The sequence below is a fragment of the Bufo gargarizans genome, chromosome 2 (genome assembly GCF_014858855.1).
Source record: "Bufo gargarizans isolate SCDJY-AF-19 chromosome 2, ASM1485885v1, whole genome shotgun sequence".
NCBI lineage: Eukaryota > Metazoa > Chordata > Amphibia > Anura > Bufonidae > Bufo > Bufo gargarizans.
The window spans coordinates 197,924,511-198,067,063 of NC_058081.1; the positions used below are offsets into that span (position 1 = coordinate 197,924,511).

A 142,553-nucleotide genomic window follows, 5' to 3' on the forward strand; every position below is an offset into this window, starting at 1 on the left:
CATTAGACGCGGAAAGGGGGAGGAATTTTTTTAATTCTCCGTTGCCTCAGTTTTGTTTAGAGGTGGGACTGGTGGACATATGGGAACATTTTTGTAGAGGAAAGAGAGTATATTCCTGTGTTAGCAGGGGCGGTAGAGCAATGTCTAGGATCGATTTAGCATTCACCAATGAGAGCAACCTGAGTAATATCCGGAAGATGCGATATGGAGTAAGAACAGTTTCGGACCTCACACCCGTTCTGGTTGAGGTTGGCAGCGTGGAGAATAAGGACATTAGGGGGCTAGGATTTAAGTTGAATCAATATTGGCTCACTATTATGGACAATCTTCAGTCGATTAAACTACTGATGTCCTCCTTTTGGGAGGTGAATCTACCCTCTGCTAACATCAACATAGTATGGGATGCTTTAAGCATATCTGAGGGGGGTTTTTATAAGTGAGATTGCCGCAGCAAAGAGAACATTTAGGAAGAAAGAGCAGGAACTGGACAAGATTGCTGCACTTACAGCAGAGCGATATGCTAGCCATCCTACTGAGTACAACAGGGAAGAGATGCAGAAGGCTAGTTGTGCTCTGGGGAAATACGTAATAGAGAAGGCAAACCATAGGGTATTTTTTAAGGGGCTCAATTATTTTATTGAGTCTGGACGCCCGGGTAAGCTTTTAGCTAGAATAATTTTACAACAAGAAAAAAAAAACAATCTATTATTTCGATCCGCAACGCAGAGGGGGAAACTATAACAGATTTAGAGGGAATTGGGAATACCTTTCTACAATACTTTGCTCAGATATATAGATCCTCCCCAGGTTTGTCATCTGAACTGGCGATGCGGTTCCTGTAGAGAATTCCACTTCCTACTTTAAATGACGCTCAAAAGGAATATCTGGAGGAGGGGCTGTCTCTCACGGAGCTGCAGGAGGCCCTTGGGTCCATCTAGGGGAACTCATCGCCAGGATTGGATGGCCTTCCATACGAGGTCTATCGCAAGTATAGCGATGTGATTCTCCCCCAGGTGTTACAGGTATTTTCCCAAGCAACACAGGGAGGGCAACTACCATACTCTATGATGGAGGCCCTTATTGTTTTAATTCTAAAAAAGGATAAAGACCCGGCAGAACTGAGCTCCTATAGACCAATATCCTTATTAAACACCGACGCTAAGCTACTATCAAAAGTCTTGGCTAGGAGGCTATCACGGGTTATGCCCACCATTATCCACCCAGATCAAAATGGCTTCATGCCAAAAAGGGGTACCCATAACAATTTACATAGGCTATTCATGAATATTCAGTCCCCGGGGCATGGTGCCCGCTCCATCCTGTCGCTGGATGCTACTAAAGCCTTCGACAGGGTGGAGTGGATTTTTCTCTGGGAGGTGATGAAAAAAATGGGCTTTGGTCCAAGATTTATGGGGATGGTTCAGCTACTTTATAATTCTCCCGCTGCCAGGATTAGGATCAATGATTTGACGACAGAGAGTTTTACTTTGGGACGGGGCACCCGCCAGGGTTGTCCCCTTTCCCCCTTTCTATTTAATATTTATATCGAACCTTTAGCGACCATGATAAGACAGGACCTGAAGGTGGCCGGTTTTGGCATAATGGGAAGCATGACCGAGTATCCTTTTACGCAGATGACATCCTGGTTTTTATCCATCAAACAGATACCACTCTCCCTCGCATAATGGACCTGGTTGGTCTTTTTTCCGATCCGTCTAGACTTGAGATCAACTGGGATAAGACCGTTCTCCTCCCTATAGACGAGCTGCGAGGTGAATGGAATAACCAGTTAACGATTTCCGATTCAATAAAGTATCTGGGGATAACAGTTTCTGCCAAACCTCAGGAATATCTACAACTTAACCTGATTCCTTTGCTGATGAAGTTGAGAGCCAAAATTAAGATATGGCAAAAAATCCTGCCAGCAAGAGCGGACAGAATTTCATTAATAAAAATGGTAGTGCTGCCCCAGGTTCTTTATGTCCTGCGCAATTCGCCTATATGGATTCCAGACAAGTATTTTAGATTGATAGAGCGTATGCTCAATGATTTATTATGGGGGAGGAAGCGCGTGAGACTGAAGGCACTCTATTTTTCCATGCCCTACAATCGGGGAGGTCTTAACCTCCCCTATTTTAGGGGCTATTTTGTGGCTTCCCAACTCTGTCTTTTTAATGACTGGGAAAATAGCCCTTTTTGCAGTAGAGTGGTGAAAGATTCAGGCTTCTCGGATTTTTTTACCGTACTGGAATCTGATTATTTATCAAATATCCCAAGCGGATACTCATTTTTCTGCAGAATGGCCATAAAGACTTGGCTGGCCATAAGGAGTTGGTGCGGAGTTAAGGCATCACTCATCTGCACCCCATTATGGCATAACCCAAAACTTTTTAACTTAAACGACTTAAGCTGCCGCCAGTATTGGAGGACCAAAAATGTTCAGTATCTACATCAAGTAGTCAGTGGGGGACAAATTTTGCCCCTCATGGAATTAAGGGCAAATTTAGGTGAGGTGGCTTGGTATGCATATTTCCAATTGAGGTCCGCACTCTCTAGCACTCTAAATAGTCACTCCTTTATTATAGATACTCCTGCATTTCTACACTACTTAATTTGCAAGAAAACTGTTACGAGAATTAAACTATCACACTGTTATAGACACTTAATGGATAATTTCTTTCTGGATGTTCTCTCTCCAGGACAGAGAGCTTGGTCTTCTCTTCTTCCAGAGGTGGGCCATCCAAACTGGGATAATATAGGGGAAAGCTTAAAGCTGGTTTCACACAATTTTAATCACACTGTTGTACAATTTAATATTTTGCACAAAATTTATGTGACACCCATATGGCTACATAGAAGAGGACTCAGGGCCTCCTCTGACTGCCCACGTTGTGGTGATTCCGAGGCAGATCATTTACATATGTTCTGGGATTGCCCAATGGTGAGTAGGTATTGGAGCTTGGTCCAAAAAAACCTGGCGTGTAAACTTTAAATTGTTGTCCCTTTGTCCCCCAGGATATGGGTCCTGGGAGACTTATCTGAGGTTAATTACCAGCCCATAAAATGCCATCTGTTGATTAAGGTGATGTTCTTGGCTAGACTCCTCATTTCTAGAGCTTGGTTTTCCTCTTCCGCCCCAGACTGTAATAACTGGCTGAGCTTGGTTGAGAAAGTGAAAAGCTACGAGAAGATACTTTACAAACAAAGAGGATCCTACTTAAAGTGGATTAATTTATGGAAAGATTGGGACACAGTTAATTAATTAGGACTCTTCCTTCCTTCGCTATTTTATATTTTTTATTTTTTTTTCCTTTTCTTTCCTGCAAGGTGGGAGGGTGGGTGGGTGGGGTGAGCTAGGGGGAAATTCCATTTGTCCGGTTCGCTCTATATGTATTGTATCGGGGAAGAATGTGAAGGTATACTTGAGCACATGAGGATCTCTAGGAATGCTGGAGGATGGGAGGACCTTCCGGCATTAAAACAAAGGTTGGAACTCTTATTTATTCAGAATGCTTTGTACGACCGATATTATTAAAACCATTGAGACTTTAACATATGATTCACAATGGTATCTGGTTGCACTGGATGTTAGTTCTCTTTACACCTCAATAATACACAAACAAGCTTTGGAGGCAATACATACAGTGTTAAAAAGAAAGAGCCAATTAAAGGAGGATCAGATTAATTTTACAGTGGATTCAACATATCCTATTACATCATACCAATACAATCGTAATGATAAAATCGATAAATATAGCTAGTTGGATAGCCTATATAATATTCGCATTTACTAGCAGCATTCAAGGGTGTGAGTCTATTATTTCGAATCTCCGATCTGAACTCAATATAGTAAGACAGCTATTTCAAATACAAAACTTCGAATCAGCAATTGGCAATACACATTTAGCCATTTCAGTGGGACGCCACTGAGAATACAATATAGCGGGACGCCGCTTGTATAAACTTTGGGCAATCAACCCAACACAAGGTTATTCAGACCTAAGAGACACTTTTGCTGATTCAAAGTTTTGTATTTGAAATAGCTGTCTTCCTATATTGAGTTCGGATCGGAGATTCGAAATAATAGACTCACACTCTTGAATGCTGCTAGTAAATGCGAATATTATATAGGCTATACAACTAGCTATATTTATCGATTTTATCTTTACGATTTTATTGGTATGATTTTATTATGAGTGTATATGTACTTGATTGTTTTCGATTTTACTGTGTCTAGTATTTATCCTGTTCCTAGCACATAGTTCCAATTAATAAATTCAGTATTGGTCGCAATATCCGAGAGTGCCCAGTGCATTTGTTCTCTATTGTAATTTTGCTGAATAGATTGGCTGAATCTATTCTACTGAGAGCACCTCATTTGATCTTGGCTGATCCTGTGCGTCGCATTATATATACACTACATATCCTATTACATAACTATTTTTGGTATGCCTCTGAATTTTACCTCCAGGCCCAAGGTACCGCCATGGGGACCAGGTTCTCCCCCAGCTATGCCAATCTCTTCATGGCACAGTGGGAACATGAGGTGATTGAGCCCCGGCTGGGGGCCAGCCTGGTCCTATGGCGTAGGTATATCGATGATATCCTTTTTATCTGGAGTGGGCGAGAAGATGACTCGATAGGCTTTATATCTGAACTTAAAGGGAACCTGTCACCATGATTTTGCGCATAGAGCTGGGGACATGGGCTGCTAGATGGCCACTAGCACATCTGCAATACCCAGTCCCCATAGCTCTCTGCGCTTTTATTGTGTTAAAAAACAGTTTTGATCCATATGCAAATGACCTGATATGAGTCCTGTATCCGGAGATGAGTCAAGCGGAAAGGAGCCCAGCACTGCCCCGCGTCCTCCGAATCTCCTCCTTGCTGGCTGACGACACAGAGCTGGAGCGACGAAATCTAACGATGCGCGAGCTAGCGCATGCGCAGTGTCGGCATCATGTTCATTCCCTGTACTGGCATCAGCACAGGGAACGAACTACACATGCGCTAGCTCGCGCATCGCGAGATTTCAGGCGCTCCAGCTCTGTAAATTTTCTCAATTTAAACTTTTGTTCCGTGATTTATGTTCTATTCTGAATAAAATATTAGAAGTTGGCACCTCCACATCATTGCATTCAGTTTTTATTCACGATTTGTATAGTGTCCCAACTTTTCTGGAATCCGGTTTGTATAAATGGGAAATCAAAGATTTTCTAACATGCAAACACCACAGATGTAATTTATTTACTCCAGGTAACGTGTGATAAACAATACATAGGGAGGAAGAAAAGGACATTAAAGAAAATAATTTCCGAGCATATTGCCAGCACACGGTATTAAGACACTTTAAGACACACCATAACCAGGATCCTAGCACATTAAGATATGTGGCTTTAGAGAGAGTTCAACCAAATTGGAGGGGGGGGGGGAGGGGGGGGGGACCGTATTATGCATATGTCCCGCATAGAATCAAGGAGGATTTTTGAGTTTGGCACGTTGGTTCCGAACGGCTTGAATGCAGATCTAGATGTATTCAGCTTTTTATAATTGCGGGTACCTGGGACCGACGGGACAACAGGGTTCGACTGTCACATTTCCAGCACACTGATCTGCCCTTGCTCCCAGGCCCCAAAAATTCCCCTCCATCTATAATCATCAGTAGAGTAAAGAAGAAAAACTTGAAAAAGTGGAGAAAATATTATGCACTGAAAAAACGCATTAATAGCGCAACAACTATACACTAAGGGATCGTTTTTTTCTTGTAAAGTATAAATGAAAGTCCAATATTATTTTATTTATCTTTTATTCATATCTTTTTATATATGTATATATGCTATGTCTTTTTAAATAGTATATTCTTCCAAATTATTATAATATATGTGCACTTCAACTGGATTCGTATTTATACCTGTTTGAGAACTGTCTTATACATAGGTAATACCTCTGAATCCAATCCATGTTTTATTTGTGCCTTAATTATGAGACCTATAAAAGAACTTTGGAAGAGCGCAGTTTTGTAGCCACTGAGGAAGAGGCAAGTTGCCTCGAAACGCGTCTGCCAAACTGCGTCTTCTCTTCACTTTCTGCTGGCCTGGACCAGAAGCATACAGAATCCTCTTTGCCTGCAAAGAATTATTTCTTATCCACATCGAAACACGGCATTTAAATATTGCCACATAAGAGCTGCGACTGACAGGACCTGCGAGTCACATGATCATAGCAGCTGACCGACGTACAAACCAGCTGATCGGATCACCGGACCTTTTCAACTGGATCATCTGACTTCTACAACAGTTACACGCGCCTACCAAGCAACGGAGCTGAGCGCTCCCATCACGTGGAATCAGCTTCCTGGGCGAATCGCCCTCACAGAGTTTTATCACTGTCCGCCGCCTGGAACCAGTGCCCGAATACACACGTAAATTGGCTCCTATGCTATTACACCGAACGGACACTGCAGCATCAACAGAGCGGTAAGAGCCTCAGTGATGCAACCCTGAAACGCTGAACGACTGTGCGCTTATCTACATTGTGCACTTATCTACACTGGACTGTGATCAGATCCATTCGGTGGTGATTCCTATTTATGGCTGCATTTCTATATATACTGCTGTGTATTTAATACTGAGACTTCTTTTACACATATATTGCTGTGTCTCCGATATTGAGACTTTTCACATTGGATATCGATTTTTGATGAGTGAAATGGGCCTCTGATGTTTTTATGAATTTTATGACTCTCCATCCAGAGATAACAATACATTTTTATATCTTCTTTATCAGTGGATTTATTTTTATACCTCCTCAATCAGTGGATTTATTCGATTTTATTGTTTATGTATTGGGTTTATGCATTTACTCTCATTTTATCCAATTTATGGTCTATTATTGTATTTGAATAAAGTGTCGTCACATTTTTACTCCAGAAGGTGGTGTGCCTGCTCTTTCCCTTGATTATTACTCTCAATTACATTTTTGCAGCCACATCTCTGCATCCAGGTCAAGAGACCCAAGGGAACAAACCACCTTGTCTCAGTACCAAACCGGGCATTCAGGCCCAGTACAGTGCCGTAATCCAGGTGATCATAATGATTGTGGCTTATCAAAACGGCATCTATTTTGGAAAGCTGCTCTATATTGTCCACTGTGGCCCTCGAAACTGTTTGGGACCTGCAAAGCTAAACGCAGAGGCCCTCTCACTGAAGACGGGATCAGTAGGAAATACAAAATCATCCATTTCCACCATGACAGACGCATGGCCCAGCCAAGTGATCCTTATGCCATTTTCTGTTTTGCCAGTAAGCTTAGGGTGCTGTACAAAATAGGGTTCAATAACAGGAAGTTCCCGGTCAAGTTCCTAAAAAGAAAAAAAAGATTCACATATTTAAATGTATTCAAAATGATGCAAAACATCACATCTATAATACTATGCTAAACCCATATATTTGAAGAATTAAAAGTACAGAACAATTTTAAGGGGTTATGTGGAACACAAATGGCCGGTATCCACAAGTGTTTTGCGGTCTGCAAAACATGGTCATGTGAATGTACCCTAAAGGAGAAGAGCCCTAACACTTCCAAATTTAAAGGGGCTGTCCAGCCATTAATATTGATGACCTATTGTCAGGATTGGTCATGTATATCAGATTGGCGAGGGTGTGACACCCATCATCCCTGCCGATCAGCTATTTGAAGAGGGGGCTGGGCTCCATGTGAGCGCCGCTTCCTGTCCATTACCCTGCACTACTTCTCGGAATTGCAGTGTAACACAAGTACCTACTCCACGCAAATCAATGGAGCGTGTGCTTCTAATTGCACTACACCACCTCCCCACAGGAGACGAGTCATAGTGTGATGACCAAGAAGTAGAGCTTGCATGGAGCACCCCATCGTCTCACAACTAATTGGCGGGGGTGCCGGGTTTCAGACCCCCCCTAACAGATATTGATGACCTATCCTGATGGCTGGTCATCAATATTAACGGCTGCACAACCCCTATAATTCCTTACTGCTATGTTAAAGGGGTTATCCCACAAAAAGCATGACAGCAACGTTGAAGTTACTAGCTGTGTCCACTAAACAATGGACAGAGTTGTCTAGTTCCACCGCTGACTTCTGATGCCAGAGGTACAACAAAACAGTTGATTGTGAGTGGTGCAGGGTGTTGAACCCTCGCCAATCTGTTATTAAAGGCCTGTCCTGAGAATAGTCCATCAATATGAAAATCCTGGACAACACCTTTGAGGAATGAGAGAGGCTGTAACATGATTCACCAAATAGGGAAAGACATGGAGGTGAACCAAGTTCACAGCAGGGTGGCACCCAGACCAGCTCATGGCCATCACTGGTGCGTGGATGGGGGGATACAGAGGACACAGACGATATACCTCCCACAGAGGACAGCTTTTCGTTGCCTTTTCGTTGCCTCTGGGCAGCCTGGCACACATGAGCGAGTACATGCTGCAGTGTCTCCGCAACGACCCAGCGAGTTGCCCACATTCTAACTTGTGCTGATTACTGGGTGGCCGCGCTGCTGGATCACCGTTACAAGGACAATGTACCGTCCTTAATTCCGTCAATGGAGCGTGATCGTAAGATGCGCGAGTACAAAACCACCTAATATACCAGAGTCCACAGAAAATCTACTACTAAATGAGATTGACGAGGCGGCAAATCATAATGAGGTGGTTATTATGGGGGACTTCAACTACCCAGATATAGACTGGGAAACTGAAACTTGTATATCTCATAAAGGAAACAGGTTCTTGGCAATAACCAAAGACAATTACCTCTCCCAACTGGTTCAGGAGCCGACTAGAGGGACGGCCATACTGGACTTAGTATTAACCAATAGGCCTGACAGAACAACAGATGTGCAGGTTGGGGGACACCTAGGAAATAGTGACCACAAAGTAATAACCTTCCAATTATCATTCAAGAGAGCGTTTCTACAGGGAGGAACAAAAATACCAAACTTCAAAAAAGCTAAATTTATCCAACTAAGAGAGGCCATAGGCCTAACTAAATGGGATGAAGTCCTCACAAATAAAAATACAGCCACAAAATGGGATATCTTTAAAAGCATCCTAAAATCTCATTGTGAGAGGTACATACTGTATGGGAATAAAAGGTTAAGGAACAAAAAGAAACCAATGGGGATAAACAGAACTGTAAAGAAAGCAAAATGACAAAAAGAAAGCATATAAAACAATAAAACAGGAAGGTAGCACAGAAGCACTGAAAAACTATAAGGAAAAAAATAGAACATGTAAAAAATAGAGTCGAGCGAACACCTGGATGTTCGGGTTCGAGAAGTTCGGCCGAACTTCCCGGAAATGTTCGGGTTCAGGATCTGAACCCGACCCGAACTTCGTCCCGAACCCGAACCCCATTGAATAGGGATGAGCGAACTCGAACTGTATAGTTCGGGTTCGTACCGAATTTTGGGGTGTCCGTGACACGGACCCGAACCCGGACATTTTCGTAAAAGTCCGGGTTCGGGTTCGGTGTTCGTCGCTTTCTTGGCGCTTTTGTGACGCTTTCTTGGCGCTTTTTGAAAGGCTGCAAAGCAGCCAATCAACAAGCGTCATACTACTTGCCCCAAGAGGCCGTCACAGCCATGCCTACTATTAGCATGGCTGTGATTGGCCAGAGCACCATGTGACCCAGCCTCTATTTAAGCTGGAGTCACATAGCGCCGCCCGTCACTCTGCTCAGATTAGCGTAGGGAGAGGTTGCGGCTGCGACAGTAGGGCGAGATTAGGCAGATTAACTCCTCCAAAGGACTTGATTAATCGATCGATCTGCAACTGTGCATCATTGAGATGCTGAAATTCAATTGCTCACTGTTTTTAGGCTGCCCAGACCGTTTGTCAGTCACTTTTTTCTGGGGTGATCGGCGGCCATTTTGTGTCTTGTGCGGTGCTGCGACCAAGTGCATCCAAGCTGCGACCAAGTGCATTTAACCCTCAATGGTGTGGTTGTTTTTTGGCTAAAGCCTAGTGCATTTAACCAGCAATAGTCTGTTTATTTTTTGGCCATATACTACATCAGGGGCAAGCTGCGCCTGTCACCAAGTGCATTTAACCCTCAATGGTGTGGTTGTTTTTTGGCTAAAGCCTACATCAGGGTGAAGCTGTCACACCAAGTGCATTTAACCAGCAATAGTCTGTTAATTTTTTGGCCATATACTAAATCAGGGGCAAGCTGAGCCCGTCACCAAGTGCATTTAACCAGCAATAGTCTGTTCATTTTTTGGCCATATACTACATCAGGGGCAAGCTGCGCCCGTCACCAAGTGAATTTAACCCTCAGTAGTGTGGTTGGTCAAGCTGTCACACCAAGTGCATTTAACCAGCAATAGTCTGTTCATTTTTTGGCCATATACTACATCAGGGGCAAGCTGCGCCTGTCACTAAGTGCATTTAACCCTCAATGGTGTGGTTGTTTTTTGGCTAAAGCCTACATCAGGGTGAAGCTGTCACACCAAGTGCATTTAACCAGCAATAGTCTGTTCATTTTTTGGCCATATACTACATCAGGGGCAAGCTGCGCCCGTCACCAAGTGCATTTAACCCTCAGTAGTGTGGTTGGTCAAGCTGTAACACCAAGTGCATTTAACCAGCAATAGTGTGGTTATTTTTTGGCCATATCCCAGTCTAATTCTGTCACTAAATCCATACCGGTCACCCAGCGCCTAAATACTAGGCCTCAAATTTATATCCCGCTAAATCTGTCGTTACCGCTGTACTGTTGTGGCTGGGCAAGTTATTTAGTGTCCGTCAAAGCACATTTTTTGTTCAGGGTTGAAATACAATTCCCAATTTAGCAATTTCATAATTTAGTGGTTTCTGCTATATCAGAGCTATTTGAAATCTATCCCTAAAAGGGTATATAATATTCAAGGTGCACATAGGGTCATTCAGAATAACTTCACACACACGCTACTGTGCATTTCCAAGTCTAATTCTGTTAGTAAATCCATACCGGTCACCCAGCGCCTAAATACTAGGCCTCAAATTTATATCCCGCTAAATCTGTCGTTACCGCTGTACTGTTGTGGCTGGGCAAGTTATTTAGTGTCCGTTAAAGCACATTTTTTGTTCAGGGTTGAAATACAATTCCCAATTTAGCAATTTCATAATTTAGTGGTTTCTGCTATATCAGAGCTATTTAAAATCTATCCCTAAAAGGGTATATAATATTCAAGGTGCACATAGGGTCATTCAGAATAACTTCACACACACGCTACTGTGCATTTCCAAGTCTAATTCTGTTAGTAAATCCATACCGGTCACCCAGCGCCTAAATACTAGGCCTCAAATTTATATCCCGCTAAATCTGTCGTTACCGCTGTACTGTTGTGGCTGGGCAAGTTATTTAGTGTCCGTTAAAGCACATTTTTTGTTCAGGGTTGAAATACAATTCCCAATTTAGCAATTTCATAATTTAGTGGTTTCTGCTATATCAGAGCTATTTGAAATCTATCCCTAAAAGGGTATATAATATTCAAGGTGCACATAGGGTCATTCAGAATAACTTCACACACACGCTTCTGTGCATTTCCAAGTCTAATTCTGTCACTAAATCCATACCGGTCACCCAGCGCCTAAATACTAGGCCTCAAATTTATATCCCGCTAAATCTGTCGTTACCGCTGTACTGTTGTGGATGGGCAAGTTATTTAGTGTCCGCCAAAGCACATTTTTTGTTCTGGGTTGAAATACAATTCCCAATTTAGCAATTTCATAATTTAGTGGTTTCTGCTATATCAGAGCTATTTGAAATCTATCCCTAAAAGGGTATATAATATTCAAGGTGCACATAGGGTCATTCAGAATAACTTCACACACACGCTACTGTGCATTTCCAAGTCTAATTCTGTCACTAAATCCATACCGGTCACCCAGCGCCTAAATACTAGGCCTCAAATTTATATCCCGCTAAATCTGTCGTTACCGCTGTACTGTTGTGGCTGGGCAAGTTATTTAGTGTCCGTTAAAGCACATTTTTTGTTCAGGGTTGAAATACAATTCCCAATTTAGCAATTTCATAATTTAGTGGTTTCTGCTATATCAGAGCTATTTAAAATCTATCCCTAAAAGGGTATATAATATTCAAGGTGCACATAGGGTCATTCAGAATAACTTCACACACACGCTACTGTGCATTTCCAAGTCTAATTCTGTTAGTAAATCCATACCGGTCACCCAGCGCCTAAATACTAGGCCTCAAATTTATATCCCGCTAAATCTGTCGTTACCGCTGTACTGTTGTGGCTGGGCAAGTTATTTAGTGTCCGTTAAAGCACATTTTTTGTTCAGGGTTGAAATACAATTCCCAATTTAGCAATTTCATAATTTAGTGGTTTCTGCTATATCAGAGCTATTTGAAATCTATCCCTAAAAGGGTATATAATATTCAAGGTGCACATAGGGTCATTCAGAATAACTTCACACACACACTTCTGTGCATTTCCAAGTCTAATTCTGTCACTAAATCCATACCGGTCACCCAGCGCCTAAATACTAGGCCTCAAATTTATATTCAGCTGAATTTGAATACAATACATTGGGCCAAATAATATTTTTGTTGTTGTGGTGAACGATAACAATGAGGAAAACATCTAGTAAGGGACGCGGGCGTGGACATGGTCGTGGTGGTGTTAGTGGACCCTCTGGTGCTGGGAGAGGACGTGGCCGTTCTGCCACATCCACACGTCCTAGTGTACCAACTACCTCAGGTCCCAGTAGCCGCCAGAATTTACAGCGATATATGGTGGGGCCCAATGTCGTTCTAAGGATGGTAAGGTCTGAGCAGGTACAGGCATTAGTCAATTGGGTGGCCGACAGTGGATCCAGCACGTTCACATTATCTCCCACCCAGTCTTCTGCAGAAAGCGCACAGATGGTGCCTGAAAACCAAGCCCATCAGTCTGTCACATCACCCCCATGCATACCAGGGAAACTGTCTCAGCCTCAAGTTATGCAGCAGTCTCTTATGCTGTTTGAAGACTCCGCTGGCAGGGTTTCCCAAGGGCATCCACCTAGCCCTTCCCCAGCGGTGGAAGACATAGGCTGCACTGACGCACAACCACTTATGTTTCCTGATGATGAGGACATGGGAATACCACCTCAGCATGTCTCTGATGATGACGAAACACAGGTGCCAACTGCTGCGTCTTTCTGCAGTGTGCAGACTGAACAGGAGGTCAGGGATCAAGACTGGGTGGAAGACGATGCAGGGGACGATGAGGTCCTAGACCCCAGATGGAATGAAGGTCGTGCCACTGACTTTCACAGTTCGGAGGAAGAGGCAGTGGTGAGACCGAGCCAACAGCGTAGCAAAAGAGGGAGCAGTGGGCAAAAGCAGAACACCCGCCGCCAAGAGACTCCGCCTGCTACTGACCGCCGCCATCTGGGACCGAGCACCCCAAAGGCAGCTTCAAGGAGTTCCCTGGCATGGCACTTCTTCAAACAATGTGCTGACGACAAGACCCGAGTGGTTTGCACGCTGTGCCATCAGAGCCTGAAGCGAGGCATTAACGTTCTGAACCTGAGCACAACCTGCATGACCAGGCACCTGCATGCAAAGCATGAACTGCAGTGGAGTAAACACCTTAAAACCAAGGAAGTCACTCAGGCTCCCCCTGCTACCTCTTCTGCTGCTGCCGCCTCGGCCTCTTCCTCCGCCTCTGGAGGAACGTTGGCACCTGCCGCCCAGCAAACAGGGGATGTACCACCAACACCACCACCACCTCCGTCACCAAGCATCTCAACCATGTCACACGGCAGCGTTCAGCTCTCCATCTCACAAACATTTGAGAGAAAGCGTAAATTCCCACCTAGCCACCCTCGATCCCTGGCCCTGAATGCCAGCATTTCTAAACTACTGGCCTATGAAATGCTGTCATTTAGGCTGGTGGACACAGACAGCTTCAAACAGCTCATGTCGCTTGCTGTCCCACAGTATGTTGTTCCCAGCCGCCACTACTTCTCCAAGAGAGCCGTGCCTTCCCTGCACAACCAAGTATCCGATAAAATCAAGTGTGCACTGCGCAACGCCATCTGTAGCAAGGTCCACCTAACCACAGATACGTGGACCAGTAAGCACGGCCAGGGACGCTATATCTCCCTAACTGCACACTGGGTAAATGTAGTGGCAGCTGGGCCCCAGGCGGAGAGCTGTTTAGGCGCACGTCCTTCCGCCGCCAAGGATCGCAGGGCAACATTCTTTGCCTCCTGTTGCCACCTCCTCCTTCTCGGCTTCCTCCTCCTCTTCTTCCACCTGCTCATCCAGTCAGCCACACACCTTCACCACCAACTTCAGCACAGCCCGGGGTAAACGTCAGCAGGCCATTCTGAAACTCATATGTTTGGGGGACAGGCCCCACACCGCACAGGAGTTGTGGCGGGGTATAGAACAACAGACCGAAGAGTGGTTGCTGCCGGTGAGCCTCAAGCCCGGCCTGGTGGTGTGGGACTAGCCAATTTGACGCACATCCCTTGCTTGGCGCATGTGCTGAATTTGGTGGTGCAGAAGTTCATTCACAACTACCCCGACATGTCAGAGCTGCTGCATAAAGTGCGGGCCGTCTGTTCGCGCTTCCGGCGTTCACATCCTGCTGCTGCTCGCCTGTCTGCGCTACAGCGTAACTTCGGCCTTCCCGCTCACCGCCTCATATGCGACGTGCCCACCAGGTGGAACTCCACCTTGCACATGCTGGACAGACTGTGCGAGCAGCAGCAGGCCATAGTGGAGTTTCAGCTGCAGCACGCACGGGTCAGTCGCACTACAGAACAGCACCACTTCACCACCAATGACTGAGCCTCCATGCGAGACCTGTGTGCCCTGTTGCGCTGTTTCGAGTACTCCACCATCATGGCCAGTGGCGATGACGCCGTTATCAGCGTTACAATACCACTTCTATGTCTCCTTGAGAAAACACTTAGGGCGATGATGGAAGAGGAGGTGGCCCAGGAGGAGGAGGAGGAGGAGGAAGAGGGGTCATTTTTAGCACTTTCAGGCCAGTCTCTTCGAAGTGACTCAGAGGGAGGTTTTTGGCAACAGCAGAGGCCAGGTACAAATGTGGCCAGACAGGGCCCACTACTGGAGGACGAGGAGGACGAGGATGAGGAGGAGGTGGAGGAGGATGAGGATGAAGCATGGTCACAGCGGGGTGGCACCCAACGCAGCTCGGGTCCATCACTGGTGCGTGGCTGGGGGGAAAGGCAGGACAATGACGATACGCCTCCCACAGAGGACAGCTTGTCCTTACCCCTGGGCAGCCTGGCACACATGAGCGACTACATGCTGCAGTGCCTGCGCAACGACAGCAGAGTTGCCCACATTTTAACCTGTGCGGACTACTGGGTTGCCACCCTGCTGGATCCACGCTACAAAGACAATGTGCCCACCTTACTTCCTGCACTGGAGCGTGATAGGAAGATGCGCGAGTACAAGCGCACGTTGGTAGACGCGCTACTGAGAGCATTCCCAAATGTCACAGGGGAACAAGTGGAAGCCCAAGGCCAAGGCAGAGGAGGAGCAAGAGGTCGCCAAGGCAGCTGTGTCACGGCCAGCTCCTCTGAGGGCAGGGTTAGCATGGCAGAGATGTGGAAAACTTTTGTCAACACGCCACAGCTAACTGCACCACCACCTGATACGCAACGTGTTAGCAGGAGGCAACATTTCACTAACATGGTGGAACAGTACGTGTGCACACCCCTCGACGTACTGACTGATGGTTCGGCCCCATTCAACTTCTGGGTCTCTAAATTGTCCACGTGGCCAGAGCTAGCCTTTTATGCCTTGGAGGTGCTGGCCTGCCCGGCGGCCAGCGTTTTGTCTGAACGTGTATTCAGCACGGCAGGGGGCGTCATTACAGACAAACGCAGCCGCCTGTCTACAGCCAATGTGGACAAGCTGACGTTCATAAAAATGAACCAGGCATGGATCCCACAGGACCTGTCCGTCCCTTGTCCAGATTAGACATTAACTACCTCCCCTTAACCATATATTATTGGACTCCAGGGCACTTCCTCATTCAATCCTATTTTTATTTTCATTTTACCATTATATTGCGAGGCTACCCAAAGTTGAATGAACCTCTCCTCTGTCTGGGTGCCGGGGCCTAAATATATGCCAATGGACTGTTCCAATGTTGGGTGACGTGAAGCCTGATTCTCTGCTATGACATTGTCATGGAACCATGAACCAGACGTACAACAAGAGATAAGTGGAAAATAAGAAGGTTTTATTGAAGAGCAAGCCGTAAGCAAAGTCCGAACGGATGGCTAAACCGAAGCAGGGTCTTGCGGAGACAGAGGTCAGGAACCAGAAGGGTAGTCAGACGAAGCCAGGAACAGGAACCAACTGGGTAGTCAGACGAAGCCGGAATCAGGAACCAACGGGGTAGTCAGACGAAGCCGGAATCAGGAACCAACGGGGTAGTCAGACGAGGCCAGGATCAGGAACCAGAAGCAGCAGCAGTCTTGGAAGCATGTGAACACAGGAGGACCAAGCAAGGAACTGAAGCCACAGACCTCCTATATATATGAGCTGGGCATCCAGCTCCTCCCAGTGGGAAGGAGGAGCCGCAGGGTGGGAGGCTACAAGAAAACCCAGAAACCAAGATGGCCGCCAGCACATGTCAAACGAAGGGAACAGCAAGGAGGTAAGACCATGACAGTACCTCCCCCTCAAGGGCCCCTCCTCCGCGGAGTAAGGAACGGTTTCTGAGGGAAGCGTGCGTGGAAGGCTCGGAGCAAAGCAGGAGCATGGACATCTGCGGAGGGAACCCAGGAACGCTCCTCTGGACCATAACCACGCCAATGGACCAAAAACTGCACCCGGCCGCGGACCAGGCGTGAGTCCAGGATATTGCTCACCTCATACTCCTCACGATTGCCCACTTGGACCGGACGAGGCCGAGGAATCGAGGAAGTGAAACGATTACACACCAGTGGCTTCAACAGGGAGACATGAAACACGTTGGAGATCCGCATGCCAGGAGGAAGCGCAAGGGCATAGGCTACCGGGTTTACCCTGCGAAGCACTCGGAAGGGACCAACAAAGCGAGGCGCCAGCTTGGGAGTGGGCACTCGAAGGTTGAGGTTGCGGGTGGACAACCATACGCGGTCTCCGACCTGGTAGGAAGGAGCGGGCGCTCGTCTGCGATCAGCCTGGAGTTTCTGGCGCTGCGCAGAGACCTCAAGGGACCTCTGGATCTGTACCCAAGAAGCACGTAGGACGGAAAGGTGATCCTCCACAGCCGGAATATCCTGGGGAGAGAATACCTCCGGTAACACGGCAGGTTGGAACCCATAATTGGCCATGAAGGGAGACGTCCCAGAGGAAGAGTTCACCGCCGTGTTCCTGGCAAACTCAGCCCAAGGCAGGAGGTCAACCCAATTGTCTTGGTGATCGGAGACATAGCAACGAAGGAATTGCTCCAAGGCCTGATTGGATCGTTCTGCGGCCCCATTGGACTGAGGGTGGTAGGCCGAGGAGAAAGAGAGATGAATCCCCAACTGGGAGCAAAAGGCGCGCCAGAACCTGGACACAAACTGACTCCCCCGATCCGACACAATCTCCTTGGGCAAACCGTGCAACCGGAAGACCTCCCTGGCAAAAATCGAGGCCAACTCTTGTGCAGAGGGTAACTTCTTGAGAGGAACACAGTGGCACATTTTGGAAAACCGATCCACAATCATGAGAATGACCGTATGGCCTCGGGATGCAGGGAGGTCCACAATGAAATCCATCCCCAGGTGTGACCATGGACGCTCCCCGGTGGCTATGGGTTGCAAAAGGCCCAACGGAAGGTGCCGAGGGGACTTACTCTGGGCACAAACGGAGCATGCCGCTACATATGCGGCGATGTCGGAACGTAGAGAAGGCCACCAGAACAGACGTGAAACCGCCCAGGACAGCTGATTCTTTCCAGGGTGCCCCGCGGCCTTGGAGTTATGGTAGGTTCGCAACAACCGAGTGCGCAACTCCTCAGGCACAAAACATCTGCCGTTGGGTCTCCCAGAGGGAGCACCAGATTGAGCCGCCAAAATCTGCTCACCCAAAGGAGAAGTCAGGCTGGTGCGAATAGCGGCCAGGATCTGATTCGGGGGTATGACCGTAGTCGGAATCGACTCCTCCCCGGACAGCTCGGAGTACTGCCGTGATAAGGCATCCGCTCTGATGTTCTTGGAGCCGGGTAGGTAGGAGACCACGTAATTAAAACGTGACAAGAACAGAGCCCATCTGGCCTGACGTGGTGTCAATCTCTTGGCCTCAGAGAGGTAGGTCAGATTCTTGTGGTCCGTCAGGATGAGAACCGGAACCACCGAGCCCTCGAGCAAGTGCCTCCATTCTTTAAGGGCCTGCACGATGGCCAATAACTCCCTGTCACCAATCTGATAGTTGCACTCCGCGGAAGACAGTTTCCGGGAGTAAAACCCACAAGGAAGCAGAGGACCCTCTGGTGTTCTACGCTGAGACAGGAGGGCGCCTACTCCCGTCTCAGACGCGTCCACCTCGAGGACAAAAGGCAACCCAGGGTTGGGATGCGACAGAATCGGAGCCGACACAAAGGCGGACTTTAGAGCCTCAAAAGCTCGGATGGCCTCGAGCGGCCAGACCTGAGGATTACTGCCCTTCCTGGTCAGATCCGTGAGAGGCTTGGCTAGCATGGAAAAGTCCCTGATGAACTTCCGATAATAATTGGCGAAGCCCAAAAAGCGCTGCAGGGCACGAAGCCCACTGGGCTGGGGCCACTGTAAGACAGCCGAAACCTTCTCAGGATCCATGGAGAACCCCTCAGCGGAAATGATGTAACCTAAGAAGGTTACCTGGGATCGGTGAAATTCGCATTTCTCAAGCTTACCGAACAGCTTGTTCTCTCGTAAGCGTTGCAACACTCGTCTGACATCCAGAATGTGGGCCTCCATGGATGCAGAATATACCAAGATGTCATCCAAATAGACCACCACACACTGCTGCAACAGGTCACGGAAAACATCGTTGATGAATTCCTGGAAGACTGCGGGCGCATTGCACAACCCAAAGGGCATAACCAAGGATTCATAATGACCGGTCCTGGTGTTAAACGCGGTCTTCCACTCATCGCCCGCCTTGATCCTTACCAGGTTATATGCCGCCCTCAGGTCGAGTTTGGTAAAGACCGTGGCCCCTTTGAGGCGATCGAACAGCTCGGAAATCAAGGGTATCGGGTAAGCGTTCTTGATCGTGATGCGATTGAGACCCCTGTAATCGATGCAAGGCCTCAACTCGCCGCCCTTCTTTTTCACAAAGAAAAATCCAGCCCCTGCCGGGGACGAGGATTTGCGAATGTGTCCGCGTGAAAGCGCCTCCCTCACGTACTCCTCCATGGCCTCATTCTCCGCTACCGACAGTGGATAGACTTTGCCACGAGGAGGAACGGCACCGGATTGTAACTCTATGGCACAATCGTATGGGCGGTGCGGAGGTAGGGCAACCGCGCGCACCTTATCGAATACATCCCGGTACTCTTCGTATTCAGGAGGCAACAGAGAGTCCGAGGAAGTACACAGCAACTTGACAGGCCCATGGATGCAACTAGCCCCACACTGCGGTGACCACGAGAGGATCTCGACCGATCTCCAATCGAAAGTCGGATTATGCTTCTGGAGCCAGGGGTACCCCAAGACCACCGAGTAGTGTGGAGACTAAATAACCTGGAGACAGACCGACTCTCTGTGAACGGCACCAATGGCTATCCCCACTGGAAGGGTCTCATGAGTCACGTGTGGCGGCAGAAGGGGTCTGCCGTCTATCGCCTCAAGAGCCAGTGGGGAACCTCGAGGCTGCAGAGGAATGGAATTGGCGGCAACGAACACTCTATCAATGAACAAACCACCAGCACCAGAGTCCACCAACGCCTGGGTCGTCACCGAGCCCCCGACCCAGGAGAGGACAACCGTGATCAGTGGTTTGTCAACACGGGAAACCGGGGACGAGGAGACTCCACCCAAGATCTGCCCCCGACAGGACCTCAGGTGCGAGCGTTCTCCCGGACGGTTCGGACATGCCAACCGAAAATGCCCACCGAGACCACAGTACATGCATCGGCCCTCGCGTCTCCGGAGTACCCTCTCCCCCTCAGACAGGCGAGCAAACCCCCGCTGCATGGGTTCACCCCCAGACAAGTCATCCCCAGGAGGCGTGGGAGGAGAGGGAGGCACGGGTGGGACAGCAAACGTAGGCGCCAATCTGTTAGGAGACCTCCGCAGGCTCTCCTTAAAGGAAGGTCTCTCCCTGAGTCTGGTGTCAATCAAAATCAGGAAAGAAATAAGAGACTCGAGCTCCACTGGTAGGTCCTTCAAGGCATCCGAGAGACCATGAGAGAAAGCAGCGACCAGAGCCTCATTATTCCAGCCCACCTCTGCTGCCAGGGTACGAAACTCAATGGCGTATTCAGCTACGGATCGTGAACCCTGTCTGATGGACATAAGGAGCTTCGCAGCAGAGGCAGCACGAGCCGGCACATCGAATACCTTCCGAAGAGAAGCAACAAAACCGGAAAACTCGGCAACCACCGGATTGTTGTTCTCCCATAAAGGGCTGGCCCAGGCCAAGGCCTTGTCCGAGAGCAGCGAGATCAAGAAGCCCACCCTTGATCTCTCAGTAGGAAAGGCATGTGGCAGCAACTCGAAGTAAATGCCCACCTGGTTAAGGAAACCTCGGCACTGAGTTGGCTCTCCCCCAAAGCGCTGTGGAAGGGGGGCAGAACCGGTCATACCCTGAAACACCACAGGCGCAGCAACAGGTGTCAGGGTAGACTCTGGCGCAACAACCGGAGCGGCAGTAGGAGCGGGCCCAGGAGCGACAACCGACCCATCGGCAACGGAAGCTAAATGAGCCGTGCGTTCAAGCAGGGTTTGCAACGCCACAGCGAACCGACCCAACAGGTGATCCTGCTGATCAAGTCTGGCAACCAGCGTAGGTAGCGAGGGTGGCCCTGTACCGTCAGAATTCATGGCTTGGTCCTAATGTCATGGAACCATGAACCAGACGTACAACAAGAGATAAGTGGAAAATAAGAAGGTTTTATTGAAGAGCAAGCCGTAAGCAAAGTCCGAACGGATGGCTAAACCGAAGCAGGGTCTTGCGGAGACAGAGGTCAGGAACCAGAAGGGTAGTCAGACGAAGCCAGGAACAGGAACCAACGGGGTAGTCAGACGAAGCCGGAATCAGGAACCAACGGGGTAGTCAGACGAAGCCGGAATCAGGAACCAACGGGGTAGTCAGACGAGGCCAGGATCAGGAACCAGAAGCAGCAGCAGTCTTGGAAGCATGTGAACACAGGAGGACCAAGCAAGGAACTGAAGCCACAGACCTCCTATATATATGAGCTGGGCATCCAGCTCCTCCCAGTGGGAAGGAGGAGCCGCAGGGTGGGAGGCTACAAGAAAACCCAGAAACCAAGATGGCCGCCAGCACATGTCAAACGAAGGGAACAGCAAGGAGGTAAGACCATGACAGACATGCAGACTAATTCTCTGCTGACATGAAGACAGATCCTCTGTTACGGGACCTCTCTCCTCTGCCTGGGTGCTGGGCCTAAATATCTGACAATGGACTGTTGCAGTGGTGGCTGACGTGAAGCCTGATTTTCTGCTATGACATGCAGACTGATTCTCTGCTGACATGAAGCCAGATCCTCTGTTACGGGACCTCTCTCCTCTGCCTGTGTGCTGGGCCTAAATATATGCCAATGGACTGTTGCAGTGGTGGCTGACGTGAAGCCTCATTTTCTGCTATGACATGCAGACTAATTCTCTGCTGACATGAAGCCAGATTGTCTGTTACGGGACCTCTCTCCTCTGCCTGGGTGCTGGGCCTAAATTTATGAAAATGGACTCTTACAGTGGTGGGTGACGTGAAGCCTGATTCTCTGCTATGATATGAAGACTGATTCTCTGCTGACATGAAGCCAGATTGTCTGTTACGGGACCTCTCTCCTCTGCCTGGGTGCTGGGCCTAAATTTATGAAAATGGACTCTTACAGTGGTGGCTGACGTGAAGCCTGATTTTCTGCTATGACATGCAGACTGATTCTCTGCTGACATGAAGCCAGATCCTCTGTTACGGGACCTCTCTCCTCTGCCTGTGTGCTGGGCCTAAATATATGCCAATGGACTGTTGCAGTGGTGGCTGACGTGAAGCCTCATTCTCTGCTATGACATGCAGACTAATTCTCTGCTGACATGAAGCCAGATTGTCTGTTACGGGACCTCTCTCCTCTGCCTGGGTGCTGGGCCTAAATTTATGAAAATGGACTCTTACAGTGGTGGCTGACGTGAAGCCTGATTTTCTGCTATGACATGCAGACTGATTCTCTGCTGACATGAAGCCAGATCCTCTGTTACGGGACCTCTCTCCTCTGCCTGGGTGCTGGGCCTAAATATATGACAATGGACTGTTACAGTGGTGGCTGATGTGAAGCCTCATTCTCTGCTATGACATGCAGACTAATTCTCTGCTGACATGAAGCCAGATTGTCTGTTACGGGACCTCTCTCCTCTGCCTGGGTGCTGGGCCTAAATATATGCCAATGGACTGTTGCAGTGGTGGCTGATGTGAAGCCTCATTCTCTGCTATGACATGCAGACTAATTCTCTGCTGACATGAAGCCAGATTGTCTGTTACGGGACCTCTCTCTTTTGCCTGGGTGCTGGGCCTAAATTTATGAAAATGGACTGTTGCAGTGGTGGGTGACGTGAAGCCTGATTCTCTGCTATGATATGAAGACTGATTCTCTGCTGACATGAAGCCAGATCCTCTGTTACGGGACCTCTCTCCTCTGCCTGGGTGCTGGGCCTAAATATCTGACAATGGACTGTTGCATTGGTGGCTGACGTGAAGCCTGATTCTCTGCTATGACATGCAGACTAATTCTCTGCTGACATGAAGCCAGATTGTCTGTTACGGGACCTCTCTCCTCTGCCTGGGTGCTGGGCCTAAATTTATGAAAATGGACTGTTGCAGTGGTGGGTGACGTGAAGCCTGATTCTCTGCTATGACATGAAGACTGATTCTCTGCTGACATGAAGCCAGATTGTCTGTTACGGGACCTCTCTCCTCTGCCTGGGTGCTGGGCCTAAATTTATGAAAATGGACTCTTACAGTGGTGGGTGACGTGAAGCCTGATTCTCTGCTATGACATGAAGACTGATTCTCTGCTGACATGAAGCCAGATTGTCTGTTACGGGACCTCTCTCCTCTGCCTGGGTGCTGGGCCTAAATTTATGACAATGGACTGTTGCAGTGGTGGGTGACGTGAAGCCTGATTCTCTGCTATGATATGAAGACTGATTCTCTGCTGACATGAAGCCAGATTGTCTGTTACGGGACCTCTCTCCTCTGCCTGGGTGCTGGGCCTAAATATCTGACAATGGACTGTTGCATTGGTGGCTGACGTGAAGCCTGATTCTCTGCTATGACATGCAGACTAATTCTCTGCTGACATGAAGCCAGATTGTCTGTTACGGGACCTCTCTCCTCTGCCTGGGTGCTGGGCCTAAATTTATGAAAATGGACTGTTGCAGTGGTGGGTGACGTGAAGCCTGATTCTCTGCTATGACATGAAGACTGATTCTCTGCTGACATGAAGCCAGATTGTCTGTTACGGGACCTCTCTCCTCTGCCTGGGTGCCGGGGCCTAAATATCTGAGAATGGACTGTTCCAGTGGTGGGTGACGGGAAGCCAGATTCTCTGCTATGGGACCTCTCTCCAATTGATTTTGGTTAATTTTTATTTATTTAATTTTAATTTTAATTCATTTCCCTATCCACATTTGTTTGCAGGGGATTTACCTACATGTTGCTGCCTTTTGCAGCCCTCTAGCCCTTTCCTGGGCTGTTTTACAGCCGTTTTAGTGCCGAAAAGTTCGGGTCCCCATTGACTTCAATGGGGTTCGGGTTCGGGACGAAGTTCGGATCGGGTTCGGATCCCGAACCCGAACATTTTCGGGAAGTTCGGCCGAACTTCTCGAACCCGAACATCCAGGTGTTCGCTCAACTCTAGTTACAGTCACTCACATTGGTTGTTAGTATTTTGTAAACCCACCTTTGGCTTTCAGAACTTCCTGAATCCTTCTGGGCATGTCTCGACCAAAATCTGTCCCCAGCTCCAGTGGCGGATTATAATAGGGACTTTCGGGTCGGCAGCCCTGGGCCCGGCATCGCGGGGGGGCCCAACACCGACCCGAACGCCCACATACTGCGGCGAGGCACAGAAGCACATAGTTTCCTGCCCCGTCGTCTATCACGCCATAGGCTTCAAGCCTAGAAGGCCTGAGGCCTTTGTGGTGATAAAAGCCCGGCATGGCGTGCGTGATGACATCATCGAGCGCCTATATATGGGCGCACGCAGGCTTTGATGTACGTACGCCTGCCTCACCATTCCGGACACAGGAATTAGCCTTTATTTTATTTTTTTGTTGCTTTTTTTGTGTGTGTGCCAACTTTGGGGGGCAGAGGAGGACATATTAATACAGGGACAGTGGGGGCAAATGTTTACATGGGGGAAAATTACTTAATTGGGGGCAGTGTGGGGGAAAATTACTTAATTGGGGGCAGTGTGTGGGGCAAATTACTTAATACAGGGCAGTGTGGGGGCAAACTACTTAATGAAGGGCAGTGTGGGGGCAAATTACTTAATGCAGGGCAGTGTGGGGGCAAATTACTTAATGGGGGACAGTGTGGGGCAAATTACTTAATGGATGGCAGTGTGGGCAAATTACTTAATGAATGGCAGTGTGGAGGAACAGTGTGGAGGAATTTCGTCATGGGAGGCAGTGTGGAAGAAATTACTGTATGGAACAGTGTGGGGGGGGGGATTACTGTATTGAGCGGGGGAAATTACTATATGGGTGAAGTGTAGGCAAAATTACTATATTGGGTATGTGTGGGAAATTACTATATGGGGGCAGTGAGGGGGAAATTACTATATCAGGTGCAGTGTGGGTAAAATTACTATATGGGGCAGTGTGGTGGAAATTACTATATGGGGGCAGTGTGGGGGAAATTACTATGTGGGGCAGTGTGGGGGAAATTACTATATGGGGCAGTGTGGGGGAAATTACTGTATGGGGGTAGTGTGGGAGAAATTACTATATGGGGCAGTGTGGGGGAAATTACTATATGGAGCAGCGTGGGGAAAATAATTATAAGGGGGTAGTGTGGGGGAAATTACTATATGGGGGTAGTGTGGGGGCATTGCTATTAGGGGACATTATTTTTGGGGACATGGTATAGGCATTATTACCTGGAGCACAATATAGGGTGTTATTATTACTGGGGGCACTCTAGGAGACATTATAATTGCTGTATACACTATTGGGACCTTTGGGGTAATTTATCAAACTGGTGTAAAGTAGAACTGGCTTAGTTTCCCATAGCAACAGATTCTAAGTTTCATTTTTGACAGCTCCTTTGGAAAATGAAAGGTGGAATCTGATTGGTTGCTATGGGCACCTAAGCCAGTTATACTTTACACCAGTTTGATAAATGACCCCAAATATGAGAACTCTAATGTGTCTGTGTAACAAACTCTGTAGAGACGAGATGCGGCTGAAAGAATTTGTAATGGCGGTCTGGGTCAAACGGAGGAGAAGAGGAAAGAGAAGGTCTACATGACATGAAATGTCACTGGATGTAACAGGTATGTGGTGCTGTATTCCCCTATATGTAGAGCTGGCTCACTACTGTGACCTGCGTCTCATCTTCTCCTCCAAGTATTTTTTTTTATCATAATCATATATATTTTAAATTTGGCAACAAAAATTGTAATTTGGCACCTGCAGTCCTATGTAAAAGCCCAGATAACAGTGATAACTTTCTGTGTGCAGATAATGTAGTAGATGTTCCATGCAGTCCTATGTAACACCCCACATAACACAATAGTTCACTGTGTTATGTGGGGTGTTACATAGGACTGCAGGTAACATCTGTAGTCAGAGAGTTATGAGATGGTGGGGGTCAGACTCCTGGCACCCCGCCAATCAGCTGTTTGAGGAGACCGCGATGTCCCAGTGAGCGCTGCAGCCTCTTTGCTCCTTACCAAGCACAGCTCTGTCCATTTGAAAGCACTGCGCTTGGTATTGCAGCTCTGTCCTATCTGAGTGATTGCACCTAGGCCACGTGACTGATAAATGTGATGTCATATGGCCTAGGAAGAGACTGTGGCACTCATGAAGCACCGCAGCCTCTTCATACATAAAAAAAAAACTAAAATGGAGGGGGGGGGGGGGGGACTGAGTTGGGTAGACAGCCCCAGGCTTATCATGCACTTAATCCGCCCCTGCCCAGCTCTCTTCTACACATTCCCAATATTGGTGCATACTGGTCAACTCACTTAGATACGAATACAGCTTTTTCTTCAACTCTACCCACAAGTGTTTGATTGGGTTGAGGTCTGGGGACTGTGGAGGCCAATCCAGCACCTCTACTTCATTGTCATTGAACCATTTGTTTGCCAATCTCGACGTATGCTTTGGGTCATTGTCCTACTGAAACACTGTCGTCCTTTTCATACCCATAGTACTCGAGTGTACAAAGTAACTCGTCGTATAGGCAGAGGTTGCAATAACGCTTGTACAAGCATCATAGACGTCTGTTCAGGCCATTTTACCCCAGGAAAAAGTCTGAGGTGTACCAATACGCCTTAGACTTTTCCCTGAAATGTATCAGCGCAAGGCGCGCAGTTAGCGGCACAGACAGTGCAGTGATGCTGCCTGTGCCTGCAATAACCAATAACAAAGCTCCTCACTGCAAGGAGCTTTGTTATTGGTTATTTTGGGCAGGTGCCTGGCGGGAAGAGGAGGGGCTAGCTCTCAGGGGTGGCTGTAGTAAGCAGAGTGGGGCACACTGCCCAAGGACCCCGGGAAATATGGCCCGGACATCAAGATGGATGCACAGAACAAGGTGACAGCAGCAGCGTGTAATGTATCTATGTGTGTATTTAGCACACTGTGTAATGTATGTAGTGCAGTGTGTGATCATTACATACTGATGTATGTGATGCAGTGTGTGTGGGATGCATGTAGTGCAGTGAATGCACAGCAGGCCATTATAGCCAAGTGATAAAGTACGGGGAAGATCCACTATAGGGACTGAACATTATCACTTCACTATAATTGTCTGCTGTTATTTAGACTAGTAATTGTTCCCCCACATAAATACTGACCTCTTAGGGCATGTGTACACCACCACTATTTATTTCTCCGTTAGATGAGCAGAACAACAAAAATAACGGAAGTGCTGGATCGGGCACGTAAGGCTGGGTTTTTGTCATATGTTCAACATACACAAAAATCATATACATTAACGGACGCCAGAGACAGATGCCATACTGTGGCATCTATCATCATGGAGTTCCATTGTAAATAATACAAAAAAGTATACTTTTTTTTTTTTGCAGGACTCTGCAAGATGGGAAAGCATAGTATACGTATACGTCGTGCTTTTTTGCAAACTCGAGCCAAAGATATTGAAGTCGAGGGTTCTTCACCTTTTTTCGGCCCACCATTACAGATTTGTGCAATGTGCGTTGCACAGTGCTTGCATGGATGTCTGTGATCTCACTATTACGAAGCATATGAGCAACCTCCACTGCCGTGTTTGTCGCACCAGAACTGATGGACCTTGTGATGCACCGGCTTGCTGACTCCGATATTTTGCCTGGACGTCCACCTCTTGGCTTTAGAATGGATGAACAGACTTCATTTTGTATTCTTCCAACTGTAACGGCACTCGCATGATGCAGTTTGGCAATTTTCTTGGTCGAGATACCGCTATCGATGAGCTGGGTGATGATGTTTCACTTTTCTTGGGAAATCTTCATGGCTGCTTCGAATCAGTGACCTTTCTCTTGGGAATCAACCTAATAACACACTGAGCTATTAGGGAATGTAAGACCAGGTTGTAATTTGTAGTAGACAAGAAGAAAAAGATTGTTCCACCGCTAGGAGTAAAACAGTAACAATGCAGTTACATGACAAGAATCTGCATAACTAATCATATGCTAAATAGTTGCAAGTCCAATTTATGTACGAGTATGAGATATGGATCCTGAAAGTCAAAAGTTCAAAACATTGTTACCCTTTTGCTTGTCAGTGTATGCCGTCTCTGACCAGCCAAGCGCCGGCTGATCAACCTATGAGTGAGCTTAGGCAATTAGGGTCCTGGCTCGGCCTCCAATTGCAGGGCTAGGAAGAGGATTTAAGACTGGCCCTTCCTGCTGGTCAATGCCTGTGATTCACTGATTCTTGGCTCCAGTTTCTGCTCTGTGTTCAGTCAGCATTGTATTTCCCAGACCATCCACTTCTCACCTCAGTTTGTTTCTAGATTAACCCCTTGTCTACTGATTTGGGTTCTCCTGACTCTCCTGGCTTGTACTTGTCTCCTGCTACTCCTCTGCATCTGATAGGTCTGCTACCTGTGAGCTCACACCTGTCTTCTGCCACCTGACTCTGCAGATGTAACCTGAGTCCTTAGCAAACAAATCCAACCTGCCTTTCAGTTGGCTCTGGTGAACACCTAGGGATAGTCTTATGTAGATCTACTATCCAGAGTGGCGAAGAAAATACATTCCTAGATTACTATAAATAATGAATACTTTGGTAATGACAACAAAACTCACAGAATAAGACACCAGGCTGTTATTAGATATTTTATTACATGTTAAATGCAGAAAGAGCATAGGATGGCTGTGAACATACAGCTGACGGGGGTCTTAAACCTCAGACTGTACTGACATCTGTGTTAGGCCTCATGCACACAGACTTTTTTTTTTGCGGTCCGCAAAAACGGTTTCCGTTGTTCCGTGATCCGTGTCCGTTTTTTCTTCCGTGGGTCTTCCTTGATTTTTGGAGGATCCACGGACATGAAAAAAGTCAAGTTTGCCTTTGAAATGATAGGAAAAAACGGACACGGATCACGGACGCGGATGACAATCTTGTGTGCAGCCGTGATTTTTCACTGACCCATTGACTTGAATGGGTCCATGAACGGTTGTCCGTGAAAAAAATAGGACAGGTCATATTTTTTTCACGGACTGGAAACACGGATCACGGACGCGGATGCCAAACGGTGCACTTTCTGATTTTTCCACGGACCCATTGAAAGTCAATGGGTCCGCGGAAAAAAAACGGAAAATGGGAGAACAGCCGCGGATGCACACAACGGTCGTGTGCATGAGGCCTTAGGGTGTAGGCACAAGCATCAGATTTGTTGCAGGAATTTTTTTAAACTGAAAAACTGGTTCTATTCCTCTGAATGGAATTGCTTTGGGAAACTTGAATACATTTCTGCTACAAATATTGCATGTGAATATACCCTTGGGATTGATGCCTGTAAAGATATGGTCACATGTGGTGGCATTTTTTTTTTATGTTAATGGATGCATTCATTTCCAGGTAAACAGCAGTTTAACCAGCAAACCGCTTGGCATTAAGCATTGATTTCAGGCAATATGTATGTACCCATAAAATTTGTTAAAGGGGTTTTCCCAGTATCATAACTTATCACAGATCCACAAGGTTAGTGATGTATCTAGTTTCTGGAGGTCCCACTGATGAGAGCCCCACCGATCATAAGAGCAGGCCCCATTTCCCCCCATCTGAATGGAGTTCAATGACTTCATTTCATATGGTTTGGAGGTGCTGGTCTTTGTTACACATGAGCACTGCTGCCCGAATCTGTCTCTATGGGACTAGTACAGTACAGAGCTCGGCTATACTAGTCAGTCCCAGTGTTCATGTGTGACCATAGTTCCATTCAAACTGTGGACACGGACCCGTTCACATGATCGGTGAGCAGTATATATGTGTAATCTGAATTCCCTTCCTCTAACCGCTTTTTTTCCCAAACAGCAAAGACCACAATAAAATAGGTAAACTAAAATACATAGTATACATATTAGGAGAAACTTTCACAGTAGTTATGCTCATAGATATGACCAGACAGTATACCTTTTTTTGCATACTTTTAATATTTGAACTTGTAAAACAAGCTCTTACAAAAAAAAGCAAACATCATTATAGGGAACATGATTAAGGTAGTCACGCTGAACGTGGTGTCTGAGCTGAAGGTAGCATGTTATAGAGCAGGAGGAGCTGAGCAGATTGATGTATAGTATGAAGGGAAAAGCTTCAGTAAAACTTGAATTTCATTCATTTACATTCCTGCTCATTCTGGGCTTTGATTGACAGCTCTCTCTGTATACACGGTCATAGAGGGAAGGCTGTCAGTCACTGACAGGACCACCATCCTGACTTCAAAGCCCAGAATGAGCAGAAATGTAAATTAATCATACACAGGGTGTACTGAAATGTTTCTCCATGAATCCATCTATCAATCTACCCAGCTCCTCCTGCTCTATAACATTCTGCCTATAGCTTACATTATATTTCCATGGTGACAGGTAGGGTTGGGCGATATCAAAAATATTCCCATGATAACGATATTAAGAAATTTATCGCGATAAGATATATATCGTGATAAATACCCATTTAGAAGAAAAAAAAAAACACTTGGGGCGACAAGGAGACGTTCTACTGTATGGGCAGCCACAAGGAGACGCTATACTGTATGAGGGCAGCCACAAGGAGACGTTATACTGTATGGGGGGCAGCCACAAGGAGACGTTACACTGTATGGGGGGCAGCCTCAAGGAGATGTTATACTGTATGGGGCAGCCACAAGGAGACGCTATACTGTATGGGGTCAGCCACAAGGAGACGCTATACTGTATGGGGTCAGCCACAAGGAGACAACATACTGTATGGGGTCAGCCACAAGAAGACAACATACTGTATGGGGTCAGCCACAAGGACACATACTGTATGGGGGCAGCCACAATGAGACGTAATACTGTATGGGGCACTGGGGCAGCCACAAGGAGACATTATACTGTATGGGGCACTGGGGTAGCCTCAAGGAAATGTTATACTGTATGAGGGGCAGCCACAAGGAGACGTTATACTTTATGGGGGCAGCCACAATGAGAAGTTATACTGTATGGGGCACTGGGGCAGCCTCAAGGAGATGTTATACTGTATGGGGCAGCCACAATGAGATTATATACTGTATGGGGCAGCTACAAGGAGACATTATACTGTATGGGAAACTGGGGCAGCCACAAGGAGACGTTATACTGTATGGGGCAGCCACAAAGAAACGTTAGACTGTATGGGGCAGCAACAAGGAGACATTATACTGTATGGGGCACTGGGGTAGCCTCAAGGAAATGTTATACTGTATGGGGGGCAGCCACAAGGAGACGTTATACTGTATGGGGTACTAGGGCAGCCTCAAAGAGATGTTATATTTTATGGGGCAGCCACAAGGAGACGTTATACTGTATGGGGCAGCCACAAGGAGACGTTATACTGTATGGGGCAGCCACAAGGAGACGTTATACTGTATGAAGAAGCCACAAGGAGACGTTATACTGTATGGGGCAGCCACAAGGAGACGTTATACTGTAAGGGGCGGTGGGCCACAAGAAGACGTTATACTGTATTGGGCGGTGGGCCACAAGGAGACATTATACTGTATGGGGCGGTGTGTGGTAGTGTAGGGACGCCTCTTACAATCCATGTAACTGGGGTAACTGGGAGATTTTAAAGAAGAGGACAGGGCTCGACATGGGCTAGAAGTGACAACTGGTATGGGGGGGTCCATTATGTGGTGCTATCACTCTCCACCCCCAAAATAGCAGTATGTGAGGAAGCTGACTTCAAATATGAAGTTCTCCTACCCCTATAAATCACCATGGACAGTGACTGCAGTCATTACCTGAAGGAGTAGTGAAATAGCCAGGGGTTATGTTAGCAGTCAGTAGTGGGCTGTCGGTCACAAAGGGTGACGCAGCTGAAAACACCATCAATGTAAACCATCAGTCTACTGGAGCCCAGTACACATGATGTATACGGATATACACGTCATGTATGTACACAGTGACGTCTCTATTTATATGCATATCACATAACAGGTGGACAACCAGTGACACTGGAATGAAGATACATGTGTTGGTGACACATATTAATGTTTGTACAAAGTCTTGGTAATGTTGCAACAGAAGGCAGCAAGATCACTTACTGCTTTATATGTTAGCTACCCCATTGGACAGAGAAAAGTATTTGTTAGGTCCCACCAAGTTCTAGTCATATGTCACTCATACTACTGCACTGACAAGAGGCGGAGCAGCACAGCAAGACGCAAGGCGGAGGAGGAGCAGAGCGAGGCGGCGGCGCAGGAGGAGCAGTTCATGACAGGTTTTTGTATAAAATGAAAAAAAAAAAAGCCTGCTCGTCCCCTCCCTCCAGCGCACTTGCAGCCATGTCCAGCCCTCCGCCCACTAGTAGTTATGCAGGAGGCAGAGGCCAGTGACCGGGGGAACGTAAGCAGGTGGCAGGACGCAGACATTTTAGACATTTTAGGCTCTTATGACGTCATTAAATACTGCGGTTATTAGGAAACAGTGATATCCCCATGTCACCGTTTTTTTTCGTGGTATAGCGTGGATACCGGTATATCGCTCAACCCTAGTGACAGGTTCCCTTTATTAAAAAAAATAAGTCACACTACTTTTGTAGCTTTTAAAAAGTAAAATGAAGACTGTCTGGATTTAATGGAGAAAGTATTATAACACAATGGTTTAGGGGGGAAAAAAGTCCAGCATTTATGATCAGGATAACATTTCACTAACTGCATTAAACAAGGAGATGCAACACTGATCGTCGATACGAGGACCTTGCTGTTTCAGCTACGTTTTGGAAATAACGTATGCGAGATGCTGAATGTGAAGTTCACTTTGGCTATCCATGTATAGAGCAAGGAGGATGCACCAGTTCAGTGCAAACTCTACTGCAACCACTCCCCAAGCTGTATTGTAGCATTTATCATCGTCTGATTCCCCAGAAGTATTTCCATAGTGAAAACCACTGAATCCCACCTTCCCAAAATATGCACAAGTTGGATGATAAAACAATAGTGACATGAACTTCTATGGACATCTGTCAGCAGATTTATACCTATGACACTGGCTGACCTGTTACCTGTGCACTTGGCAGCTGAAGACATCTGTGTTGGTCCTATGTTTATATGTGCCTGCATTGCTGAGAAAAATGATGTTTTTATATATGCAAATGAGCCTCTAGGAGCAACAGGGGCGTTGCCATTACACTTAGAGGCTCAGCTCTCTCTTTGCAACTGCTGTGGGCCTGGCAAGGGAAACATCATCACACCTGACCCAGTCATGGGTACAAATCTGCTGACAGATGCCCTTGATGGTATTTTAGCACATAAAACATGACACACAAATATTATCTAGCAATTATAGTAGATGCAGAGTATTGTTGCTACATGACATCTACTATACAAAGACCATGAGGAGGCCCTCTAAAGGGTGTCAAATTAGAGCATCCTAGGAATGGATCCAGCCCTACCAAAAGGTAGAAAATAACATGCCATAGTGAAGTCATAAGATGCCTATCTGGAGCAGGCCGCCCTGGACGGCTCATGTCTAACGGTAAAGACTAGGTAAATGCCTGCTGCCACCATGGTTGGCGTCAGTGTGGCAAGAGGAATGTAGTTCTTTTATGGGGGTTTATAACCTCATTTCAAACAACTATATACATTTGGAATACATAACACATTTCAAGAATGCATGATAACATTGTATGCTACATGCCACGTGTGACTTGCATAACTGCAATAGGAAAGGACATAACAACTATGTATATCTACTACTCATAACTATATCTGCCCCCATTCGATTTAATAGGGTTTTGACAGCAGGAAGAGGGCAGTCTGCAGTGCTAGTAGTGGCATCAAAGATATGGGAACCTCCAAAGAATACCATAAAAGTCATTTTACTCTCCGTCCTTTATTTGCAGGATGGTTATGCTATGCATGGAGGATGACCCACATTGACCATTTGATTGAGTGGTTGTTGTACAGCTTACTATACCATATTTAATGTACGGTTTGAACAGTGTATATGTTCGTTTTACTGTCACGACCCAAAAGTGCCTTGTGTTATTCCTTGTCTGAGATAATTTTAAATCTTAGACAATCCTTTTTAAAATAAAAATAATAAAAATCATCTTATACTCACTGCTGTTCTCTGTGGTTCTGGTCCGGTTCTCCTGCTGATGCTTGTTTACAACCTGTAGCGTGATGTGCCGGTATAAGGCATATGACTGCTACAGCCAATCTCTGGCATACAGCTGAGAACAGTTACTGGCTGCAGCAGTCAGACCTGCACATCACATGACCGCTGAGGACTAGGGATGAGCGAACCCGAACTTTACAGGTTCGGGTAGTGGAATAATCCCGTTATGAATTCCTTTATAACGGATGATGGAGTGCAAAATGCAAGCCTTTAGAGGCATTCCGTTTTTATCCGTCGTAATAGAAGTCTAACGGATCCGCCTGGTCTCCTTTATGCAGGACTTTGTTTTCCGTCCTTCATCATGGAAACCAGACGGATCCGTTATGCTTGGCCACAGACTTCTATTATGACGGATCAAAAAAGTATGCCTCTCAAAGGCTTACGTTTTGCATTCAGTCATAGAATTTCGTTAGATTCCATTATAACGGAATCCATAACGGGATTTCTCCATTGCCCGAACGCTGAACCCGAATCTGTAAATTTCAGGTTCGCTTATCCCTACGGAGTACAGTAACTGACTCACGTACAATATACCGCTGCTGCAGTTTTTATGCAAGGAGAGGCAGGAGGACTGGACTAGCACCGCAGAGTACAACACAAGAATATCACGGAAGTCATTTGACCCATTAGGATTAGCTGGTAATTATTTGAAAACAGATTAGACCTAGGTATCCTGGCTCATAAACAGCAGACATTACACTAGTTCCACAAAACCAACCCCAAGCAGCTGTAGCTACCGGTAGAGATATAACATACTAACCATACATTTATAATACTGTTGGACTTACATGGCTGCTTAAAGAATCCAAGGCGACAAAGCAAAAAAGGTATCAAAATATGCATAATGTAACATAAAAAATACTTGGTTTTAGGTTACAAAAAATTATAAAAATACTGTGATGAAAAGACTTGGAATGATAGTGAAGCCATCACTACTACACGATTAATGCGGAAACGTCCAAGTGCTTCTAATTTACTACAAAGTTTTTCCCCAAAGTGCAAACAATGCAAAAGGTTGTTGGCACCTTTATTCCTGACCTGGTGCCAGTGCAACAACTTACTCTTCAGCATGTTTTTAATTTCTCCTCTAAAACTTAGTTTTTAGGACCCTCATCAATGGCCTATCATGTTTCTGCTGGATCTCAGTATTGCAGTTAAACGACAGGATCAGAAATTTTTGTGGACAAGCTCACTAAGGGTCCATTCACACGTCCGTATGTGTTTTGCGGATCCGCAAAACACCGGCAATGTGCGTTCTGCATTTTGCGGACCGCACATCGCCGGCACACTCATAGAAAATGCCTTTTGCGGATGCGGACAGCTAATTCTGGCGCCATTGAAAATTAATGGGTCTGCATCTGTTCCGCAAAATTGCGGAACAGATGCAAACCCATTTTGCGGAAGTGTGGAATGGACCCTTAGGCTACATTCACATGGCAAGCAGTTAAATACAGAGAAGTTGAGTAAACGCCTGCAAAATGCGTACCAAATAGAAATTGGTGTGTATTTTGCAAAAATCTGCTTCTAAAACACTTAGGGGGCCATTTATCAAACTGGTGTAAAGTAGAACTGGCTTAGCTGCCCATAGCAACCAATCAGATTCCTCCTTTCATTTTAGACAGCTCCTTTAGAAAATTAAAGGTGGAATCTGATTGGTTGCTATGGGCAGCTAAGCCAGTTCTACTTTACACCAGTTTGATAATTGACCCCCTTAATATGCCAATTCTTGAAGTGTTTTGGGGAAACAGCAGTATAAAAATACTTGTCCGTGTGAACTATGGCCCAATAGGAAGCCGTTTTCAAGCGTTCTTGAAGCGTAAAACAGTGCGTAAAACAAGCATTTTATCTACACTATCTGCAGAACACTAAATCCAGCCTTTTTTAATGCCTGGAATGGCTAACAGGGAACAACTTTGTGTCCAACTGTACAGCAAATTAAGGGCAATTTGCGGTCCCCAATGCACAGGCACCATCCGTGCGGCTGCTGCAATGGATCCAGACCCATTCAATTTAAATGGGTCCATGATCTGTCAAAAAAATTGAATATGTTCTATTATTTTGCGGTGCGCAGGCACGGACAGAAACCCCACGGAAGCACTCCGTAGAGCTTCCGTCGGGTTCTGTGCCTCCGTTCTGCACAGACCTTCCGGACTGCGGACCCATTTAAGTGAATAGGTCAGTATCCGTGATGTGGGGGTGCACACGCCCGGTGCCAGCATATAGCAGACCAGCTGTTTGCGGGCCACAATACGGGCACGGCTGGCAACGGCTGTGTGCACAAGCCCTAAAAATGAGAGACTTTAGGTTTAGTATCCCTTTCACACCCAGGCACTATATAAATTCAGAGATATTATGCTCCACAAAGGGTCAAATGGCACTTTTCTCATCTCAAAATCGGATACCCACATTTACAATCATTTTCTTGGCAAACTGATCCTAAACGGTTATCCACAGGAAGACTGCTATAAGTATAGAAATACGCCCAGCGTTATTTCTCAAGTTCTTTCAGTGATCTCCACGATGACAGTCTCCCCTAATTGTCCTCATCATCATCACTTATGAGATCTCGCCTCTCTGGATTTGTCTCTCGTTCTCGTATAAAGTCTGCACGGATAGCATCTAACTCGGACAGCTCCAGCCTGACTTTCTCCAAGTGGTAGGTTCGGCGGTTGCGGATCTGCCGTAGAGGGAATGGATTCATATCCACAAAGGCCATATTACTCAATTTCCTGCAACAAAGTAATTAAAGTGGTTTAAAAACCCATAACCACTGCCATTACCATGGTATATCTATGTCCAGACACTACGAATTTGCTGTTCATGTACTTTCCTGGCATACCCTGTTATTTCAACACACCTTGCATTAAGAATTGTCCGGCTGAAGTATCGCAGATACTTAAAGATGGATGTAGAGTCTCGAAGTTTCAGAATCTCCTCTTCTTTATATTTGAACAGACCCAGTGCAAAACGAAAAATGACCTAAATGTATGGACAGACAATAATAGTATTACATAAATGGAAATGTACACGTAACATAAGAACCTGAGAAAGCTGCTGGGGGCAACACGCGTGCGCTGTGCTTGTGGGAGTACCGTTTGTTATTGTCGGTATCTCCTTGTTTGATGTATTTTAGTGGTTTTAACAGTCTTACATTTATTTTTTATATATCTAATAAACATATCTACTTATTCTGGTGTGCTCCATTTTCATGTGTACTTTGTCTGGCTGTATCACATGATAGAAATGTACACACTGCTGCAGAGAGGGCTCTTCTCTGCGGTGTTGTCCGACTCCGGTCTGAGTGAGACGTTGACCCGTCGAAAGCTATAGTACAGCGTGGTCTTGTGAGAAGTCCAATTCTCATGATATCATGTTGCACATGGAGATTGTCACAGCGGGGAGGAACCTCCCCTAGCAAAGAAGAGAAGTAACTAGCCACATCTCTGTGGGTAGTCACTTCAGGCTGACATGTGTGGTGCAAGAGATCTTCGAGGACATTACTGCAGAAAGGGGTGGGGAGCATATTCATAAGTGAAGGTATGCAATGCTCAGGGAAGTAAATATCTCACTTTTTAGGATGGGCGAATCCTGTCACCATGACAAACCAATACAATACTGTTCAGGGTGACTGTAGATTGTACAAGTGGTATGTATATGAAACAGCCCTCTCAGATGACTGGCCAAGAGGGAGAAGGGGCAACATCCAAAACTGTCGACTAGCAGCTAGTGCACGGTCAGGTTAAGTGGGTTGTACAAATCTTTAAAACTGATGTGTCTGTGAAGGTTCTCATTTATCCAGGTCATGGTATATCTAAAGAATAACTCAAGGCAACTGGACGTACTGTAGATTTCTTGAAAACGTTTCACTCGTTCTTCCAACAAGCTCTCTCAATTCTGAGTGATTGTACAAAAATTCTGGGAATAAATATGTAACTGAATCAACATCTGGTTATTATACCCAGCATTGGGTCAGAGGTCATTATACCCAGCATGGGGTCAAAGGTGTTGATTCCATTATCCTAATTGGAGTCAGTAGGCGATAATGACCTCCCAGAAAAAGGTGTCAAGACAGCATTGTATGTCGGCAGACAATAGATGTCTAACCCCCCCGCCTCTATTCAAGCTTGGCTTCTCCATTTTTACGTAGATGGCATCCTTCACACCTCCTTTGTATCAATCGGCCTCCTTATCTAAAACACGTACTTGACTGTCTTCAAAGGTGTGACCTGTTTACTTTTAGATGTAAGTACACGGCTGAATCTTGACCAGAGGTTTTGGCTCTTCTATGCTGAGCCATACGCTGATGTAGTTGTTATTTTGTTTCGCCGATATATAGTTCTGAGCATTCCTCATTGCACTGGACTGCGTACAGCGTATGGCACAGCATAGAAGAGCCAAAACCTCTGGTCAAGATTCAGCCGTGTACTTACATCTAAAAAAAACAGGTCACACCTTTGAAGACAGTCAAGTACGTGTTTTAGATAAGGAGGCCGATTGGTACAAACGAAGGTGTGACGGAGACCATCTACGTAAAATGGAGAAGCCAAGCTTGAATAGAGGCGGGGGGGGGGGTTAGACATCTATTGTCTGCCACATACAATGCTGTCTTGACACCTTTTTCTGTGAGGTCATTCATCACCTACTGACTCCAATTAGGATAATGGAAGCAACACCTTTGACCCCATGCTGGGTATAATGACCTCTGACCCCATGCTGGGTATAAGTACCAGATGTTGATTCAGTTACATATTTATTCCCAGAGAATTCTTGTACAGTCACTCAGAATTGAGAAAGCTCATTGGAAGAACGAGTGAAACGTTTTCAAGAAATCTACAGTAAGTCCAGTTGCCTTGATTTATTATTTACAGATATTTAAAACTGATGGCCCTATATATGGCTCCCTATCAATATTATATCAGTGGGGGTCTGACACAACACCCCTGCTACACATTGCTTTTTACCAAGCACAACTCAGTACTTTTAGTAACCGCTGTGCCTGATATTGCAGTTTACTGCAGCTTTGTCCCATTCAAGTGAATAGGACTGAGATGCAAAAACAGGCACAGCAGCTACTAACAATACATAGTAGTGCCTTGTAAAGAATGAAAGGGACACTGCTCTCACTGGACCGCGACCCTGTGAAATAGTTGATCAGCCGGGGTGTCGCTGCTGAAACCCACTTTCTAATATTCATTGCCTGGGTTATCCAGTACCGAATAACCCCACAGTTGCTTCTGAGTGTCCAAAAGGCATTGGTGAAAGGAAAGACAGAAATATCTTTAGATGTAGATGGTGAAGAACAGAAGTACAAACCAAAGCAAAGTACTCGTGAGTCACAATAGAAAGAATAGGGTTAAACATTTACAATCTGTACTCTTACCTTGGATCCTTCATATAGGAAAGTGTCCCATATTCTAAAGAATATGTCACTAACCACGCTGTCTACGAATACCACCAAGAACCAGTTAAATGTGATCAATGTGTAATCCACCTTGTGCTGCTCAAAGTGAGCATTGAGACGCGGCAACTTCTCGCTCATCAGGTCCTTAAAAACTCTCTGATCCACCTGCAAGATATCAGCAGACATCTAAAATTTGCATGGCTTGCAGTGAAAAGAATAGTGATCAGGCTAAATGCCATATTTAATAACCCCCTCCCCCAACACTTATTCCGACAACAACATTTTTGTCAGAGCAGGCAATAGAAGTGAATGGGAATTATGAAAAGTGTGGTACACCCCTCTCTGCAGTTTCCTTAGCTCCAACAACCAGAATGTGGTTGGGGGACCCAGTTTTAGAGATAGGTGCGGGTTACAGACATGCGTCTGCCAGACATTTATGGCATATCCTGTACAATATACCATAAGTATCTGAGGATCGAAATACCCCTTTGAGCCTGCTAAAAGGCATTTTAGCATAACCTTGTAATATTATGTGTCTGCATGTGTAGTACTTGCAAAATATTGGCAGGAAGTTATATAAATGAGTTGGAAATTTGGAAATATGACTTTGTTGCATGTGTCTTAGCTTTCCACACAGATACCTGGGATCCCAGTAGAGTTTTGGTATAGTAATCCCGTGGCATGAACACCTCTACAATGGTAACCAAGCACCAAAATGCATCCTCCTGATCAAGGTAAAGAAGTGCAATGGCAGCCAGCCTGAAATGTAAAGAACATACCATTTACATATACCATATAAAGACTGATCAATATGCTTTTTACAAAACCTAATATATGCTACAATATTAACAACTATGTACTGGTGAATTACAAAAATATATTATTCCGACTTCAAAGATGTGAAAGATTGTTCATAAGAACAGGTGAATCCAAGCATAAACTCCCCTCACCGATTCAATCCCTGGCAGTAGCCAATATCAGGATTCCTCCAGGAATAAGCCAACAAGATGTTGCGAAGCTTTTGAATGCCCTCAGAGGTGGGGGAGGTGTAGTGCTTATTGTTGGGAAGTGTCCTCATGAGGTCCAACTCAATCTGCTTGGATGCTGGGTTCTGCTTTTCAAGAGCATTTTGGAGAAGACTTTGGAAATATCCCGGAGAAGTCGCTTCCTTTAGTTTTTTGATATGTAGGTTTACAAACATCTTCCACATTTTAGAACGATGTTGGTGGGGTATCCCACTACGTACAAGACTCTTGAGCTCTGGTGAGCGGACCATCTCCCGATTTACTGTGCTGGCAAAATAGTTTTCCCACTTCACCACGGTTGAAATCTCTTGGCTCTCTGACAGAGACAAAGACTTGAGATCAAGGGCTCTTACTCTTGCCACCAGTTTTTCCTCATCATCATCTTCAGGGATGATCTGGAATCCATATATATCATACTTGCTACATGGAAAAAAATTATTGTATTAGCTGACTGCGAACATCCACACTTGAAAGAATACATTGTATGCACTTGATGTATATCTAAATATCTGCTTAAATGGTCGCTGTACTTTATACATACTCTGCATAAATCAATACTAAAGGCAAATATAAGAAACTTTGTAATATATCAAATCAGAGTTCCTTTCCTCATTCCTCCTAAAGAGTTCACTCAGTCCGAATTCACTGCTAAATCCATCTCTGCTCACTGAGGGATAAGATTTCCTGCTGCAAATAGAAGTCTATGAAGAGGGAAGGGGGAGGAGGAGCCAAGTGAGAGAGAAGCAGAGAGACACATACAGAAATGCTGCTGCAACTATTAGTAAGTGCTTTACTGTAACAAGTACTGGATTCGCATCTACACTGCTCAGCAATGCCTATGTAAGGGAGACATCACAGCAGCTTGCTTTCACGCATTAGCTCTGGGTCAACTGAAAAATAGAGATGGAGCCTGCAGAGGTGAAAAATGTAGGATACAAGTCATACCATAACCAGATACAGTGTTACTCCTCATGTACACATACAACAGTTTATTCTGAAAAGTAATCTGAAATATGTACGCTCCAAACACACACTAATGCTCAAATCTATACAGACAACTTTCTGTGATGGGATGAATACCACAGTGGCCCTATAACAGAAGCGTAAACAAAGTATGTTTTTTGTTCTTTATGGTTCTCCAGAACCAAAACCTCTTAGGTCAGTGATGGCGAACCTTTTAAAGGCCGAGTGCCCAAATTGCAACCCAAAACCCACTTATTTATTGCAAAGTGTCAACAAAGCAATTTAACCTGAATACTACAGTCCAATATAGTATATCCTCTATGTACTTTATCATTTAGCTATAATAGCTGGCCTACATTCAGTGCGCTGCCTGTGCTGTTCATAGTGCGCCTGCGCTGATGAATGGCAAAAAAAGTCTAAGGCATATTGTACACCATAGACTTTTTCCAGAGTGCGGGTGCCCACAGAGAGGGCTCTGGGTGCCGCCTCTGGCACCCGTGCCATAGGTTCGCCATCACTGTCTTAGGTGTTCAAGGGTGTCACTTTCTCTTCTCATTGTATGTAACTTAAATGATAGATTCAGATTGAGGGTCCTGGATGTATTTCTGGCTTGTAATATTATAGGTCAGAGTTACTAAAGATGGGTCGTTGATCCAGGGATTTATTCTGATTGCCTTATTGGAGGCGGGAAGGATTTTTTTCCCCTAAAGTGAGAAAAATTGGCTTCTACCCCACAGTTTTCTTTTGCCTTCCTCTGGATCGACTTGCAAGATAAACAAGTTGAACTGGATGGACAGATGTATTTTTCCGGACTTATAAACTATATTACTATGTTACTAGATCTTTTGATTCAGAACTTAGGGTACTTTCACACTAGCGTTAAAGTTTTCCATATTGAGTCCCGTCCTGGGGGCTCAATACCGGAAAAAAACGCATCAGTTTTATCCCAATGTATTCTGAATGGAGAGCAATCAGTTCAGTATGCATCAGGAGTAGTGTTCAGAGAACTTATGGTTTAAGTTCGGCGTCTAAAAAGTTCGGCTTCGGGTTATCGAAGAATCCCGGATATGGATTCCGAATTCCGTTGTGGTCCGTGGTAGCGGAATCCATAACGCGATTCTCCGATAACCCAAACTTTAGACGCCGAACTTAAAACACAAGTTCGCTCAACACTAATCAGGAGGTCTTCAGTTCAGTCACTTTTACGGTATTTGGCCAGAGAAATACTGCAGCATGCTGCGGTATTTTCTCCGGCCCAAATTCCGGAACACTTGCCTGATTGCCGGACCTGGCATTCATTTCTATTGAAATGTATTAATTTTAGATCCGGTGGAAAACCTTTCAAAATGTGAAAAAAATAAATACCCTATCAGTTTTTCTGGATGACACCGGAGAGACAGATCCAGTATTTCAATGCATTTGTCAGACAGATCCGGAAACAAATGGTATTCGTTTGCATACGGATTATCTGATGCGGCAGGCAGTTCCGGTAACAGAGCTGCCTGCCGGATTCCTCTAACGGTAGTGTGAAAGTACCCTTAGGTTTTGCATAATCAAAATGTACTTTTGGATACATTATGTTGTGTACATACAATAAAAATAACTAAAAGCTTATGACTGAGCTGTGATTACCTATCTTATGCACTAGTCCGGTTGTTCCATATCTCAGGAGCTCATAAAACAGTGTAGCTCACTGTGCTATGCTGTTTCCATAGCTCCTTCTTAACTTCCAAAGTATTTAAGGGAACAGTGTAGCACAGCCTGCAACTTTGGCCACTCTGGCGATTGCATAAGATGGGCATTCACTCTCATTCATGGCTGAGAAGAGAATACCCCTTAAAAAAATGTTTTAAAGATGTCTCAGGAATCTGGTAGCACTCAATGCAAGGGAAGCTTCAGCATATTAGAACTTACAACTGCTTTGTCTACCAAAAAAGTCCATACCTCATAGTGTGGGGTCTGACGTACATATGTTCAGGGTGTTCAACTGTTTCCACCTTTAGAGCATCCTCTAACAACTGATTCACAACCTCTTGGGCTGGTCCTTGGCTATCCAAACGCACTGGCGTTCTCATCTCTTGAAGGAGGACAAGGTACTTGCTCTCTATCTGACATAGTTTGGCTTCCAGATTAGGAATACTGCAGAATAAAATACCAAGCAGTGAATTTCTTAAAAGCCTCACAATAAATTTTTATTAAGAAAGGGTGTGTGTATTGTTTGGTCAAAACCCTTCCAATATCTATGTGGTCTGTTCCACAACGATGGAGTCAGAGACAGGTGTCCTATGTGTTGTAGGACACTCCATAGTAAATAGATAGAGGAGGATATCCGATGTCACCAAAAACCGTGAACCCTTGAATGTCTTTCTGCCATGAAGCAAGGCAACTACAATACATGGATACATTCTCTGCACAGTCACTCAATGTGTAAATGGGAACCCACACTTGTTGACCTCTGCCACCATTTATCGAAGACCTACCTTTGCTTCCAATTCTTGCTCTCTTTTCTCAGTGCTTCTTCGTAGGGCAGAAAGCTCCAGTATTTCTTTATTGAGAAACTTGTTTTGTGCTTTATAGCCTTGTAAACTGTCCTGTGAAGAACAACAAGCAATTGACATAAATGCATTGTAATAAACTAAGAAATCACAGATTAATAGCATAACTTCCATTACTTGATAGATGGATACGAAGGAGCTCCCACCTTGATACAAAGAAGTGATACTAACAGAAAGCGAAACATGGACAAGAGAAACTTGCACTCATGTGAGAAGGAGGAACCGAGGAACCTTCATTTTTCATTCAGATGAACCAAAATGAAGTTGGTGGCAGACATTTTACCATCAGGAAAGGCTTGCTTCAGGGATAGCCTAAACTGCTTCGATCTTGTTAAACATGGAAGACGGACATAGCAGAGCTGGAGAGGGTTCAGAGGAGGACAACTAAAGTAATAACTGGAATGGGGCAACTACAGTACCCAGAAAGATTATCAAAATTTGGGTTATTTACTTTAGAAAAAAGACGACTGAGGGGAGATCTAATTACTATGTATAAATATATCAGGGGTCAGTACAGAGATCTATCCCATCATCTATTTATCACCAGGACTGTGACGAGGGGACATCCTCTGCGTCTGGAGGAAAGAAGGTTTGTACACAAACATAGAAGAGGATTCTTTACGGTAAGAGCAGTGAGACTATGGAACTCTCTGCCTGAGGAGATGGTGATGGTGAGTACAATAAAGGAATTCAAGAGGGGCCTGGATGTATTTCTGGAGTGTAATAATATTACAGGCTATAGCTACTAGAGAGGGGCCTGGATGTATTTCTGGAGTGTAATAATATTACAGGCTATAGCTACTAGAGAGGGGTTGTTGATCCAGGGAGTTATTCTTGTTGCCCGATTGGAGTCGAGAAGGAATTTTTTTCCCCTAAAATGAGGAAAATTGGCTTCTACCTCAGGAGGGGTTTTTGCCTTCCCCTGGATCAACTTTGCAGTCTTTTTTCAGCGTTACAAACCATGTTACTGTACATACAACTCAGCATGTCAATGTGTGTATCCTCGTGTAAAGGCAGTTCAGATCCATGTGAATGCACAATGCTTGTCATAGTTATTGTGTAAATGTGCCTCCTCACAAATGCATCTGCTCTCTCTCAGTTGTAACATCGTGTTAATACAAAGGATGGTTTTATGGTCAAGAATACCTCCTATTGTATAAATTATGGAAATTCCAATGACAAAGGACATTATTAAGAAAAATATACATTTCCAATTAAATTTCATCCACTTAATCCAGAAAGAAGTACAGTGCTGCCTAAAAAAACAAAACACTAAAATAGGCAAATCACCAGATTCAAAAGGCAGTGAACCCTGAGTTCTAGAGGAATTAAGGAACATAACAGACAAACTCCTATTTCTAATATTTAACCCCTTCTTGCTGACAATGTCCATTTTTGGCTCCTTTCACACTAGCGTTTTTGCTGGATCCGGCAGGGTTCCGCAAAAACACTTCCATTACTAATAATACAACCGTCTGCATCCGTTATGAACAGATCCGGTTGCATTTTGGAGCATTCCGTTCTGTTCAGTTTAAAACTGAAGCGTTTTTTTCCAGTATTGAGCCCCTATGACGGATCTCAATACCGGAAAACTTAAGCTAGTGTGAAAGTAGCCTTTGCCTTATCTTTTTTTACTACCCGCCTTACAAAACCCAGAATGATGAGAGTTTTTTTTTTATGGACAAGTTGTACTTTCTGATGGCACCATTTAATATTCTATACAATGTATTCGGAAGCCGGAAAAAATTGTGCCATTGTTATATGGGCTTCGTTTTTACAGCATTCATGGTGTGGTAAAATGAAAAGTTACATTTTCTATAGGTCAGTGCGATTACAATGATACCAAATTTGTATAATTTATATAGTTTTTGTTAGGTTTCATAAAAAATAATATATATTTTTAGCTTCGCACTCACAGGGTTAAACTACTGGGATCAGAGTTAATAGTGATCCCAGCAGCAAGTGCCAATAATCTAATACACCTCACATAGATCCTAACCCCGCACCAATACAGCACTGTAAGGCCCCTTACAGACAAGCGTGTCCGGATGCGTTCAGTGAAAACTGCGCGATTTTGCAAACAAAGCCATTCAGTTTTGTTTGCTATCTCGTTCAGTTTTTATTGCGCGGGTGCAATGCGATTCACTGCGTTTTTCACGCGCGTGATAAAAAACGGAATGTTTACAAACAACATCTCTTAGCAACCTTCCGTGAAAATCGCATCTTATCCGCACTTGCTTGTGGATGCGATTTTCATGCAGCCCCATTCACTTCTATGGGGCCAGCGCTGCGTGAAAACCGCAGAATATAGAACATGCTGTGATTTTCACGCAACGCAAAAGGGAGGCGTGAAAACCACCGTTCATGTACACAGAACCATTTAAATGAATGTGTCCGGATTCCGTGTGGGCGCAATGCGTTTGCATCACGCATTTCACCCGCATGGAATTCTCACTCGTGTGAAAGGGGCCTAATAGTACGTCGCTGAGGCCTACCTACTGACTTACAGTGATGTACTAATATGCTGTTGTGGTTTAAAGGAAATGTGTCACCAAAAAAGTTATCTGTCAGTTAAAACCTGATAGATACACATATCTTTTTTTCAAATCCGTTTTTATTTTCCGATTACAGAATTTTTTATTCTATTTCCTGAACATGGCCCCGGCCATCTTGCCTGAGCTGTTCTTAACAGCATTTTAAAAGCATTTTTAAAAAAAGTTGCTTTACAGCAGCCCCATGGGCCATAGACACAATGGTCAGGAGGGGACCTCATTGACTTCTATGGGAGAGTTATCTAGGCATGCTCTGTGACCTGTGCAGAGATCAGGAGAAGAGATAAGCTCTGACAATCACCTACTGTGAATGTCCACCATTCTGTCTTATCTGTACACAGAGGTGATATCATTACAGATATGGCCCTGTGCATGACGACCTATATAACCTTTCTGCTTCAACTATAGCGGCAAACTCTATATAGGCCTATATTCTATACATGGTCTGGAAAAAAAATCCCAGACTGAGAAGCAATTTTTACAAGTGGAGGCTGAGGCAAACCATTTGCCTTATCTTCCTCATTGTGTTGGATGTATGCCCCTCTCCACTGTCAGTTTACATCAGTAATGCTGCGTGCAGACCCAGAAGGTGCATTTGTATTCTGCAACTGCCTACTCCCAACATAATGATCTGGCATGAGTGATCCGGCACACGAGAGCGCTGCTCAGCCATGGTATTTCTCCTATCTCCAAGCCACAAATGAAAAAAGGCATGTTTGTGTGTGCAGGACCCTTGATCCTGCTCTGGCTGAATCATGGAGTTAAGGGCCATATATGAAGTCCTCATAGTATTTTGGGCTTTGGATTCAAAGAGTGGGAGATGCCAGCATGTTTCATTATGAACACAAGCCCATTGCCGGAGGGCACACTAGTGGCGGCAATCCGGCAGCGGTTTTGTTCCGGTCCGTACTTGGCATATTTGACGGAATGCGGCTGGATCTCCACCTGGTCCCCATTATAGTGAATGGGGCTGGACGGAGCCTTACAAACTACCTGCCACCACAGGCTGCCGGATCGCCGCCGCTATGTGCAACTAGCCTTAGTCTATTTTCAGCATTGACTATAATCATACATAACAATGGTTTATAGAGTAGTTAGAAATGTAAGAACAGCACTGATTTCTTTGCGAGATTGTGTTTCTCCAGTGTTCTGTTACCAACATTCATATGTGGTGTAGGAAGGCGCAAGGGTCTGTCGTTGACGGAGGGTATGTGTCACCGAGGTTCCTGGCCTCGGTGAAGTAAGAGCCGGTATTTTCAGGTGTCAGCGGCAGCTAATGCTGATTGACACTTTGCTATTTTAGTATAACTGTATAGCTGATCCGGACTGGCTCATACTGGGAGTAGTCAAAAGTGCTGGGTGGGTGACTACTCCCCACGTTCCAGGCCGGGTTGACTGGCCTATTAAAAAAAAATAGCCGGGAGTGTCAGCTGGGAGTGATTACCTCTCTCTGACAGAGGAGCTCTGGTAATCGCCGGTGTTGGAACTGAGTCCTGTGCTGGTCTGAAATGCTGAGACCTGTGTGTTGGGAGAGCAGGCCACCTAAAGCCTGCATTTAGACTGCTGGGGGCAGAACTGCCGACAAGGTGACGTTTTTGTTATGCACAAACTTTCTACTCGGTGTGAACAAACACCAACCCTGCAAAGAGTGTTCTTGTTTGACCTTATGAGTGAATAAATACCGACATTTGAATTACGAACTTGTACTTTGCCTCTGTACTGCACCCGCTTATCCCAACTACCAGAGCAAATCCCCACAGGTCAGAGCTGGTTGTGCCATTTACCAAAATATTACCCAAGCTTTGGTAAATGCTAGGGTATCGTTTACCAAGTACGCACAGACTGTGCTTTTTAATGCTTGCGTACAGAAGGAATAAGCATCTGGAAATAATCAGCGCCTCTAACAGAAGAAAGGAATTCTTTTGTGCATGTCCACGGTATGTACAAAGGCACTTACTCGTAACCGGCTCAGCTCTTCTAGATCTTTCTGAACAGGGGAGTCTGAAGTGCTACCAGATGATGGCGAAGATTCCTCATAGTCGCTGATCTGCCTGGATAGCCTGATAATGACTTCATCTTTTGCTTGAATTGTTTCAATCATCATGCTGAGCTGTTCTTGCATTTGCTGAACGCTGCATTTCAGTTTCTCAATTTCCTGCTGAAGACCATCCTTCTCCAAAGTCTGTTTCTCCAGAATGTCGTTCAAATCTCGAATGTGATCATCTTTTTGTTGGAGCAAGTAAACATGGTCTTTTGAAAGCTCATCACTGAACGGTGTGGTAAAGTACTTATCATACTGCGATGACTTCAAGGATTGCTGCAAAACTTTTACAAGTTCCTGAGAAAGAAATCATACAATTAGTTATCCTAATAACACACCACAGAATAATGTATTTGAGTACTTTTTTTTTGTGGGGGGAGAAAATTTGTAATATACATTGAGGTTAAACTGGGCTAAACAAATACCGGTAGCCAAGTAGTCAATATTGGTAGAAATGTATGGAGGTTCTCTAACTTTTTATTTTTTTTCAATGGCTTCTAAGGTCTACTGTAGATTGACGGACTATCCACGTGTTATGAGATATGGTTTAGAATATACCGCAGAATGACTGTCTATCCCTGTTAGGCGGCTCTTAAAGGAAACCTGTCATCAACTGTATGCTGATCTCACTGAGGGCAGTATACAGTAGTGACAGAAATGCTGATTTCAGTGGAGTGGCACTCATGAGCTAATAGTAAATGGTTGCTGAGAACCAGCATCATAATCATTGCAGCCCAGGCCTTGAAAGGAGTCAAATCTACCTGAGAAGAGTCCTGGTTATTCCTAATCTCCTGCTCTCTCACCCGTCTGCTGATGGTTGGCAGTTCTCTCCTAGAGAGAAAGAGAGAAAACTAGGTAGAAGCCTGTCAGTCATCAGCGGGTGGCAGGAGAGCAGGAATTCATGAATAACCAGGACTCTTCTCAGGTGGCCAGGACTCTTTTCCAGGCCCAGTCTGCAATGAATGTGATGTTGGTTCTCGGCAACCACTTACTATTAACTTTTAAACGACAGAACGCTGAAATCAGCTCACCGGTCTCTACTTTATTCTGCCGTTAGTATGGGCAGCACAAAGTTGATGACAGGTTCCCTTTAAGGGGTTGTCCAGTCTCAATTGAGCCGCTACCAGCTTCAGCACATATTATTTTAAAGCAGGCCGTACCTTTAGGAACAAGTTCTTATACAGCAGACAACCTTTTTAAAGTTAATGTTGATTGACTAACCACTTATAGGATGTGGCTCTCAAAGGGGGTTTCCAGGGTAATGATATTGATGACCTATCCTCAAGAAAGGTTATCAATATCAGATCGGTGGAGGTCTGACACCCATCACCAGTTACCTGCATGTGTTGGAACTACCACTGGGAACACACTGAAAGTGTGGTGGCTGTGCTGGGTTTTTGCATGTTATCTCCCATTCAAGGGAATGAGAGCAGAGCTGAGGAAGCTGGGTCATCAATATCATTAGCCTAGAAAATCCCTTAAAAGGCTACTGTAGATTGATTGACTAGTTCTGTTTTAGCAGATGTGGTTCCCTGAGATTACTTTAGGCTGACCATCCCTATCTTATGGAGATGTCAACTGTAGTTTTTCGGTCTGAATAAGGCTTCATGCACACGACCGTTGTGTGCATCCGTGGCCGTTGTTCCGTTTCCGTGATTTTCTGCGGACCCATTGACTTTCAATGGGTCCGTTGAAAACTCAGAAAATGCACAGTTTGTCATCCGCCTTCATGATCCGTGTTTCCTGTCCGTCAAAAAATATGACCTGTCCTATTTTTTTAACAGACAATGGTTCACGGACCCATTCAAGTCAATGGGTCAGTGAAAAAACACGGATGCCCACAAGATTGGCATCCGTGTTCGTAGGTTACTTTCATACAGACGGATCCGAAGATCCGTCTGCATAAAAGCTTTTTCAGAGCTGAGTTTTCACTTCGTGAAAACTCAGATCCGACAGTATATTCTAACATAGAGGTGTTCCCATAGGGATGGGGACACTTCTAGTTAGAATATACTATGAACTGTGTACATGACTGCCCCCTGCTGCCTGGCAGCACCCGATCTCTTACAGGGGGCTGTGATCCGCACAATTAACCCTTCAGATGCCGCACACTGGCCACCAATGATAATACAATAGAGGGAGGGAGGGGGGGCGCCGCACACTGGCCACCAATGATATTCAAACTGGGGAGGGAGGGGGGTCTGCCCCCTGCTGCCAGGCAGCCCCTGATCTATTACAGCGGGCTATGATACGCATAATTAACCCCTTCAGGTGCGGCACCTGAGGGGTTAATTGTGCGGATCACAGCCCCCTGTAAGAGATCGGGTGCTGCCAGGCAGCAGGGGCCAGTCATGTACACAGTTCGTAGTATATTCAACTTGAAGCGTCCCCATCACCATGGGAACGCCTCTGTGTTAGAATATACTGTCGGATCTGAGTTTCCACGATGTAACTCAAATCCGATGGTATATTCTAACATAGAGGCGTTCCCATGGTGATGGGGATGCTTCAAGTTAAAATATACCATCGGATTGGAGAAAACTCCAATCCGATGGTATAATAGGGACTCCTGACTTTACATTGAAAGTCAATGAGGGACGGATTGCACCATATTGTGTCAACGTCAATCGGATCCGTCCCCATTGACTTGTATTGCAAGTCAGGACGGATCCGTTTGGCTCCGCACGGCCAGGCGGACACCAAAACTACTTTTTCCTTCATGTCCGTGGATCCTCCAAAAATCAAGGAAGACCCACGGAAGGAAAAACAGACACTGATCACGGACCTACGGACCCCGTTTTTGCGGACCTTAAAAAAACGGTCGTGTGCATGAGGCCTAAGGCTGAGTTCACATCAAGTTATGTTTAGTGTTGAGCGAACCCGAACTGCAAAGTACTTTGCTGCAAAAGTTTAGGTTGGAGCATTTAATAAAGCTTGTTGAAAGGCTGCAGGGCAGCCAATCAATACGTTTTTAAGCTGTGGGCATTTAGAAGCCATCACAGCCATGCCTAGTAATGGCATGGCTGTGATTGGCCGGTGCATCATGTGACCCAGCCTCTATACAAGCAGGATCACGTGTAGCACAGCCCATCAGCTCTGAGTAGTGCAGGGACAGGAAGCAGGCAGCTGAAGGGACGGAGAGTGTTAGGAATCTCATCTCCTATGTATTCTGTGGGTGACCTATAGTGATTTTTTTTTGGGTACAATACGCCAGCTTTGTACCTCTGACACAAAAATATAAAAATGTATCTGGCTGTTAATTCTGTGGGTGACCTGTAGCAATTTTTTTTGTAGGTGCAATGCACCATCTTTGTACCCCTGACACAAAAAATATAATAGTTAATCTGTCTGTGACAGGGAAATTAATATAGTTAATACATCTGTTAGATTGGTGGGTGACATGTACCCATTTTTGGTGTGAGGTACACCTGCACTACATCAGTGACAGGGAAGTTAATATTGTTAATCCATCTGTTAGTTCGGTGGGTGACCTCAATGAATGAGGAGAGCATCAAATAAGGGACGTGGCCCTGGTCGTGGTGCTGCTGGTGTTGGTGGAGCTCCTGTTGCAGGGAGAGGATGTGGTTGATCTGTGCCAGCTACATGCCCCAAATGAAACACCTTCCTCAGGTGCACATAGGCGACAGAACGTTCAGCGTTAGGCCTCATGCACACGACAGTATTTTTTCACGGTCCGCAAAACGGGGTTCCGTTGTTCCGTGATCAGTTTCCGTTTCCGTGTGTCTTCCTTGATTTTTGGAGGATCACCAGACATGAAGGAAAGTGAAAAAAAATCTAAGTCAAGTTTGCCTTGCAAATGATAGGAAAAAAACGGACACGGATAACGGACCCATTGACTTGAATGGGTCCGCGAACCGTTGTCCGTGAAAAAAATAGGACAGGTCATATTTTTTTGACAGACTGGAAACACGGATCACGGACGTGGATGACAAACGGTGCATTAGCCGAGTTTTCCACGGACCCATTGACTTTCAATGGGTCCGCAGAAAATCACGGAAAACGGAACAACAGACACGGGACACAACAACGATTGTGTGCATGAGGCCTTATTTTGTAGGTCCGAATACTGGTGTATGAATGATGAGGCCAGAACAAGTAGAAGCGGTAGTAGATTGGGTGGCTCACAGTGCCTCCAGTTCCTTCACATTGTCTTCCACCCGGTCCCCAGCTGAAAGCGCAGCGTTGGCACCTACAGCCCATGGGCAGTATGTGGTTCCCAGCCGCCATCTGGTCAGCATAACGCTGGGTTCAGACCTGAGCGTACTTGAACGTACGCTCTGTATGCGCGATTGTACGGGCGTTTGCAATCGCGCATACAGAGACAAGCGAACGCCCATTGTCGCGCGTTCCCGCTGAAGTCTATGTACGGGGACGCGTGACAAGACGCCCCAAAGAAGCTCCTGTATTTCTTGGGGCGTCGGGCGTTTTACAGCGCGATCGTACGTGCTGTAAAACGCTCAGGTGAGAACCATTCCCATAGGGAATCATTGGTTCTTGCCTGTTAAGCGTTTTACAGCGCGTAGGAACGCGCTGTAAAACGCTCAGGTCTGAATCCAGCCTCGGACCTTCACGACCAATTTCAGCACAGCCAGAGGGAAATGACAGCAGGCTATTTGTGGGAAAAAAAAACACACCGCACAGGAGCTGTGGACAGGCATTGAACAAGAGACTGATGAGTGGTTGGTGCCACTGAGCCTCAAGCCCGGCCTGGTGGTGTGCGATAACGGGCAAAATCTCATAGCAGCTCTGGGCCTAGCTGGTTTGACGCACAACCCTTGCCTGGCGCATGTGCTGAATTTGGTGGTGCAGAGGTTCCTGAAAAATTACCCCGATATGTCAGAGCTGCTGCAGCGTAACTTCAGCCTTCCCGCTCACCACCTCATATGCGACGTACTCACAAGGTGGAGCTCCACCATGCACAAGCAGCAGCGGGCGATAGTGGAATTTCAGCTGCAGCACACATAGGCGAGTCGCTCTGCGGAACAGCACCACTTCACCACCACCGAATGGGCCTCCATGCAGGACGTGTGTGCCGTGTTGCGCTGTTTCGAGTACTCCACCAACACTGCCAGTGCCGATGATGCCGTCCTCAGCGTTACTATCCTACTTCTAGGTCTCCTTGAAAAAACGCTTCAGGCGATGATGGCAGAGGATGTGGCACAGGAGGAAGAGGGATCATTTCCACGGTTATCAGGCCAGTCAATCGCAAGTGGCTCGGAGGGTGGGTTCCTGCACCAGCAGAGGCCAGGTACACAACTGTCCAGCCAGGACACAGTTCTGGAGGAAGAGGAGGATGATGATGATAAACAGTGTTCACAGCAGGGTGGCACCCAAAGCAGCTCATGGGCATCACTGGAGCGTGGCTGGGGGGATACAGAGGACGATACACCTCCCACAGAGGACAGCTTGTTGTTGCATCTGGGCAGCCTGGCACACATGAGCGACTACATGCTGTAGTGCCTGAGCAACGAACGGAGTTGCCCACATTGTAACCAGTGCTGATTACTGGGTGGCCACCCTGCTGGTTTCCTGCTATAAGGACAACATGCCGTCCTTAAGTCCGTCACTGGAGCATGTTCGGAAGATGTGTTAGTACAAGCGCATGCTGGTAGACGCGCTGCTCATGGCATTCCCACCTGACAGTGGGGGGTGGGGTCTCAGTGGAAGCACAAGGCGAAGGCAGAGAAGGAGGAAGAAGTCGCCAATGCAGCTGGGGCACCGCCAGCACCACAGAAGGCAGGGTTAGCATGGCCAACATGTGGAAAAGCTTTGTCAGCACGCCACAATAACCAGCACCACCAGCTGAACGTCTTAGCAGAAAGCAGCATTTCACCAACATGGTGGAGCAGTATGTGTGCACACGCCTACACGTACTGACTGATGGGTCTGCCCCATTCAACTTCTTGGTCTCCAAATTGGGCACATGGCCTGTGCCTGCCCTTTACGCCTTGGAGGTGCTGGCCTGCCCTGCGGCAAGTGTATTGTCCGAACATGTGTTTAGCACGGTGGGGGCGTCATCACAGACAAGCGCAGCCGTCTGTCCACAGTCAACTTGGACAAGCTCACGTTAATTAAAATGAACCAGGCATGGATCCCACAGGATCGCCTGGTGCTGAATGGGCATGTATACCGGCCGTACCAAGCCACTGTTATACTCCAGCGCACTTTCTCTTTGCGTTCTCTTTTTCATTTCCCAATGTTTTGGGGCCTTCCCAAATTCATAAGAAATAAATAAAGTAAAAAACAAAACAAAAACAAACAGTCTTGGTTATCTCCTCCTCCTCCACTGCCCCTTCCACCTACACCACCACGTCTACCGCCTCCTCAACCACCTACTCCACTTTCTGGAATCCTCTGGATAGGTCATCAGTATCTGATCGGTGGAGGTCCCACACTCGGTACCCCCTCTGATCAGCTGTATTATAAGGCACAGCCTTACACTGAGTAGTGGCTGTGCTTGGTATCGCAGCTCAGCCCCATTCACCTGTATGGGGCTGGGCTGCACCTAGGCCACGTGACACATGAAATTGTGAGAACTGGCTTAGGAAAAGTTGTGAGAAGGCTGCTCACAGGAGCGCCGCCGCCTTCTCAAACAGCTGATTGGCGGGGGTCCCTGAGAACAGCCAAGCAAGTGTGCATCTTGGGAGTTGTAGTGTTACCACAGCTGGAGTGACGGAGGTTAGTCATCACTGGGATACAAAAAGAATCTTAAATTTACAAAATAAGTGAAGCATTAGCACCAGGATATTTTCTATAACTATGGCATTATTGTACTTTACTTGTGTTTGCAGAGTGCTGTTGCATTGTGCTTTTTTTCTTCGTGTTTCTAGCCATGGCAGCGCGCACCTGCGCATTGGGATGTGCTGACTGACCCCCTTTTTCTTTGCAGTTTGTACCAGAGGTGTGGCTGACTCCAGTTAGTCTTGCACCCGTGACCAGCCTGTCTGCCCCATAAGCTGATTTTAATTAGTGCAAGTAAAAAGCTATAGCCTGCCCTCCCTGCATTAACTGGAAGCAGTCTGGCACCAGGAGAGGTATAGAGTGGGCTCAGCATGCATGTTGGTACCTGCATTCCCTGGATTTAATAGATGCCATTATGGCACTAAAAATTGTAAAAGGCAGAATGGATCCAGCATGCATGTGGCACCTGCATTCCCTGATTTTTATGGTGGCCAGTATGGCACATAACAGGTAGTATTTAGTGTTAGGTTCCTGTCTTATAGAGATCGCCTGGGTGCTGGCAGATGGGCCTCCAAAATTTTTGAACAAAATGTTTTTGCCAAGAATCTCAATTTACAAAATAAGCATAGTATTAGCACCAGAATATCTTCTATAACTATGGCATTATTGTACGTTATTTGGTTTGCAGAGTGCTGCTGCATTGTATTTTTTTCTTTGTTTTTCTAGCCATGGCGACGTGCACCTGCGCTATGGGATGTGCTGACTGACCCCCTTTTTTTGCAGTTGTGCCGAAGGTTAGCCATCACAGACCTACCCAGTATAAAAATCTCAGAAAACCCCTTAAAGACTGCGTTCACACTTCAGTTATGTGATCAGCTATTGTGAGCCAAAACCAGGTGTGGGTCAAAAACACAGAAGAGGTGCAGATCAAATAATTACACCTGATCTAGGTGAAGGCTTCACTACTGGTTTTGGCTCACAATAACTGATCCAAATAATTGAAGTGTGAACGCAGCCTAACTTATATGTTGTTTTTTGTTATTTTTTATGGAACTTTGCGATGATGGATACGACTATGGCATCTGTCTGCAGCGTCCGTTTAACATTAGGCTACTTTCACACCTGCGTTTAGGTGCGGATCCGTCTGGTATCTGCACAGATGGATCCGCACCTATAATGCAAACGCTTGTATCTGTTCAGAATGGATCCGTTTGCATTACCGTTTGTTCATGAACGGATCCGTTTTGACTTACATTGAAAGTCAATGGGAGGCGGATCCGTTTTCGATTACACCATACTGTGTCAGTAAAAACAGATCCTTCCCCATTGACTTACATTGTAAGTCAGGACGGATCTGTTTGGCTCAGTTTCGTCAGACGGACATCAAAACGCTGCAAGCAGCGTTTTGGTGTCCGCCTCCTGAGCGAAATGGAGGCTGAACGGTGGCAAACTGATGTATTCTGAACTGATCCTTATCCATTCAGAATGTATTAGGGCAAAACTGATCCGTTTGGGGCCGCTTGTGAAAGCCTTGAAACGGATCTCACAGGCGGACCCAGAAACGCCAGTGTGAAAGTAGCCTTAAACGTAAGACAAAAACATCATGTCCAAAAACAGAGCCTGGAAACTATAGGCCGGTAAGTTTAACATCTGTTGTGGGTAAACTGTTTGAAGGTTTTCTGAGAGATGCTATGTTAGAGCATCTTAACGGAAATAAGCAAATAACGCCATATCAGCATAGCTTTGTGAGGGATCGGTCATGTCAAACTAATTTAATCAGCTTCTATGAGGAGGTAAGTTCTAGACTTGACAGCGGTGAATCAATGGATGTCAGGTATCTGGACTTCTCCAAAGCATTTGACACTGTACCACATAAAGGTTAGTATATAAAATCAGAATGCTCGGACTGGCATTCATTCCGGATCCGGCCTTGCGGCAAGTCTTCAGTTTTTTTGGCCGGAGCAAAAAGCGCAGCATGCTGCGGTATTTTCTCCGGCCAAAAAACGTTCCGTTCCGGAACTGAAGACATCCTGATGCATCCTGAACGGATTTCTCTCCATTCAGAATGCATTAGGATAATCCTGATCAGGATTCTTCCGGCATAGAGCCCCGACGACGGAACTCTATGCCGGAAGACAATAACGCAGGTGTGAAAGAGCCCTAACACTGACATGGAAAAGGATCTAGAAATTTTAATAAACAGTAAACTAAGCTGCAAAAACCAATGTCAGGCAGCTGCTGCCAAGGCCAATAAGATAATGGTTTGCATCAGAAGGGGCATAGATGCCCGTGATGAGAACATAGTCCTACCACTTTACAAATCATTAGTCAGACCACACATGGAGTACTGTGTACAGTTCTGGGCTCTAGTGAACAAAGCAGACATAGCAGAGCTGGAGAGGGTCCAGAGGAGGGCAACTAAAGTAATAACTAGAATGGGGCAACTACAGTACCCAGAAAGATTTTAGGGTTATTCACTTTAGAAAAAAAAAAACGACTGAGGGGAGATCTAATTAATATGTATAAATAGATCAGGGGTCAGTACAGAGATCTATCCCATCATCTATTCATTCCCAGGACTGTGACGAGGGGACATCCTCTGCGTCTGGAGGCAAGAAGGTTTGTACACAAACATAGAAGAGGATTCTTTACGGTAAGAGCAATGAGACTATGGAACTCTCTGCCTGAGGAGGTGGTGATGGTGAGTACAATAAAGGAATTCAAGAGGGGCCTGGATGTATTTCTGGAGTGTAATAATATTACAGGCTATAGCTACTAGAGAGGGATCGTTGATCCAGGGAGTTATTCTGATTGTCCTGATTGGAGTCGGGAAGGAATTTTTATTCCCCTAAAGTGAGGAAATTGGCTTCTACCTCACAGGGTTTTTTTGCCTTCCTCTGGCATCAACTTGCAGGATGACAGGCCGAACTGGATGGACAAATGTCTTTTTTCGGCCTTATGTACTATGTTACTAACCCAGCCTTGGTCTTTCCAATTTTTTTTTATATAGATCTGCTTGGACTGTGTTCTAACAAAGTGCATAAGGAAATGTGAGAGAACTAGGGCCCTCTCTATGCTCTATTTTTCACAGTTTTATTTTCTGAATTTGCGATCCCAGAAGTAGAAAAGGGAAGTAATCACAGTACACATCGTTTTGTACCAGTGAAGTATGCTACATGTTCTATTATTTGAGCCCTACTACGACCCCTGTCCACTTTTAAAGGTTTAAATCACATTTTAAATAATTTTTGGTGATGTTATTTTTAATTTTTCATATCAATATCTATAGTTAAACAAAACCATAAAATCCTGTCGTTTTCACACTGGACACTAAGCCTAATAACAGACACCACTTCTTGGTCTGTACAGATCACTTTACTGCAGTTACCTGCTTATATGGCATTCTAATCCTGCCTGTAATGATATCAGCTCTGTGTACAAATAAGACATGATACACCATCGACATTAAGTGATTGTCAGAGATCATCTCTTCTCCTGATCTCTGCACAGATCACAGAGCATGCCTAGATAACTCTCCCATAGAAGTCAATGAGGCCCCCTCCTGACCATTGTGTCTATGGCCCATGTGGCCAATGTTGTTAAGAACAGCTCAGACAAGATGGCCACCTCCATAATCATGTTCAGGAAATAGAATAAAAGGACTATGTAATCAGATAAAAACGGATTAGGAAAAAAGGATATGTGTATCTATCTGGTTTTAACTGACATAACATTTTTGGTCACACATTTCCTTGGTAAAATCTACAATCGGTTTTCTTTGTTATGTGTACTGCTCTCCCCCCACCCTACTCAGTAAAAAAACTCAGAAGGTGCCCATATACATTAAAAGAAAGTCAGCCGAACCCAGCATTTCCAGTGTATGAAGGTGTCCAGACGAGCAGATGTTGGGGTAAAAAGGATCAGACGGCTGTCGACACATGCACACTGGGCTGGACATTTGACTGACAGCCATCGAAAGCGTATGGGCAGAAATTTTGGTAGAAATTTTAACATATCTACTCATAGTGCATGGCACCGATTGGACTTCATAGCGTGCCTGACACAAGGGTCCACATTTGCTTAAAAGGGAATCTGTCACTAGCATATTAGGCAATTTTTTTTAAATGAATCCATGTGTAATAAAGTACCTTATTTCCATATGTCCTGTTCTTTTTATTCTGTGTCTTGTCATTTCTTTAAAAAAACGCTTTTTATGATATGCAAATGAAGCTGTAAGGAGCCCAGAGGGGCGTTATTCTTTGTCCACGGTGCCCAGGAACGCCCCTCTGAAGTGCCGTGCCCGCCTAAATTTGAAAACTAAGAACTCCTCCAAGATCGCCTAAATCGCCTCCCAGAGGCGAGGCTAAGTGCTCCCCCGTCCAGCGCCGCGCTCTGCGGCAAACACCCCCGATCCTCCTCTCGCCCGCATCCGAAATCCCGCGCAGGCGCAGTGCCGGCGATTGCCTGCGCCTGCGCGATGATAAGACGACTGAGGGCAACAGCTTTCAGCTGGCTGAGGAAACAGCGAACATGTCACTGGGATCGGCGCATGCACAGTGATGCTGTTGAAGCTGTTGCCCTCAGTCGTCTTATCATCGCGCAGGCAATCGGGGGTGTTTGCCGCAGAGCGCGGTGCTGGGGGGGGGGGGAGCAGCACTTAGCCTCGTTGATTTAGGCGATCTTGGAGGAGTTCTTAGTTTTCAAATTTAGGCGGGCACGGCACTTCAGAGGGGCGTTCCTGGGCACCGTGGACAAAGAATAACGCCCCTCTGGGCTCCTTACAGCTTCATTTGCATATCATAAAAAGCGTTTTTTTTAAGAAATGACAAGACACAGAATAAAAAGAACAAGACACATGGAAATAAGGTACTTTATTACACATGGAGTTATAAAAAAAATTTTTTGCTAATATGCTAGTGACAGATTCCCTTTAAGACTTTCTCACAGGAGGGAATTTTGTTTGACTGTAGCGTTTATATAAAACAGGAGGCGGATTTTGGTAAATCTCCTTAACAAATGATAAAGTATATGTAATTCTGGAAGAAGCCGATCACCAACCATCCATTAGCAGGGCAGATTTAAATGGGGTCTACCAGGAAACCACTTGATGTGCCAACCAACGTATCGACAGGATCCTAATACTGGCTAAAGACAAGGATGACTGGAATACGCCTGGCTCTAGAAATGGCGTAAAATTACTTGTGTCATATTAACATGCATTTCCTTCTTTGCTAACAACAAAGAAAGACAGCAGCGAGAAAAGCCTTTCGTGCAGCCGTGTCCAGTTACCTATGCTGCCAAGAATTCTAGAGATGTCACGAGATCACATAAATGCTGTAGAGTACACAAAACATCCAAAAGGAAGAGAGACGGGCTGAGCGCTCACATGATGAGCCAGCTATTTATACCATCCAGAAGTTAACCGTATCCAGCTGGGAAAGGAGCAGCAGCTCTGGCAAAGCCCAGTAAATGAACATGATTAATGGCGGAATATTTCCACTGCTTTGACCTGACATCACAAGACTCTAGCTTAGCTCACATTTCCTAGTTCACCACTTCCTGGCCAGAAGACATTACTGCTCAGCTACTAATGGAGAAGATTTTTGATAGGTCTCTGGTGGGAGAGCCTGGTTGTCTAGAAGATAAGAAATAAGACGCTGTACAGGAATATGCTACACCAACCCAGGGAACAAAAATCAGAAAATTGATGGTGCATCCTCAGGACTGGCGGGAGTCAGGTTAACCTGCATGCTTCCTACATAGTAGTGGTGGTGCAGGGCAGTTCTAGCTTCCTCTCATACCCTGCTCTACTTACCCTACACCACTGCTGCTAAGTAGATGGCATGCAGTTAAACACTTACAGGGTGCAGAGCTTGAACGAATGCTGTGGCCCCTTTAACCCTTTTAGCCCCGGAGGTTTTTTTCATTTTTCACTCTCTGCCATAACTTATTTTTTTTTTTCAATCACATAGCCGGATGAGGGCTTGTTATTTGTGGGACAAGTTCCACTTTGTAATTTCACCATTTAATATTGCATACAATGTAGTGGGCAGCTGAAAAAAAAATTCCAAGTGGGGTGAAATTGGAAAAAATACACAACAGTTTTATGGGTTTTGTTTTTTTGGCATTCCCTATACGGTAAAGCGGACCTGTTACTTACACTCTCCAGGTCGGTACAATTACGGCGATACCACATATGTTTAGTTCTTCTTGCATTTTAATACTCTTCTCATATCATACTCTACGCCGCCAGCAGTGCCGTTGTAGCCCAGGACACATCCAACCTCCCCCCCCCCCCCCACCCATCCATGAGGTCGCTGGCCTCGCTGCATGCCCAGTGAAACATTTGAGGCTGATGCCATCAGTTCTGAACACTGCCTGCAGCTGCTCTCTCCCGGTTTAACTGGAATCAGCCTCAAATGTTTTACTGGGCGTTTTTATCCCCAGTGATGTTTTTATCCTCTGCTGGAAGAAAAGCATCAAGATTTGTCAGAGACGCTAAAAGCAAGGATGGACGGGGTTATTTGCTGCTAGTGATATAGTGGGGTCGGGCGGGGGACGAACAATGGCGCTGCTGGGGGCATAGAGTATGAGCCGAGGAGAGGCGTGCTTGGGCTCTGCTGGAGGGCGGGCCTGGGCACCTTTGACCAAAAATAACGCCCCTCTGGGGACCTTACTGGCTCATTTGCATATGTAATAAAGTGGATTTTGTCAAGATAGAAACCGAGCAGCAAGGAAAGAAAAGCACATCTGGAAAGGAGGTAGGAAGTGCTACAAGAAAATAGTTTTAGTTTAATAGCGATGATCCAGGTGACAGATTTCCTTTAATACTTTCTCTCCTTTTATGATCCACACGTGATTTTGGCTTCACAAACTGCATCAAAAAACCTGAACGTGTGTCAGCACCCTACAACCTGTTGCCAGGACCGATGATTGAGGTGTCCACACTGCAGATCATTTCACTCGATGAACAAGAGTTTCACTCATTGATCAGATGATATCTACGACACCTTTAGATGAGCCATATTAATATCATATTAATGATTGGGAAGGAGTGTTCATAGGAATGCCCGTTCCAGATAACCGGCCTGAACATTGGTCATGTAAATGCTGTAAATATGTAGGGCTTTAGTGTTGCAAGTCATCCCCCAAGCCATGAACAACCACATTTGAGTCAGAAAAGCTTATAGTAATCCTATTATGACTTTGTTATCGTGGTATACATACAGGTCTTAATATGTTAAACTTGTCATTCAGTAAAAGCAATAATATGTAGGATGCCAACCTTCTGGCTTGTCAGTTCCCGTTTGAGTCTTTCCATTTCACCTTCCTGGTTCTGAAGCCTCATTTGAAGGTCACAGTCAATCTTGGAGTCACTGGATGGTAAAGACTCCACAGAAGTGTTATCGCTGCTGTATCGGTTCTTCAGTGCACCTAGTAATGGAAGCTTGCCTATGGAAAGGAGTGTCAAAAATAAACGGATGCAAAAAGAAGTTAAGCACAGCTATGTAAATGCAGCCTAAAGGGCATCTGTCAGCAGTTTTGTACCTGTGAAACTGGCTGCCCTGTTACATGTGCGCTTGGCAGTTTAAGGCATCTGTGTTGGTCCCATGTTCATATGTGCCCAAATTGCTGAGAAAAGTCAGTATGTAGTGGGGAGCTCTAGGAGCAATGGGGGGCAAATGAGTCTCTAGGAGGAATGGGGGTGTTGCTGTTACTCCTAGAGGCTCAGATATCTCTGCAACTGCCGCCCCCTCTGTACTTTGATCGAAAGGACCAGGCAGTGAAAACGTCCTCACATATGGCCAGGACTTCTCCTAAAGTTAATCAAAGTGTAGAAGGAGGGGCAGTTTCAGAAAAAGCAGAGTCTCTAGCTGTAACGGCAATGTAGAGGCTCATTTGCATATATTTAAATATAATTTCTCTCAGCAATGCGGGCACATATGAACATGGCACCAACACAGATGCCTTCAGCTGCCAAGCGCACATGTAACAGGTCAGCCAGTGTCATAGGTACAAGTCTGCTGACAGATGCCCTTTAACTAAATTCTACTACATCAGTACATTATTCAGGAATTCTGTGATTATTTTTACATCTGTACTGTACTCCATCATTGTTTACTCTGTGTAGCAGTGATGGGGACATTAACCACTTTGCGAACTCCGCCGTATATGTTCGCACCAAGTTGCGCATGCAGTGGGCACCATAGCCGCTAGGTTTCTGCTGCTTCAAACAGCATAGACATCGCTGCATGCGAAAATGGCCAGTTCAACAATTTTATGTCACATCAACTCCCCGCAAAAAAAAATGTTATAAAAAGTGATCAAAATGGTATCACTAAAAAGTACAGATCGCTCTGCAAAAGAATAGCCCTCACACAGCTCTGTATGCATAACTACAAAAAAGTTAGAGGGCTCTTTTTTTAAAGTGACATTTTTTTTTTCAGTATTAGAACGCAAGAAAAACTATACAAGTGTGGTATTGTTGTAATTGTACTGACCTGGAAAATGAAGGTAAAAAAATAAAAATAAATGCGGTCCCCAATGCAATCCGTGCAGCGGGCCGATCCCATTCAACTTGAATGGGTCCGTAGTATGTCTGCACCACAAAAAAATATGAAGTCATATATCTTTGCAGTGCGGAACCACGGAAAGAAACACCACGGAAGCACTCCATAGTGCTTCTGGTGTTCCGTTCCGTGACTCCGTTCCGCATCTCCGGAATTGCGGACCCATTCAAGTGATCTCACATCTCACTTAGGGGCCTAAGACATAAATAAGCCTTCCAGCATCATTTAGCACAGGCTTTACCTGTGTTCCATTTGCCTGCATCCATAGGAGGTCTTCTCCTTTCCTCATGCAGAAGCGATTCCTCCAGCTCCCTAGGGGTTGGGTTAAGCAGCTCCCATTCCTCATTGGTGTAAAAGATGCTCTTCCTGCCTTCATTGCTATTTCGGCCAGGTCGTAGGTTCTGCACGGAGTTTCTAACACAACACAAGAGAACAGATGACAGGCGTTCATTATTTACGTGTATTTGCGAACTCATGTACAGACACTGCATTTGTTATACTCATTTGCTGAAAACCGAGGAAAGGCCTGGCATCTATTTTTGTAGTACCGAGAATTATGGCTACTGAAAGTAGGATTCATGGTGAAAAAATTTCACCGTGACAAAAATTAAAGGGGTTTTCCGGGCTTTTAATATTAATTACCTATCCTCAGGATAGGTCATCAGTATCAGATCTGCGGGGGTCCGACACTCGGCACCCCTGCCCATCAGCTGTATGAAGGGAAGGTGTGCATGTGCTGTCTCCTCATACATCTGATATTGATGAGCTATCCTGAGTATAGGTCATCAATATTAAATGCCTGGAGAGCCCCTTTAAATGAGAAGAAAGTGATCCATGAAATGTCTGCTTTTTAAATCCAAGACACTGCAAATTGAGCATAATGTGGAGTTGGGACAAGGGTAGTTAATGCACAAGATGGAATTATGCTCCAGCGGCATACTTTTAATACAGTATATATTGTTTACAAGGGCTTAAAAAAAAATATAAAGTCATACTCAATCAGTCAAACAATGGTCATAGTGGTGACCCACCCCTGCCAACGATCTGCTGAGAGAGTCTTTCTTGGCATTTCCAGTGTGTCCGGCTGGGATCAGGAGCCGAGAGCCGCAGACAGCAAGGGATCAGAGAGGGTATTTTTTTATTATTTTTTTTTAAACCCCAGGGAGTCATATATATTAAAAAAATGATACTGCTCCACAACTTCTTTAATGCAAAACTACTATATATTTAGCTTTTTGGCGTACTTATGTTATGAAGCACATTAATAACTAGTCTTGATATATCTACAGTCCAGTAATTTTATTGCCTGTGATCGCGAATTATTAGAATGTTTGGGATTATGGTCAAGTCGGTCTGGTTACTAAGAAAACACTTCCTAGCAACCATATTTTTTTCCTGGCGGATATCCAGCAGCATGTCATTAGCAATTAGACACAAATTACTGAGGTTTGAAGCAGCGTAATGGAGAAAATGGCTTTTCTTAAAAGGTAACCTGCGACCATGAAATGCAGTACAATCTGCAGACAGCATATTATAGAGCAGGAGGAGCTGAGCAGATTTATGGGAAAAGATTCCATAACGTGTAATTTATTTATTAAACCTCTGCTCTTTCAAAGCTTAGGAGTCATACGGGCGGTCCTACTCACTGAGTGAGCTTAAAGGGAGTCTGTCACCAGATTTTGACCTTATAGACCGCTTACATAGCGCTCTAGCATAGCAGTCTATGATTCTAATGGTACCTTTGATGTTTTCTTGTGAAGCTCCCCCAAGGCAAAAACGGGCTTTTATTCATATGCAAATCAGGGCTCGCAAGTGCCCAGGGGCGGCGTTCACCTCGTTGGTGCCTAGGCTGTTCTGCTTCTTTTCGTCATATCCCTGCCCCAGCCTCTTCCTTTGCGTCCTCCTTCTCTGCAGCGAGATCCTGCGCCTGCGCTATCCATAGCTTTGCCAGGGCATGTGCACTGCGATGCCCATTGTGGGCATGGCATTGCAGTAGCTACTGCGCATGCCCCGGGCAAGCAATGGAGAGCGGAGGCGCGGGATCTCGCTGTAGAGAAGAAGGAGGACGCAAAGGAAGAGCGGGGTGGGCAGAGGAAGAGGCTGGGGCGGGGATATGACAAAAAAAGGGCAGAACAGCCTGGGCACGAACGAGGTGAACGCCGCCCATGGGCACTTGCGAGCCCTAGTTTACATATGAATAAAAGCCCGTTTTTGACTTGGGGGAACATCACAAGAAAACATCAAAGGTACCATTAGAATCATAGACTGCTATGCTAGAGCACTATGTAAGTGGTCTATAAGGTCAAAATCAAGTGACAGACTCCCTTTAAGTATGCAGGTGTCAGTCACTGATTTGATCTCCCACATGACTCCTAAGCATAGAAAGAGCAGAGGTTTAAATTAATAAATTAAAACTTATACAGAATTTTTTCCCAAAAAAACGATACATCTATCTTCACAGCTCCTCCTGCTGCGGTGAACAGACTGCACTGCATTCCATGGTGACAGGTCCTCTTCTAGGAGACCAGCTGTGTATGCAAGGTGCATCTGGAAAGTCTTCAATTCCTCCAATTTTTTTATGTTGCAGCCTTGTCCTTAATAAAGAAAAAAAACGTCCCCATCATTCTGCACTGAATACCCCATAACGAGAAAGTTACAACAGAACGTTCAAAATCTTTGCTAATTCATTGAAAAGAAAAACTAAAATCTTGCAGTGACAAAAGTATTCATACCCTTTACTCAGTACTTAGATGAATCACTTTTGGCAGCGATTACAGCCTCCGGGTCTTCTAGGATATGATGCCTCAAGGTTTGTACACCTGGATTTGGGGATTTTCTGCCATTTTTCTTTGCAGATTCTCTCGGGCTCTGTCAGGTTGGAAGGGAACCATCAGGCAGCCATTTTCAGGTCTCCCAGAGATGTTTGATTGAGTTAAAGTTAGGGCTGTGGCTGGGCACATTCACAGAGTTGTCCCTAAGCCACTCCAGTGTTTGGCTTGGCTGTGTGCTTAGGGTCACTGTCCTGTTGGAAGATGAACCTTTGACCCAGTTCTTCTCATCATGGCTTGGATTCTGCTCAGATATGCACTCTCAGCTGTGAGATCTTTTATAGACAGGGCTGTGTCTTTCCAAATCATGTCCCATCAACTGAATTTACCACAGGTGGACTCCAATCAAGGTGGAGAAACATCTCAAAGATAAGAAGTGAAAAGAGAAATGGGAGGCCCCCAGAGGTAAATTTCAACGGTCATAGCAAGGGGTCTGAATACTTATCTCCATGTGAAATTTTAGTTTTTCCTTTTAAATAAATTTGAAAAATTATCTAAAATTCTGTTTTCACTTTCTCCTTATGTGAAGAAAGTGAAAGGGTCTGAAGACTTTCCGAATGCTTTGGATCTCTCAGTGCCATTTATCTGAAAGAGCTCCAGTGTTGGCTTGGGTGTAATGTCGGCCAATCCCATAAAGTACAGGAGCTTAGATAGTCATACAACACACAGACATTTCTAGACAATTACAACATTTGAGATTCTATAAATATAATTTCACTTGTGGTTCTGCATTCTGCTTCTGTTACGTTTCTAAATGATAAATACTAAAACCTAGCAGTAACCAAAATCTATAGAATTTTTTTTATATACATTTTTTCCAGCCAAGGACAGTAGTTATTGTCAACATGGAAGTCACCTGGTTAAATCCATTCATTGAGTCACTTGTTCTATGTTCGATTTTAAAGTTGTGGCAAATACAGTTGTGTTCAAAATAATAGCAGTGTGTGTAAAAAAGTGACTAAAGCTCAAAATCCTTCTAATAGTTTCTATTTCCATACACACAAGTGCATTGGGAACACTACACATTCTATTCCAAATCAAAACATGAAGAAAAATATATCAAATTTGTGTTGTTTCTCTTAAAAAAAAAAAAGAAAAGTGAATATTAGACTGTTCAAAAAAATAGCAGTGTTTGTATTCTACAAACTCAAACATTCACTATATAAACTGAAAAATGTTTGAAGATTTTGCTTTCCTTTGAATCACTTAACTAATATTTAGTTGTATAACCGCAGTTTCTGAGAACTGCTGGACATCTGTGTTGCATGAAGTCAGCCAACTTCTGGCACCTGTGAACAGGTATTCCAGCCCAGGATGATTGGACTACATTCCACAGTTCTTCTCCATTTCTTGGTTTTGCCTCAGAAACTACATTTTTGATATCACCCCACAAATTTTCTATTGGATTAAGATCCGGGAATTGGGCTGGCCACTCCATAACGTCAATCTTGTTGGTCTAGAACCAAGATGTTGCACGTTTACTGGAGTGTTTGGGGTCTTTGTCTTGTTGGAACACCCATTTCAAGGGCATTTCCTCTTCAGCATAAGGCAGCATGACCTCTTCAAGTATTCTGATGTATTCAAACCGATCCATGATCCCTGGTATGCGATAAATAGGCCCAACACCTGTAGTATGAGAAACATCCCCATATCATCATGCTTGCGCCACCATGCTTCACAGTGTACTGTGGCTTGAATTCAGTGTTTAGGGGTCGTCTGACAAACTGTCTCCAGCCACTAGACCCAAAAAGAACAATCTTACTTTCATCAGTCCACAAAAGGTCTCTTTAGGCCGGTCAATGTGCTTTTCAGCACATGTCTTTATCAACAGTGGGACTTTGCGGGGGCTTCTTTCAGATGGCTTGGCTTCACATAGGCATCTTCTAATTGTAACAGTACTCGCAGGTAACTTTAGACCTTCTTTGATCTTCCTGGAGCTCATTGTTGGCTGAGTCCTTGCCATTTTGGCTATTCTTCTATCAATCTGAATGGTAGTTTTTCGCTTTCTTCCACGTCTTTCCGGTTTTGGTTGCCATTTTAAAGCATTTGCGATCATTTTAGCTGAGCAGCCTATCATTTTCTGCACTTCTTTATATGTTTTCCGCTCTCCAATCAACTTTTTAATCAAGGTACACTGCTCTTCTGAACAATGTCTGGAACGACCCATTTTTCTCAGAATTTCAGAGAGAAATGCACTGTAACCAGCATGTACAACATTTTCTGCCTTCCTTCCTTAAGGGCAATAATTGTTACCTGGTTTTCAAAGAATGAAATACACTTTGAAATACACACTGCTATTATTTTGAACATGCCCCTTTCAATAAGTGATTGAATTAGAGAGAATCAGAAGCATGCATGTCATGACTGTTGGGTCTGTTGGATTTATATTACTCTACTACACCAGCTAGTAAATTATTTGCCATGTATAAATATCATTTCTACCAAAAACAGTGATTGATCAGGTTAGTGATGTCTGACTGCTATTATTTTGAACACAACTGTAAGTCCAGCATCGGTCAAAACTGAAGGGGGTCTATGTAGGACTCAGTGATATATGTAGGTCTGGACGGGGGTAAGCTTTTGTAAAGTGGGGCAAATATATAACCATTAGCTGAACGCCCAATTATCTAATCTGTTTGGTGGTTTCCTAACTTTTCCCCAACAGTAGATATTGGGGAGAAGAAGGATCAGCCTGTTGGATTTCAACATGCTTTATTCTTTTTAGGTTAGATAAGCCACCACCAGAAGGGATTGGTAACAGTTTACTCCACTCTCCCCATTCAGAACCCATGCATGCTCGACCAAGACATGTAAGGGGGGTGGGAGGTATAGTTAGGTCAACAGCCGTGTAGGGAAGCTTTACAGCCGAAGTTTTTCTTTTTTCTTTTGAGAAACTCATTTATAGTGAAAAGCATCTAAGCATGCCATTTTTTTACATAATCTTGGCCAACTCAATAGTGCTTAGAATATCAAGTGCCACATAAACATGAGAAAATTCATATTCATCCCCTGTTCTTTATAGATTTGTGTACAGGTCTATCCACTTCTATCTTTAAACAATCTGGAAAAGCAGAATTCATGTTTTTTCCATCTTATTCTGGTCTTCAGAGCTCCAGTTTCGCAAACGTATGTGTATTCACAAGCTATCGCAAAATGCAAAGAATGCTGGAGCTTGTGACACTTGCGTTAATCAAACTGAAAGGTTCCTTGACTTTGATGTTTAAAGACTGGTCCCAACCCCATTTATAAGGCAAAAAATCCCACTTATTAAACCTGACAGGGCACACCTGTGAAGTGAAAACCATTTCAGGTGACTACCTCTTGAAGCTCATCAAGCGAATGCCAAGAGTGTGCAAAGCAGTAATCAAAAGGAAAAGGTGGCTACTTTGAAGAACCTAGAATGTGACATATTTTCAGTTGTTTCACACTTTTTTGTTGTGTATATAATTCCACATGTGTTAATTCATAGTTTTGATGCCTTCAGTGTGAATCTACAATTTTCAGTGATGAAAATAAAGAAAACTCTTTGAATGAGAAGGTGTGTCCAAACTTTTAGTCTGTACTGTATATATATTATTATTATTATTTTTTATACAAGCAAGGAAATCTACCCACCCAACCCCTCTTGCCCTTAGCCCCTCTCCCCTTCCCAACCCCTTACTCAGGCAGTGGCTTTCTACCTACTTTCCCCTTAAAATCCCAATAAGACTGAGACAACCAGTCGCTCCATAATTTATAACAATTTTGTGGGCATCTTCTTTTTAGGAAAATAGCTTTTTTACACAGCAACATATTATTAACCTTTATCCGGAATTCCTCCAGTGAGGGAGGCCTTTCCTGTATCCAGTGCAAGGCTATCAATTTCCTGGCTACAACATCCGCCCTACCGCTACCTTTCTATATTCATCTGTCCCAATTTTAGAGACATAACCTAATATACACATTTTGGGATCTCTCTCTACTCTCACCGAGAATACTTGATGTATTGTCTCCAATATGCCTTCCCAATATCCGTTTAGATTCTGACATTGCCACATCATGTGCAGCAGGTCGCCTGGCTCCAATGAGCATCTTGGATATCTCGCATCAATTCTGACTCCAACATGATGTAAAAATATTTGGTATTTTGTACACTCTATGAATTATAAACAGGAGACAATTTCTCTTGTTCATTCTCAAAGTGCAGCATTTATAAGTGCATTGGAGATACTCAGGAGGTAATCTGGAGGTGGATACAATCTAAAAAAGTAAGATTTGTTTATTTAAAATCTTTCCCCTTTTTAAAATGGCAGACCTGGTTCTATGCAGGAATTGTTGTGCTTTTGTTTCAGGTTCCACTCTTCGGAGCTTTGGATGCTGTTTGATCTGTAGACAGCTCTTGATAATGCAGCAGGAAATAGCATTTTTGAAATCTGAGATTTGTAAATTAACTCCGTGACCTCAGTGGAACCGTTTCTAAAATGGCTTCCCATTGTTCTTGTTGTATCTCCCCCAGATCCCTCTCCCACTTCTTCATTCATGTCAGCGGATGGGACTCTAGAAACTTATCCATTAGTAATGTGAATAGCGTAGATATCAAACCTCTTATCTCCCCCAGTTAGTGTTAATTTTTGGGCCGTCTCTAACTTATTAATATTAGTGCCTTTTTTTAATCGTGGTACGCATGACGCCGCTAAAGATACTAAAAGAACCTTGTACGAGGAATCCGGGAATTTCTCCTGTAGGTCCGCGAAGGACCTGAATACTCCATTATCTAATAGATCTCCTATCCTAAGGACCCCTTTATTCATCTATTCCTGTATTTCAGATAGAGAGAAAGAAACTCCAGTAAGAGGGGGGTCTCTCCGTAATGGAGCTAATTCACTGATACCCAGGACCCCTCTCAGCTGCTTAACCTTGGCCCATACTTTTTCATAAGCCCTATTAAGGGGAGATTGTCCTCCAGACTATATATCCCTGTGCCCTCCAGTATCCACGTTAGATTTCTCCCCCCTATTTTTCCCTGCAATATCTGACTAGTCATATCCATCAATGTACAGTTGCAAGAAAAAGTATGTGAACCCTTTGGAATGATACTCATTTCTGCACAAATTGGTCATAAAATATGATCTGATCTTCATCTAAGTCACAACAATAGACAATCACAGTCTGCTTAAACTAATAACACACAAAGAATTAAATGTTACCATGTTTTTATTGAACACACCATGTAAACATTCACAGTGCAGGTGGAAAAAGTATGTGAACCCTTGGCTTTAATAACTGGTTGAACCTCCTTTGGCAGCAATAACTTCAACCAAACGTTTCCTGTAGTTGCAGATCAGACGTGCACAACGGTCAGGAGTAATTTTTGACCACTCCTCTTTACAGAACTGTTTCAGTTCAGCAATATTCTTGGGATGTCTGGTGTGAATCGCTTTCTTGAGGTCATGCCACAGCATCTCAACCGGGTTGAGGTCAGGACTCTGACTGGGCCACTCCAGAAGGCGTATTTTCTTCTGTTTAAGCCATTCTGTTGTTGATTTACTTCTATGCTTTGGGTCGTTGTCCTGTTGCAACACCCATCTTCTGTTGAGCTTCAGCTGGTGGACAGATGGCCTTAAAAGGTGTTGTCAGAGTTAAAAAAAAAAAAAAAAAAAAAAAAAATAGCACTGAAAATCTGATGGGCAGCAATATATAACTAAGCTAAGCAAGTTTCAGGAAAAAAAAATATATATATAAATAAATAATATATATATATTTTTTTTTCTCATTTCCCTGGTTCTCTACTGGTCTTTATTTATATGCAACAACAACAATCTCTGCCCCTCCCCCTGCACTGCTAAGGGAGTGGATACAAGAGCTGCCCTAAATGCTGGGAGAATCAACAGCATCTTGTATGTGTAGAACTACAAGTCCCAGCTGTATAATGACACTGCTAAGGGAGTGGATACAAGAGCTGCCCTAAGTGCTGGGAGAATCAACAGCAGCTTGTAAGGGTCACATGACCTGTGATGTGTCATGACCTGTATCATGACACTGCTACCTACCTTCTTGTGCAATGCTCTCTCTAGTCTGTCAGCTCCAGTGCCCAGCATTGTCTCCCCACTGCCTGCAGCTACCCAGTCTATGCAGCTGAAGGGGTTAAGAATCCTAGGAGAGAGCAGACAGCCCGGCAGTGAAGGAGGGTGAGGCCAGCACAGTGACATCACTTTTACAGGCTTGTAAACAAACTTTATCAGAGCAGGGAGAGAAGCTGACATCACAGGTCATGTGACCCTCAGTCAAATCTGTTAAACCAGGCACTGCAGATAAAGTGAGTTAATTATAAAGTTGTTATATTTGCCTAGTTAGGAACATAGAAAGAACAAAAATATAACTCGGACAACCCCTTTAATTTCTCCTGCAAAATGTCTTGATAAACTTGGGAATTCATTTTTCCTTCGATGATAGCAATCCGTCCAGGCCCTGGCTCAGCAAACCAGCCCCAAACCATGATGCCCCCACCACCATACTTCACAGATGGGATGAGGTTTTGATGTTGGTGTGCTGTGCCTCTTTTTCTCCACACATAGTGTTGTGTGTTTCTTCCAAACAACTCAACTTTGATTTCATCGGTCCACAGAATATTTTTCCAGTACTGCTGTGGAACATCCAGGTGCTCTTGTGCAAACTGTAAACGTGCAGCAATCTTTTTTTGGACAGCAGTGGCTTCCTCTGTGGTATCCTCCCATGAAATCCACTCTTGTTTAGATTTTTACATATCGTAGATTCACTAACAGGGATGTTAGCATATGCCAGAGACTTTTGTAAGTCTTTAGCTGACACTCTAAGATTCTTCTTCTCCTCATTGAGCAGTCTGCGCTGTGCTCTTGCAGTCATCTTTACAGGACGGCCACTCCTAGGGAGAGTAGCAGCAGACAATTGGTCTTACCGTGGATTGATGAACAGCAAGGCTTTTGGAGATACTTTTATAACCCTTTCCAGCTTTATGCAAGTCAACAATTCTTAATCGTAGTTCTTCCGAGAGCGCTTTTGTGCGAGGCATTATTCACATGGGGCAATGCTTCTTGTGAAAAGCAAACCCAGAACTGGTGTGTGTTTTTTATAGGGCAGGGCAGCTGTAACCAACACCTCCAATCTCATCTCATTGATTGGACTCCAGTTGGCTGACACCTCACTCCAATTAGCTCTTGGAGATGTCATTAGACTAGGGGTTCACATACTTTTTCCACCTGCACTCACTCTGAATGTTTACATGGTGTGTTCAATAAAAACATGGTAACATTTCATTCTGTGTGTGTTATTAGTTTAAGCAGACTGTGATTGTCTATTGTTGTGATTTAGATGAAGATCAGATCACATTTTATGACCAATTTGTGCAGAAATCAGTATCATTCCAAAGGGTTCACATACTTTTTCTTGCAACTGTATAATCCTTCCACCCTTTAAAATGCTGACATTGCGCTGCTAAATAAAAAATCCAAGGATTTGGTACCGCCAGCCCCCCCCCCCCCCCCCCGCCATTTTTGCGTATTGCAGTGTCTCCAATTGAATCCTAAATTTACCTCCTCTCCATATTAAGTCTCTGAATATAGCATTCATTTTATGAAATCTGTCCAAGAGTAGCCAAACCAGGGCATTGTGAAGTACGTATAGCAGCTGCGGCATCATTGCCATATTGAGGAGATTAAAGGGAACCTGTCACTGGGGTTTTGGGCTGCTAGATGGCCGCTAGCACATCCGCAATACCCAGTCCCCATAGCTCTCTGTGCTTTTATTGTGTAAAAAAAACTATTTGATACATATGCTAATTAACCTGAGATGAGTCCTGTCCCTGTGCTATCTAGCAACCCATGTCCTCAGCTCTATACCCAAAATCCAGGTGACAGGTTCCCTTTAACTCTACCCACAACTGAACGGAATAGTTTACACCATGCTTTAGCCTTCGCTAAAGAACTTATGACAGCATTAAAGAGGACCTTTCATCGGTCCAAACATTGCGAATTAAGTGTCATGATCTGTACAGCAGCGCCCAGGGATCTCACTGCACTTACTATTATCCCTGGGCGCCGCTCCGTTCTCCTGCTATGCCCTCCGGTATGTTCAGTCACTTGGTTATAGTAGGAGGAGTCTGCCCTTGTTCTCCTGGGCGTCTCCTTCTCCCAGGCTGTAGCGCTGGCCAATCGCAGCGCAGAGCTCACAGCCTGGGAGGTTTTTTTCTCCCAGGCTGTGAGCTCTGCGCTGCGATTGGCCAGCGCTACAGCCTGGGAGAAGGAGACGCCCAGGAGAACAAGGGCAGACTCCTCCTACTATAACCAAGTGACTGAACATACCGGAGGGCATAGCGACAGAACGGAGCGGCGCCCAGGAATAATAGTAAGTGCAATTAGATCCCTGGGCGCTGCTGTACAGATCATGACACTTAGTTCACACTGTTTGGACCAATGAAAGGTCCTCTTTAAGATCTGCCTCAATTCCTCCTCCCAAAAACTACCCTAAAGAAACATTTTAGTGTTCCCTGACGAAATGTTCATTCTGTAGACACAAACAGCTAAAGCAGCCTTGAAGTGCAAAGATCTTACAAGCAGAAACCCACTTCTCAGCTTCCTGGACCTTCTCAGCATGATTGGTGGAGTAGTAGATTGCCCTTTTTTGCACGGAAACCTGCTAACTAAGTAGGTGGCAAGTACAGATAGGCTAATGGTTAAATAACCTTTAGTATATGGAGACTGACCTGAAGCGGTGACGTCAGTCATTTCACAGTACCCACTCACTAAACAGTTAAACGACTCAACAGCAGCAACACATTCGGCTTTAGATAACAAGCCATTTCACAGGAAGTTTAGATACTTATCTAAACCACACAGCAGAACCTGAAGTAGGCCTCTCGGGCTCTGCCGTCCTATAGACTGTAGTAAGTAACAGCGTGCACAACGTATGAAACAGGATTACAACATCTCTAGCTTCATGTTGTAATCCAAATCTTACGTTTCCTTATGCTGAAATACTTCTTTCCTAGCCCAGCCGATCACACAGACTTACAAGCGGCAGCCGTATTGTGTGGGTACAAACAAGAAAATGTATTCATTTCATCCTTTTATTGAGAGTACCTGATGTCATTGCTCCACTGCCTGAGCAAGCCCTGCACTGCACCCGACTGACTGGGTCCATGGTCAGGGGTCTGATCTCCAAGGTCAGCTGTGAAGTGGACTCGGGCCCGTTCTGCGGAATTAGCCATACAGGGTAGACTTGGGATTTCTGCGGCAAAACGTAAAAAGGTGTAAAGTGGCACAAAAATAACATTTAAAAAAAGAGAGTGCCAGCCAAAATGAAGTTCTATTTTCATAACTGCATGAGGAGTAGTTACAGGAAGATCTCTAGTCTTGCCAGAACAAGTACACTACCTATGAGAATTTACATACAGCCTGCAGCAGAAGTATATGGCAGATTTTTTCCTTCCTCTTTTTAATTTTTGATGTTATATTCTCATGCAGGGTTCTTCCCTATATACACTACCCCCACCATTTGAAGCAATATCCGAGAACCTATCAGCAGCACACAAACAATTCTCACAATGCTTAGAAAGTAAACTAGATCAATGTGACGTGGCACAGCAGAAGAAAACTGTATGTGTGCTCCAAAATACCCCCCAAACTAGAGCAGGAGGTGTACAGTGTAAGGCCTGCCAGATACCTGGATCCGACACTGCCGGATGTTACCGGAATGGCTGTCGGCCCTATTGACTATCATGCATGCATTTGTCCAGCTGATTCCCGGCATATTTGCTCGGTAGCAGCCAGATCTCTGCCAGACCCCATTATAGTCAATGGGCCGGTTGGCATTCCGGTAACATCTGGATATGACATGCTGGACCCAGATAGCTCTGCCAGAACTAATGCCTAGGTGGTGCAGAGTCCAACTAGGTCATTGTTATCCTTATACTTGCTTGTATTCTGTCACTGTGCTCCAACAAACCAGCAATAAAATGCATTGAGAGGACTCCTGAGCTCGTGCACATAATGGCGAGGTCTCGAAGAGGAGTCCTCTCCATGTATTTGACTGCTTGTTTGTGGGAGCACAGCGCAGGTATACATGCAAGTATGAAGATAAGAATGACATCATTGGACTCAGCATCCCTTACACTACATACTGCTCGCGCTAGTTGGGGGGCTGTTTCGGAGCGAACAGATTCCCTTTAAAGGGGTTGTCTGCTTTTTTTATATTGATGGCCTACACTCAGGATGGGTCATCAATATCAGATAGGAGTGGGGCCCAACTGAGGCACCCCGCCAATCAGCTGTATAAAGAGAAGGCAGCGCTTGTGTCCTCTTCCCAGTTTACCAGCTCATTGTCGATATTTCAGTGCAATTACAACAACTCCTTTCCATTCACGTCAATGGGACGGCTCCATCCTATTCAAGTCAATTCAATATTCAAGATATTGAAAAAATTATATATCTAAGTGTACAGCATATGTTAGAGCTCAAATAGCAATGGCATAATACACTTGAAAACAATAGTCACTGACATTTTCAATACCAAGTTTAAAGCACTCTCGCTTGTCCGCTTCCTCTCATGCTGCAGACCATAGATTGTACTTTACGGCACCCTGTAACCGGCTCACGGGATACAGACTGTCATAAAGGTTGGCAGAAGGTGGTCAGTGCTTTTGCATAGCTCCCCATTTTATAGGCAAATTCTGCCATCTGTGGTACTTTATAGTAAGCCTTAGGCTACTTTCACACTGGCGTTTTGAATTCCGTTTGTGAGATCCGTTTCAGGGATCTCACAAATGGTTCAAAACAGATCAGTTCAGCCCCAGTGCATTCTGAATGGATAAGGATCCGTTCAGAATGCATCAGTTTGGCTCCGTTCCGCCTTCATTCCGCTCTAGATGCGGACACCAAAACACTGCTTGCAGCGTTTTGGTGTCCGCCTGGTGAAGCAGAGCCAAACGGATCGGACCTGACTTACAATGTAAGTCAATGGGGACGGATCCGTTCACACTGACACAATATGGTGCAACTGAAAACGGATCCGTCGCCCATTGACTTTCAATGTAACTCAGGACGGATACGTTATTATAGGTGTGGATCCGTCTGTGCAGATACAAGACAGATCCGCACCTAATGCAGGTGTGAAAGTAGCCTAAAAAGCCATGTACACCTTTGGGGGAATTTATTGCATTGTACGTATTTTGAGCTAAAATAAAACATTTTAATTGGTCTTTATTAAAAAAATATGGAGCCCTTTTTTTGTGTACAGAGCTTAGATGCTGTAGTAGCACCCTGTGGATTTTCTGTCTTTTCCGTCAGACCAGGGGCTGACGGACGTTCATTATCTCTGCTCTCTGACACTATAAACACTCAGTCCTTATCTTACTGATAAGAATGTGGCTTAAATAAATGTTTATGACCTTTTAGTAGTTTAGAGATAAGGTTTATTAGATAACCGTCACAAAGTGAAAGTACCAATCATGCAGCTAGAAAATCTGTTAACACTTTGTGACAGAACAGCTCAATATTTTTAATAAAGGCCAATTTAAAAAATGATTTTTAGCCAAAAATGATTAAGATGCAATCCTAAAAAACAAAATTGCATACACAGCCTTTAAAAGGGAATCTGTCAAAAACTAACTACAAAAAAAAAAAAAAAAAAAGGAAGTGACCCGTTGTATGAATCAGGGTCTTCATTAGTAGTTTATGCTGCCCTCAGAGAGGGCATAAAACCGGTCACAGATTCCTTTTACAAACACTAATGAGAATCTGAATCTATTTTACCTGAGCTTTCTTTGGCTACCAAACCAGTGGGGACCTGCCCAGCTGTAGGGTTCACCATGCTGTCTCGCTTTCCTATAGCATGGCTATTACAATACTCCCAACGTTTCTGCTGTAATTCTTGCAGCCAGTAAGTCATTGCTTGACGACTAGAAGCCTGAAGTAAAAGAGAAAAAAAAATAGTCACATTTAGCCCAATTGTCCCATGGCTCACAGCTGAAAAGTTATAAATCTGTGTATTTTCAGCTTTTTACATGTACAAATAATTTACATAAAACTGATTATCACTTATCTTGTACTGATCCTGCCTATTAGTCTAATTGTCAGTATAATTCTCCAGAGCTGCAATCACAATTCTGCTGGTTGCTTTTGGATCAAGACTCACCATTAAAAGGAGAGGCAATCTATTTACACACTTACTAAACGTTCCATCTGCACATACTATGTAATGTTATAACAAATAACAACACTAAAGTGGTAGTGCCAAGTATGAAAGTTATCCCCTACCCACAGTAGAGATCACTAACTGATCCCCAGAATGGAAACCCAACGATCCTGCCCTGATGGAGCGGCAGGCTGAGCAAGCGCTCTACTGCTCCATTTGTTCTTTATGGGACTGTTGTAAATAGCTGAGCAGTCCCATAGAATATACAGAATATCACCGACAAAAAGGGCACACAGTGCCAAAACGTGTACAGTATATCACCGACAAAAAGGGCACACAGTGCCAAAACGTGTACAGTATATCACCGACAAAAAGGGCACACAGTGCCAAAACGTGTACAGTATATCACCGACAAAAAGGGCACACAGTGCCAAAACGTGTACAGTATATCACCAACAAAAAGGCACACAGTGCCAAAACGCGTATAGTATATCACCAACAAAAAGGGCACGCAATTCTAACATGTGTACAGTATGTCACCTACAAAAAGGTACACAATGCCAACACGTGTACTGTATATTACCTACAAAATGGGCACGCAGTGCCAACATGTGCACATTATATCCCTGACAAAAAGGGCACACACAATACCAACAGGAGTAATAATCATTAATTTATTAAATCATAGTGATAATTAAATCACAAAAAAGCTAAAAAAAAAAATAGGGGAGTTGACATACACCAAAGAAGGGGGGTAATAAACTGTGCAAAAAAAATAATAATATATATAACAATGACATCAATGTATGCCAAAACATAAGAAAACAATTGCAATTGCACAGAAACCCTATATAGGAAGTGAGTCATACAGAGAAAAATCCTGGGATTTGGCATCTCCATATGAAGCAGTTTGTGACAATTAAACTGTATGCGGAATGGGAGTTAGTACTTTTATATCTATGCCACATTTTATCCAGACTGTTACATTTTATGCACTTACTTGCCTTCTCCCTTTATTTTTTTTCAAATGTGTCTATCATGTTTTTGAATTACACTCTTTTTATAAATTTGTATACAGTGATCCCTCAAGATACAATGGCCTCAGGATACTATATTTTCGACATACAATAGTCTTTTCTGACCCATCGTAAGTTGAAACCAGACTCCACATACAATGTCTCAGACTCAGATCCAACCAATCTTGTCCACTTCTCTGGTAAATAGCTGTATACATTGTTAGTTAGCAGCCATTCCTGACTGTTATATGTAAGGACTTGTCTTATCTGTCTTAGTTATCTGCCTATTTTTCTTAAATCTTCATTTTCTATTATCTTGGGTGACATTTTGGGGCTTTGGAAACGATTAAATATAAACAAATCTTTATTAATAAGATACTAGAATAAAATAGAAGGGTATATACCCAAACGACAGCTACCAGTTGGGTAGAAAAGGTGAATATCACTAAATTGTGGGACCTAACCTACTGAAGATACTAATAGCGCCACTTAACGAGAGGTACGTATGACAGAAGCATGAAAGATGGGTCCCACAAACTAGAGCCACCAGCACAAAGGGGCTAAGGCAGCCATCATAGCGCCGAATGTGTTGCACACTAGCACGCCGCCCCTCAGTTTAGAGTTGGACGGCTTGGGCAGGGCTGTAGGTTCCAGCTATTACGCTGTGCCTCACACTAGAGGTATCCGACTATAGGCAGGTTACCCTACATCTGTCCTAGGCTTTAGCTTTAAGCCATACCTCCCACCAGAGGTTGCGGGCTCAAGCGAGGTACATTCTGCTCCTGATGAAGTGCACTTAGGTGCACGGAAACGCGTTTAACAAACATTATACGTGGCGGTGGCCGGAGAGTCGGTGGTTGTTGGCATACCAGTCAATACAGCGGCTCTTTTTTGTGCCTCAGTCAAGCACCTTAATTTATTCAGTGAAGCGGTGGTAATGCGCGCTGCCACCCACTGCAACTGTTGTTAATCCTAGCACTACAGCTCCTTCGTGCTAGGTATCCTGCTTTAACCCCTTAGCGCAGAACGCCGTACATGTACGGCGGGGGATGCATTGCCAGAATGCATTCCGCCTTACATGTACGGCAGGATGATCGGGCGGGCACCGGAGCGGTGCGCACCCGATCACTGCAGGGGTCCGGCAGTCCCTGGTAGCCGGGCCCCTGCTGTATCCGCCGGCATCGCTGTTTACAGCGATGCCGGCGGATTAACCCTTTCTATGCCGCGGTCCGCGCGGACCGCGACATAGAAGTTGTTTGCGGCAGGTGAGTGATCGCATCGAGTCCCCGCGCTGCTGTGGCGGGGACCCGATGCGTGACAAGGCAGCCCGATGCCGTGCAGAGGCTGCCCAATGCCCTGCACGGCATCGGGAACTGCCTTCTACGGGAGCCGAGGAGATCCAGCCTCAGGCTGGGTCTCCTAGGCAACCAGTTAGTGTATGACTCAGTGTCATACACTAACAGGCAATGCATTACAATACAGATGTATTGTAATGCATTGCAGAGGGGATCAGAGTGGGATAGAAATAAAGTTTTAAAAAAAGTTAAAAAAAAAAAAGTGTTTGGAATAAAAAAATAAAGTTTCAAGTAAAAAAAAAAAAAAAAAAAGCCCCATTCCCCTGATTTTCTAATAAAAAATTGAAAAAAAAAGAAAAAACACACATATTAGGTATCGCTGCGTCCGTAACGAACGGCTCTATAAATATATTACATGATCCACCCCATCCGATAGGCACCATAAAAAATAAAAAATAAAAACTGTGTATAAAAAAGCCATTTTTGTCAACTTACATCACTAAAAGTGCAACACCAAGCGATCAAAACGGCGTATGCCCCCCAAAATAGTACCAATCTAACTGTCACCTCATCCCACAAAAAATGAGCCCCTACATAGTACAATCGCCCAAAAACTGAAAAAACTATGGCTCTCAGACTATGAAGACACTAAAACATTTTTTTTTTTTTTCAAAAATGAAATCATTGTGTAAAACTTAAATAAATAAAAAAAATATTTATATATTGGGTATTGACGCGTCCGTATTAACCTTCTCTATAAAAATATCACATGACCTAATCCCTCAGGTGAATACCGTAAAAAAAAAATTAAAAAAACGGTGTAAAAAAAGCCATTTTTTGTCATCTTACATCACAAAAAGTGTAGTAGCAAGCGATCAAAAAGTCATACGCACCCCAAAATAGTGCCAATCAAACCGCCATCTCATCCCGCAAAAATCATACCCTACCCAAGATAATCGCCCAAAAACTGAAAAAACTATGGCTCTCAGACTATGGAGACACTAAAACATGATTTTTTTTGTTTCAAAAATGAAATCATTGTGTAAAACTGACAAATAAAAAAAAAGTATATATATTAGGTATCACTGCGTCCGTAATAACCTGCTCTATAACAATATCACATGATCTAACCCCTCAGGTGAATACCGTAAAAAATAAAAAATAAAAACTGTGTAAAAAAAGCCATTTTTTGTCACCTTAGATCACAAAAAGTGTAATAGCAAGCGATCAAAAAGTCATACGCACCCCAAAATAGTGCCAATCAAACCGTAATCTTATCCCGCAAAAAATGAGACCCTACCTAAGATAATCGCCCAAAAACTGAAAAAACAATGGCTCTCAGTCTATGGAGACACTAAAACATGATTTTTTTTGTTTCAAAAATGAAATCATTGTGTAAAACTGACATAAATAAAAAAAAAGTATATATATTAGGTATCACTGCGTCCGTAATAACCTGCTCTATAACAATATCACATGATCTAACCCCTCAGGTGAATACCGTAAAAAATAAAAAATAAAAACGGTGTAAAAAAAGCCATTTTTTGTCACCTTAGATCACAAAAAGTGTAATAGCAAGCGATCAAAAAGTCATACGCACCCCAAAATAGTGCCAATCAAACCGTAATCTTATCCCGCAAAAAATGAGACCCTACCTAAGATAATCGCCCAAAAACTGAAAAAACAATGGCTCTCAGTCTATGGAGACACTAAAACATGATTTTTTTTGTTTCAAAAATGAAATCATTGTGTAAAACTGACATAAATAAAAAAAAAGTATATATATTAGGTATCACTGCGTCCGTAATAACCTGCTCTATAAAAATATCACATGATCTAACCCCTCAGGTGAATACCGTAATATATAAAAAATAAAAACGGTGTAAAAAAAGCAATTTTTTTGTCACCTTAGATCACAAAAAGTGTAATAGCAAGCGATCAAAAAGTCATATGCACCCCAAAATAGTGCCAATCAAACAGTCATCTCATCCCGAAAAAAATGAGCCCCTACACAAGACAGTCGCCCAAAAAATAAATAAAACTATGGCTTTCAGAATGTGGAGACACTAAAGAATCATTTTTTTTTTCAAATGCTTTGTTATGTAAAACTGAAACAAACAACCAAAAAAAGTTGTCATATTTGGTATTGTCGCGTCCGTGACAACCTGCTCTATAAAAGTACCACATGATCCAACCTGTCAGATGAATGTTGTAAATAACAAAAAATAAAAATGGTGCCAACACAGCAATTTTTTGTTACTTTGCCTCACAAAAAGTGTAATATAGAGCAACCAAAAATCATATGTACCCTAAAATAGTACCAACAAAACTGCCACCCTATCCCGTAGTTTCTAAAATGGGGTCACTTTTTTGGAGTTTCTACTCTAGGGGTGCATCAGGGGGGCTTCAAATGGGACATAGTGTAAATAAACCAGTCCAGCAAAATGTGCCTTCTAAAAGCCACACGCCGCACCTTTCCCTCTACGCCCTACTGTGTGCCCGTACAGTAGTTTACGGCCACATATGGGGTGTTTCTGCAAACGACAGAATCTGGGCAATAAATATAGACTTTTGTTTGGCTGTTAACCCTTGCTTTGTTACTGGAAAAAATGGAGTAAATAAAAAATTTGGCAAAAAATTTAAATTCTCGAATTTCATCTCCATTTGCCAATAACTCTTGTGGAACACCTAAAGGGTTAACAAAGTTTGGAAAACCAGTTTTGAATACCTTGAGGGGTGTAGTTTCTTAGATGGGGTCACTTTTATGGAGTTTCTACTCTACGGGGGCTTCAAATGGGACATGGTGTAAATAAACCAGTCCAGCAAAATCTGCCTTCTAAAAGCCACACGTCGCACCTTTCCCTCTACGCCCTACCGTGTGCCCGTACAGTAGTTTACGGCCACATATGGGGGGTTTTTCTGCAAACTACAGAATCTGGGCAATAAATATAGACTTTTGTTTGGCTGTTAACCCTTGCTTTGTTACTGGAAAAAATGGAGCAAATAATAAATTTGGCAAAAAATTTAAATTCTCGAATTTCATCTCCATTTGCCAATAACTCTTGTGGAACACCTAAAGGGTTAACAAAGTTTGTAAAACCAGTTTTGAATGCCTTGAGGGGTGTAGTTTCTTAGATGGGGTCACTTTTATGGAGTTTCTACTCTAGGGGTGCATCAGGGGGGCTTCAAATGGGACATGGTGTAAATAAATTAGTCCAGCAAAATCTGCTTTCCAAAAACCACACGCCGCACCTTTCCCTCTACGCCCTACCGTGTGTCCGTACAGTAGTTTACGGCCACATGTGGGGTGTTTCTGCAAACTACAGAATCAGGGCAACCCATATTGAGTTTTGTTTGGCTGTTAACCCTTACTTTATTGCTGTAAAAAATGGGTTAAAATTGAAAATTTTCCAAAAAATAGAAATTTCTAAATTGTTTCTCCATCTGCCATTAACTCTTGTGGAACACCTACAGGGTTAACAAAGTTTGTAAACCCAGTTTTGAATACCTTGAGGGGTGTACTTTCTTAGATGGAGTCACTTTTTTGCCATTTCTATTCTAGGGGTACAAGGGGGGGCTTGAAATGGAACATGGTATAAACAAAACCAGTCCTGCAAAATCTGCCTTGCAAAACCCATATGGTATTCCCCTCCTTCTATGTCCTCCTGTTTGGCCAAACAGTAGTTTACGACCACATATGGGGTATTTCTGCAAACTACAGAAGCAGGGCAACCCATTTTGAGTTTTGTTTGGCTGTTAACCCTTACTTTATTGCTGTAAAAAATGGGTTAAAATTGAAAATTTTCCAAAAAATAGAAATTTCTAAATTGTTTCTCCATCTGCCATTAACTCTTGTGGAACACCTACAGGGTTAACAAAGTTTGTAAACCCAGTTTTGAATACCTTGAGGGGTGTACTTTCTTAGATGGAGTCACTTTTTTGCAATTTCTATTCTAGGGGTACAAGGGGGGGCTTGAAATGGAACATGGTATAAACAAAACCAGTCCTGCAAAATCTGCCTTGCAAAACCCATATGGTGTTCCCCTCCTTCTATGTCCTCCCGTTTGGCCAAACAGTAGTTTACGACCACATATGGGGTATTTCTGCAAACTACAGAAGCAGGGCAACCCATTTTGAGTTTTGTTTGGCAGTTAACCCTTGTTTTTTTCCAGGAAAAAATTGATTATATTGGAAAATTTTCCCAAAAATCAAAATTCTTAAAATGTATGTCTTTTTGCCATGAAGTCTTGTGGAAGACCTAAAGGGTTAAAAAAGTTTGTAAAAACAGTTTTGAATACCTTGAGGGGTGTAGTTTCTAGAATGGGGTCATTTTTGGGAGGTTTCTATTATCTAAGCCTCACAAAGTGACTTCAAACCTGAACTGGTCCATAAAAAGTGGGATTTTGAAGATTTCTGAAAAATTTCAAAATTTGCTTCTAAACTTCTAACCCTTGTAACATCCCCAAAAAATAAAATATCATTCCCAAAATGCTATAAACATGAAGTAGACATATGGGGAATGTAAAGTCATCACAATTTTTGGGGGTATTACTATGTATTACAGAAGTAGAGAAACTGAAACTTTGATATTTGCTAATTTTTCCAAATTTTTGGTAAATTAGGTATTTTATTATGCAAAAAAATTAATTTTTTTGACTTTATTTTACCAGTGTCATGAAGTACAATATGTGACGAAAAAACAATCTCAGAATGGCCTGTATAAGTAAAAGCGTTTTAAAGTTATCAGCACTTAAAGTGACACTGGTCAGATTTGCAAAAAATGGCCTGGTCCTTAAGGTGAAAATGAGCCTGGTCCTTAAGGGGTTAATCAACCCCACTTTGGTTAGCTATATGACCATGTGGGTTTAGCCCCTTTGTGCTGGTGGCGATATGTCTGCCAATACTCCTGTCTATGCTAACTATAACTACGCTAAATCAATCTGCTATATATATATATATATATATATATACACACACACACACTCTGATTGGACACCCTGCATACATACATTATACTGGGGAAGTGTGAGGTGGCTTCTGTACCGCTGAGGAAGCCAACGACGAAACGCATTGGCTGCACTAACCACTGCTGTATTTCGCTGTAGTATAATAATTGCTGTTTTACGATTCCCGCTATACACTAGATTTTTCTTTACTTTAACTTTATGCGTTGATGTTAATTTTTTTTTTTTTTTACCATTGCTGTTTTTTACCCACTTCTTGGGTGTATACGAAGCCACCCTATTTTTAGCTTCTCTGTGATTTTATTAGCATGACGATTTAATAACATGTGTATTATTACTCATACACATGTTGGTACTGTGTGTTAATTTTTGAGGCACATCCTGAATATTGGTTTGTTCAAGCCCAAGGTTTAGGTTTTAGGAATATATGATAAATGGATCCATAGGGCTCCATTTACCTGATGGAGAATAAAAGACCTAAAACGTGACAGTATACAGTTTTGGTGGTAAAGAACAGCATAAAAAGCTATCCACACAAAGGTTTAAGAAAAAAAAAAAGAAGACATATGAAGGGCGGTATGCTTTTTTTTTATCACAATGGCAGCCTGTTAGCGACATATCCCGCTGAATACCTATGCAGTGTGATAGCTTGCAACCTCCAGTCAGATATGTGTCCCCCAGACGTACATACGTAGCGCCAATGTAGGCTGAAAACGTGATGCGATCAGGGCCTGACACTGAAGGGGATTAGACTTTTGCACATTACGAAGAGCCCGTGGCTGTTTACATGACCAAACTGCACCTGATAATTGTTCTTAATCCTGTTTCCAGTCTACACATTAAACAATGAACTGGTCATCAAACACCACGTGTCAGGAAATGAAAATACCTGTGCGTAGGCAGGTTTCATACAAGCATCATCATAGTCAACGCAAAACAGGATGCAAAAGAGTACAAAAAAAGAACAACCTGACAGTCTATGTTCAGAAAGAGCGGCAGACACTGCATGCCATTGTGGCGCACCATAATCATTACCTTAGGCTACTTTCACACTTGCGTTCGGAGCGGATCCGTCTGGTATCTGCACAGACGGATCCACTCCTGTAATGAAAACGATGGTATCCGTTCAGGCGGAACCGTCTGCATTATATTTTACTAAAAAAGTCTATGTACAATTTGTATTCAGACGGATCCGTCCAGACTTTACATTGAAAGTCAATGGGGGGCAGATCCGTTTGAAAAATGCACCATATTGTGTCACCTTCGAACGGATCCGCCCCCATTGACTTCCATTGTAACTCTGGACGGATCTGTTTGCCTCCGCACGGCCAGGCGGACACCCGAACGCTGCAAGCCAAACGCTGCCAGACTAATGCATTCTGAGCGGATCCTCATCCACTCAGAATGCATTAGGGCTGGACGGATCCGTTCGGGGCCGCTTGTGAGAGCCTTCAAACGGAACTCACAAGCGGAGCCCCGAACGCTAATGTGAAAGTAGCCTAAAGGGCTCTGGTCACACAAGGTCTGTCCTGCTGCATAAGTTTCCAATCAGAGCCACAATGGGATTTTTATCTAATAGCGAATGCCATCACTTGGCCATCATATACCATGATGTTATATCGCCAAGAAATGTCTTAGCCCCAATTCACATGTCAGTGCTTGCTCAGTGATTTCCATTCGTGAACGTTAGCAAAAACCACCCAAAAATTTCGGTACACAAAATCACGGATCCTGAAACTGCAGATACCATCTGTGTCTCACACCCATCAATAGAAAGGACGCAGACCAGAAAAGGACAAGTTCAATATTCTGTGAAACAGCCACACGGATCTGCAAAAAAAATACGGATGTGCGCATGATCGCATAGAAATTAATAGGTCAGTGTGCCATCCGCAAAAAAAATGCAGATAGCACACAAATGAAAAATACGGTTGGTTGTTGCATGAGGCCTTACAGAAAGATTTCTTCCAGTTCTGTATTTGTGAGCCAAAATCAGAGAGATGTGTGGGCTAGGCCTTAAGATTATGATCAGTGTCAGTCCACCCTATGGGATCCTAATGATATTGAGCATCAAAGGAGGAAGCCAGTTTCAGTTTTGTGAGCACATGGGCGCTCATGGCCACCCGCTTGTACAGGGAACACATTTCTATTCAGTACCCGATCTGGCAGCCATTTTACATTCTGTGTTTTGCTAGTGTATGTAATGTTTGAGCGTAAAGAGTTGATGACGGCGGATAACCCTCTTGCCCAACGGCTGACCGCTGGCTTGTCGGAAATGCTAGCCGCCAACTACTGCCATATAAACTGGTGGACTAGGAGGCCTTTAGAAAATTTGTGGCCATTAGCACACTGCAAACGAAGGTCTCCGAAAGGAAATATTTCTCCCAGAAGGGCATCCCAGAGTTATATGGCCACATTCAGCGGCAAGTGAATATATCTCTGGCACACCGTGTCGGTGCCAAGATGCATCTGACCACAGACACGTGGTCTAGCAAACACGGGCAGGGAAGGTACATAACTTTTACTGCCCACTGGGTGAACCTTCTGACGGCTGTCAAGTATGTAACCCGTGGCACCCGTGCCTCTTCTTCTCCTCCTCCTACTCCATCCTCCGTCTTCTCCTCCTTTCCCACTGCTTCCAGGCTCCCCAGAACCTATTCAACGTGTCAGGTGAGACGTTGCCATGCTGTGCTGCGGCTGTTGTGCCTGGAAGCCAAGAGCCACACCGGTCCTGCACTGCTTTCAGCTCTGTGGTCACAGGCCGATCAGTAGCTAACCCCGCTCAATTTGACAGTTGGTAAAGTGGTGTGCGACAACGGTGCCAATCTGCTGAGCGCGCTGAAACGGGGCAAAATGACACACGTGCCGTGCATGGCACACGTCCTGAACTTAGTCGTGCAGCGATTCGTTGCCAAATACCCCGCGTCCAGGACGTCTTGCGGCAGGCCAGGAAAATCTCTGGCCATTTTAGAAGATCTTACACGGCCATGGTTCGCCTTGCTGACGTTCAGCAGCGACACCACCTGCCCATCAGACGTCTGATTTGTGACTGCCCGACGTGCTGGAACTCCACCTTGTATATGCTTGATAGGCTGCTCCAGCAGCAACGTGCTGTTAACGATTACCTGTACGAACTCTGCAGCAAGACAGGTTGTGGGGAGTTTGGTTTCTTTTCACTGCGCCAGTGGCTGCTCATGCGCGACGCATGCAGATTTCTGCAGCCATTTGATGAGATCACCAAATTGGTCAGTCTGAGCGAGGGCGCCATCAGTGACATCGTACCTTACGCCTTCTTTCTGGAGCGTGCATTGCGTTGAGTCATTGATAAAGCCATCGTGGAGCAGGAGCTGGAAAATGAGGAAGTCGCAATGCTGAATGAATTCCCAGGGGGGCTACTCCATCTGAGACAAGTCAGCAGGAGTCTGAAGAGGAGGATGGTGGCTGGGGGGAGGAGGAGGAGGAGCAAGAAGAGCAGGCTTTAAACTTTTCAGGGATCCCTGGTGTTGTCCATGGCTGGGGGGAGGAGACTGAGGACGACATTCTCCTGGGCGATGAGCAGGAGCCAGGGCGCTCCACCGCTTCCAATTTAGTGCAAATGGGGGCCTACATGTTCCAGTGTTTGAAGAGGGACCCCCATATAAAAAGCATAAAGGGTAAGAAGAACCAATACTGGTTGGCAACATACTTAGATCCCCGGTACAAACACAAAATGGCAGACATGTTACCAGCATCACAAAGGGCTGGCAGAATGCAGCATTTCCACCCATAGCAAAACAGGTGCGGGTAGCAATCCTACCGCACCTGCAAGAAGAGGGCAGTTTGAAGATGTGTTGGTCACTTCGGATAGAAGATCATTCTTACTGCCAACCCATCGACCGCTGCCCTATGAATACAGCCTCAGGGAATGCCTAGACTGACAGGTGTCCGACTACATCGGGTTAACGGCCAATGTGGACGGGCTGAGAAGCTAGGAACCCCTGGACTACTGGGTGTGCAGGCTTGACCTGTGGCCAGAGCTGGCACAATTTGCCATAGAACTCTTGGCTTGCCCCTCTTCAAGTGTCCTGTCCGAAAGGACGTTCAGCGCAGCAGGGGGGATCGTCACCAATTAGCGCACATGCGAAAGGTGCGAGTTTCACTAAACGCACCCTGAACGCATCTGAACCTAATCCGTATTGTTGCCGTGAACGAGGCCTAACAGGCTTTATAGAGGGGGTTCCCTGTTCAGCATACCCTTCTATGAGGCAGATCTGACAGCTGCTAACAAGCATGTATTAGGGTACTAATTAATTCATTTTAAATGGAAAATAATGCAGGATCCGGCATTCTGGTAAGTGTTCCGGAATTTTGGACAGAGAAAATGCTGCAGCATGCTGCGTTATTTTCTCCATCCAAAAACCGTACAGTGACTGAACTGAAGACATCCTGATGCATACTGAACGGAATGCTCTCCATTCAGAATGCATTAGGATAAAACTGATCAGTTTTTTCCAGTATTGAGCCCCTAGGACGGAACTCAATACCGGAAAAGTTTAACGCAAGTGTGAAAGTACCCTTAGGCCTCTTTCACACTTGCGTTGTCCGGATCCGGCGTGTACTCCACTTGCCGGAATTACACGCCGGATCCGGAAAAACGCAAGTGTACTGAAAGCATTTGAAGACGGATCCGTCTTCAAAATGCTTTCAGTGTTACTATGGCACCCAGGACGCTATTAAAGTCCTGGGTGCCATAGTAGTAGTGGGGAGCGGGGGAGCAGCATACTTACCATCCGTGCGGCTCCCGGGGCGCTCCAGAATGACGTCAGAGCGCCCCATGCGCATGGATCATGTGATCCATGCGATCACGTCATCCATGCGCCTGGGGCGCCCTGACGTCACTCTGGAGCGCCCCGGGAGCCGCACGGATGGTAAGTATGCTGCTCCCCGCTCCCCACTACAGTTTACCATGGCTGCCAGGACTTTAGCGTCCCGGCAGCCATGGTAACCATTGAGAAAAAGCTAAACGTCGCATCCGGCAATGCGCCGAAACGACGTTTAGCTTAAGGCCGGATCCGGATCAATGCCTTTCAATGGGCATTCATTCCGGATCCGGCCTTGCGGCAAGTGTTCCGGATTTTTGGCCGGAGCAAAAAGCGCAGCATGCTGCGCTATTTGCTGCGGCCAAAAAATGTTCCGTTCCGGAACTGAAGACATCCTGATGCATCCTGAAGGACGGACTGTCCATTCAGAATGCATTAGGAAAATCCTGATCAGTATTCTTCCGGCATAGAGCCCCGACGACGGAACTCTATGCCGGAAGACTATAACGCAGGTGTGAAAGGGCCCTAACATGGTCAACTACCCATTTCACATCATGCCCCTGTATTGTATTCTCTACACCTCCTACTGTGTGGCATGCATGACCGGATGACATATTGGGGGAGATTTATCAAAACTGGTGTAAAGGAAAACTGGCTTAGTTGCCAAATGGCAGCCAATCAGATTGATCCTTTCATTTTCCAAAGGAGCTCAGAAAAATTAAAAGGTGGAATCTGATTGGTTGGGAAGCCAAGCCAGTTTTACCTCTAGAATACCTGTGTAATACAGTGCCATACTGGGCACAAGATTGCGGCCCTGTATCGGGAACGGAGCCCCGCAAGGTAGTGGCTGGAGGACTCTGGTCCGGCCACCACCAAGCGCTCTCACCATAGAAGTGAATTGGATCGCACCGCGCATGACCGGCCACCGCTCCCATTCACTTCTATGGGCCCGATAGAAATAGCTGAGCCAGCGCTTGGCTATTGTTGCCGGCCCCATAGAAAATGAATCATGGGTGGCTGCGCATGCACAGTGTGCCCTCCACCACTTTTGGGGCTCCGTTCTCGATATAGGTATGGGTCACACACCTATCAGACAATGGGGCATATCCTAGCGAAATGGCCCCATTGTCTGAGATGAGAATACCCCTTTAATGAAATACTAGAGTGAGTCATCTCTTCTTGTACGGTATATACACGTCATATAATCTATCCGCACAGTACATAGTTTTACTTGGTAGATCATTAACCCAAAAACAAACACTCTCCTCCCCAACAGGATCTGTCTCCTGAAAACTGGCCCAGAAAGCAGTATAGCTTTTATCTATTTAGTAGCATAATGAAGACATTTGCAGCATTAGACTGCATTACGACTTATGCACGCAACCTTGGTTTTTGTTTGCATCCGATCTGCATTTATTGCAGGTCTTATGCACACAACTGCATCCATTTTTTGTGGTCCACAAATCGTGGCTCTGCAGATTTTGATGTGGATTTGCTGGAGATTTCACCCTTTGCATTTCAAAGGATGACATCTTCACTGAAAATCCGCACAATTGATATACTGCAGGTCAATTTCCATGCCGATTTTGAAAATCTCTATTTAGATTGTACTGGTTTAGGCTAATTTCACACAAGCAAGTTTTCCATCCAGATGCCATATGTGTTGTGAACATACAGCATCCTGACCCATTCATTTCAATGGGCATGTATGTGCACGTGAGCGTCGTCTTTCACCATCATCTCTGCGTTCAGGAAAAATGGCAGCATGTTCTATATTGTACATTTTTCATGCAGCCCTGGCTGGATATAAGTGAATAGGGCTTGCCTGAAAACCGTAAACCATCTGGATGAAATGTGTTTTTTTTACTTACGGTTGCTTTATCAAGTGGTACCTTGGAAAAGAACCTGAGTTCGGAAAATGTTTTTTTACAGTAGAAATTAATTTATGAAGTTATTATGAGAAGTCTCGCGAGAGTTCGCAAAGTAATAACTTCGGCTCATAGGAGCCAATACATTCTAATACTGTAAGAAGCGCTCACTCTGTACAGTATTGAAACTAATTAATATGCAAATAGACTTCGGATGTTTCATCTGAAGTCGATTCGCTCATCCCTAGTTGCTATGGGTAGCTATGCCAGTTATCCTAAACCTCCCCCATTGAGTGTTATTCTTCAGTTTTTTTCACGCACATGAAAAATGCATCAAAACTGATTACATCCACGCAGAAGAAAAAAACTGAAATATTGAACTAGGGCTGCAACGAGTACTCGACTAAATCGAGTAATTCTACACAAAAAAAAAAATCCTCGATGCTAATTTTTTGCATCGAGGATTCGTTTGTGTCATGTAGCACTTGCTATTACTCCCGCTCCGTGGTCTCCCGCTGCGCTCGGAATCCTGACCTCCTGACGTACGCACGCTGTGACCCGGTGCGTTGTGTAAACTTTTTTGGGGTTTGTTGGTAGTTTTTTTTTGGTTATGGAGGGACCTGCCATTCCCTCTCATTCCATTTTCCCCTAGCCTAGTGCTTCTCAAATAGTGGGGCGCGAGCCTCCATAAAGGGGGGCTCGTTTGACCTCGGCAAACACTGTCATATTGGATGTCCAGATCGGATTATCCGACTCACTCGCAAGCGGCGTCCCACACGGTGTCGGTTGCCTAGCAACTCTACGGCTGGAGAGAGGGAGCAGCGCGGCGCGATCACTGGAGATTGTCCCAGCGCAGCCCCAGTAGCAGCCCGACGCGGAGGACCACTTGACCGCCAACGCACGTGACACATGCAGAGGACCCGTGGAGATAAACAGGAATCAATACGCCGGTTCCTAGTGCCACTCACAGAAGAGAAAGAACAGGACGTCGGCATGTCACCAAGGCAGAGTCGCAAAGATACATCCGCAGCATCACCAGGTGGGAAAACAAGAGCTGAAGCACAGAAAGAACATAAAGAGCAGGGGTCAAGGAGAGGAGGTAGGACAAACACAAAATCTGATAATAAAACTGAAAAGGGGAAAAGAAATAGTAACCAGGGGATGGAGGAGGAAAAAGTATACGACGAACTAGAAGGCAGTACCCTGGATCAAAAGGAGGAGGGGGAAGGTGCTCCTTTAAATCTTTTCTGCTACAGTTAATAAAGCTATTCTTTGTTGTAAATTGATCCACCTTTCTTTTTTTATTCTCTTATACGTTAATAAGGATACAGTGTTATGCAGAGGTGTACTTATAACAATTTTATAGACAAATGATACTATTTACAGTCACGCGGGGGGCGCGAAATGTTTTCTTCTTCCTAGGGGGGGCATGCCGCATGACAGAAAATAATTGAGAAGCACTGCCCTAGCCTGAGATGAACCCGGGTGTAGCTGCTGGGCTCATTGCTGTGGGGATAAAGACAGGGCTGAGAGCCTCATTCAGGGTCAGTGCCTGGAAGTTGCATGACCTGTGATGGCTATGAAAAGCCTGATCCCAGTGTTTGGTTTTGTAGTATATAGGTGAGGTAACCTAATGTATAGTTAGCGCCCAGATGGGCAAGGTAATTTCTGGTGGATGCAAAAAGTGACTAATGAACTTGCATGCCACTGTCTTGAAAGGGGCTGTGCCGATATAGGCATTTGCCCCTCATGGTGACAATTGAGACTTATATTTATTAGGTTGTATGGTTTGATTTGTCTATCTCCCCCTATTTCCCTGCTTTCCCTCCATTATTCTCCACAGGTGAATCAAAGGTCAGCCAGGCAACCAAAGGTGATTGGCCAGGAATGGTTGCTGATCGGTTGCTGGGCAAAGGGCTAATTTTAGCTGAAGTTATGGATTGGCTGAGTCAAGTTTCAGCGGGAAAAAGAATGGGTATTTATTGTGGACACTCACCTGTGGGAGCTCTGTCAGCGGCTGGGGAGAAGAAGAGGAAGGATCGTGTCCCGCCCGCCCTCCCAATGTTTTAGTCGCGGTCTTTGGAAAGGGGGGAGTGTAAAAGGGTGGGGGGGTTAGTCGCTCAGCCTTACTGGGTGGACTATGGATGAGTAGTGCACTAATGGACTCGATTTAATATTGCAAAAGTTTAATGGCTTAATAATTTATGGTATTTTATTATTTATGGTTACCCACCTTTTCCCCCCCCTCAGTTAATAAAGACCGCGGCCATTTTTTTATCCACAATGGTAGTTGTGTATTATTCATTATATTATAAGGTAATTTGTCGAATATGGCACGATGTGTTGGATGGAAAATAAAAGCTGTTTGGACTTTTAAGTCCTGATATTTGTTAGTCTGTCATTGCCGACCCCACCATAAGTACACGGACTTCACAACACAACTAATAAGATCATTTCTCTCATATTTCAGTGAATCATGGACATGTGCCGCCGGTGGACTCCTCAGACAGCTCTAGTATCCACTGACTTTCATGTGTGTCTTCTTCACTCATCACGGGTTTATGATGGACCTTGTTGACACCACAAAAGCACACTGTATTTTTGTCCATGATTACTGATCCCTCATGCACATTATAGTCTATGGTTCCATAAAAAACATGGACACAACACAAAGGGTATCTGTAGTAAGTCCATTGTTTTCATGAATCATTGCTCTGGAAATACATTTTCAGCCTAGTAGTATCCAAGGAACAAGGATCACACATGGAGATAAAAAAAATGGACACACAGACCAAACACAGATCCTTCAAGGACACCTTCATAGATGAACCAATGAGCAGGGATGTCGACGCGGACGTGTCAAAGAGGCCTAAACATTTTTTTATACATAGCAACAGTTTGTGACGCTGATCTGTCCATCCACGTCAGCCTGTTATCCTACACGTATGCTTCTGGCTGATTTTTCTTTGGGTAGTGCATAACGTTTTCAATGCATGTGAACGGGAAGACAAAAACTCGATTTACATGCACTGGATGCAGAATGTTTGGGAATTTTATTGTATTTTAAGCATCCGTTATGCTCAGTTATGCACATTTTGCATCTGTTTAAACCATCTTTGTCTGAGATCCGTTATTTTAGATGGGGAAAAAAATAGTTTGTGTAGGAATTTTCTTCTGTCTAAAATAATCAATACAGATATGGCTAAAACGGATGCAAAATGAGCATAACTGAGCACAATAGATGCTTAAAATACAGTATACGTTTAGGTTTTTTTTCTGGTTTTTTTTTACGGTGATTTGAACCCGGCCTTATTCCTCGGGTGTCATTGTATATAACCACTCTAAGGGGTCATTTACATGGTGTCTTTTGCAGTTGACTTTGGCGCAGACTCTGCATCAAAAATCCGCCTCCCATTGTTTTCAATTGGAGGTTATGCCCGTGCCAAGGAAGATGAGGTCTATTTTCGGCATGGTTGCAGCCATAACTGCAGCCTGCTATTGAGAAAAAAGCGAGACAGATTCCAGATTTCTGGTGTAGAATCCACATTAAAAGGGGTTCTCTGGGAATTGAAAAAATGAAAATACTTAAATATTCCTTTATTATACATATATTCCCAAATACCTTTCATTAGTTATAATGGTTAATTTTGTCTAGGGAGCAATCATTAGGAGAAATAAAATGGCCGCTGACATATTAGTGCACACAAAACCTGTCCTAATCACACAGGAGGACAAGTTACTATACAACACTGAGCTAAAGAACTGCCTCATCCTCCTCTCTTCTGTACTTGTCAGGGATTATAATCCTGAATACAGATGATAAGATCTTCAGCTGAATCTCTGTAGGAATGGAGATTATGAGTAGAGATGAGCGAATTTCATATTTTGAAATTTGTTCACGCTTCATTTGGTGGTAAAAGCAGAATTGTGGTATGGATTCCGATACCACGGAGCATAACGTAATTCTATTACGGAATGCCTTTAGAGGCATTCCGTTATTCATTCCGTCATAATACAGGTGAAGATCATATTAAACTGTATTCAGATCATATTAAACTGTATTCAGGATCATATTCCCTGACAAGTAAGAGAGGAAGATGGCCCAGCTCTTTAACTTGTCCTCCTGTGTAATTAGGACAGGTTCTGTGTGGACTAATAGGACGGCAGCTATTTTATTTCTCCTAATGATTGCTCCCTGGACAAAACAAGCCATTATAACTAATAAAAGGTATTTAGGAATATATTTCTAACGAATGAATATTTAAGTATTTTAATTTTCTTAATTCCCGGAGAACCACTTTAAAGTCAGCCTGGATAAGACACCATGTGATCGGCCCCTTAAGGTTTATTCACACGGTGGTTTGTCAGCACAGCAAAAAAACTGAACACTTGCAATTAGGTTTTCCCCCAGGTTATAGCTGATGACTAGGGTTCTCATCCAGACCCCCAGTGATGAGTTTAAAATCAGGGTGACCTTCTAACAAAAGGTCCATCCAGTTCACAATTCAGCAGGACAATAAACACATGTACATTATAAGTTATTAAGGCTACTTTCACACTTGCGGCAGGACGGATCCGGCAGGCTGGTCTCCCTGTCGGATCCGTCCTTCCGCTGTTTCAGCCGGACCGCTGCTCCGTCCCCATTGACTATAATGGGGACGGGGGCGGCACCCCGTGGCAAAACGGCAGTGCGCGGCGAAAGGCTGCCAGACTAAAAGTCCTGCATGTCCGACTTTTTAGTCCGGCGGTCTCTGACCGCGAACTGCCGTACTGCGCCCCCGTCTCCATTATAGTCAATGGGGACGGAGCGGCGGTCTGGCGAAACAGCGGAAGGACGGATCCGACAGGGAGACCAGCCTGCCGGATCCATCCTGCCGCAAGTGTGAAAGTAGCCTTAAAGGGAAACTGTCAGTAAGTTCAATCTGCTGTTCAATCACTGCTCATCCCGCATTCTAGAACTTCATAGTGTTAACACTGGCTTTCAGTCGGTGATACTGCAAGTTTGTGCCTAGGGAGAGACCTGTCAATCACAGTGAGCAGTGGGTATCTAGTTGGGAGCCGCCTAGCGGACATTTGTCCTTGTGTCTTGCACATAAAACTAAAGGGGTCTGAGCCTCGCCACTGCATTTTGCGGCTGTTGTGATGGAGAGGTGGTCACACACGCACAGCTCTCTACGTTCAATACTACGGGCGTTCCTGAAACAGGAGAGTACGCTTGTATAGCAATTTTCAGAACTATGGAAGTGAATGGAGAGAGCTGTGGAGGCACTGCAGCGCATGCGTGACTCTCTCAAGTAACTTCCATTGTCCCTGGTAGTCAGGGCCCTCTATTATAAGTGCAGTCCCAGAGGTGGAGCAGACATATAGGGCATATCCAGCAGATAATCTGGTCTGTCTATCCCATCTAGAGACAGGGCATCCCCATCAAGGTTCTGCTACAGCCATTGGGCAGAGACTGCTGCGTGCTGGGTGGTGACCAGGGGTGCACCTAGCCTTTCTGCTGCCTGAGGCAAAAACTAAAACGCCCCCTCCCCCAGTGCCAATTTCTTAACCTAACCCCTTTGCCACAATGAAAGCGCTCTTTGCCCATGGCCCTTCCGCTGCCCATGCCTGAGGTGATCGCCTCACCTGGCCTCATTGGTGGTGCACCCCTGATGGTGGCTCTAAGCCAAGTGTGACTATATTGCAGAAGGGTCGTAGTAAGATCCCTGTGATGCTCACCAGGTTTTGCATGCCTCGCCAACTATACCACCCAGAAGGTAGGCGCATCTGTCAATTTGACACCGGGTAGGAGAGTACGCCTGGAGGAACACTTTAAAACCAAGCTTTCTCGAAAGCAAGACAAGGCTTTAGAGTGAAACAGCGTTCATTAAGATTGTGAGAACCATCACGTAGTCATACTGCCAATGGTTACGACAGAATGGCCTTGCTGACAGTTTCCCTTTAAGGTACTTACACTGCATTTCTTAAGGAAAACTACAAATGCAGCGAAAGAAAAAGCTTCTAAGGAAAGTATGGTCAGATCCACCTACACAAGAGGTAACCACACCAGAAACATATGGCAATACTTACCCGAACCATGGATACCCTTCCAGAGCTGTGGATCTCAAACTGACCCTCATCTGCCTCCAGGTCATAGCTGAAAGAGGCATCACCAATGTCTATGTGACCCAGTGGCTGGGTGTCCTGAGGACTTTTAAAGTAATAGAGATGGCACCTTCTTGGGTCAAAGACAAACCAACGATTCTTGAAGCTCCTCAAAGGTCCTTTTCCAGAGAGCTTGGCCAGATGTCCACAAAGCCTGGGTGGTGAGTCTCTGGTGAGGTCTCCAGATGATGGAGTCTTGTGATCTCCAATGGGAGGGTCCTGACTACCTCTTCTGTCTTCCACCCCTGGCATCTCTGTGACCTCTGGCATGAGTGGGTCTTCCCATGGGGCACTGGTGCCCAGTGTCTCCAGTGAGAAGCTGGAACTTCCTAGAAGCTGCAATGCAGAGTGTATGAGGGCTCAGCACCAGTATATCCTGTCAGCTGCACATGTGATCGCCGTACATTTCCTCTGCTCTCCGGGCTCTGACCACTGCGCCTCTCTCAACCACTTGTCTTGCTAAAAGCCTTCGTTCACACTCTGCACCCTCCACTGCTTTCCATATCCCCTGACTGCAAGCCAGCGCAGTGCTTCATGGGAATTGTAGTTTCCCGTCCAGGAAAACCTAAGCACGAATCAAAGCACAAACTACATTACCCGTCATGCCTAGCCGTGCCATGAAAGTAAGTTTCAGAGGGGCGTATGTTTCCCCTTTAGTGTGACCAGTTCTTAGCCAACTAGTCACGACCATTGCAAAATAAATATATTAATATGGTTTCCACCCTAGTGTACAGAGCATTGCCACGTATGTAACGCTGGAGCACTCGTGCCTAGCACCAGTCTAGTTCACACACATGAATACTGCAAATAAACGTTTCCAGGAAGCCTGAGACGTGTCCCGGTTAAGGAGAGGTCTGTCAAGGTGTGCAGGTCCTATCCCAGGACTGTCTGCCCCCCCTGCACAAAGAGCTGCACACTGAGCCCTGACACATTAAGAGGGTTATCCAACCCCTATAATGACCCCCTAATGGCTGGGCCCCTCATGTAGATTATATCTACCCCGCACCCCGACACCTGGGTCGCTCCTGATCCCGACACAGCCACCGCTGCATGTCCCCGGTGACGGTAGTAACAGGGACGAGCCTCCCTAGCGTCACACGCGATGCTAGGAAGGCTTGGCGGCTGTGCGGGGATCAGGAGCGACGCGAGTGCCGGGGAGCGGGGTAAGTATAACCTCGGTGAGGGGGCCGGGCATATTTGGTGGGTCATTATAGGGGTTTAAACCCATCATGCACCATCGACAATTGCGTTTGGAATCCAGCAACCTAATTTAGATGGGGCACCAAGCATTAACAGGTGTCTTCAAACTTGTAATCGGTCAGTCTGCCTATTTGAAGGGTGAAAAGTAGTCGTTGTGCTGTTTGGTATCATGGTGTGCACCACACTGAACATGGACCAAAGAAAGCTAAGGGGAGAGTAGTCTCAGGAGATTAGAAGGAAAATTATTGAAAAACGGTAAAGGCTATAAGACCATCTCCAAACTGGATGTTCCTGTTACTACAGCTGCACATATCATTCAGAAGTTTAACCCCTTTACGCATTTGGATGTAATTGTATGTCCAAATGGCAAGTAATTTACTGCATTTAGAGCTCTTTCACACCTGCGTTATTGTCTTCCGGCATAGAGTTCCGTCGTCTGGGCTCTATGCCGGAAGAATCCTGATCAGTTTTATCCTAATGCATTCTGACCGGAGTGAAATCCGTTCAGGATGCATCAGGATGTCTTCAGTTCCGGAACAGAACGTTTTTTGGCCGGAGAAAATACTGCAGCATGCTGCGCTTTTTGCTCTGGCCAAAAAAACTGAAGACTTGCCGCAAGGCCGGATCCGGAATGAATGCCCATTGAAAGGCATTGATCCGGATCTGGCCTTAAGCTAAACGTCATTTCGGCGCATTGCCGGATCCGACGTTTAGCTTTTTTAGAGTGGTTACCATGGCTGCCGGGACGCTAAAGTCCTGGCAGCCATGGTAAAGGGGAGCGGGGGAGCAGTATACTTACCATCCGTGCGGCTCCTGGGGCGCTTCAGAGTGACGTCAGGGCGCCCCAGGCACATGGATGACGTCATCGCATGGCACGTCATCCATGCGCATGGGGCGCTCTGACGTCACTCTGGAGCGCCCCGGGAGCCGCGCGGACTGTAAGTATACCGCTCCCCCGCTCCTACTATGGCAACCAGGACTTTAATAGCGTCCTGGCTGCCATAGTAACACTGAAAGCATTTTGAAGACGGATCCGTCTTCAAATGCTTTCAGTACACTTGCGTTTTTCCGGATCCGGCGTGTAATTCTGGCAAGTGGAGTACACGCCGGATCCGGACAACGCAAGTGTGAAAGAGGCCTTAGATGTACAGTCACATCCAAACTGCTTACCAAGGCTGTGACACTATAAAGTGTCACAGCCCCGGAGTCTCTCCTCTCCCGGAGAGCAGACACACCAGGGAAGCCGGCAAGGGACCAATTAGAGTGATCCCTTGCCGGCAAGCACTGCGATTAGTTAGTCTCTGCAGACTAACCAATTGGAGCGCTTTAGTGTGAAAATGCCCGTTTCTGGCTGTGATCTCCATGCTGGAGATCACAGCCTGAAATAGGGTAAGACCCCTTGTGTGCCCCAAGTGCCCCTAATACTTATATTGTCCCCAGTAATTTAGTGGCCCACATAATGCCCCCCAGATGCCCCGATTGCCTCCTGGAGCCTGATCCTCTCTGCCGTCTATGATGGCAGCGACTCAGGAACAGAGCCGATGCCATTAGCGGAGAGTGCCAGCTGTAACTTACAGCTGACACTCTGCTGCTAAGGCCGAAATCAGTGTTGGCACCGGTCCCGGCCGTTTAACCAAATAGATGGCGTGGTCCGTAGCTGCCTGAGGCATCCATGTGGTTGAGAGGGAGGGAGCTCCCTCTCTCTTCCATCAGGCCGCTGCTGCCGCTTACAAAGGCATCCGGGCTGCCATGTACCTAGGGAGGCTGATCAGACCCCGAGGATCAGCTTTAGTGTAACTGTAATACAGACTATATACAGTGCAGTGCAATAGATGACTACTGCAATGCACTGTATTGCCATCAGGCCCTCTGGATCTTCAAGATCCAAATGGGTCTTGATAAATAAAAAAAGTGTAAAAAAAAAACCATAAATTACAATAAAAACTAAATAAAAATGGGCTTTTCTCATATCCGTTTATTTATATCCTTAAAAAAATTTAATAAATAAAAAAATCTACACATAATTGGTATCACAGCGTCCGTAACGACCTGATATATAAAAGTATCATGTTCCTTATCCTGCAAGGTGAACGCCGTAAAAAATAATGTAGAAAACAATCACCTCACCTCCACAAAAAACAAGCCCTAACACAGCTACATTGGTGAAAAAATAAAAAAGTTATGGACTTTAGTATATGACTGTGATGAATACCACACCTCGTGCCCGCTTGACGTCAGCCATGTCGAGCTCACGAGACCTGGTATGATCACGGGTTTGCCAAAAACACGAAGTTATGCCCTCCAGTGAAGCACGTAAGGTCAGGTTGGTATAGTTTACACACACACCTCCTGTCCACGCGGGCACAGAGAGGCAACAAGCTGAGAGAGCCTTTTCACTGCCGCAGTGAAACAGTGCCTCCTCAGCTCGGGTATCTGCCACCAGTTCTCGTTTGATATAAGCCCCGTCCGCTAACGTTATTATATAGGGTCAGAAACCAACCCGCGGTAGCTTATAACTAGGCCGAAACACGGACGTGGGGATTCGTGATCGAGATACAAGATAGCACAAGATTAAATTATAGATTTAATCGCCGTAAGGGCACACTAGATTTAACACAATATACACAGACAATATATACAGTGGTCTGAGGTTACAGATACAGGTTATATGGTTATAACAGGGTTAAGCAGTTTAAAAGTCAGTTACCGGGTAAGATGAAAGTTCCTTTGAGATGTTCTTTGCTGGAGTCCACATGAAGGGCCGTGTTCTCAGCTATTTCCTGGTTCCCTCTAAACACATTTGAAGGATGTGACCCCTCTTCAGAGAAAAACGTGCCTACTTGCTGGTACCAGACTTTTAACCTGTAGCCAGCCCTTCCCCTCCCGGCCTCAGGGAGGAGTCCACTCCCCCTCTTTTGGGCTGGCAGCAAATCACCCACAAAACCCTTTAGGGTTCATAGCTCCAGACCAGAGGGTCACAGGGAGATGGTTCTGGGACCAATGGACCTGCCTTGGTTCCGGCTACAAGTAGAGCCCAAACCTGGTACCGTTATGTGGTTTCTATGGGGAGATATGGATATCGCCCTACCCTGACCTTGTTCCAGTAAACAAAGACCTTGGGAACGTACCTCGTGGCCACCGGGACACAAATATGTATCCGGTTTGCGCCTGTGATGGCCAGGCGATTCATAATTCCTTATGAAAGGTAGGTGCCAACATGTCTGGGAGGTCTCATTGATCCTGGGCAAGGGCGGATACCCCATGCTGAGGGTTTTCCTGCAGGATTCAGTTGGCTCCAAACTGGTGGACTGAGGTGTGACCTTCTCCTTGAAGCCTGGACCCCCTGGGGGCTTTCTTCCTTGCCAACTGACACTCAGATGGTTGGGGGGGGGGGGACTTATTTTGCAGTACACTGAACATGCCAAGAGGTGCATCAAATTACAATCAGGACATGGCTGACAGTAAATATTAATCCATATTCCTCACAATGACTATGAAAAATATTTATTTTTAACAAAGAAGTGATTTTATGCTGAAAAAGTAGTAAAACATTAAAAAGACTATATAAATTTGGTATCGTCATAACCGTATCAACCCACAGAATAAAATGATCATATCATATTTACCGCAAAAGGAACCCCATAAAAAATAAAAAACACTGATACAATTGCCATTTTTACCCAATTCCCCTCCATAAAAAATGCTATAAAAAGTGATCAAATAGACTTATGTACCCCCAAATACCTATAAAAACTACAGCCTTTCCTGCAAAAAAACAAGCCCCCACAAAGCTACATTGGTGAAAAAGTAAAAATTTTATGGCCCCTAAAACAATTACATCTTAGAAAATCCTAATGCCGCTCCTTCCCTTCTGAATTATGCCGTGTGACCACGTACAAGGTGTTGCCGTATTAAGGAAAAAATGCATAACAAATTGTGGTGTGCATTTTCTCCTGTTAGCCCTTGTAAAAATAAAGAATGTAGGGCTAAAGCAACATTATATTGGAAATAAAAATTAATTTTTCATTTTCACAGCCATGCGTTTCTAAATTCTATGAAACGCTTGTTGGGTCAAAGCATTCACTTCACCACTATATTTATTTCTTGAGGGGTGTAGTTTCCAAAATGGGGTAAATTTTGGGTGTATTCTTTCTAGAGGTACCTCAGGGTCTCTTCAAATGTGACATGGCACCTGAAAACCATTCCAGCAAAATCTGCCCTCCGATAACAATATGGCGCTACTTTCCTTCTGAGCCCTGCCATATGCCCATACAGCAGGTTACGACCACAAATGGGGTGTTTATGTAAACTGCAGAATCAGGGCAATAAATATTTAGGCTTGTTTGGCTGTTAACCCTTACTGTGTAACAGGAAAGATTTATTAAAATTGAAAATCTGCACATAAAAAATGACATTTAAAGATTTACCCTCCATTCTCCTTTAATTCTTGTGGAACACCTAAAGGGTTAACAAAGTTTGTAAAATCAGTTTTGAGTAACTTGAGGGGTGTAGTTTCTAAAATGGTTGGTTTCTACTAATTAAGTCCCACAAAACGACTCAATAACTGAACTGGTCCTTAAAAAAGTGGGTTTTGTCAATTTTCTTAAAAATTTGCTTCTAAACTTCTAAGTCTTCTAATTTCTTGAAAAAATAAAATGGCATTTACAAAATGATGCCAACATAAAGTAGACCTATGGGGAATGTAAAGTAATAACTATTTTATGAAGTATCACTATCTGTCTTAAAAGCATAGAAATTCTAATTTTGAAAATAGCGAATTTTTCAAAATTTTCTGCAATTTTTTTTTTTATGCATAAAGGTGAAACGTATTAACTCAAATTCACCACTGAGGCTACTTTTACACTCGCGTTTGGTGCGGATCCATCATGGATCTGCACAAATGCATCCTTTCAGATAATACAAACACCTACATCCGTTCAGAACAGATCCGTTTGTATTATCTTTAACATAGCCAATACGTTTTCTATTGTGTCAGTGAAAACTGATCTGTCCCCATTGACTTACATTGTGTGTCAAGACGGATCCATTTGGCTCAGTTTGGTGTCCCCCTCCAAAGCAGAATGGAGGCAGAACTGAGCCAAACCGATACATTCTAATCCTTATCCATTCAGAATGCATTAGGGGAAAACTGATCAGTTTTGGACCGCTTGTTAGGGCCCTGAATGGATCTCACAAACGGAAACCACACTGACACGTCAGATTTGAAAAATGGGGCTCCAGCATTTGGTCCAAACTGGCTGTCGCTTGAACGGGTTAACCCTTTCAAGACCCAGCCATTTTTCACATTCATGACCACATCTAATTTTGCAAATCTGACATGTGTCACTTTATGTGCTATTAACTTTGGAATGCTTTTATTTATCCAAACCATTCTGAGATTGTTTTCTCGTGACATCTCATACTCGCTGTTAGGGGCAAATTTGGGTCGATATGTTTTACCTTTATATTATAAAAAATCAAAAATTTAGCAAAAATGTAGAAAAAAAATTATTTTCAAAATTTTAATTTCTATGCCTTAAAGGCAGATAGTGATACCTCATTAGATAGCTTTTACTTAAGATTACCTATATGTCTACTTTATGTTGGCATAATTTTTAAAATGACATTGAATTTTTTTAGGACGTTAGAAGGCTTAGAATTTAAGAAGCAATTTTCAAATTTTCTATAAAATTTTCAAAACCGAATTTGTCAAGGACTAATTCAGTTCTGAAGTCACTTTGAAGTCCTTATATAATAGAAACCACTCAAAAGTGACCCCATCATAAAAACTACACCCCTGAAATGATTCAAAACTGGTTTTACAAACTATGTTAACCCTTTAGGTGTTCCACAAAAATTAAAGGAAAATTGAGGTGACATTTGCCATTTTCAGTTTTAGTGCAGATTTTAAATTTGAATCCCATTTTTCCTATAACACAGCAAGGGTTAACAGCAATACGAACCTCAATATTTATTACCCTGATTCTGCAGTTTGCAAAAACATCCCATTTATGTTCGTAAACTGCAGTATGGGCACATGGCAGGATTCAGAAGGAAAGAAGCAACATATGGTTTTTGGGGAGCAGATTTTGCTGGAATGGCTTCTGGGTGTCGTGTCATATTTGAAGACACCCTGCAGTACCCCTACAGTAGAAACTCCCAAAAAGTTATCCCATTTTGCAAACTACACCCCTCAAATAACTCATTGAGGCGTTTACTGACCACTTCACCTCACAGGCGTTTCATAATATTTAGAAACACTTGGCTGTGAAAATGAAAATTTTAATTTTTTTACAAGAAAAATTACCTTAAGGCCAGATTTTTCATTTTAACAAGGAATAACAAGAGCAAATGCACCCCATAATTTGTTACCCATTTTCTCCTGAATATGGCAACACCCCATATGTGGTCGTAAACTGCTGTATAGGCAAAAGGCAGAATTCAAAAGGAGAGGAGTGGCATTTGCACTTTCTAACATGGAATTTGCTGATATAGATTTTAAGGGCCATAGCTTTTCTTATTTTGTTGTTGAATGGGCTGTGTGGGGGCTTATTTTATGTGGGATGGGCTTTAGTTTTTAATGGTACCATTTTTAGGTACATATAACTTTTTGATCGCTTTTATTTTTATTATGAGGTGAAGTGGGCTAACATTGCAAATCTGCCAGTGTTTTTTATTTTTATTTTTTATGGGGTTCTCCGTGTGGTATATTCGATAAGATACTTTTTTTCTCTAGGTTGATACAGTTATAGCGATACCAAATTTATATTGTTTTATTCATGGTATACCTGTGACAGGAACAGCACTATCAAGTGCCTTTTGCGCAGTTGCATTAGAAGGTATATCTGAGGTCTAACTAATAGTTCACTTGCAATATGCAGTTAGCAATGACTATTTGCAGATTGGTTGAGTATGATCTGGTATGGTTGTATGCAATTTGGATTACAATATGGAATCTGAATGCTTGCAATTTGAAACTTGCAATTGAATTTGTATGGTTGCAATTGTAGTTTGGTGGGACTGTAAGTAAACACATATACTGTATATCTAGTTCAGTATACAGTTCTAAACACAATACTAACAATATGAACTTTATATAACTGTTTTAAATACCTATATTGGCCTCTTGTTCCCATAAAACTCAGCTCTAAGTGGAGTGAATGTCTCTTCAGATCCTGTCTCTGGTGAATAATGATTCTAGCAGCAGGAGCTGGGGGATTGGTGAAAACTCTTGCTGTATGAGAAGGTTGCTGTGATTGGTCTAGACTTCTGCCCAGTAACAAAAGATTAACACTATACTTTCTGTTGTTTCTGCTGTGTCACTGAGTTTACCTTACATTACAAAATGAATCTTAAAGCCATATTATCTTTTTCTGCTTCTGTGAACACAAAATATATAACAGTTATATGACATCCAAAACATGATGTCACAGTAAATAACTCTGCTTTTGTCTTTAACACATAAACATAGGAACTGTATTAATGCTATTGGCAGGTTTAGCTGTATACACATATAAGCTATACTAGCAATCTAGGACAGGTCTTAGCTGAACAGCTACACTCCCACCAAAATTACCTCTAATTCTATGTTCTTAGTGGTAGGACTTGAACATGAATTTGAGGAATTTTCTATCGGGTTCTCAACTTCCAAGTGTCTTTTATCACTCTCAAGTAGAACAACTAACTTCTGTATCGGACGTTCCAACTTGAGTGGAGTAGTGAGACGTTTTCCTTTTTTGTCAAGTTTTGAGTCTCCTATTTGTAAAAACACTCTTCCTACTAGTTTGTCTTCATCCTTTTGAGCTTTTAGAACTTTGGTCAATTTCCGTTGACTTCTAGCTAAATCTTCTTCTTTTACTAACACTATGTCACCAACTTGGACAATTCTTCTGGGTGTTTGCCATTTACTTCTTAGCATAAGATTGGCTAAGTACTCTTATTCCAAAACTGTTCTGGTAGATATAGAACTCTTCGCCATCTCCTTCTGGCATATGAATCCTCTTTGGTGAACTTGCCATGCGGCGGCTGTATGTAATCAGACTTAAGGTGAAGTAGATGGTTGGGAGTTAAAGGGTCCAAACTTGTTGGATTGTTGACGTTATCAACAGGGCCGTCTTTACCGCGGGGCAAAAGGGGCAGCTGCCCCGGGCCCAGTTGCTCCTGGGGGGCCCAAGCAGCACTCGGTGACCAACAAGACTTTTTAGCCTTAGCTGCCGAATATTGCGGCGGGGCATGGGAGCTGTGTGCTGCGCACAGGGCCGGCCTTTGGGCTGTGCTTACTACTAGCACGGAGTCACGGTCCGGACTATAGAAAGAGACTGAGTGAGGAGGGGGCGGGGCCCGCGGCCGCTCTGCGCTCCGCTCTGCTGCCTGGCCTGCCTGTCTCTTTAACAGAGCAGACCAGTGGCTGCTGGAGCGTGACGCAGCTGCCGCACAGGCAGAGAGAAGAAGGAGGCGGAGCGAGCACGAGCGCCAGCCAGCAGCCACAACAGACACAGCCTGAGCCAGCCAAGCAACTTACAGGTATTTGGTAGTGCAAAGTACAATTTTGTACAAAGATAACAACTGGATGGATCCCATCTGCCACTAGCCCACGATGGAGTGGGAGTAATGTGCCATGGGCGAGCTCATAGAGGACAGGGGGACAGTGTGTATATGTGGACAGCAGTGATGTCACTGATGTAATATATTACTTATGTGGACAGCGGTGATGTCACTGATGTAATATATTACTTATAAGTGATATATTACATCAGTGACATCACCACTCTCCACATATAAGTAATATATTACATCAGTGACATCACCACTCTCCACATATAAGTAATATATTACATCAGTGACATCACCACTCTCCACATATAAGTAATATATTACATCAGTGACATCACCGCTGTCCACATAAGTAATATATTACATCAGTGACATCACTGCTGTCCACATATACCGGTAAGTAATATATTACATCAGTGACATCACCGCTCTCCACATATAATGTTATATTACATCAGTGACATCACCGCACTCCACATATAAGTGATATTTTACATCAGTGACATCACCGCTCTCCACATATAAGTGATATATTACATCAGTGACATCACTGCTGTCCACATATACCGGTAAGTAATATATTACATCAGTGACATCAACGCTCTCCACATATATGTGGAGAGCGGTGATGTCACTGATGTAATATATCGCCTATATGAGGACAGCGGTGATGTCACTGATGTAATATATCACTTATATGTGGAGAGCGGTGATGTCACTGATGTAAAATATCACTTATATGTGGAGCGCGGTGATGTCACTGATGTAATATAACATTATATGTGGAGAGCAGTGATGTCACTGATGTAATACATCATTATATGTGGAGAGTGTTCATGTCACTGAAGCAATACAGCGCTCCAGATGGCGACCAAAATGGTCGCCAATGCGCCTTCAAATTTGCAGATGGTAACAAGACTTGTCATAGGCTACAGGCCTGAGGTCTATTTGGTAGTGAAATCCCAGCGCAGGCAGGTGTGATGATGTCATCACGCCCGCCTGTGCCAGGACGCGGGGAGGTGTGCGCGTCTGCGTTGCACCATCCCTCGCCGTACCAGCAGCTAGTGAGCGCCAGTGAAAAGACACAGGTGAGTATAAGATTCTTTTTAGGGTGTGGGAAGGCGGGATCCAGGGGGCCCAAGTAAATTCTTGCCCAGGGTCCAATCAATATTAAAGACGGCCCTGGTTATCAACTGTAAGTGGAAGACTGTTAACAATAGACTAATAGAATTACTTCATAGAATTGGGTCCTATGTGAAGCATCATCTATTCTTTTGGCGTTCTTTTTCAACACTGAACTTAACCTCCCTGACGGTATTCCCGAGCGTGACTCGGGGTTAATTTTCGCTGCCAGAAGCGGTAACCCCGAGTCACGCTCGGGGTACATTGCAGAGGGAGCAGCGGGTGTCCTTACCTAATCCCGGCGATCCAGCGATGTTCCCCGCTGTGATCGCCGGTGAGAGCCCCGGCGGATGTCTCATCTCTCTTCCTGGTTCCGCCTCTGTGAGCCGCAGCGCCTCACAGAGGCGGAACTGGGCGGGAGATAAAAAAAAAAATACATTGTATAAAAGTCAAACACACACATAAAGTTAGGTGATACAATCCTGTCAGATTACACTATCACCTCAGATTTGACAGATTTGACATCTGATCATTCTACACTGCCCTGGCTGCCCTTTTAGCTGTTTTTTCTAAGCAAAAAAAAAAATATAAAAAAAAAATATATTTTTTACCATGGCATCAAAGCGTCACTTTAGTATCACCAAAGCGGGTTTGGATCAGATAAGTGACAGCGACAGCGACACAGAGCCCCTCGCAGAATTGAGCGACAGCGATAGCGATTCGTGGAAAGATTCATCATCCGACTCTGAACCTGACCAGAGAAGTGGCGACAGCGACGAATCTGCACTTGAGCTCAGTGAGGTGCGCTCTTGGTGCCCTATTGATTGCGGTATGGATGCAGTACCACCGCCAAGATTCCCGTTTACAGGATCGCCTGGGATGAAGGTAGACGTTGATCACAATGATCCTTTGGCGTACCTAAAATTATTTCTGACGGATGACGTCATTGAAAAGATTGTCACGGAGACAAACCGCTACAAAGAGCAGCAATCCACTACTCTGCACAGCAAGTTTTCCAGAACCAGAAAATGGGAACCGGTGAGTAAGGAGGACATATGGAAATTTCTGGGGCTAATACTTCTTCAGGGGGTGGTGGGGAAACCCCTGCAGAAATGGTACTGGACTACCAATAAATTGCTGGCAACCCCATTTTTTGGCACCATCATGTCCGAGTACCGATTTTCCCTCATAATGAAGAATTTACACTTCACCAACAATGAGGAATTTGACGAAGCCACACATCCAGCGCCAAAACTGAAGAAGATCTGGGAAGTATTCCAAATGATCATAACCAATTTCCAGCAGGCCTATGTGCCAGACAGAGACATCAGCATTGATGAAAGTCTGATGGCTTACAAAGGACGCCTCAGCTGGATTCAATACATCGCATCCAAGAGAGCGCGGTTTGGAATAAAATCCTATATGCTCTGCGAGTCTACAACTGGCTATATATGGAATTCCATCATATACACCGGCAAAGGAACACAATTCAACCCCAGGTACAGCGGCTATGGGATGGCAACGTTATCAGTCCTTTCACTGCTTGAACCATTGCTCAATCAGGGGTATTTTGTGACAACAGACAACTTTTACACGTCGCCTGAGCTGTACGAGTTTCTACTAAAAAACAAGACTGACGCATATGGAACCGTTAGGGCCAACCGACGTGGCCTGCCATGTATGTTTTCCAAGAAAAAACTGAAAACAGGAGAAATGGTGGCCTGGCAGAAAGGAAAGATGATGGCAATGCGTTGGCGTGACAAAAAAGACGTGTGCCTAATGAGTACAGTACATAACACCTCCACTACCACGGTCCACACAAGAGGTGGGAAAGATGTCATAAAGCCACAACTTGTGATCGACTATAATAACACCATGGGAGGAGTCGATAGAGCCGATCAGGCGATGACATTCTATCCAGCTATGCAGAGGCAACAAAAAAAATACTACAAAAAAATATTCAGGCATCTCCTGGAACAATGTCTGTGGAATGCCTATATACTGCACAAAGGAAAGAGTGACAAGCCTCTTGTTCACTCTGACTTCATCTGGAAGGTGGCGGAGCAGATTTTTGTGAACTACCAAACGTCATCAGTGGCCGTGAACAGATCTGGACGTCGCGCTGTTGACGTTGTAAACCCAGAGAGGCTGACTGGTCGTCACTTTATGGCAGCACCTACAAGGATGTGTGTAGTTTGCTGCTCAAAGCGAGATGGAAATGGAAAAAAAATCCGAAAGGAAACCAGGTTCCATTGCCCTGATTGTGACGTTGGTCTATGTGCAGTCCCATGTTTCAAAATTTACCACACCCAGGATGTTTACTGAATTTTCTTTTGTTTGACAAATTTCATTATTTATTACATTACTGAATAAAATTATATTATTTATTAGATTATAACTCATGATTTTATTTTTTCGAACTTTATCACATCTGAGAGGTCTACTAGAGTCTTCTTTGGTCAGGTTTAAGTAAGTAATTACTAAGAATTGCAGGCCTACAATACATAACACCAAATTTCAATGCAAAAAAATGGTACCACTTTTGGAACAAAATTCCTGACATAATCATACCGCCAGGGAGGTTAACACATTTCTCACAGTTCTGATTTGTCTTTCCCAAACTCCTCCTGTATGGCTTGTATGTGGAGCATTTATATGAAAATTACACTGTTTCTCTAACAAATACTCAGTTACTTATTCTTTATCAATCTATTTTAGCGCTTTCTTCAATTCATTCTTTGCTCCGACAAAATTAGATCTTTGGTCAGATCTAAGCTCTCTGACAGTACCTCTAATGGCTATGAAACATCTTAAAGCATTGATGAATGCGTCAGTTAACACATCTAACATTTCAAGGTGAATTGCCCTGGAGCTTAGACATGTAAATATTAGTCCATATCTCTTGTACTCCTTGCGGTTCTGTTTGGTGAAGAATGGGCCAAAACAATCCATTCCGCTATAAAGAAATGGTGGTGATGGGTTTATATGATCTGACGGTAAATCTGCCATTCTTTGTTCTTCTGTAGGTCTACGTGCCTTTCTGCAGACTACACATTTACTTATATACTTTGCTATAACTTTTCTTCATTTCACAATCCAGTAACCACCTTCTCTCAAACAGCTTTGGGTAAAGCGTCTTCCTTGATGCAAGGATATGTTGTTGTAGTGATCAATAATCAATCTTGTGAAGGTAGAATTTTTGGGTAGAATTGCTGGATGCTTCACTCTGCTAGGTAACGATGCATTTTCCAGTCTCCTTCCCACCTTCAGTATACCATCCTGCAGAACAAGATTAAGCTTGTACAATGGGTGGTTGTTTGGAATCCTTTTAGGTTCTTGTCTAAGTCTCTTTAACTCTTCACTGTAGAATCTCTGTTGAATGAGTCTTATGACTGTTCCTTCAGCTTTCAGTCTTTCTTCTACATTCAATGATTGCTTCTTTCTGATTCCCTTTGCCAAACGTTGAATTTGAGCTACTACGTTTATGACTGTATTCCATTTTTAACATCTGCCTAGTCTTTTAAGTATGTAATCTTGATACTTGACAACAGTGCTCAATGTTTGTACAACTTTTACTTCTGGATCACCCATAGACAATTCTGTGTAACCTTTATTGGGCATGATTTCCTTTTCCCAAAGGAACTCTGGGCCTGTGAACCAGTTTGAATTATTTGATTCTTTTACATTCAGGCCTCTTAAAGCATGGTCTGCTGGGTTATGCTTTGTGTCAATGTGACGCCAATGTTCTGGATTTGTTATTTCCAGAATTTTCTCAACTCTGTTGGCGACAAAGATATGGAATCTTCGAGCTTCGTTGTTTATGTGAGTCTGTCCAAAAATATTCTTCATCTATTTTCAATTCCAATTCCTCTCTCAGAAACTTGCATACTGATGCTGAAGCAACAGCTGCTGTCAGTTCAAGTCATGGTATTGTCTGAATACTGGTAGGTGCAACTCTGGCCTTTACCATAACCAGGGCACAGTGTATCTTTTCTTCTTCTATTACTCTGATGTAGGAGCACTGACCATAACCATAACTACTGACATCTGAAAAATGATGAAGTTCTATTTTCTTGTACTTTCTGAAATCATGAGGTACAAAACATCTGGGTATTCAAACTTCTCTCAAGTTTTTCAAGTCTCTTATCTAACTCTCCCACCTTGGCCTCAAATTTTCAGATATGGGCTCATCCCACCCCAAGTTCCTGTCTGCATAATTCTTGCAGTATTTCTTTTGCTCTGAGGATTACTTGGGCTAAGAATCCCAATGGATCATATATAGAAGCCACTGCAGAAAGAATGGTACGTCTAGTGGCAACTTTCCCTTCAATAGATACTTCAAAGAAGAACTTATCGTTTTCTACATTCCACCCCAATCCAAGTACGTTCTGAACTGGAAGATGATCATAATTGAGATCTACATTCTTCATTGTTTCTGCAAGTTCAGAGTCACTGATGGATTCCAGTACCTCTCTGTTGTTTGAGATGAATTTGTGAAGGCGCAGGTTTCCTCTTGCGCATAACTCTTGGCTTTCTTTCACTAGTTTGATTGCAGATTCTGTAGACTCTAGACTTATGACACCATCGTCTACATAGAATTTTTTCTTCAGAAAATTTGCTGCTGATAGGCAATCTTTTTTATTCTTATTAGCCAGGTACTTCATACCATAATTGGCGCAACCTGGATATGATTCTGCTTCAAACAAATCTGTATTCTGCTGGCTCTGTATCTGTATCTCCATCCCCCATCATAGAAACCTCAGGAAGTCTCTATCTTCATTTTTCACATAAAACTGGTGGAACATCTTTTCAACATCACACATGACCGCTACGGGATACTTTCTGAATCTACAGAGTACTCCAGTCAGAGTGTTTGTAAGATCTGGTCCTTTTAGTAGATGTTAATTTAATGCAACACCATTGTACTTTGCTGAGCAATCAAATACTACTCTAATCTCATCTGGTTTCTTTGAGTGGTAAACACCTTGATGTGGACTGTACCTCACTTCTCCTTCTTTAGGTTGGTTATTAACTTTCTCTGCATGTCCTTCTTCGAGGATGCCTTCCATGAATTTCAAATAATCCGGCTTGATTTTGGGATCTCTTCCCATCTTTTTCTTCAAACATTTCAATCTTGTTGGGGCAAGATTTCTGTTATTTGGCAGACGAGGTCGTTCTCTAAAAGGTAAGGGCATTTCAAGATGACCTTGTTGATTCTGATGAATATTTTCTTCTAGATTGTTTACGAACTTTATGTCTTCTTGGGATACACTCTTTTCTTTAGAACTTATGTCTGCAAAGTCGGATTCAAGGATCTTGATTACTTTTGCTGGACTTACAGTTTGTAACTCTTGGACAGATATTCGATGACACAATCCTGTGACCTGTCTTGAGTTTGCGATCTGCTGTTTTCCTCCAACAACACCCCATCCTAGATCAGTTTGAACAGCGTAGGGTTCACCCTTTCCTCCTGTGATTACCTTTTCGTAGTACCAAGGCTTCGGGACAATCGTAGCCTATCAACAGTCCAACACCAAACTCCTTCAGCGGAGACATTTCATAAGATATAACAGATAGGTGCTCCCATTCATTGGTTTCACATATCTCTATCTAGAGGTATATCATCTTTTGTATAAGCTGGAGGTAGATCTAATGTGCAGTTTGAATGAAGTCCTCTAACTCTCAGTCCTTTGACCCTTTGACTGTTCACTAATGTGTCTCTCCCCGTCATTGTTGTGAGTTTGAGCTTCACCGATTCTGTAGCCACTTGTAATTTCTTGCAGATTTCTTGATCAATGAAGGTGACGTTACTCTGGGCATCCAGTAGCGCATAGGCGTATACCTTCTTGTTCCTCCTTTTAGGATTTTAAATGCACACTGGTATAACTATTGATGTGCCATTGCTTTCTCCTTCCCTCACTCTGCAAGAGAATACAGATACTTTCTTTTCTTCCTTAGTATCTTTAGGTATTGAGGATTTATCCTTCTTTGGACGTTCTTCATGTAGTGGTGTAGGATGGCATCCTGTATGTGGCCTTTTTCTTACACTCCTTAGTAACATGGCCTTTTCTTAGGCATCTGAAACACAGTTGGTTATCCAGCACAAATTTTTTCTTTTCTTCTGGGGACTTCGCCTTCAATTGTTGGCACTTATGTATGGAGTTGTTCTCCCCACTTAAAGGTAGTCTGAAGATTTGTCGGTTCTGTCTCTCTACTGATCCCAGTAGTGACTTTGGACTTACTCTCGTAGGTATCTGGACTTTTAGCTGCTGTGTTGGTTGCAAAGCTAGTTGCTCTTGCACGTCTTATCTTTCTTGCAGGCCTTTCTTCTAAGGATTTTAAGACGTAAGATGATGTTACTGGATTACATGCTATCCGTGCTTCCTTATTGGTGAACTCAGAGAACTCTTTAAAACTTGGGAAGTTCTTGCCTAGATCTAACTGTTCAGTCACATAGCGATTCAGTCTAAAACCCACTTCTTCAGGTAGCTTAGTTAGCATCCTGTGGTTTTCTAGATAGTCGTTCAGTACTTCCAGTCCTTGAAAATGTGGGTTGGCATTGCTGCATGCTTGCAGGAAGTCACCGTACTCTTGGAGTCTGAAGTGTTCTTAAGGACCTATTTTAAGCCAGTTATTCAATTTCTCTCTAAAAGCTATTTGTATTAAAAAAAAAGGATGACCATATCTTGCATTTAATTTTTCTCAAGCTTGCTTGTAGGATTCTTCATCTTTTCTATAGAAGTTACCTTCAAGAAGTTTCTTTGCTTCCCCACCAACATATCTCTGAAGATAGAATAACTTGTCGATTGGACTGAAGCAATGATGCTCAATGATCATTTCGAAGCTTGCCTTCCACTCTATGAACTTCAGTACATCTCCTGAAAATACAGTGGGTTCCAGAACAGGAAGTCTAGCTAGGACTGTTCTCTGTGGTCCTGCTGGGACAATGGTTGTAACACTCTCCTGAGCATTGTCGTGACATTTAGGAATAGAATCACCGGGTTCTATTTTCTGACTTAGTTCTGAATTAGGTGAGTCCTTTTTTTCATCTTTTCAGGTAGAGATAGAGGGTAAATTCACACACATTTTTTTCTAACACTGGACTAGGCCTTTGTTTTTCTGAGCAGAGATGGAAGGATAATAACTTATTCTCTCACTTAATGCTGGATATTCCCTTCCATTCTAATGGGCGTAAGTAGGAAAGTAGGAGTCTGCTTCTTCACTTAGAACAGATCTAAACCTATGACTACTCTGATTCATATCCTCTTCGTGTACTCTGAGTCTGGCTTCTATAATCTTAATTCCTTTTTGCCTTTCCAGACTTTTTATCTGTTGGCGCTGTGCATCCATTTCAGCTTCCATCTGATGGCATTGTGCATCCTTTTCAGCTTCCTTTTCAGTATCAGTTGGCGCTGCACCTCGATGGCAGCTTCCATTTAAATTTCTGCTCTCCTGACAACAAGTTGTTCAGCTAATTCCTTGCTTTTGGCTAAAGTATTTAACTCTGATATGTGGGTGGCACTGCTAGCGAAGGAAGTCACACTTGAGATTGTGGTTCCCCCTAAGGACCTAGCATAGTCTCTCCATTTTCCACTTCTCATACATTCTGGTGAACTTTTTTCCTTTTAATGCTGCTTCTTGCTCCAAATTTTCCAGTATCTTTTGGGGTCGGGTTTCTGGCACTTGGTGAACGTCGTTCATCTGTTTGGGCTATATTTGTTTGAGGCAAGACTAATGCTGCTTCAGACTCTTTTATCTCAGACAGGTTCACTTGCTCTTACCCCTCTACTCTATCTATCTTTGTATCCTCTAACAGTGGCATGGCAATACTAGGTTCAGACATTTTACTTTAAATGCGATACTGCCAAATGCAGAAATAAATGACTGTCACTTTAAATACAACAGCGATAAACGCAGGCAATAAATGACTTTCACTTTAAATGCTTTAGAGTCTGTGTACTGCAAACTGTCCTTTGTTTTTATTTAAAGTCTCTTATTTATGAACACAAAACTGTCTCTTTATGCCAAAGCCTATATGCAATGATAAGTAATAAAAGGAAAGCTCTGACCTTATTCTGAAGAGCAGGATACTGCGATCTGAAGGTTGCTGGAACAAATGTCAGTCTTAAAGGAGACTTGTCTTTTGTTGATGTGATGTGATGCGATGCTCTGCGCTGACTTGCGATGCTCTGTGCAGACTTGTGATGCTCTGCGCTGAGTTGCGATACTCTGTGCAGACTTGCGATGCTTTGTGATGACTTGCGATGATCTGTGATGACTTGCGATGCGCTGGCTTGGATACACTGCTGCAGGCTTTGGGCCTAGTGGTGGGAACTAGCTGACTGCAGTACGTGGTCTCTTCGTGGATAGTGGTGCAGGCACTCTAGCTCTGGACTTTGGCCTCCCACCATGCGTCTCTTTCTCTCTCTAGGGATCACAGGAGGGTTGGCACTCTTTTGCCTTTGCCGTTCTGCCACTTTAAGAGTCGGCTGCAGTTTGACTAATCCACACGTTCTATGGGCTTTATGGTAGCTACGCTGAGGTGTGTTTGCTTGCTTATTAAGGGAACAGTTGCTGCGCAGTGATATATGCTGGCGCTCTGCTGCTCTAATGCGCTCTTTACTGTGCAAGTTGAGGAGCGCTATCGCTTTGACCTCTGAGGGCAAATAGTTCCACTGTGGCAGGCGCAGCACTATAAAGTGCCTTTTGCACTGTGGCATTAGAAGAATTTAGATATCTCTGACTTTTAGTCTAACCAGACTGTCTGTTTCTCTGTAATTCCTCTAGCGCCCTTCTATAGAAACAGTAGGTTTAAAGAGCACACCAAATGCTTCAAATAACGTATTTATTAACTTCAACTTTTCTTCATATATAACACTGCCTCCTCCGCAGCAGATAGTCTATGTACAAAACATGTGTTGAAAAGATATCACAAAATGGCGGTATGCATAAGATGGTGATTCAACTGTTCAATCTTGTCATTCAACATAAAATGGTGGATATATTTCTCTCTTGAGTATCTGTACTCACTTTAAGTTATTTAAGCACTTTAGGATCTTGCAATTGAATTTGTATGGTTGCAATTGTAGTTTGGTGGAACTGTAAGTAAACACATATACTGTATATATAGTTCAGTATACAGTTCTAAACACAATACTAAAAATATGAACATTATATAACTGTTTTAAATACCTATTTTGGCCTCTTGTTCCCATAAAACTCAGCTCTCAGTGGAGTGAATGTTTCTTCAGCTCCTGTCTCTGGTGAATAACGATTCTAGCAACAGGAGCTGGGGGAATTCCCAGACAGGCTGTCTATGAGGCTGGCTTGATTGGTGAAAACTCTTGCTGTATGAGAAGGTGGCTGTGATTGGTCTAGACTTCTGCCCAGTAACAACAGATTAACACTATGCTTTCTGTTGTTTCTGCTGTGTCACTGAGTTTACCATACATTACAAAATGAATCTTAAAGCCATGTTATCTTTTTCTGCTTCTGTGAACACGAAATATAACAGTAATATGACATCCAAAACATGATATCACAGTAAATAACTCTGCTTTTGTCTTTAACACATAGACATAGGAACTGTATTAATGCTATTGGCAGGTTTAGCTGTATACACATATAAGCTATACTAGCAATCTAGGACAGGTCTTAGCTGGCCAGCTACAATACCACTTTTATATCATCAAATCACTTTTTATTAAACTTTTTTTTTTTCATTCCTACATCACCAAATCAAAGACCCCTAACTTTTTTATTTTTTCGTCAATGTAGCTGTTTGAGAGTTTGTTTTTAGCAGGACGGGCTTTAATTTTTACTGGTACAATTTTGGGGTCTATATGAATTTTATTCTGTGGGTTGATATGGGTTGACGGTTATTGGTATTTGCCTCACCTGTGGTTGCCGCTGGCAACATTATGTATGTGGCAGCTTTCTATGCTGTGCATGCGGTTGCACCTAGCACCTTTCTGTCAGGTGTGTGTGTATGTGTGCACTGTGTTTTATGTATTGTGTGCACTTCCCTTTAATGTGTGTTTCCCTTCTCTGGTGCTGGAAGGGTTAACTCCCTTCCCAGTGTGTGTGTGTGTCACTGGGTGTGTTCGACTGTGGGGTGTGGCTTCTTGGCCTATAAAGCCTCACTGTTTGCTCAGGTCTGTGGGTTGTTTCAGCCATGCTTGCTGGAGCAGCCTCTTGTGTTTCTATCTGCCAGTGAGAGCCACCCCTGTGGTCATAAAGAGAATGACACTTTATGTTTTATGTCATGTTGTATGTGATGTCCATGTGATGTACTGTTGGGACCTTTGTTCGTTTGGTTTGTGCAGCTAATGGTTCTGGATTCTGTGTGTGCTCTGGGATCCAGTCAGCAAGGCTGTGGCAGGTTGGTGGAACTCCTTAGTTCACCTGCCATTTCCATTAGTCTGTTTCGGTTCCCCTTTTTTCCAGCAGCTTGGCCATTGAGACTCCTGCTCCTCCGTACCTTGGAGGAGTAGGTCGTCTTACCCAGCTCCTAGCTCAGGGATCTGTGGAGGGTAAGTCAGGGCTCCGAGGTTCCTGCGCATGGGTCCTCCTACCTTAAAGGTCGGCCCATGCAGGTAGGAGTTAGGGTCAGGTTAGGGATGCTTGAGGAGGTGACCTGCTCCCTATCCTGTTCTCCTGGCCGAGCAGCCACAACATCATCTGGCATCGCACAGCTGAGGATTTTCCCCATTCTCAGCCGTGACAGTATGACCACAGAGGCTTCTCACGTGGCGTTCCCTCGAAAGAGGGTGAAGCATGTACCGCCGTCTCCGGAAGGGGTACATGCGCGCTCTTCGGAGGGAGAGCGTTATGGGGGTTTCGCCGTTGACGGCGAGGTGAGTGGCTTTTCCCCGCCACTTCCTCACCGTGTTCGTTTGGCGTCCCCTGTTATTTTTATCCCCTCACCCTGGTGTTTTTTGGTGTGGGGTGCACACCTTCGGAAGAGGGTGCAGCATGCAGTGCCATCCCCTTGTGGCCTGCATGCGCGTTCTCCGGAGGGAGAACGTCTCGGGGGGATCACCGTTAACGGCACGGTTGGTGGCTTATTCCCCGCCACCTTACCTTCCGTGTCCGTGTTGGTGATCCCTCATCCCTCTCCATGTTCCCATCTCTGGTCGTTTGCTGGCATCACTCTGTAAGTGGTCCGGCTGCGTGCTGGTTAGGAGTGTCTGCTGGCAGCGACTGGAGTGGGGACGTGATTGGAGAGTCCCCTCGTCCACTCTCAGTGGTTCCATTCCCGTGTCGCTGTGTCGGGCTGCAGGCCTCGCTGGACTGGCTGAGTGTGTGCTGGGAGAGGATGCAGCTGCCAGCCACTTCCTGGGAACCATGTCCTGAGAGTGGACGTTCCCTTCTCCTATCCCCTTGTGCGAGTCTCTCACCAGTTTCCTTTTTTTTTTGGTGGGGGGGCTTTGAGGGGTGGGAGTGTCACGGCCATGGCCATGACCGTGACTCCTGAACCGCATGCGGTTATCAGCGGTTCAGTTTGGTTTTCAATCACAGGTGAGGGCAGTGGTATTTGCCTCACCTGTGGTTGCCGCTGGCAACGTTATGTATGTGGCAGCTTTCTATGCTGTGCATGCGGTTGCACCTAGCACCTTTCTGTCAGGTGTGTGTGTATGTGTGCACTGTGTTTTATGTATTGTGTGCACTTCCCTTTAATGTGTGTTTCCCTTCTCTGGTGCTGGAAGGGTTAACTCCCTTCCCAGTGTGTGTGTCACTGGGTGTGTTCGACTGTGGTGTGTGGCTTCTTGGCCTATAAAGCCTCACTGTTTGCTCAGGTCTGTGGGTTGTTTCAGCCATGCTTGCTGGAGCAGCGTCTTGTGTTTCTATCTGCCAGTGAGAGCCACCCCTGTGGTCATAAAGAGAATGTCACTTTATGTTTTATGTCATGTTGTATGTGATGTCCATGTGATGTACTGTTGGGACCTTTGTTCGTTTGGTTTGTGCAGCTAATGGTTCTGGATTCTGTGTGTGCTCTGGGATCCAGTCAGCAAGGCTGTGGCAGGTTGGTGGAACTCCTTAGTTCACCTGCCATTTCCATTAGTCTGTTTCGGTTCCCCTTTTTTCCAGCAGCTTGGCCATTGAGACTCCTGCTCCTCCGTACCTTGGAGGAGTAGGTCGTCTTACCCAGCTCCTAGCTCAGGGATCTGCGGAGGGTAAGTCAGGGCTCCGAGGTTCCTGCGCATGGGTCCTCCTACCTTAAAGGTCGGCCCATGCAGGTAGGAGTTAGGGTCAGGTTAGGGATGCTTGAGGAGGTGACCTGCTCCCTATCCTGTTCTCCTGGCCGAGCAGCCACAACATCATCTGGCATCGCACGGCTGAGGATTTTCCCCATTCTTTTTTTTTTTGGTCAAATCTTTATTTTATTTTCCATCACATTACAGCAAACAATATGACATTGTTTAGCGACAACAATTAACAATAAACTGCTCCATCATCTATATAGGTCACATATAAGCAATAATCAGTGCTATTTATGAGAATATTTGATATGATATATAATCACACGGCTAACATAAATCTACCTCAGTCAATGAATGTTCTACTAATGCATACGGAACAAACTGGCCCTCCTAAACACCCTTGATATTACAATTATATCTTCCAATTATTGATACTTAAGGCTTAAACCCAGTCAAACTTGCCTTCAGTACCTTATGACAATCCTGTCATTCATCATCAATTATTACTTTTTGTTTTTACACCTATCAAACCATCTGTTCAATAGCAACAAAAAGTTATCGTGCGACAGTAATTCCCAGCTCGTCACTTCCTCTAGTTGACAAATGTCTTGAACCTTTTGGATCCATTCACCTTTACTAGGAATATCTTTAGATAACCAATATTTTGGTATGAGTAGCTTAGCAGCTGCTATCAATTGTGCTATGAGTGTTTTGTTAATTTATAATTGCTATCAGACAAGTTGAAGAGTGCTACCTGTGGCGTAATGGGTGAACTTATAGAACAAATGCCCTGAACCTCTTTAGAAATCATATCACAATATTTTACAATCACCGGGCACGACCACCATATGTGAAACATGGTACCTCTAGATTCCCTGCACCTCCAGCAGTCTGCTGAATAGGAAGGTATAATGGTATGCAGTTTGTCAGGGGTTCTGTACCACCTTGTGATCAATTTGAAGGAATTCTCCTGGATTTTTATACACCATTGAGTAGCCATATGAATGAGCTAATATTCTGCCCATCATGTCCTCATCAAGGGGTTGACCCATTTCTTTACCCCATTGTTCTATATATAACGGCTTGGTGTCTGAGTTCTTCTCTAATAGTTTATTATATATTTGTGAGATAACTCCTCTTTTGCTTACAGTTTGATTCCATACCTTATCATACCATGTGGGATTATAGTTACTTGGGGTAGTACTTAAGTACTGTACACAGAATTTTTTCAATTGGTAGTAATGAGTCACAGTCCAGGGGATATGTCCCCATCTAATTTTCAAAGATGGTATGTCAGGTACACTTCTGTTTTCTACAAAATCACCCACTGCCATATCTCCTAATGCAGCCCATAGGCCCATATCATCCTTGAAATCTTTATCAATCATATAAGGCAAATACCTAATAGGTGTGAAAAGCGATATGTGATTGATAGGATGCAGGTGTTCAGATACCTTTAACCATGAATCCCAAATACCTCTTAGAGAACAGGGAATTCCTTGTTTATGGTGAGAAGTTTTCCGACAATCCCAGAGTGCAGCAAGTGCTCTTGGCCCTAACACTTTCCTGGCTATCATGCAGCCCAACTTTACAACCTTAGGATTAGTTATCTCTGAATGAAGCCTTATTTGTATCGCCCTATAATACCCCTGAGCATCTGGTAGTCCAAAACCACCCTTGTATTTAGGTAGTGTTAATCTACTATACGCTAGCCTGGGTTTCGATTGATTCCAAACAAAAGCGGAAAAAGTCCTCCTAATCTGAGCAAGATAGTGACGAGGCAACAATACCGGTAAGGTCTGCATTAGATAAAGTAGCTTGGGTAGAACATAGGTTTTTATTACATTTTTTCGCCCTATCCATGACAGAAAAGGTATTTTTAGTTCCTGTAACTGTTGCTTAATGTTATTTAAGAGTTTGGGATAATTCTTTGAAAAAAGTTGGTCTGGGTCTTTCGTTATTTGTACTCCCAAATAGGTAATACTCTCCTTTTCCCACTGAAAGGGGAAATTTGTCTTAAGATGGGATATTGTTGCCTGAGGGACATTAACTCCTAATGCAACACATTTTGCAAGGTTTATTTTGAAGTTAGATATACTCCCAAATCTGTCTAATTGTCGTAACAACGCAGGGAACGCTACTATAGGATCTGCTAACAGCAACAGCATATCAGCAGCGAATGCTGCTACCATGTGTGTCTGAGGGCCAATCTGAAGCCCTTGTATTTCTTTGTCCTGTCTAATAGCTTGTAGAAACGTTTCTAGGCATAAGATGAAAAGGGTTGGTGACAACGGGCACCCTTGCCTAGTCCCATTACTTATCTCAAAATGGGGGGTGAGATTACCATTCACACGCACCCTTGCTGTGGGGGAGGAGTACAGAGACAGCACAGCGGTGACAAATTGAGTAGGGAAGCCAAATTTATGCAGTGCAGCCTCCATATATTGCCAATCCACTCTATCAAATGTCTTCTCTGCATCTGTACTTAAAAAAGTAAGTCTTTTACCGCAAGACAAGGCATATTGCTGAGCTTGAATAACCCGAAATGTACTGTCTCTGCACTCTCTGCCCCCTACAAACCCAGATTGTTCCGGAGATATCAAGCCGCAAAGTAGTGACGCAGTCCTATAGGCCAATATCTTTGCCCAAAGCTTAATATCCGCATTTAGCAGACATATTGGTCTATAACTAACTGGATAATGTGGGTCTTTGCCTGGTTTGGGTAATATTGTGATATGCGCCTCTAGTGACTGCTTAGGCAGAGGTGAACCACTCAGTAAGGAATTGAAAAGGGATACTAATCGGGGGGCCTAAAATGTGGATTTTTTTTTAATAATAAGCAACTGTCAAACCGTCAGGCCCTGGGCTCTTTCCTGTTGGGGTTGATTTTAGGGCTTTTTCCACTTCTTTAAGTGTTATCGGGGTTATCAACTTCTCTTTATCCTCTTCAGAAATCGTTGGTAGTTTAAGTTCTTGTAAGTACAATACAGTCTGCATTAGTCTCTCTTGTATTGCTTCCTCATTATTAGAGTTGAGCGAACACCTGGATGTTCGGGTTCGAGAAGTTCGGCCGAACATCCCGGAAATGTTCGGGTTCGGGATCCGAACCCGATCCGAACTTCGTCCCGAACCCGAACCCCATTGAAGTCAATGGGGACCCGAACTTTTCGGCACTAAAAAGGCTGTAAAACAGCCCAGGAAAGAGCTAGAGGGCTGCAAAAGGCAGCAACATGTAGGTAAATCCCCTGCAAACAAATGTGGATAGGGAAATGAATTAAAATAAAAATTAAATAAATAAAAATTAACCAAAATCAATTGGAGAGAGGTTCCATAGCAGAGAATCTGGCTTCCCGTCACCCACCACTGGAACAGTCCATTCTCAGATATTTAGGCCCCGGCACCCAGGCAGAGGAGAGAGGTCCCGTAACAGAGAATCTGTCTTCATGTCAGCAGAGAATTAGTCTGCATGTCATAGCAGAGAATGAGGCTTCACGTCAGCCACCACTGCAACAGTCCATTGGCATATATTTAGGCCCAGCACCCAGGCAGAGGAGGGAGGTCCCGTAACAGAGAATCTGTCTTCATGTCAGCAGAGAATTAGTCTGCATGTCATAGCAGAGAATGAGGCTTCACGTCAGCCACCACTGCAACAGTCCATTGGCATATATTTAGGCCCAGCACACACACAGGCAGAGGAGAGAGGTCCCGTAACAGAGAATCTGGCTTCATGTCAGCAGAGAATCAGTCTGCATGTCATAGCAGAGAATGAGGCTTCACGTCAGCCACCACTGCAACAGTCCATTGGCATATATTTAGGCCCAGCACACACACAGGCAGAGGAGAGAGGTCCCGTAACAGAGGATCTGGCTTCATGTCAGCAGAGAATCAGTCTGCATGTCATAGCAGAGAATCAGGCTTCACGTCAGCCACCACTGCAACAGTCCATTGTCATAAATTTAGGCCCAGCACCCAGGCAGAGGAGAGAGGTCCCGTAACAGACAATCTGGCTTCATGTCAGCAGAGAATTAGTCTGCATGTCATAGCAGAGAATGAGGCTTCACGTCAGCCACCACTGCAACAGTCCATTGGCATATATTTAGGCCTAGCACACAGGCAGAGGAGAGAGGTCCCGTAACAGACAATCTGGCTTCATGTCAGCAGAGAATCAGTCTGCATGTCATAGCAGAGAATGAGGCTTCACGTCACCCACCACTGCAACAGTCCATTGGCATATATTTAGGCCTAGCACACAGGCAGAGCAGAGAGGTCCCGTAACAGACAATCTGGCTTCATGACAGCAGAGAATCAGTCTGCATGTCATAGCAGAGAATGAGGCTTCACGTCACCCACCACTGCAACAGTCCATTGGCATATATTTAGGCCTAGCACACAGGCAGAGCAGAGAGGTCCCGTAACAGACGATCTGGCTTCATGTCAGCAGAGAATCAGTCTGCATGTCATAGCAGAGAATGAGGCTTCACGTCAGCCACCACTGCAACAGTCCATTGGCATATATTTAGGCCTAGCACACAGGCAGAGGAGAGAGGTCCCGTAACAGACAATCTGGCTTCATGTCAGCAGAGAATCAGTCTGCATGTCATAGCAGAGAATGAGGCTTCACGTCAGCCACCACTGCAACAGTCCATTGGCATATATTTAGGCCCAGCACCCAGGCAGAGGAGGGAGGTCCCGTAACAGACAATCTGGCTTCATGTCAGCAGAGAATCAGTCTGCATGTCATAGCAGAGAATGAGGCTTCACGTCACCCACCACTGCAACAGTCCATTGGCATATATTTAGGCCCAGCACCCAGGCAGAGGAGGGAGGTCCCGTAACAGAGAATCTGTCTTCATGTCAGCAGAGAATTAGTCTGCATGTCATAGCAGAGAATGAGGCTTCACGTCAGCCACCACTGCAACAGTCCATTGGCATATATTTAGGCCCAGCACCCAGGCAGAGGAGGGAGGTCCCGTAACAGAGAATCTGTCTTCATGTCAGCAGAGAATTAGTCTGCATGTCATAGCAGAGAATGAGGCTTCACGTCAGCCACCACTGCAACAGTCCATTGGCATATATTTAGGCCCAGCACACACACAGGCAGAGGAGAGAGGTCCCGTAACAGACAATCTGGCTTCATGTCAGCAGAGAATTAGTCTGCATGTCATAGCAGAGAATGAGGCTTCACGTCAGCCACCACTGCAACAGTCCATTGGCATATATTTAGGCCCAGCACACACACAGGCAGAGGAGAGAGGTCCCGTAACAGAGAATCTGTCTTCATGTCAGCAGAGAATTAGTCTGCATGTCATAGCAGAGAATGAGGCTTCACGTCAGCCACCACTGCAACAGTCCATTGGCATATATTTAGGCCCAGCACACACACAGGCAGAGGAGAGAGGTCCCGTAACAGACAATCTGGCTTCATGTCAGCAGAGAATTAGTCTGCATGTCATAGCAGAGAATGAGGCTTCACGTCAGCCACCACTGCAACAGTCCATTGGCATATATTTAGGCCCAGCACACACACAGGCAGAGGAGAGAGGTCCCGTAACAGAGAATCTGTCTTCATGTCAGCAGAGAATTAGTCTGCATGTCATAGCAGAGAATCAGGCTTCACGTCACCCACCACTGCAACAGTCCATTGGCATATATTTAGGCCCAGCACCCAGGCAGAGGAGGGAGGTCCCGTAACAGAGAATCTGTCTTCATGTCAGCAGAGAATTAGTCTGCATGTCATAGCAGAGAATGAGGCTTCACGTCACCCACCACTGCAACAGTCCATTGGCATATATTTAGGCCTAGCACACAGGCAGAGGAGAGGTTCATTCAACTTTGGGTAGCCTCGCAATATAATGGTAAAATGAAAATAAAAATAGGATTGAATGAGGAAGTGCCCTGGAGTCCAATAATATATGGTTATGGGGAGGTAGTTAATGTCTAATCTGGACAAGGGACGGACAGGTCCTGTGGGATCCATGCCTGGTTCATTTTTATGAACGTCAGCTTGTCCACATTGGCTGTAGACAGGCGGCTGCGTTTGTCTGTAATGACGCCCCCTGCCGTGCTGAATACACGTTCAGACAAAACGCTGGCTGCCGGGCAGGCCAGCACCTCCAAGGCATAAAAGGCTAGCTCTGGCCACGTGGACAATTTAGAGACCCAGAAGTTGAATGGGGCCGAACCATCAGTCAGTACGTGGAGGGGTGTGCACACGTACTGTTCCACCATGTTAGTGAAATGTTGCCTCCTGCTAACACGTTGCGTATCAGGTGGTGGTGCAGTTAGCTGTGGCGTGTTGACAAAAGTTTTCCACATCTCTGCCATGCTAACCCTGCCCTCAGAGGAGCTGGCCGTGACACAGCTGCCTTGGCGACCTCTTGCTCCTCCTCTGCCTTGGCCTTGGGCTTCCACTTGTTCCCCTGTGACATTTGGGAATGCTCTCAGTAGCGCGTCTACCAACGTGCGCTTGTACTCGCGCATCTTCCTATCACGCTCCAGTGCAGGAAGTAAGGTGGGCACATTGTCTTTGTAGCGTGGATCCAGCAGGGTGGCAACCCAGTAGTCCGCACAGGTTAAAATGTGGGCAACTCTGCTGTCGTTGCGCAGGCACTGCAGCATGTAGTCGCTCATGTGTGCCAGGCTGCCCAGGGGTAAGGACAAGCTGTCCTCTGTGGGAGGCGTATCGTCATCGTCCTGCCTTTCCCCCCAGCCACGCACCAGTGATGGACCCGAGCTGCGTTGGGTGCCACCCCGCTGTGACCATGCTTCATCCTCATCCTCCTCCACCTCCTCCTCATCCTCGTCCTCCTCGTCCTCCAGTAGTGGGCCCTGGCTGGCCACATTTGTACCTGGCCTCTGCTGTTGCCAAAAACCTCCCTCTGAGTCACTTCGAAGAGACTGGCCTGAAAGTGCTAAAAATGACCCCTCTTCCTCCTCCTCCTCCTCCTCCTGGGCCACCTCCTCTTCCATCATCGCCCTAAGTGTTTTCTCAAGGAGACATAGAAGTGGTATTGTAACGCTGATAACGGTGTCATCGCCACTGGCCATGTTGGTGGAGTACTCGAAACAGCGCAACAGGGCACACAGGTCTCGCATGGAGGCCCAGTCATTGGTGGTGAAGTGGTGCTGTTCTGTAGTGCGACTGACCCGTGCGTGCTGCAGCTGAAACTCCACTATGGCCTGCTGCTGCTCGCACAGTCTGTCCAGCATGTGCAAGGTGGAGTTCCACCTGGTGGGCACGTCGCATATGAGGCGGTGAGCGGGAAGGCCGAAGTTACGCTGTAGCGCAGACAGGCGAGCAGCAGCAGGATGTGAACGCCGGAAGCGCGAACAGACGGCCCGCACTTTATGCAGCAGCTCTGACATGTCGGGGTAGTTGTGAATGAACTTCTGCACCACCAAATTCAGCACATGCGCCAAGCAAGGGATGTGCGTCAAATTGGCTAGTCCCAGAGCTGCAACGAGATTTCGCCCATTATCACACACCACCAGGCCGGGCTTGAGGCTCACCGGCAGCAACCACTCGTCGGTCTGTTGTTCTATACCCCGCCACAACTCCTGTGCGGTGTGGGGCCTGTCCCCCAAACATATGAGTTTCAGAATGGCCTGCTGACGTTTACCCCGGGCTGTGCTGAAGTTGGTGGTGAAGGTGTGTGGCTGACTGGATGAGCAGGTGGAAGAAGAGGAGGAGGAAGCCGAGAAGGAGGAGGTGGCAACAGGAGGCAAAGAATGTTGCCCTGCGATCCTTGGCGGCGGAAGGACGTGCGCCAAACAGCTCTCCGCCTGGGGCCCAGCTGCCACTACATTTACCCAGTGTGCAGTTAGGGAGATATAGCGTCCCTGGCCGTGCTTACTGGTCCACGTATCTGTGGTTAGGTGGACCTTGCCACAGATGGCGTTGCGCAGTGCACACTTGATTTTATCGGATACTTGGTTGTGCAGGGAAGGCACGGCTCTCTTGGAGAAGTAGTGCCGGCTGGGAACAACATACTGTGGGACAGCAAGCGACATGAGCTGTTTGAAGCTGTCTGTGTCCACCAGCCTAAATGACAGCATTTCATAGGCCAGTAGTTTAGAAATGCTGGCATTCAGGGCCAGGGATCGAGGGTGGCTAGGTGGGAATTTACGCTTTCTATCAAATGTTTGTGAGATGGAGAGCTGAACGCTGGCGTGTGACATGGTTGAGACGCTTGGTGACGGAGGTGGTGGTGGTGGTGTTGGTGGTACATCCCCTGTTTGCTGGGCGGCAGGTGCCAACGTTCCTCCAGAGGCGGAGGAAGAGGCCGAGGCGGCAGCAGCAGAATAGGCCGAGGCGGCAGCAGCAGAAGAGGTAGCAGGGGGAGCCTGAGTGACTTCCTTGGTTTTAAGGTGTTTACTCCACTGCAGTTCATGCTTTGCATGCAGGTGCCTGGTCATGCAGGTTGTGCTCAGGTTCAGAACGTTAATGCCTCGCTTCAGGCTCTGATGGCACAGCGTGCAAACCACTCGGGTCTTGTCGTCAGCACATTGTTTGAAGAAGTGCCATGCCAGGGAACTCCTTGAAGCTGCCTTTGGGGTGCTCGGTCCCAGATGGCGGCGGTCAGTAGCAGGCGGAGTCTCTTGGCGGCGGGTGTTCTGCTTTTGCCCACTGCTCCCTCTTTTGCTACGCTGTTGGCTCGGTCTCACCACTGCCTCTTCCTCCGAACTGTGAAAGTCAGTGGCACGACCTTCATTCCATGTGGGGTCTAGGACCTCATCGTCCCCTGCATCGTCTTCCACCCAGTCTTGATCCCTGACCTCCTGTTCAGTCTGCACACTGCAGAAAGACGCAGCAGTTGGCACCTGTGTTTCGTCATCATCAGAGACATGCTGAGGTGGTATTCCCATGTCCTCATCATCAGGAAACATAAGTGGTTGTGCGTCAGTGCATTCTATGTCTTTCACCGCTGGGGAAGGGCTAGGTGGATGCCCTTGGGAAACCCTGCCAGCGGAGTCTTCAAACAGCATAAGAGACTGCTGCATAACTTGAGGCTGAGACAGTTTCCCTGGTATGCATGGGGGTGATGTGACAGACTGATGGGGTTGGTTTTCAGGCGCCATCTGTGCGCTTTCTGCAGAAGACTGGGTGGGAGATAATGTGAACGTGCTGGATCCACTGTCGGCCACCCAATTGACTAATGCCTGTACCTGCTCAGGCCTTACCATCCTTAGAACGGCATTGGGCCCCACCATATATCGCTGTAAATTCTGGCGGCTACTGGGACCTGAGGTAGTTGGTACACTAGGACGTGTGGATGTGGCAGAACGGCCACGTCCTCTCCCAGCACCAGAGGGTCCACTAACACCACCACGACCATGTCCACGTCCGCGTCCCTTACTAGATGTTTTTCTCATTGTTATGGTTCACCACAACAACAAATATATTATTTGGCCCAATGTATTGTATTCAAATTCAGCGGGATATAAATTTGAGGCCTAGTATTTAGGCGCTGGGTGACCGGTATGGATTTAGTGACAGAATTAGACTTGGAAATGCACAGAAGCGTGTGTGTGAAGTTATTCTGAATGACCCTATGTGCACCTTCAATATGATCTACCCTTTTAGGGATAGATTTCAAATAGCTCTGATATAGCAGAAACGACTAAATTATGAAATTGCTAAATTGGGAATTGTATTTCAACCCAGAACAAAAAATGTGCTTTGACGGACACTAAATAACTTTCCCAGCCACAACAGGACAGCGGTAACGAGAGATTTAGCGGGATATAAATTTGAGGCCTAGTATTTAGGCGCTGGGTGACAGGTATGGGTTTAGTGACAGAATTAGATTTGGAAATGCACAGTAGCGGGTGTGTGAAGTTATTCTGAATGACCCTATGTGCACCTTGAATATTATATACCCTTTTAGGGATAGATTTCAAATAGCTCTGATATAGAAGAAACCACTAAATTATGAAATTGCTAAATTGGGAATTGTATTTCAACCCAGAACAAGAAATGTGCTTGAACGGACACTAAATAACTCGCCCAGCTACAGCACTAGGGACAGATTTAGCGGGATATAAATTTGAGGCCTAGTATTTAGGCGCTGGGTGACAGGTATGGGTTTAGTGCCAGAATTAGACTTGGAAATACACAGTAGCGGGTGTGTGTGAAGTTATTCTGAATGACTCAATGTGCACCTTGAATATTATATACCCTTTTAGGGATAGATTTCAAATAGCTCTGATATAGCAGAAACCACTAAATTATGAAATTGCTAAATTGGGAATTGTATTTCAACCCAGAACAAGAAATGTGCTTGAACGGACACTAAATAACTCGCCCAGCTACAGCACTAAGGACAGATTTAGCGGGATATAAATTTGAGGCCTAGTATTTAGGCGCTGGGTGACAGGTATGGGTTTAGTGCCAGAATTAGACTTGGAAATACACAGTAGCGGGTGTGTGTGAAGTTATTCTGAATGACCCAATGTGCACCTTGAATATTATATACCCTTTTAGGGATAGATTTCAAATAGCTCTGATATAGCAGAAACCACTAAATTATGAAATTGCTAAATTGGGAATTGTATTTCAACCCAGAACAAGAAATGTGCTTGAACGGACACTAAATAACTCGCCCAGCTACAGCACTAAGGACAGATTTAGCGGGATATAAATTTGAGGCCTAGTATTTAGGCGCTGGGTGACAGGTATGGGTTTAGTGCCAGAATTAGACTTGGAAATACACAGTAGCGGGTGTGTGTGAAGTTATTCTGAATGACCCAATGTGCACCTTGAATATTATATACCCTTTTAGGGATAGATTTCAAATAGCTCTGATATAGCAGAAACCACTAAATTATGAAATTGCTAAATTGGGAATTGTATTTCAACCCAGAACAAGAAATGTGCTTGAACGGACACTAAATAACTCGCCCAGCTACAGCACTAGGGACAGATTTAGCTGGATATAAATTTGAGGCCTAGTATTTAGGCGCTGGGTGACAGGTATGGGTTTAGTGCCAGAATTAGACTTGGAAATACACAGTAGCGGGTGTGTGTGAAGTTATTCTGAATGACCCAATGTGCACCTTGAATATTATATACCCTTTTAGGGATAGATTTCAAATAGCTCTGATATAGCAGAAACCACTAAATTATGAAATTGCTAAATTGGGAATTGTATTTCAACCCAGAACAAGAAATGTGCTTGAACGGACACTAAATAACTCGCCCAGCTACAGCACTAAGGACAGATTTAGCGGGATATAAATTTGAGGCCTAGTATTTAGGCGCTGGGTGACCGGTATGGATTTAGTGACAGAATTAGACTGGGATATGGCCAAAAAATAAACAGACTATTGCTGGTTAAATGCACTTGGTGTGACAGCTTTACCCTGATGTAGGCTTTAGCCAAAAAACAACCACACCATTGAGGGTTAAATGCACTTGGTCGCAGCTTGTGCTGGCGCACCACAAGACACAAAATGGCCGCCGATCACCCCAGAAAAATGTGACTGACAAACGGTCTGGGCAGCCTAAAAACAGTGAGCAATTGAGGATCAGCAGCTCAATGATCCACAGCTGCAGATCGATCAGTTAATCAAGTCCTTTGGAGGAGTTAATCTGCCTAATCTCGCCCTACTGTCGCAGCCGCAACCTCTCCCTACGCTAATCAGAGCAGAGTGACGGGCGGTGCTATGTGACTCCAGCTTAAATAGAGGCTGGGTCACATGGTGCTCTGGCCAATCACAGCCATGCCAATAGTAGGCATGGCTGTGATGGCCTCTTGGGGCAAGTAGTATGACGCTTGTTGATTGGCTGCTTTGCAGCCTTTCAAAAAGCGCCAAGAAAGCGTCACAAAAGCGCGAAGAAAGCGACGAACACCGAACCCGAACCCGGACTTTTACGAAAATGTCCGGGTTCGGGTCCGTGTCACGGACACCCCAAAATTCGGTACGAACCCGAACTATACAGTTCGAGTTCGCTCATCCCTACTCATTATCATTTTTTCTAATATTGTATAGATCATGATAATATTCTCTGAACACTTTAGAAATTACACTAGCATCTGTAGATAGCGTGCCCTCTTTTGTCATCATTTCCTTTATATAGGCTTGTTCTACCCGCTTTTTAATCATTGCTGATAAAATCTTGCTACCTCTATTTCCGTGTATGTAATGTTTGTGTTTGACTTTGAGGTATGCATTGGCAGCTTTAACGTTTAGAAGAGACCTGAGTTCCTGTCTTAATGAGACTAGTGCCTCAAACTTCTTCAATGCTAATGATTTTTTATGAGCTTTTTCTATATGAGCAATACGAGCTAATAGTTCTGTCATACATTTATTTCTCTCTTTTTTGATATGGGAACCTAGTGCAATAAATTCTCCCCTCAACACAGCTTTGTGTGCTTCCCAAGTGAGTGCGTCAGTCGACGCCGTATTTGCATTCAGTTCAAAGTATTCTTTTAGTTTGTTGGAGATAGCATCTACATGTGCTGGTGTGTCTAATATCGTGTGATTAAGCCTCCATGTCCACTCTCTGGACGCTACAACAAACCATAGCATGGTCAGATACTGATATGTTGTCAATGCTTGCAGAGCCAACCAGAGATAGATTCCTTTCTGAAATCATTAGATAATCCAATCTCTGGTAAGTTCTGTGTGGATTCGAATAAAACGTATAATCTCTTCGTTCCCCGTGCATTGATCTCCAAATATCTGTCATGTGTAAATCCCTAAGTCGCATCTGTAATGTTTTTAACGCCTTAAAGGAAATGGCTGACCTCTGGGAAGAAGAATCAAAGAGTGGATTCAGGGTTAAATTAAAGTCGCCTCCTATTATAATCCAGCCGTAAGCAAAATTAGCTATCTTATCTAAGATCTCTATTAACCATGGAACCGTTTTCACATTTGGCGCATATAGGTTACAGAGGGTGATTTTTGTGTGACCTATTTCGCAGTTTAGTAGTAAATATCTGCCTTCTGGGTCAGATAATTGAGAGTGGTGAGTGAAAGGGACATTCTTCTTCAATCCTATGCTAACTCCTTTTGATGCGTTTCTATCAGAGCATGAGTGAAACCAATAATGAAAGGCAGAATTACCCATATTAGGAATATGATTAGGTGTAAAATGAGTTTCTTGTAGTAAGATTACATCTATTGCAGCCTTCTTGATTATTCAAAATACCCTACTTCGTTTGACAGGGCTTCTACAGCCATGTACGTTAAAGGTGGCAAAATTAAGTAATAGAGGTGTCATTCCTATTTTACTTGTATAGCGATATCGCATGCGTATAATATATGACCAAGTAATATAACAAAAATAAAATATAACCTCGTGTAAACTTTAAAAGAGGCATTAATAACTGAATCTCACATGAGACTCTCTTCAATGGGGGGAGGTAATCTATTGTCACCATAATAACCTGATTGGCCTAGATCCCTCCATTAACCTACTAGTAGTAATATACTTGGCTATTTAACTACCCATTCATGTCAAAGTAGTGTACTATATAACTTTAAGTTAAATCAATAATGCATTAACGTATGAACATTCTAAGGATATGCCTTTAAACACGTATAGCGTATCTTAATCGCATAATACAAAGCTGCAAACATTAGATGTATAGCTTCATAGTTAGGCGATTATCCATTTAAACAAAACTATACCCCTCCTTTAAGTGATCTGTTGTTCAAGTGTCCATCTCTCTGCTTACAGTCTTTTTGTTGCGCCCGGTTCTCTGCTGTTTCGGCTTCACCCAAGCTGAGATCTTTGGAAGCGGAGGCAGATCCTCTTCTGAGGGAATAGGGAGCCAGGAGGAAACTTCTACCGGTGTCAAGTCCAGCATATCCCAGACGGGTGGTAGATCCTCAGGAGTTCTGACGGTGAATCTGCGGTTCCCCGCTGTAATCAATATTCCAAACGGAAAAAGCCACCTATATGGAATTTTTGAAGAGCGCAATAGATCCGTGAGTGGCTTTAGTATTCTTCTCTTCTGTAAAGTTGAAGCTGCTAAACCTTGAAATAATTGAATGCTTCTTCCATTCAGCTTAATATCACCTTTCCCTCTAGCTTTTTGTAAGATCTCCTCAGTGTCCCTGTAACTTAAGATGCCGCAGATAACATCTCTAGGATTTTCGGAGTTGCTCGGTTTGGGTCGTAGTGCTCTATGTACCCTCTCAACTGTGACATCTTTGGCTCTATCCAGGCCTAACAAGATGGAGAAAAGGGAAACTATTGTAGCCATCAGGTCTTCCCTGTCATCTGCCTCTGGGAGACCGCGAATTCTGATGTTGCGTCGCCGATTCCTATTTTCCTGATCTTCCATCTGTAATAATAGGTTGTTCATGGCTCGGGTGTGAGAGCCTAATGAACTTTTGACCGCTGTGTTAAAGCAGAGCATAGCGTCCTGTACTTGCTCTAGTGATTCAACCCTATCACCAATATGGCGGACATCCGCCTTTATAGTGGCCAAGTCCGCTGCTATCGGAGCCAAGGCTTTCTGCAGGGTTTTCTCTAACAGGTCACGGGAAAGTGCCATCTGTTCATCTTGCATCTGTGAACCGCTCACCTCAGGCAGATCTTCACTAGGTGTTTCGCAGTCCGCGTCTTCAGAGGCTTCTTCTCCTCCCCGCCGCTTCTGCGCCATCTTAGCTGAGCGCACGGGAGTCTGAGGAGCAGGCTTTTGGAGGTACTTCTCCATATCTGAAAGCTGCGGTGAGTCTCTCCTTTGATCAGTTGCGACTCTGGACAACTCCTTAGGCTGAATCTTCATCCCTTCTGCTGGCTAGTGCTTTTAAATAGGTTAATACAGGGCCTAGTGGCGGGAGCTCCGCTTTCAAGCAGCCACCATCGAGCTCGGTCCGATTTTCCCCATTCTCAGCCGTGACAATATGACTTTTTGATCCCTTTTTATTCAATTGTTTTGGGAGTTGAGGCAAAAAAAAACAGCAATTCCACCCTTGTTTTTTATTTTTATTTTGTACAGCGTTTACCACGCGGGATTACTACCATTATAATTTTATAGATCAGGTCATTACGGACACGGTGATACCAATTATGTGTATTTTATTTTGTTAATTTTTTCAATCAAGTCCCACTTGGATCTTGGAGATACAGTGGGGCTGATGGCTGTACTATACTTTGCAATGCTCTTGCATTGCAAAGTATAAGACTATCAGTTTTAGGCCTCATGCACACGACCGTTGTGTGTTTTGCGGTCTGCAAATCCTGGATCCGCAAAACACGAATGGCGTCTGTGCGATTTCGCAATTTGCGGAACGGCAGGGACAGCCATTAATATAACTGCCTATTCTTATCCGCAAAAACGCGGACAAGAATAGGACAGGTTATATTTTTTGCAGACCACGGAACGGAGCAACGGATGCGGACAGCACACGAAGTGCTATCCGCATCTACTGCAAACCCATTGAAGTGAATGGGTCCAAATCCGAGCTGCAGTTCATACCAAAACAACGGCCATGTTCATGAAGCCTTACACTGATAGATGGCAACACTGGGCACCTTTCCAAGGCGTCTGGTTGCCATGGCAACCATCGGGCCGGTGCCATCACAGTGCAGCCGCCTGATGGTTAAAAGAGGGTGCCCCCTCCCTCTGTTAACCCCTTGGATGCTGCTCACTGCAGCATCTAAGGGGTTTCAGCAGAGTGTTAGCATACAGCTGACAGTCACTGCTGATGGCGGCGGCTCAGGAACGGAGTTGTCGCCATCACATACAGCAGGTGGACCGCATCAGGGGCAGGGGGCACAAATGGGACCAGGGCTGTAAAGGAGGGGGTATGGCCAGCATGAAGGGGACACGGATGGGGCACAGCCAGAACAGATGGAGGTGCACGGCCAGCACAGAAGAGGCATGGCCGGCACAGAAGGGTCATGGCACGACACATCAGGGGGCACAGATTGGGGCACAAATCAGCTGATACCTGATTTCAGGCTCTGATCTGCAGAGTGCAGACGTATATAGCCGTATGGCAGTCATGAAGGGGTTAAGGTCTTCGGGACTGTAGCCACCCTCCCTGGATGTGGCTACAAGAGGAAAAATGATGACAAATTGAAGCGACGGATAATACGAATGGGTGAACCCCAAGGTTAAGGTACATCAGTGTTAGATCGCAACATCCGTCACTGCCTTAGCCAAAGTAGACTTAATGGGAGACAACCGAGGAGGAAACCACTGTTGAAAGCAGATCATAAAAAAGCAACACTGGAATTTGCCAAAACGCATATTGACAAGCCACAAAGCTTCTGGGAGAATGTCCTTTGGATAAATGAGACAAAACTGGAGCTTTTGGCAAATCACATCAGCTCTAAGTTCAGAGACACAAAAATGAAGGATACAAAGGAAAAAATATTATACCCACTGTGGTACATGGAGGAGACTTTTTTAGGGATGCTGTGCTGGATCTGGCACATGGTGTCTTCAATCTATGCAGGGTACAATGAAATCTTAAGACTGTTAAGGCTAAATGTGCTTCCCAGTTTCAGAAAGTTTGGTCTCAGTCACAGTTCATGGGTCCTCGAACAGCATAATGACCCAAAACACATAACTAAAAACATCCAAGAATGGCTTAGAGCAAAGCATTAGGTTATTCTGAAGTAGTCTTCTATGAGCACTGATCTACATCCTATTGAATATCTGTGAAAGGGACTGAAACATGCAGTCTGGAGAAGGCACCCTTTAAATCTGAGACAGCTGGAGCCGTTTGCTCACAAGGATTGGGCAAAATACCTGTGGACGGGTGCAGAAATTAGAGAAAAGTGAGAGTTACAGAAATCGCTTGATTGCTAATCCACTTCTGGAGGATTAGCCTAATTTATAAATTAGTGAAGACAACTGGAATAGTTTTAAAGGTACAGATACAGTGTCTTGAAAAAGTATTCATACCCCTTGAATTTTTCCATATTTTTTCTCGTTACACTCACAAATTTAATATTGTGAGGTAAGAAAGATCCAGGATGGTGCTGGCTTCAGCAAACATAGTTGCTGAAGCTATTTTCTTTAGTAATTCATGGGCTGGATTTTATTGGACTGGGGAAGGTAGGTTTGGTAGTGGGACCTCCCCAGTCCACCCCATTCCAGCCTGAGGGATCTCCACCTGTCATCTGGGATCATTAAGGAGAAATAAAACACGTCCCAGGCTGTCAGTCTGGTAGAGTGATGTCTGGAGACAAGTCCAGGAGGCTGGCCGCCATCCTAAGAAAAGCCTGATGCTCAGTGTGACCTATATTAGTGCTCAGACAAGCAACATTTGTTTTGCAATTTTTGCCGAAAATGTAAAGGCTATTTATTTTGCTGTTTGTACCACAATAAAGTGGAACCTTATTTGAACTTTATCCTGTTGTCTGCACAAGAATCTGTCATCGCCGCCCTGTTTGAGAGAACAATCCCTCAGTTGTGCCATATTCCTTCCATTTTCAGATAATGGATTGAACAGTGCTCCGTGAAATGTTCAGAGCTTGGGATACTTTTTTATAACCTAACCATGCTTTACATTTATCCACAACTTGAACCCTGACCTGTCTGGTGTGTTCTTTGGTTTTCATGATGCTGTTTGATCACTAATGTGTGTGATGCGATGTCGCGCCACTGTCCGGACCTTACTCATAAAAATGTCTTTATGACTGAGGTCCCATTGACCATCCGTTTAATATGAACCACTTCCAGTGAGAATTAGAGTTCTACCTTAGCCAGGGAACAGGATGTCCATATATGGTTGTTCCTGTAGCTATGATTACTCTATTACCACCCTGCTGAGACTATCTCACACTCGGGGCAAGCTTAAAAGGAGAGAATCGACACCTAGACTACACGTTAAGTGTAGAATCAAAGGAAACCCTCAGATATGTGTCTTCCAACTGCTTTGATAGGCACCCAGGATAAACGAATGCTCATTCCCCACTCCCCTTCACTGTCCACATCAAAGGAATGGCATGTGATGTCCGCAGGGAGGGCCTGGGAGCCAATCTCTTAGTCACCCAGGAAAACATATTTGGCCATAACTTGGACTGGAATTAGAGTACCGGCATGGGAGCCCCCTCACAACGAAGCTTGTATTAAGGGGAGCAGACAGAACCCAGACATGACAGAGCTAGGGCCCCCTCATATGAGAAACGGGGTACCGGTCTCCTGTAGGGCAGAGGGGTGGCATGTCACCATTTTCCATAACTATTGCGCAGGCGAAATTATGGGCCCTTTTGGTAAAAATGGGAAAATTCTGTCCGGGGCCGGCAGGGAGGCAAAGCAGACCCGCCTTAGGAAACACCCACTGAACAGCCTCCCCTGTTCAGTGACTGGCCGGGCCAAACCCCTGCCACTCCCAGAATATGGGGCATAAAAATTCCTGCACAAGGAATTTTTGCCTTGTGGTCACACCGCCGATAGGCTGCCCGTTGTAACGTAAGTTTGTGCCTGGATTTTGCATAGGCAAGGTCCAAGATAGTTATTTCTCTTTTTATCCCTGTTTATTTTACACATGCTTCCCAGCTTGCTATTGTACTCTTTTCTGTAAATTTTTGTATGCATTGTTTGTTTCACTTCTGTGTTACTCAAAGTAAAAGATATTTTTATATTTTTTTAATTATCTCTCTCTTATCGCTTCGAGCCACACTGCAACAAAGTATTTGTACGCCTTGAAGAGACCTACCTGTTTTATAATCGACTGGTATTAGAGACATAACTGGGTTGTGACTTGATTGGTGTTAGATTGTAGCGTGGTACCGGGGCTGATCTGTGAGTGGTCCGAACCCCTATCCATACAATTACAGAGTCATTCCCTCACAAACGTGGTGGCAGCAGAAAATAAGGGGGGTCCAGGATTGACTGTTTGGGTAATTCTGTACCCCCCCCCCCCCACCCCACCCCACCCCCGGCTGGGGTTTTCTCCCCGCTAGGGGGTCCTGGTGGTCGTAAGTCTGAATTAAGCAGGGGTGGTCGTGACAACTAATGTTCACTAACAAACCTCTGAGGCCTTCACAGAACAGCTGTAGTTATACTAAGAAGAAATTAAACGCCGTTAGACTCTATTTACTAATTAGGTGACTTCTTAAGGCAATTGGTCACACTGGATTTTAATAAGGTGTATCAGAGGCTTAATACAAATGCACACCACACTTTCCAGATTTTTTATTTATTAAACATTTTGAAAACCATGGTTTTTTTTTTTTCACTTCACAAATACTTGTTACTTTATGCTGATCTGTTACATAAACCACTTTTAACCACTTAATGACTAGAAAAACTTCCATTTTTTCATTTTTGTCTTTTACTCCCAGCCTTCCCAAAGCCATAACTTTTTTTCCACTTACACAGCCATATGAGGGCTTGGTTTTTGCAGGACAATTTGTACTTTTTAATGGCACCATTTATGGTTTCACACAATATATTTGGAAGCGGGAAAAGAATTCCAAATGGGGTGGAATTATAAAAAACACACAATTCCGACATTATTTTTATTGGTTTTGTGTTTAGGGTGTTTCCTATGCGGTAAAACTAACCTATTACTTTCATTCTCTGGGTCAGTATGATTTTAACGATAACCCACATGTATAGTTTTCATGTATTTTTTTATACTGAAAAAAAAAACTTTGGAAAAAGTAAAAAAAAACAACACAAATATTAAAAGTTTAAATAGCCCCCCTTTTCCAATTTTAGATATAGAAATATATAAACAATAAAAAATAAACATATCAATTGCCAATGGTAACTGGAAAGAAAACTGTTTATTTTGAGGCTTCTGGATATAGCTGCTACATGCACAGAATATTGTCATCCAATATAGAAATAACAGCAGATTCTTCAGTTCCTCAACCTTCAGGATCTGGAACAAATTTTAATGCTGTTGTCTTCCTTCCTTGTTATCATAGCAGTTACAAGTTGTAAATCAGCCAATTGAACCCATAGTAAAGTCAGCAACATTATAACGTCCTCGAAACAAATCTCCAGGGTCGAATGCATGTTGCAAGATGAACAAACATTCTTAACAAAAAATACACTGGGGCAGATTTACTTATCCTATAGATGATGTTACACTGGCTGACCAGACCTGCACCAGATACAGCCAATGCATTCCAATACAGAAGTATTGTAATGCATTGTAAAGGATTGAAGTCCCAAAGTGGGACAAAAAAAATTTGTGAAAAAAAAGTTGAAAAGTTTTCCCCAAAATTTTCCCCAAATAAAGTTAAAAAAAATGGGTAAAAAAGTAGGGGAATTTTTTTTTGACATATTAAGCATCACCACGTCCGTATCGACCACCTCTATAAACATATCACATGACCTAACCCCTCAGATGAACACCGTAAAAAAATAAAATAAACAGTGCTAGATAAACCATTTTTTGTCGCCTTACATCACAAAAAGTATAACAGCAAGCAATCAAAAAGGCGTTTGCCCACCAA

The 142,553-nt window shown here is 44.5% G+C and overlaps 1 protein-coding gene across 1 annotated transcript; it reads right to left on the reverse strand.

Annotated features, from left to right (window-relative positions):
* Positions 1 to 36,273: 36,273 nt before the first annotated feature.
* On the reverse strand, positions 36,274 to 99,630 carry TBC1D2B (TBC1 domain family member 2B). The gene is made up of 13 exons (XM_044283372.1): positions 99,018 to 99,630; positions 78,622 to 78,775; positions 75,952 to 76,099; positions 64,273 to 64,445; positions 62,747 to 62,913; positions 48,676 to 49,056; positions 44,088 to 44,202; positions 43,556 to 43,745; positions 40,574 to 41,068; positions 40,265 to 40,382; positions 39,603 to 39,788; positions 37,080 to 37,201; positions 36,274 to 36,951 (listed from the first exon to the last, which is right to left on the reverse strand). Exons 1-13 carry the CDS (start codon positions 99,360 to 99,362, stop codon positions 36,756 to 36,758), a joined length of 2,790 nt encoding a protein of 929 aa, XP_044139307.1. The 5' UTR covers positions 99,363 to 99,630; the 3' UTR covers positions 36,274 to 36,755.
* Positions 99,631 to 142,553: the final 42,923 nt, after the last annotated feature.

What these genes read in the sequence shown, in the direction of transcription:
- TBC1D2B (XM_044283372.1), bottom strand. Translation starts at nt 99,362, where the DNA reads ATGCCAGAGGTCACAGAGATGCCAGGGGTGGAAGACAGAAGAGGTAGT. An exon ending in GGTAGCCAAAGAAAGCTCAG is followed by an intron (nt 76,100 to 78,621) that starts GTAAAATAGATT and finishes GTTTTGCCGCAG; the next exon opens with AAATCCCAAGTCTACCCTGT. An exon ending in GTCAGACCCCACACTATGAG is followed by an intron (nt 41,069 to 43,555) that starts GTATGGACTTTT and finishes TTTTCCATGTAG; the next exon opens with CAAGTATGATATATATGGAT.